The 134,034-nt window shown below is 40.1% G+C and overlaps 3 protein-coding genes across 11 annotated transcripts; all 3 read right to left on the bottom strand.

The window, feature by feature from the left end:
- Positions 1–5,050: 5,050 nt before the first annotated feature.
- On the bottom strand, positions 5,051–32,474 carry LOC108699134 (butyrophilin-like protein 10). Of its 3 annotated transcripts, none has more exons than XM_041573596.1 (7): positions 32,140–32,474; positions 26,192–26,328; positions 24,091–24,190; positions 22,271–22,615; positions 20,319–20,588; positions 16,923–17,027; positions 5,052–5,810 (listed from the first exon to the last, which is right to left on the bottom strand). In XM_041573596.1, the coding sequence occupies exons 3-7, from the start codon at positions 24,179–24,181 to the stop codon at positions 5,653–5,655; spliced, it is 969 nt and encodes a 322-aa protein (XP_041429530.1). In that variant the 5' UTR covers positions 24,182–24,190; positions 26,192–26,328; positions 32,140–32,474; the 3' UTR covers positions 5,052–5,652. The 3 variants fall into 3 exon arrangements, with proteins under 3 accessions (XP_041429532.1, XP_041429530.1, XP_041429531.1); XM_041573597.1 differs by lacking the exon at positions 32,140–32,474 and adding an exon at positions 31,723–32,065; XM_041573598.1 differs by lacking the exons at positions 26,192–26,328; positions 32,140–32,474 and adding an exon at positions 31,723–32,066 and having other exon boundaries at positions 5,051–5,810.
- Positions 32,475–47,997: 15,523 nt separating this feature from the next.
- Positions 47,998–57,685, bottom strand: LOC108699133 (high affinity immunoglobulin gamma Fc receptor I). The gene is made up of 4 exons (XM_018230991.2): positions 57,622–57,685; positions 50,092–50,352; positions 49,338–49,595; positions 47,998–48,394 (listed from the first exon to the last, which is right to left on the bottom strand). Exons 1-4 carry the CDS (start codon positions 57,683–57,685, stop codon positions 48,066–48,068), a joined length of 912 nt encoding a protein of 303 aa, XP_018086480.2. The 3' UTR covers positions 47,998–48,065.
- Positions 57,686–69,564: 11,879 nt separating this feature from the next.
- LOC108699405 (putative selection and upkeep of intraepithelial T-cells protein 1 homolog) lies at positions 69,565–113,053 on the bottom strand. 7 transcript variants are annotated; one of them, XM_018231474.2, is made up of 11 exons: positions 112,959–113,052; positions 102,989–103,082; positions 100,452–100,796; positions 90,445–90,705; positions 89,492–89,599; positions 75,141–75,161; positions 73,825–73,857; positions 71,392–71,412; positions 70,565–70,638; positions 70,393–70,416; positions 69,565–69,785 (listed from the first exon to the last, which is right to left on the bottom strand). In XM_018231474.2, exons 2-11 carry the CDS (start codon positions 103,059–103,061, stop codon positions 69,783–69,785), a joined length of 963 nt encoding a protein of 320 aa, XP_018086963.1. In that variant the 5' UTR covers positions 103,062–103,082; positions 112,959–113,052; the 3' UTR covers positions 69,565–69,782. The 7 variants fall into 7 exon arrangements, 4 of the variants coding, with proteins under 4 accessions (XP_018086963.1, XP_018086959.1, XP_018086966.1 ...); XM_018231470.2 differs by having other exon boundaries at positions 70,565–70,594; XR_001932771.2 differs by lacking the exon at positions 69,565–69,785 and having other exon boundaries at positions 70,565–71,112.
- Positions 113,054–134,034: the final 20,981 nt, after the last annotated feature.

Raw genomic sequence — 134,034 nt, 5'->3', positions numbered from 1 at the left:
TGCAAAAGGGGATATACCCCTATGGATTTATTGTGTCAAACAGCACAACGTTTCGGGGGCAGGCCCCTTCGTCACCTGACGAAGGGGCCTGCCCCCGAAACGTTGTGCTGTTTGACACAATAAATCCATAGGGGTATATCCCCTTTTGCATTCTATTCTGTGTGCCGTCTCCTCATTCTTCGTTTCCACTTTATGGGTAAAAAGGTCCCCTGCTATTTGTATGTATGTATGTATATTTTTATTTGTAAAGCGCTCCTCGAGGGCAAAGCACTGAACAGCAAAACAATAAATTAGTAGTAACAATAAGTTCATTATTAGAATACAATTCACATAAATATAAAATATAATTACAATACATATTAAGTGCTCAGTGTCAAGGAAACAAAATGCTAGAGGACTCTACCCCATAGGGCTTACAGTCTAAATGGGAGGGTAACATACAGACACAATTCAGAGGGGTATTAAGGTGCTGTGGGTTACAGTTGGTTACACTGTTATATAAGTGCCAGTTCAGGTGTTATCCAGGTGCTCCCAGAGGTAGACTTTGAGTTTTGTTTTAAAAACACTGAAGGAGGATTCTCTCCTGAGAGATTCAGGAATGACATTCCAAATATAAGGAGTCGCAAGAGAGAAGGGTTTGATACGGGAAACAGCAGTAGTAGTGGGGGTACAACCAAGCGGTTGCTCTGAGAGGAGCGGAGGTTTTCGGGCAGGAACATATAGAGAAACAAGAGATGAGATGTAGTTAGGTGCAGAGGAATGAAGGGCTTTGAAGGTTATGAGGAGGAGTTTATAAGTTATTCTTTGTTTTATAGGAAGCCATGATAAGGACTTCAGTAGGGGAGGGGCCTGTACCTTTTGGATGAGAGGAGCATAATTCTGGCAGCAGTGTTTAATACAGACTGTAGAGGGGAGATATGGCAGTTAGGGAGGCCAGTTAGTAGAATGTTACAGTAATCTAGCTCTCAGCTCAGATTATTAAACACACCCTCCAGGCTAATAGCCAATGAAGAGATAGCATTGCTGGTTCCCGTAGAAACTCTGTTCTAGTTGTCTCAACCTATTTGTTTCATTACAATGCTCACCTCAGCAGAACTTTTTATCAAAGTATGTTGTGCCTGTGTAAACCTGCATTCTGCAGTGTATGAACTTAACAGCATACATGTCTCAATGTTACTGATGATGTGTCAGAGGGAAAATGGCTGCCGGGTGATAGCTGCTATTTGTTTCAGTAAAATGTGATGGTGCTGGCAAATAGAGGGGGTATATGTAGTACAAATGATGTGAGGGAGATATGCCCAACTTATATACATGGTAGGAAAATGTAGGCGTTACATGTCCTTTAAGCAATCCCTTATTCAGTGCTTTTGCTGCAAAGCAACATTTCCCTGCTGAAAGTGTAGTGTCTTTGAACTTTGATAATTACAGTATTTTCTTCTGAATGTATTCACAGTTCATTTGGCAGCATCGGTGCACTGTTATTTTATTAATTTCCTTGGCTAACGTTCCATAATGCAGGTACAGTGCTGCTCTCATCAACTGTGGGGCCTCCTAGACTGGATGTTGCTGGCTGGCAGGTCTCAGGGCTGAGGAGACAAATGGTAACTGCCTCTCCCTCTCTCCTGCTGTTCCAGTTTTCTCCCTTTTCTCATTGTCACCCAGCAATTCATGGCACACTGTGACCCACAAGCATTTCAAAGTGTACTGTGACCCACAAGGATTTCTTGAAAGATACAACAGGCTCCTGCTGCAAGAATTTAAGTAAAAATAAAGCAAATTGGAGTTCATTCTGCTTTCTTTTTCTCCATACCTCCAAACTGTCTTCTGTTTTTCAGCACACATGCCGCTGTCCAACATTGCCTGACTCCTCTTTTCGGTTTTTTTTCCAGCCAGTTCTCTGCTTCCTGCATTTCGAAGAGTAAATCTAAGATGACGTGTTCCACTGTACATGCTACCATCTTGGTTTTACAGAAGATTAAGCCAGGCAGAATCAGTTTGCGAGTATTAGGTAGAGTTGGTGTTGGTATTCTGCCATTATACTGGCACATCTGGGGTTAATATGACCATTATATATTTTATTTAGTGATTATTTTGGCACGTCTGGTGTGTGTAAAATGGAAGTGGCGTCACTACAAAATGGATGTGGCAAAGCATTTTTTTGCCAAGCTGCAGACGGCAAGGTTTTACCCCCTCTTTCTATTTTTCAAATGTTGGGAGGTATGTAATTCTCACTCCCTCTGCCACTGTCCATTCCTTCACCTGTCACCATTCAGCTTTTCTTCTATTTCAGTTTATTCTACTCTCTCTTATGTTTTTTTTTTTCAATTCAACCCCTTTATCTTCTTTCTATCAGTCTCTCCTCCTTTTTGACCTGTATCCCTTTTTCATTTTCTGTCCTCTCCCCTCCACCCTCTCTTAGGGCAATGACTAGGGTGCAGAGCCACAACGTAATGGGGCGGGTTTGTGATGCTGCAGGGCGGGTCTGTGGCAAAAAGAGCCAAACTATGACATGGTAATCAATGATTGCCCGATCGCCACGTCAATTTTAGGAAATCCTGTCTGGTTTTTCTAATTTGGAAAACCGGGCAGGCAGTTTTAACCCAGACAGCCCTTCAAAAAACTGGGCTGTCCAGGTGAAAACTGGGCAGGTGGCAACCCTAGCAATGACATACAAGGAGATTTGCTGCCAGTGGTAAATCTGCTCTAATGCAAGCAACACATTGTGGCACCCAGTGTGCACCAAACTGCCCAAGGTGCAGATACTGGATGGAGACTAAGGAATCTCTATGGCCAATTGATTGAGTGTAGGGATCCATAGGGTTAAGTTCCCCTATGGTGTTAAAATCCCACATGGTTGGAAATCCCATGGTGTGGCCACCTAAAGGTTAGTCTTAAATTGGATAAAAGAGGGGTAGTCAATTTTTGAGTCCATCAAAGGAGAAGGAAACCCCCAGGGCGCTAAACCCCTCCCCCCCTCCCCTGTGCTGCCCCCCCTCCCTCCTCCCCCCTGGCCTACCTGTCCCCCTGGGCAAATGCCCCTAACTTTTTACTCACCCCTCTGCGCAGGTCCTGTCCACGGAGTTCGCAGTCGCCATCTTCTCCCACGCGCGTCTTCTTCCTGCTCTGATCGGCGTTTTCTGGCGCATGCGCAGTAGGAACAGGTACCGGTACGGCTCTACTGCATGCGCCGAATGTCACGAAGTTTTCCGATTTCACTTCGTGACATTCGGCGCATGCGCAGTAGAGCCGTACCGGTACCTGTTCCTACTGCGCATGCGCCAGAAAACGCCGATCAGAGCAGGAAGAAGACGCGCGTGGGAGAAGATGGCGACTGCGAACTCCGTGGACAGGACCTGCGCAGAGGGGTGAGTAAAAAGTTAGGGGCATTTGCCCAGGGGGACAGGTAGGCCAGGGGGGAGGAGGGAGGGGGGGCAGCACAGGGGAGGGGGGGAGGGGTTTAGCGCCCTGGGGGTTTCCTTCTCCTTTAAGGCATGTTATTCCCGAATATTGTTATAATACAACATTAGCTATAAGCATTGGAGAGATGTGTGACAACCCTATTCCGTCACACCCCTTTTCCTTTCTGTACCCTATCTTCGTTTGCTGATTAAAATGTCGATAAAAATGTATTGAAAGAAAAGAGGGGTAGTGAATCCTTTGTCCCTGTCCAGTGTGCCCTGGCAGATTCCTGATTTGGCCAGAAGGTGTCACTGTTGTGCCAGTCTATGTCCTGGTTTTACTCCAGGAGTGCAGGGACTGTAGCCAAGATGTAGGGGCCTGAGGAAGGAAGAGGCTTGTGAAGGGTTTGGGGTAATCTGGACCCTAGCAACCAGATGGCTGAAATTGCAAACTGGAGAGCTGCTGAATAAAAAGCTAAATAACTCAAACCACAAATAATAAAAAATCAAAACCAATTACAAATTGTCTCAGAATATCACTCTCTACATCATACTAAAAAGGTGAACGGCCCCTTTAAAGGGATACTGTCATGGGAAAAAAAAATTTTTTCAAAATGAATCAGTTAATAGTGCTGCTCAGAATTCTGCACTGAAATCCATTTCTCAAAAGAGGAAACAGATTTTTTTATATTCAATTTTGAAATCTGACATGGGGCTAGACATTTTGTCAATTTCCCAGCTGCCCCAAGTCATGTGACTTGTGCTCTGATAAACTTCAATCACTCTTTACTGCTGTACTGCAAGTTGGAGTGGTATCACCCCCTCCCTTTTCCCCCCAGCAGCCAAACAAAAGAACAATGGGAAGGTAACCAGATAGCAGCTCCCTAACACAAAATAACAGCTGCCTGGTAGATCAAAGAACAACACTCAATAGTAAAAACCCATGTCTCACTGAGACACATTCAGTTACATTGAGAAGGAAAAACTGCAGCCTGCCAGAAAGCATTTCTCTCCTAAAGTGCAGGCACAAATCACATGACCAGGGGCAGCTGGGAAATTGACAAAATGTCTAGCCCCATGTCAGATTTCAAAATTGAATATAAAAAAATCTGTTTGCTCTTTTGAGAAATGGATTTCAGTGCAGAATTCTGCTGGAGTAGCACTATTAACTGATTCATTTTGAAAAAATTTTTTAAGGAGGTGGTGACGCTGTGGATGTGCGCTGTGTGAGCCCTGGTGAGTCCTGACTAAGGGAGGGTAGTGAAAGGATCCAGCATGTCCTCTGTTTGAAAAACAGGCATTGTCCGTGTGCTGCTATGTGGGAGCAACTGCCTCTGTCCAACAGGAGTAGCGCTACCTGGGGAAAGTTTTTTGGGGGGGGGGGGACTGTCATTGTCTTTATCCAAATAGAAAATTGCCATTTTAAAAAACAAGGGCCACCCCCTGGGATCGTATGATTTACAGTGCACACACACATACCAACAATCTATACTTGTTAGGTCACATGAGCCAATTAACAGACAGAGTTGTGTCTTTTGCTTCAACACTTCTACCTGTTAGTTGTATAGTTTTGAGATGTTGTACCATGTTAGCCATTGAAATAAATGCAGAAAATTTAAAGTTTGGTGATACCTTTTATTGGTTAACTGCAAAAGTAACAATTGCAAGCTTTTGGAGCACCAGGCCCCTTCTTCAGGCTAACGACAAATGAAAGGCACATCATAAATATATATACTATTAGATCATTATGGGCAATAAATTAGAAAGTTACAGATAGACAGAGATAACTTGTAGAGATAATAAAAGTAATTAGGGTGGGTTCTAAATAGTCCAGGGGTCTTGATTCAATCAGGTCACATAGCTTGAACTAGACCAAGACAGAATAGGGTAAGGTTAACACAACAGTGCAAATTAGGAATTGGACAAGATACAGGTACATATATACAGACTACAAATAGGCATTGTGACCTGTAAAGATAATACAATATTTCAGCCCAGATATTGATAAGCCCCCTAGGGTAAGCCCTTTAGTCAAGGGAGCAGACACTAGTACAGTCAGCACCTTGTTGTGAGGTGAAATCAGCCTAAGGAAAATGTTTTTTAAGATGTAGATTGTTTTTTCTAGGTGTCATATCCCTAGTTAAAGTTCTATCTGGACATAAAACTCCTATCTCTGTTCAGGCCACATTCTAGGGTGTTAAACTTTCTCATGAGTTTGAATTCCCACTCCTTCCACTCCTGTTGTTTCTTGAAGTTACCCTTTAAAACTGTTACCCCGAAGATCTTTGATGCTGTGGGTATTGCTGCAGAAGTGTGCTGCCACTGGGGCATCTGTGTTGCCAGGCTTGATGTTAAACCTGTGGGAGTTCATCCGTTGGGGCAGTGTTTGTCCTGTTTCTCCCACATAGAGTCCTGTAGTGGGGCATTTCAAACACATTATTAGGTATACCACGTTGTCTGATTTACAGGTTTTTACAGGTATTGGTACCCAGTCTACTTCATATATGTGTGCCAGGTTTCACACCTTTTATGTAGGCAGGGAGATGTGCCATTTTCTGCAGGGCCTTGTAGAGAGCTACGCACAATCATTCCCTTTAAATTGGGGGGCTGTCTGTATGCTAGGAGTGGAGGTTCTGGAAATATCTTGTGCAACCTCTTGTCATTAATGAGTATTGGTTGCAGTTCCATTATGGTTTTGTAGAGACTCCATATGGGGGTTATAGGTAACAACAAGGGGGACACGGTTATTTTTGTCTGTCTCATTGTAATTGAGTTTTCTCTGGGTATGGAAACTGCTCTCTTTATTTGCCTGTCTGTCATTCCCTATATCCTTGTTGGATGAAGTCCCTCCTGAGCTCAGCCATGTATCCCGATCAGTGGGGTCTGAGCAAATGCGGGTTATATCTTATTACTTGGCTGTAAATTATGGATTTCCTTATATGTTTGGGGTGGGAACTGTAATGTGCATCTGTCTGTGGGTTTTTGGTAAATGGATGTTACCAAAGTATTGTTTCTTATATGGATTGTGGTGTCTAGAAAATTGATTTCTGTTTTGGAGTAATTCAATTTCAATTTTATGGTGGGGTGAAAGAAGACATGAGTTCCTCTTCACTTGCTGTCAAGATTATTAAAGGGACACTGTCATGGGAAAAAAATTTTTTTTCAAAATGAATCAGTTAATAGTTCTGCTCCAGCAGAATTCTGCACTGAAATCCATTTCTCAAAAGAGCAAACTGATTTTTTTATATTCAATTTTGAAATCTGACATGGGGCTAGACATTTTGTCAATTTCCCAGCTGCCCCTGGTCATGTGACTTGTGCCTGCACTTTAGGAGAGAAATGCTTTCTGGCAGGCTGCTGTTTTTCCTTCTCAATGTAACTGAATGTGTCTCAGTGAGACATGAGTTTTTACTATTGAGTGATCTACCAGGCAGCTGTTATCTTGTGTTAGGGAGCTGTTATCTGGTTACCTTCCCATTGTTCTTTTGTTTGGCTGCTGGGGGGAAAGGGAGGGGGTGATATCACTCTAACTTGCAATACAGCAGTAAAGAGTGACTGAAGTTTATCAGAGCACAAGTCACATGACTTGGGGCAGCTGGGAAATGGACAAAATGTCTAGCCCCATGTCAGATTACAAAATTGAATATAAAAAAATCTGTTTGCTCTTTTGAGAAATGGATTTCAGTGCAGAATTCTGCTGGAGCAACACTATTAAAGGAAAACTATACCCCCAAACAATGTAGGTCTCTATTAAAAGATACTGAGTAAAACAGCTCATGTGTAAAACCCTGCTTCATGTAAATGAACCATTATCATAATGATATACTTTTTTAGTAGTATGTGCCATTGGGTAATCATAAATAGAAAATTGCCATTTTAAAAAATAAGGGCCGCCCCCTGGGATCGTAAGATTCACTGTGCAGACATACAAACCACATGTAAGGTCACATGAGCCAATTAACAGACAGAGTTGTGCCTTTTGCTTCCTCACTTCTTCCTGTTACAGTTAGTGTTGTAGTATTTCTGGTCAGGTGATCTCTGAGGCAGCACAGATAGAGTCACGAAATGGTGGTTCAAGGCAAGAGATGTAAAGGGGCAATATTTATGTAAATATATATTCCAGTTTGGTAAGATTCTTTAATATGTCATTCAATTTGATATAAACTGTTGCTTAAGTGTTCATTTTGGGGGTATAGTTTTCCTTTAACTGATTCATTTTTTGCCATGACAGTATCCCTTTAAGATAGCATCAATGTAGCGGAGGTAGACCATAGGTTTGGTAGCAAAGGATGACATGAACTCCTCCTCCAATTTAGCCATGAATAGATTAGCTGTAGATCTCTGGGTGATCTCTGACAAAACACAGACAAAATGGTGGCTCAAGGCAAGAGATGTAAAAGGGCAATATTTACTTAAATATATATTCCAGTTTGGTAAGATTCTTTAATATGCCACTTAATATGATATAAACTATCTGTTGCTTAAGTCTTCATGTCGGGGGTATAGTTTTCCTTTAACTTCAAGACAATCCTTAGCACAATTGACCCTACCAACACAAACTCTGCCCCATACATTAATACTAGCAAACACTGTGGCAGTGAAATTATAACTAGCCATCGGGATGAGCGAAAATTTTCAGCCACCAAAATGACGCCCATAGACTCAAAAAATATCACGCCGCCTCGCACATCAAATAAACTTTCTTGGCCATAGACTTCAATGCATTTTGTCGAATTTTCACCGTTTTGCGAATTTTCGGCAAAGCAAAATTGTTCAGATTCGCCCATCACTGCTTGCCATTTCTTGGCTGATAATCATGGATTTTAACACAATAATTGGAAATGCATATGTGCATATAGAAAAGACTGTGTATCTGTGCATTAAAGATAGATGAACGAGGTTTAAACGAATAGCCAATAACCCACATGCAGATCCTACCTGGGACAGGGTCTGGGTTCCTTAGAATATATATATATATATATATATATATATATATATATATATATATATATATATATATATATATTTTATCCCACAACACCAGCACTCAGATCAATATATAGCAGGTGGTGCACGATCAAAGTTGGATTAATAGTATAGAGAGGATCAGCGCTCACATTGTTGTAGATGAAGAAATTAGTATTTATTCAAGTGATTTTACATCTTAATCCGACTTTTCGGTCCCACCTGGGGACCTTTTTCAAGGATATTGTGTAACAATGATGTGTGCATTAAATACCCACCCCCATTAGTGAAAATGGTGCCAAACTGACGTCATGTGTTCAGAATAAAGCATCAGAACAAAGTCTTTTTCATTTGCTGGTTCTTTCAGTGTCTGTGTGTGATTCCATTTGTCACCAGCAGATGTCAGTGTGCACAAGCTGTGTTCAATAATGTCCATAAAAAAGAAACATTGTGGTTTAAAAAATAAACATTATATACAATAAAGTAAACTTTGTATTGGATACTTCTTATTACCTGCAGACAAGGAGAAAAACTAAAGATGGTTACTTACAGAGGTAGAAAAGATATGTATATCAATTTCACTATGATTCTGTAAGACGAAAGGACATGTATTAATATGAGATAACTCAGGCCATATTACTAAGTCAAGAAACAACTCAATTGCAACTGCCCATTTAATCCCTTGGGGGCGACACAGTCAAGTTCATAAATCCAAAAGGCTTCACGCTTCAGCAATAGTTCGATATCTCCACCCCTAGGGGGTGTGGGTATATGATCTATAGGCATACACTTAAACTGGGATGGATCGTGTCTGGCCTCACACCAGTGCTTAGCAACAGGTTGTTGGGCAATATCTTGTTTATCTGGGTCCAATGCTGCCCTGATACTTGACCTGTGCGTGCTAATTCTTTCCTTGAGCTGCCTTACGGTTTTACCACAATATATCAGTCCACAGGGACATTTGATCACATATACCAACATAGTAGTTGTGCACGTCATCCTGTGTCTGATCTTGTATTGCTTGTCTGTCCTGGGATGTCTGAACTCTGATCCTATCATCAATGTGTTGCACACCACACACCCCGTACACCTAAATACACCTGGGCAGGTGTTAAAAAAAAATGTAACATGTGATTGGGTTCACAGACACCTTCGGTAATCTTGGAGCCAAGGAGACCTACTATGAACTTTTGCGTTTAAACAAAAAGGAGATTGAATTACACCTACATGGTGTTTCGCTATCTGATTACTATCGAGAGAAAAAGATTCCGAAGGTCTTCAGGATCAACGATGTTCCCACTATCGGAAGGAACAATCCTGAGTTCTGCCGACGCTGGTGTCAGATCCTAGATCGTTGTTCGCTAGACCTTATTTTACTTGTTGTAGAAGAGGTCGGGCGCGAATTGAAACAAGTCAGGAGTGATCTGAGCACCTTCGCATTCCTACATAATCCAATCATTACAGCTGACCAAGAGACCCATTGGCAGACACGACTACAGGAACAGATTGATAAGCACAAAGCCAACATATTGGCGTTTAAAAGCTCTAAGCGATTACGTGTACATCAAGACTAAAAAGAGTCCCGTGTGTACAGCTGGCTATCTGGAGCAAGCTCCTTTAAGAAAAGAGGAGGTGCTAGATGAGCGCCGAGATCCCTGGGGCAGCAATCCGGAAGTGGCGGCTCTGATAGTGAAGCTGAAAGCAGAACAGCAAGAGGATTCACCGCTCGTAGTGCCTCACCCCCTGCTTCGGTTCCTTTTTTAGGAAAAGGTGCAGCCACCAAGGATCCAGGCAAGCCACCCGTCGGGGCGGCAGGAAGCACACCCGTCACAACACGCTCGCAGCAGCAAGTGAAGGCAAGGGAGAAGCGGATTTGATCTACAACCTATCATCATACACGCCAACCGCTACAGAGATGTCTGTGCTGCGCAGGGGATTAAGCTTCGTCCCAATGGTGAATTATTACCCTTTTACACATATGGTGGACAACTACAAGTTTACTAGACAATTAAGACTGCGGGAGCATTTCTCTGAGGGCACAGCACACACAATGGAGGAGGGTATGGAGGCCCAGGACACTCAGAAATGTTTGACTTTTGAACAGAGAGCTTTAAAGCCCAAAAGTGTATATGACCCACCAAGCACCAATGCCTCCCTAAAAAATTTCCATCGCCTACTCAATAATAATGCCCTAAATGCATGTAAACGAAGAGGGAATTTGAGTCCTGCTGAAAAAGAAGCAGTTAAATCATTGAAGGCCAATGATGATATCATCATTAAAAGTGCAGATAAGGGAGGGGCGATGGTAATAATGGATTATAGCTACTATAGGTCGAAGCTACTATCACAGCTATCTAATGTCAACAATTATGGCAAACTTACTTTTGACCCCACAAGCAAGTTCAAAGGGGAGCTTGAGTCTTTGGTCAAACAAGGGGTGTCACAAGGGTGGGTTTCTAGCGAGATGGGTAAGGCCTTGATTCCTAAATATCCTGTCCTCCCGGTACACGTTACCCAAAATCCATAAGAATCCGGAAAGACCCCCTGGAAGGCCAATTATAGCTTGCACTGGGTCACTAAACGAAAAGATAGCCCAATATCTTGACATTTTGTTAGAACCGTGCATTACAGCCATTAGTAGCTATCTTAAAGACACTACGGATTTTTTGAATGTTATTCAGAGTGTCAATTTAAATGGTGATAGATTGCTTTTGGTGACACTTGATGTGCAGAGTCTGTATACCTGTATACCGCACAATGAAGGCTTAGCGGCTGTGAGAGATCTTATCACACATAATTCCAATTTCCAATGTTGGTCCACCAGTCGAATATACCTTACAACTGCTCAGTTTTATACTTCATAAGAATTATTTCAAATTCGAGAAGCAATTTTATCTTCAGCGGAACAGGGACGGCGATGGGATCTAGGGTAGCGCCAGTATATGCAAATGCTTTCATGTATGATTTTGAGCAGAAGCATATCTATGGCCATGGTTAGATCAGGTGTAGGTAAAGGTCCTCTTTTATCCTTATTGTGTTTGGTTCCTCCAACAGAGCATAGGAGCCGCCACTTCTCCTTATCTTCATAAATCCAAATCACCACTCTGGAGAACCAGTATACTCAATCAAATAATTCTTTATTTAGTAGCACTACATGTTTCGGATCTATCTGATCCTTCCTCAGGTGCCAGTGTTCACAGTGTGCATAACCCCATAACCCAACATTTAAACACAAGAAAATCACCAACAAGATTGTCAGTTCCACAATGTGGCAAGACTTCGTTAATTACAACCACTACATTTCCTAAATGATACAGAATTCCATGAAAAATGGGAAGGGATTTGGAATAAAGCCAGCCTAGATGCAATGGTGCTGACCATTCAGTACCTGCAGCCTGAGATTGTCAAAATACAGAAAGAAACAACAGCGATCAAAGAGAAACTAAAGGAGCTATATACAGACAAAGCTCTCCTTGAAAGATCGCTGGAACATATCCATTCGCTAACAGAAAAACATAAGAATGACTTACTAGGGCGAAAACTCCGCAAGTTTGAAAGGGATACCCATGACTACGCCGCAGGGAGAGTCTATGCCTGGAAGGAAGGGTCCCCGAGGCAGCAACGCGCACAGGAGTTTGGACTGCCGGGACGCCGTAGACCACGTGACTCCTGGAGAGAGCGGCGCCATCTTGGTCCATCAAAGTGGAGCTCCGGAGGCAGCGACTCAGAAGGGATGCCATACAGCGACGTGGAAGAGTTCCCCCAATGCCAGCTACCTTTTTCCAGTTGGGAACGGCAGGGGAGAGATACTGGGGGAGGAGATTACAGGAACCGCACCACAGATCGCGGCATCGCAGGAGGCCCAAGCACAGATGGCAACATACAACGGAAATCCCAGAGGAAGCAGGCTCCTCGACAATTTTACAGACCCTAGGACAGACTGTACCTGCACAAAAGGTAACATACTTTAAACAATGATGCCTATGCGGATGGCTTAATCATAAACCTCTCAGACTATAACATAACTGCTGAAGAGAGGGATGTGATTAACAAAGGTTTGGGTTTTATACCCACATATAAGACTAATTTGTTTGAATGGAAAACAGACTTTTTCAAATTCATAAGGAGGCTGAAATTAAAAATCTATTTTGACAACTGTAAAGATACAATGTTAATGAAAACTGGTGATTGCACTGCTAAGTTTAAACCCAAAAATGATTTTGTCCCTGATGTAAATAATGAGGCTTTAACACTATTTGAGGGTGTAGTTTTACATGAGGTTGGGAAAATTTGGAACCCTGAAACTGATAAAAAATACAATAACATAACGGTAACTGAACGAAAAGCTTTACGCAATTTGGAAAACAACGCTAACATTATAGTCAAAAAAGCGGACAAGGGGGAGGCATTGTAATTCTAAACAGAAGTGATTACATTAATGAAGCATTAAGACAACTTAACAACACAGACCATTATGAAATGTTACAATGTGATCCCACGTGGGTAATAAAGAAACAAATAGATGATGTAATATCAAGTGCATTTGACTCTGGAATTATCACTAAAAATAATTTTTCTTATGACCCCACACCCCCGGGTACCAGTCTTATACTTACTACCGAAAATACACAAAAGTATGATAAATCTCCCAGGTAGACCAATTGTATCTGGTATGGGTTCCATTCTACAACCATTATCCCAATTTGTTGATGCCTTTCTTCAAGAAATTGTAACAAACATACCTGAATGTCTAAGGGATACTTCTGATTTTTTATGCAGACTAAAAGAGTTTACGTAAGTAGGAAAAGATTGGATCTTATGTAGTATTGACATACAGTCCCTATATACCTCTATCCCACATATAGAAGGTATACACTATATTGAAGAAGCACTGTTGGCCACTAAAAACCCGCATAACCTGATATACTTTCTGCTAGAGTTACTTTCCATAGTACTGAAGAAAAATTACTTTCGATTTGATAAAACTTTTTATATCCAAACACAAGGTACAGCCATGGGAAGTAACCTAGCTCCTAGTTATGCTATATATATATAATACTGGGACAAAATAAATTTAAATCCCACATAAAATGCTACCTACGCTTTGTGGATGACATCTTTCTGTTATGGGACTCCAGTGAAACAATGTTGAATGAATTCCTGCAATTTATTAATACACAACATCCAACTATAAAATTCACTATGGAATACAGTAATGAAAAAGTACATTTTTTGGATGTAAATGTAATAAAGAAAGGTGAAACACTTGAAACAGATTTGTATAACAAACTTCTGAGCGCAATAACATGCTTCACAACAGTTATCATACACCAAGCACTATTAAGGGCATCCCTAAGGGACAATTTCTAAGGGTTAGACGAATTGCCTCTACGGATCAGAAATATCTAGATAGTGCTAATAACCTGCTTGAAAAATTTGTAGCGAGGGGTTACAAAAGAGAAATGTTGGTAAAAACAAGAGATGAGGTCCTACAGACTAACAGGGACACTCTACTAAAGAAAACAATAAAAAAACAAAGAGTTGAACAAATGGCATTCGTATCCAAATTCTGACCTAACAGTAAGCCCATACAGAAATTAATTAATCATCACTGGTCCTAACTACAAAAGGATACAGTACTTGGGAAATATTGTAGAGAACTACCTTTATTCTCATATAAAAGAGGCCCAAACCTTGCAGGCAAGCTGGTCAGATCCGATATATATATAAAAGGCAAAATGAAACTAGATTTTTAAGCACACCAAAAATGGGAACGTTTCCATGTCTAAACTGCGGTTGCTGCAACTCAATTATTAAAGGAGATTTTATAACCCACCCACTAAAAGGCAGTAAAATTCCTGTTAAACAATACTGTACATGCAACACAGATTATGTGATATATGGTCTTAAATGTCCTTGTGGGAAAATGTACGTGGGACAAACCTCTAGAAAAGTGCGAATACGGATAAACGAACACAAAAGATCAGTTACCAACTTTAATCCAAATGAGATAAAAACCCATACACCTGTGGGCAAACATTTTTTTGACCATAAACATACAAGTGCAAGCCTCAGATGGCTTGTACTTGAAGAGGTTAAATTACCAATGAGAGGTGGTGACCGAAAGAAATGTGAGGCTAAATGGATTGATATGTTAAATACACTGGAACTATATGGCTTAAATGATGCTCAAAGCCTTAAATGCTTCTTGTAGTAAAGTTCTTTATTTCTTACAGGAAATGTACAGTGGCAACATTGAATAAACTGATTGTAACAGGTACGCAAAATTGAAACAATGTTTATACTAACACTGTTGTAACTATTGCCTTAAGTGTCATGTACTTCTGGAGTAGGCCCCTGGAGGGCAGTACTGTATTGGAAATTGTTAATTGAATTAACGAAGTCTGGCCACATTGTGGAACTGACAATCTTGTTGGTGATTTTCTTGTGTTTAAATGTTGGGCTATTGGGTTATGTACACTGTAAACACTGGCACCTGAGGAAGGATCAGATAGATCCGAAACATGTAGTGCTACCAAATAAAGAATTATTTGATTGAGTATACTGGTTCTCCAGAGTGGTGATTTGTATCTATGGCCATGAACTCTTTAAAAGACATGGCAGGTTTTTTTCGGCGCTACATAGACGATATCTTCTTTTTATGGAGTGGTACGCCTGAGCAATTAGAATTATATGTGGAAAGCCTGAACCAATTAGACACGCCTATCAAACTTACCTTGAACTACAGTGCACAACAAATTAATTTCCTAGATGTGTTACTTTACAAAACCAGTAAGGGTTTGGATACACGCATATACTGTATACCAAGAGTACCGACAGGTATACGTTGCAACATTACAGCAGTCACCATCCTAAACATCTTCTGGACTCACTCCCTAAATCTCAAATGATACGGGTAGCCCGTATAGATAGTGATCCCATACAAAAACAGGTGGACCTAGAAAAAATGGGTCAGAGATTCCTGGAGAGAGGCTACCCCGATACATTAATCAGGGAAACCATAGACTTGACCATGTCTCTTGAACGTAAGGAGTCACTTAAACCACGGTTACCTCTGAACAAAAGAAGGATGTAGGTGATGTATACTATGTCAGCAAGTATAATCCCCACAGCAGCAACACTAGGAAGTCGGTACTCAAGCACTGGGAAATAGTATCTAACGATGATAGTTTATGTGGTAAGATCCCTCGCTGACCCACATTCGGCTATTCACGAAACACCAACCTTAAGGAGCATCTAAGCCCATCCTCACCTTCCCTGACGAAGCGGTCAAGAGAGACTGCGAAACGCGTTGGATATTGGAGCAGTTTGATTTATTCATTGATCACAGACGCAACAGGAGAAACCTTCCTGGACCCAGAGAACTCTGGACTTTTATTTTGCTTTGGGTACTACGTGCTTTATGATCTGGTGATCCTTGTGAGTAGAAAATCGTTTGTTTTATGGTGATTTTTAATATTTATTAAAGCAATATTATACTATATTTTGCTTATATCTTCATTATATTACTTGGTGGATGACTGGAGAAAACTTATAAGGTGAAGAACGAACATTACTACATGCATCAAAAATCCAAGAAATCTTGTGAGTATATACCCGAAAGGGGGAACCTTGAAGAATATCACACTGGTGCATCTTCTGCAATATAGCTCTCCAGGCACCATTTTTAAACACTCTGTGGCTCTAGGGGCTTAATTGCTTATCTTAATTGAGACAATACTACTCTATGTGTGCGCTTCCTTTTGCATTCTATTTCAGATTTCCTGTGTCGTTTTAACCTGGTGTGAACGGTGATATTCAAGGAAGCAGCCCCCCCCTTTTTTGTCAATAGTGCAGTGGCGTATTGGTATAAATTAATTATACCTCTTTCTATCTAAAATTTTTTTATCTAAGCCCATATAACCCTGTAAAGAAATACACCCAATCACATGTTAAAAATTTTTTAACACCACGCCCAGGTGTATTTAGGTGCATGGGGTGTGTGGTGTGCAACACATTGATCATAGGATCAGAGTTCAGACATCCCAGGACAGGCAAGCAATCAGCGCCGTTTCTGGGGAAGGAGCCGCCTGAGGCGGCTCCTGCAATGCCGCCCCCCGCACCGACTTAACTGTCGGCGAGGGGAGGCAGGAACACGATTGCGGAGAGCAAATGAAAAAGACTATAATCTGATGCTTTATTCTGAACACATGACGTCAGTTTGGCGCCATTTTCACTAATGGGGGTGGGTATTTAATGCACACATCATTGTTACACAATATCCCCAGGTGGGAGTGAAACGTCGGATTAAGATGTAAAATCACTTGAATAAATACTAATTTCTTCATCTACAATGGTGTGAGCGCTGATCCTCTCTATACTATATATATATATATATATATATATATATATATATATATATATATATATATATATATATATATATATATATATATAGTATAGAGAGGATCAGCGCTCACATCGTGTATAGTTTGTATGTATAGTGTGGCATTTCTATCAGGCTGCAAAGAACCTTTTTTGTATTTTTTTGGTACTTACCAGGATTCATTGCTTGAAGGCAGATACACCAAAAAGAAATCAATGAAACAGCCACACTGGGCCAGGTTATAATAAAGCGAGTAGAAGTATTCCTCAATCCTTTTTCTGTTGGAAAAAACACCATTTATTTTAGACCCAAGAAAATACCTGTTATTTAAAAATACTAACATATTCATATAATTCATTATTACAACAAGATTAACAACATAGCAATATCATATATTTCTAGTTTACATAAGAAAGAACAAAAAAGTCAAATTTTTTTACCCTGCACGTGCTCTATCCCGCCGTTAAGGATGCACCGAATCCACTATTTGGGATTTGGCCAAATCCTTCGTTAAAGATTCAGCCGAATACTGAGCCAAATCCGGATCCTAATTTGCATATGCAAATTATAGGCAGCAAAGGGAAAAGTGGAAACAATTTTTTTAACTTCCTTGTTTTGTGATGAAAAGTCACTTGATTTCTCTTCCTGTCCTTTCAAATTCTGTTTGTCAGCTGAAAAAAGCAGAATTCGAACTGAATCCTGGATTCTGTGCACAAATTTTTATTTCTGTTTTATATTTTTAATGAGAGATTAGTATGGATGAGAAAGTTTATGATTAGGTGTCAAAAGTTATATTCTGTGGTGGCCAATAGGGGGCGCCATAACATGAACCTATATATTCAAATATTCTCTATACCTTTTTCCTGTGCCTATGATTCAGGGCAGAAGTGCTGGAAATACGTCAGGTCTATGATGTAGCTTGTTTTTTAATGTTGACAAATAAAGCTACAAGTTTTTAAAGTCACCCAGTGTTGCGGTTCCTCCGGACCTTGCAAGCTGATTTACGCAGATAAGCGGTAAGTTGGAGCACTGGCTCTGGTTAATCACATATTGCCTATTCCACAGAGACAGGGCAGGCAACTTTGTTTTTTTTACATTTGAACAGTAATAGATGCACTTTACATCAGTACACAAGGTTGTCATTGCATTTTAATTAAAGGGATATTTATATTGCACAGTAAAATATGCACCTTAAGATAGCACTAATTTATATAGTTTAAGTGAAGTTCATTTTAATTTGACAAACACAAGAGAAAATAAATTAGAATTATTTCTTAGGGTGACAGGTCCCCTTTAATTACTATTTCCTCAGTATGAATTCAGATTTTTGGGTAGTTTTGTTTTTTGTCTCTTCTAAACCACAAAGGGTTGTTGAATAATACAAAGGACAAGCATAGCAGCAGAACTTGATCCCATAGAGAAACAAAATAGGTTATTATTATTTAAAGGGATATTGTCATGGGAAAACATGTTTTTTTCAAAACACATCAGTTAATAGTGCTGCTCCAGCAGACTTCTACATTGAAATCCATTTTTCAAAAGAACAAACAGATTTTTTTTATATTCAATTTTGAAATCTTACATGGGGCTAGACATATTATCAGTTTCCCAGCTGCCCCCGGACATGTGACTTGTGCTCTGATAAACTTCAGTCACTCTTTACTGCTGTACTGCAAGTTGGAGTGAAATCAGCCCCTCCCCCCAGCAGCCAAACAAAAGAACAATGGGAAGGTAACCAGATAGCAGCTCCTTAATACAAGATACCAGCTGCCTGGTAGATCTAACAACAACACTCAATACTAAAATCCAGGTCCCACTGAGACACATTCAGTTACATTAAGTAGGAGAAATAACAGCCTGCCAGAAAGCAGTTCCATCCTAAAGTGCTGGCACAAGTCACATGACTGGGGCAGCTGGGAAACTGACAATATGTCTAGCCCCAGATTTCAAAATTGAATAAAAAATCTGTTTTCTCCTTTGAGAAATGGATTTCAGTGCAGAATACTGCTGGAGCAGCACTATTAACTGATGTGTTTTGGAAAAAAACATGTTTTTCCATGTCAGTATCCTTAAAGGATTTATACAAGGAAAAAAGCTTCAAATGGAAACAAGTTCATATTCAGTTCTTGAAACACTGGCACAGTTATGGGAAGATTCTTATTAAGGGAACAGTTCAGTATAAAAATAAAAACTAGATAACCAATCGGGAAACCAAGAGAGCTGAAGAGCAGGAAGTAGTGTTCTGGCTATTATGTTACACATCCACACATACATTACATTTTTGCCTAACTGAAACATTTTTTATTTTGCACAGCCTATCTACAGTATTTACCCAGTTTTTATTTTTATACGGAACTATTCCTTTAAAAAAAAAAGTTGCCGGAACAAATGTTCAAAGTCCTTCTCCAATCAAGGAAATAGATGGGTCCAAGGCCTGACATATTTTAATTCTTTAGTAGTGGCTTATTTCAAATGTATTAAAGGGGTGGTTCACCTTTAAGTTAACTTATGGTAAATTATAGAATGAACAATGCTGAGCAACTTTTCAATTGGTCATTATTTTTTTTATAGCTTTTGAATTATTTGCCGCCTTGTTTAAATCTTTCCAGCTTTCAAATAGGGGTCATTGACCCCATCTAAAAAAACAAATGCTCTGTAGGGCTACACATTTATTGTTAGTGCTACTTTTTATTATTTATCTTTCTATTCAGACCCTCTCTTATTCATTTTCCAGTCTCTTATTCAAATCAATGCATGGTTGCAAGGGTAAATTGTGCTGAAACTACAAACTGGAGAGCTGCTGAATAAAAAGCTAAATCACTGAAAAACCATAAATAATATCAAATGTAAACCAATTGCAAAATGTCTCAGAATATCACTCTCTACATCATACTAAGGGGCACATTTAATAAGCTCGAGTGAAGGATTAGAATAAAAAATACTTTGAATTTCAAAGTATTTTTTTGGCTACTTCGACCATTGAATTAGCTACTTTGACCTTTCGACTACGTCTTCGAATCGAACAATTCGAACTACAAATCATTCGACCATTCGATAGTCTAAGTACTGTCTCTTTAAAAAAAACTTTGACCACCTACTTCGCCACCTAAAACCTACCGAGCAGCAATGTTAGTCTATGGGGAAGGTCCCCATAGGCTTTCCTAGCAATTTCTGATCGAAGGAAAATCGTTTGATCGATGATTAAAATCCTTCGAATCGTTCGATTCGAAGGATTTAATCGTTCAGTCGAACGATTTTTCCTTCGATCAAACGAACGAACTAATTGCGGTAAATCCTTCAAATTCGATATTCGAAGTCGAAGGATTTAACTTCGATTGTTGAATATCGAGGGTTAATTAACCCTCGATATTCGACCCATAGTAAATGTGCCCCAAGTTTAGCAAACTTGAATAACCCCGTTGTAACAAATGTAATTACCATTTTATTTCTAACAGAAAGCTGGTTTTGCAATAAGCACTGGAAGGATAGTACACTGTAAAACTCATAAACTTCACATGAATAAACAAAATATAACAAATATGCCAAAATGAACATTTTTACTAAATCACCTCTGATCTGCCTGGAGTTCTGCTTGGTCTGATTTAGAGAATTGGAGACAGTGCAAGTGATATAGGAAGTGGTCGGTTGATTAATTGCACTAATGATACGATACAAATTATTCTCGTCTCTGAACACATTTTGCATTGACGGGATTATTTTGTTTCCCTTGTTATCTGTCCATAGCAGGTAAGGCTGAGGGTGCCAGTCACGGGACTCACAATATACGGTGTGATTATCTTCAGATCTAATTGAGGAAATATTAGGGAGAGTTCCAACAGCTGAGAAACAGAGACATATACATAATTAGTGGTGGAATTATACTGTCTGGTGCCCATAACCCACAGCAATAACTCCATATAATCTACACTGCTTCATTCTCCCATTTACCTTTTCATTAGTATACAAAAGCATCAGCTTTAATTCGATGGGATGCTGTGACGCAATTTTCTGTGTTAAATGAGAGAAGTGAGTTAAATGTGTTTAGATATTCTAAACGCACAAACCAAAGTGGCTTCATCTGTATGTGTTAGATCACCACCCAACTTATGACAACTCGTATGAGCTGCTAATCAGTTGCACCAGCAAGGAAAAAACTTAAAAGGGGCAGGCTAAGTGCTTTTTGGCTTTGTATTTCTTAGTGCTCCTTTTCTTTTTTAAGGTTGAGTGGGACAAAAAATTAGTGGTCTTTGCTACAGAAGAGAGAGATTACTTTTCTTACAGATGAAAAATGTAAAGGGATCTATAATCATATGTTTTTGTTTGTTTTCTGGTCCCCCCACTATTCCTATATGAAGAAGTTATAAGAACCACTGGTCTTAAGTGTAGTCTTATACTCCATCCTAACTCTACATGCAAGGGTCTAGTCTATCATCTGTACCTGTAAGTCAGTGGTCCCCAACCAGTAGCTCGTGAGCAACATGTTGCTCTCCAACCCATTGGATGTTGCTCCCAGTGGTCTCAAAGCAGGGGCTTATTTTTGAATTCCAGGCTTGGAGGCAAGTTTTGGTTTCATAAAAACCAGGTGCACTGCCAAACAGAGCCTTAATTTAGGTTGACAATCCACATAAGGGCTACTAAATGGCCAATCACAGCACTTATTTGGCATGCCAAGAACATTTTTCATTCTAGCGTTGCTCCCCAACTCCTTTTATTTCTAAATGTTGCTCACGGGCTCAAAAGGTTGGGGATCCCTGCTGTAAGTGGTCTCCTGAGAATATAGGATCACCCTGTTAGCAGTAACTAGACTCTCTTTTATTGTATATCTAACTCTATATCATACGGACATAAATCCAAGTACCTTAGTGGAAATGTTCAGTTTCCATCACAAATGATCCCATATAAGACAAAATGTTATCTAAGGTAAGGTAGGTAGCCCAAGTAGGAAAAAATGAAGTATGGTAATCAAGTGCAGAAAATTCTGATGACTGGTATTAGAAGAATTAAGCAGAGACATAACTCAAATATCAGACACATGTCTCAGTCGGCAGTGACCAGAAATAGTCGGGAACATTGCAGGAACTGATATATCAGACAAAACTGAGCACACTGAGGTACTTCTCAAGTAGCATTGCCAAAATACGTGAGCTTATTGTAGGGGTTGGCCAAAGCCTCACCTCCTAGACAAGGTTGTTCTGCTGGACAATGTTGTTAAGTAGTTGCAGATAATATTCTGCATGACACAAATTTTGGCAGTGCTACTTGAGAAGTACCTCAGTGTGCTCAGTTTTGTCTGATATATCAGTTCCTGCAATGTTCCCGACTATTTTTGGTCACTGCCGGCTGAGACATGTGTCTGATACATAGAGTTACAACGCTGCTTAATTCTTCTAATACCAGGCATCAGAATTTTCTGTACTCGAGTGCCATACTTCCTTGTTTACCAAGTGGGTTACCTACCGGTGCCTCCTGATTTTTATTCTGACTTCAAGAGTCTCAGAGCCTTGTGGTCCTGACAACTTACCAGTAACATGTAGTTGTACTGTTGCTTTACCGTGGTGTTCACTGGACTCAACAAAACAATAATATTCTCCAGAATCCTGAGCTGTGACATTATGGATCATCAAAGGGAAAACTCCTCTAGTGATGTTCTCTTTTATCAGTTCTGTTCTGTTAGTAAACTGAGGCATTTGGATCGAGTAATCGTCTTTCCCATTAATACAAAGATGAACATACGGCTGGTACATTGGCTTAAACCAACGGATTTCCATCTTCTCTGCGTTCATCTCAGGGGTCAGACGACAAGGTAACACCACATCTGAACCAAATGTCACTGATACTGATGCTGCTGATAAGACCTTGAAACGGACTGTAAAATGTAAAGGTAATTAAGTTAAAATGATTTAAAAAGGAACAGCTATTCCATAATTAAACTAAATCCAAAGAAGAAAATGTATTAACATATCTGACAACAATGATGAGAATAAAGAAGCTGAACAGGAAATGTCTGATGCCTTCAGCTTTGGGTTCGGAGAAGACTCATGTCCTTGTTTATGTCAAGAAATCAAAGATGAACTTCTTTGACCAATTTTGTCAAGACTGTCAAGGTTGGGATTGTTTTCTCTGGAAGAAGGTGCTTGCAAGGGGGACATGATTACTTTTTTTTGAGAAACTTACGTCAGTTGGCAGTGCCCTACAAGTTACCAGGGGCAGCAAAAAGCAGCTTCTGGAAACTTTAAGCAGGGCCGCCATCAAGGGCACAGTTGTCCCAGGCCTGGAAGATTTCAATCATTAGGGGGGGGATAAACTGCGCTGCACATCCTGGATTAGCCAGGCCCCCCTTGAGTTAATGCTGAAGAGCCAAAGTTGATGAAAAGCAGATGAGTCAAACTGCCTAAAAGCTGAAGCCGCTGAACAGCCAAAGAGCTGATGATGAAAAGCTGAAGCCTGGCCACCAATGGTCAGTTTGTGTGGCTTTTCTACTTTGATGTGTCGGTGTGTGGTGTCTGGGGAGGGGTCTGTGGTGGTGGGTGTGGCCCAGAAAATGTTGTCGTACGGGTCCCCATCATTTCTGATGGCAGCCCTAACTTTGAAAAACAGAAATTCGGCTCTTCTAGTGTAGAGAGTGAAATTGTTCTCCCTGCACTAGTGGCATGGACCCCTTGGACCCTGTCCAGCGCTTAAACTGTGAGAAACGGAGCAGAGGAGGGGGTGGTAGCAGCACGAAAGTCACCTCAGGGAGGCAGAGGGGTAAGTATTGTCCCTGTCATTGAATCTCTCTTACCACACCCTGTAGTTGGAAGATGGACACCTCCTTCCTATGTCTGTTCCCTAATCCATGACTCCCCAGCAATACTGGTATATATAACAATATAATATGTTCCCTATCTATCTCTACACCCAACACATAACATTCCCACAATACCTCATAATGCCATCTGCCTGTCATGCCCAAAGACAGCAGTAGAGTATAAAAATGGAGCTGCTCATCCTTTGGAAAACTGAAGGAACAAATGTATTGAGCCTGTCATTTATTTCATTAGAAGCTACAGAGGCAAAACCTAATTAGCCACACACTGGACTGCTTCCCATTTATTTGGACGGGAACTGTGCTTTCCATGATAGATACTGTAAGATGGTATCACTCAGGGACATGGAAGTCACCACTGCCAAGTAGGCTTCATTTAATAACAGTGGGCAAAACTATGATTGGTTGCAATGAGTTATTGTTATGGCGCAAGTCTGTAGTTCTACCCGGGATGATGCTCCCCTCATGCTAAGTGCTGCCATTAGCCTAATAGTCATTTAACATCATAAAGCCATTCTGTGTATAAAAGCACTTACCTGAAAGAGACTCTTTATACAGTGAACAGAGAATGAAGAAGGAAATTATAGTGCTGTGCATGATGGATGCTACTGTATAATCCCCAACCATCAGCCAAACCTGCAGTGGAAAATAAAAAATTAAATGCGAATATGGTGCCCCCTTGTCCTCTCTATATTTATTAAGGAATCAAAGCATTGGCATATCATATAAAGCACAAGAATTTTATGGGGGTAGTTTATCTTAAAGTATGATATATGCAGTCATGTTCTCAGACAATTCTGTCACGATTTTTATAATGTAGTTTTTGTTTCTATATTTCACTCTACCATGTAACATTTAATTCCTAACCCATGTGTATTCTTTTTTAGTTGTATTATTGGTGTGTAGGTGCATCTCAGGTCATTTTGCCTTGTCATGTGCTTTCAGAAAGAGCCAGAACTTTAGGATGGAACTGCTTTCTGGCAGGCTGTTGTTTCTCCTACTCAATGTAACTGAATGTGTCGCAGCGGGACCTGGATTTTTACTATTGAGTGCTGTTCTTAGATCTACCAGGCAGCTGTTATCTTGTGTTAGGGAGCTGCTATCTGGTTACCTTCCCATTGTTCTTTTGTTAGGCTGCTGGGGGGGGGGGGGTGATATAACTCCAACATTGCAGCAGCAAAGAGTGACTGAAGTTTATCAGAGCACAAGTCACATGACTTGGGGCGGCTGGGAAACTTACAATATGTCTAGCCCCACGTCAGATTTCAAAATTGAATATAAAAAAGCTCTTTTGAGAAATGGATTTCAGTGCAGAATTCTGCTGGAGCAGCACTATTAACTGATGCAGCCATGTTTTCCCATGACAGAATCCCTTTAATTTTTTTTTTTTATGTAGAGTTTTATATAGAACTTTGCTCTACCATTTCACTGTTTTTTTATAAGGTTTCCCTGGATAAAGGTGCAGTCCGGTCATCTTATCCTGAATGCATTGGGGTGGGGAGATAGCTGAGGGTTAAAGGCTGATTTATGAATGATTAAAAGGGACCCGTCACGCAAAAAAAAAAATCCAAATCCTATTTTATCACATTAGTCAAGCAAAATGAACTTTAATTACACAATATAAATTATTTGAATCTTGTTTCCTTCAGTCTGGGGATTCATAATTATAACAAGCAGGCAGCAGCCATTTTGTGGACACTGTTATTAAGACAAGTCTTGTATCATCTCAGAATCTTATTTGTGCGACAGAATGGGGGACCTGATGTCCATCCCCATGTCCTGGTTACACAATTAAATGGTAAAGAGAATGGGGGAATGTGGGGAGAGCAGTGACATGTAGGAAGTGCTGAATGGAAAGTGAAAGTAATTGTCTGCCCCGCCTCTATGCCCAGGGCATAGAGGAGGGGCAGACAATATTTGATTGACAGCTGAGATTTTTAAATGAGCTTACAACAGCTATGAATGCTTTAATAAAAAATAGAAATTGGATTTCATGTTTAATTTGAAAAGGACTTTTATTATACAGATTTTTGTGTCTGGATGACAGGTCCACTGTTGCTTGTTCTAGATGAAATACAGTACTTGAACAAAAAGTATGTGTATCCACATGCAAAACAAAAGTGTATGTTTTGGGTAACTAGGGGTATGCAGAGTAGGCAGGTGCCTAGGGAGCAAAGCTAGGGGGGCAGGCACGTACCTTCTCTGCTTCCTACTCGTAGGCTGGTCCCCTCTCTCCGCACTTACATGCCCTGCACATGCGCCTATTCTGCGTCACGACTGGCCAGGTTGCCTAGGGTGCCCGAGCCGGCGCTAATGTTTATTTCAAGTTATTCTGCTTGACACCAAATTCACACCAGACACAACATTTCGGGGAGGTCTGTTTAAAATATGGACTATACAGGGCAGTGTGATGAGTGTGTATACATTTCTGGGATGCTAATGTTCATTTACACCTGAAGAAGGGTTTGGATGACATGCCTCCCCAAAATGGTGTTTGGTATGAATTTGGTGTCATGCCGAATGACTTGAAAAAAAACATACACTTTTTTCTCTCTAGTGGATCCACATACTTTTTGTTCATGAGATACTGGTTACCAGATTTTTCCACTTCTTTTTGGAATAATATACAGTACTTGCCTTTGTACACGGATTGACTTTTTTCTATTTATCAGTTATCCTCACATCTCGGTGGTATTTTTTCGATGAAAAACAACATCAGTTATTCTCACATCTCAGTGGTATTTTTTGATGAAAAAAACTTCATGGGCTCAAACCTGCAGAGATCCAAGAATAAAATAAAAATAAAAGTCAAGAAATGAGAAATGAATGTCATTGGTGTGTAATTTGCTTGGCACAAGTCAAGTGTCCAGAGTGGATATTGAGCTTTCCTTTATTGGGATGCAGCCAGTAATTCCAGGGTTCCCTATCATTATTGCTTATACTTGTACATTAATAATCATGCCATAGTGCAATCATGTCATTGGTTACCACTCAGTAAAAGAATCCTGATTGTAGAAAGTTTAGAAATTACTTTTCTGCTCTGGAATGAATTATTTCAGTGAGGGGAAAAGTTGCTTAAAGTGGACCTGTCACCCAGACACAAAAATCTGTATAATAAAAGTTCTTTTCAAATTAAACATGACATCCAATTTCTATTTTTTATTAAAGCATTCATAGCTGTTGTAAGCTCATTTAAAAATCTCAGATGTCAATCAAATATTGTCTGCCCCTCCTCTATGCCAGTGGCATAGAGGCGGGGCAGACAATTACTTTCAATTTCAATCCAGCACTTCTTAGATGTCACTGCTCTCCCCACATTCCTCCAGTTCTCTTCACCATTTAATTGTGTAGCCAGTACATGGGGATGGACATCAGGTCCCCCATTCTGGTGCACAAACAAGATTCTGAGATGATACAAGACTTGTCTTAATAACAGTGTCCACAGAATGGCTCCTGCCTGCTTGCTGTAATTATGAATTCCCAGACTGAAGGAAACAAGATTCAAATAATTTATATAGTGTAATTAAAGTTCATTTTGCTTGACTAATGTGATAAAATAGGATTTTGAATAATTTTTTTGGGTGACCGGTCCCCTTTAAATAACAGCTCCCAATTTAAACAGTGTTTAACAAGTGAAATGCCACTGAGTGCTACTACCTGCTACAGGCAGGGCCGCCATCAGGGGGGACAGGGGGTACAAGTGTCCTGGGCACTGGCCTGAAGGGGGGCCCAGCAGTGCTGCACTTTCAAAAGAGTCGGGCCCCCTTGACAGCGCCGAAGCCTGCGGCTTTTTCCGAAGTCACGATCAGCCGAAATGCAGAAGTGCTGAAAAGCTGAAGTCCTGAAGCGGCGAAAAGACCTGAAGACACGAAAACAGCCAAAGCGGAAGTACAGAAGCGGCGAAAAGACCTGAAGACACAAAAACAGCTGAAGCGCCGAAAAGACCCAAAGTCACGAAAACAGCCAAAATTGAAGTCCTGAAGCATCGAAAAGACTTGAAGTCACGAAAGGAGGCGAAATTGAAGTCCTGAAGCAGACGAAAAGATCCAAAGTCACGAAAACAGCCGAAGCCGAAGTCCTGAAGCGGCAAAAAGACCAGAAGTCATGAAAACAGCCGAAATTCAAGTCGTGAAGTGCCGAAAAAACCCAAAGTCACGAAAACAGACAAAATTTAAGTCCTAAAGCTACAAAAAGCCCCGAAGTCATGAAATGCGGCAAAATTTAAGTCCTGAAGTGCCGAAAAGACCCAAAGTCACGAAAACAGCCGAAATTAAAGTCCTGAAGCGGCCAAAAGACCTGAAGTCACAGAAACAGCCAAAATTAAAGTCCTGAAGCGGCCAAAAGACCCGAAGTCACGAAAACAGCCGAAATTGAAGTCCTGATGTGGCGTATAGTCCCGATGTCACAAAAACAGGCGCAATTGAAGTCCTGAAGCGGCGAAAAGACCCAAAGTCACAAAAGGACTTGAAGGAAAGTCCTGAAGCCATGGGTTAAATTCTACAAACACCAGTTTGTGTTGTTTTTTAATCCCCTGGCCACCAATGTATTATTTTTATACTCTAAAGGCCCCTAAAGGCCCCTGCCACCAATGTTTTTTTAAAAATATTCTCTGGGGCCCCAATATTTTTTAACTTGTAAAGGGGGCCCTGGCGCCAATGTTTTTTTTTACTTATAAGGGGCCCTGGTCACCAATTATTTTTTTTAACTTTTAAGGGGTGCCCTGGCACCACAGTTATAAGGGGCCCCTGACCATCAATAGCTTTTTATAACTTGTGTGTGTGTGGGGGGGGTTACCTTTTTTTAGCACTGATGTCTGTGTGGTCTTTTAAATGTTGTGTGGAGTGGGCGGGATCTGGGGTGGGGCTTGGGGACTGGGGTCGGAGGGGCCCAGGGAGCCCCGATAATTTTGTTGTACGAGGCCCCGTGATTTCTAATGGCGGCCCTGGCTACAGCAGTGGTGGTCCGAATGCATGCACATCCAAGCAGTCCACTCGAGCTCTCTCTTCTCTTTTTTTTCACATTCTTTTTATTGATATTTTACAATAAAACTAGTTGACTGTTTTACAGCATGTTAATATATGTGCAGTTTCATATTCCAAATAAATAACATTGACTTTTACACAAACAAAAAAAAAACAATTGTTAACCATGTTGACCTGTTTCTCATTTATTTATTGTTTATTATAGACTCAAGCTCTCTTTACGCCGTGTCAAGTTTGGTGCCAATGACGTTATTGGATCTGCACACACCAGAAGCATGCACTCATACAGGTGTGCCTAACCCAACCCAGCAGCGCAAATACAAATAAATATTTAAACAAAAGAAAATAGAAATAATAATTGAAAAAAGCAAAATGACCCTCTGATCACACTGGGCCCTTGGCTATAGCCTAGTGGAGCCTGTGTATTAATCCGCCCCTGAGCTACAGAATATAATGGTCTTTGACTGTCCCAGTGATGGGTGGAATTAGTTGCCTGTTTTCATTGTGAACAAATGCCCATAGACTCTAATGTATAGTAAAATAAATAAATATGGGATGGGGTTTCAAAAACATTGCACAAAAATAATTCTGACAAAATGACATTCATAGAATCCTTTATCTATCCTTCAGAATTCCCTAGTTGAATGCATAATAATTCTGTGCACTTTCCCAACAATAGATAAATTATCCCTTATAATACACGAGTGATACTCAGAGTTCCCTGTATAACTCAGCCTGCAGCCTTGTGTCTTTATATGGTCACAGAACAACCCCTCAGTGACTTCTAATATCCTTATCATTTACAGTAGGGGGTACATTATCCCTTATAATACATGAGTGATACTCAGAGTTCCCTGTATAACTCAGCCTGCAGCCTTGTGCCTTTATATGGTCACAGAACAACCCCTCAATGACTTCTAATATCCTTATCATTTACAGTAGGGGGTACATTATCCCTTATAATACATGAGTGATACTCAGAGTTCCCTGTATAACTCAGCCTGCAGCCTTGTGCCTTTATATGGTCACAGAAATCCTCAGGGACTTTTAATATCCATATAATTTACAGCAGGGGGACATAATTTTTGTAAATATGCCAAATATGCAAAGCACCAAACAGCCATATATTTTAGTAAAGTACAATTTCCAAAAAAAATCCAAAATGGGTAAAAAACATAAGGAGGTTTTTCTTTGAAAAAAAAAAAATCAGTGATTAGCTTTTTAAAGCCAGCTGCAAGTAGAACAATGAATGCAGCAATCTGATTGGTTGCTATAGGTAACAGCCCATGGGCAAATTTGCCCAGTGTTGATAAATGAGCCCTACTGTCTCCTAATTTACAGTAAATCTGCTTAAAGGATAATAAATACACCTTTAAGATAAGTGAATGTAAATGAGAGTTCTATTCTAAGCACTTTTGCAATTTACATTCATTATTTATTTTATTTCATTATTTATTTATGGGCCCAGTGAATAATGTATTTCAGTCACACTTTAGCTGGAGAACAGAAACAAAAGGGCCATTCATGCAGTATAAGAGCAGCATCTGCTGATTTTTCATGTGACTTCAAGGATAAAAAAAAACCCTAGAAAAGTCTGGGCAAATAACAAACTGAGTTCTTTGTGTTAAAGGATAAGTAAACCTTTAAAATAAGTGAATGTAAAATTGATGAGGGTACTTTTGCCATTTACATTCATTATTTATTTTATTTTTATTCCAAGATATTAAGGGATACATGTGCTGCGAATATAAATGAATGTTGCCCTCTATCCACTTTGGTTAACCCATTCCAGGACCAGATTAATATTGCAGCGAATGGAGGTGCGCCTCTAAACCTCGCTTTATGAAAACACAAACAGCAACTACTCCCGTGCGCACTGCAGCGAGCTTACTGGCCATGTTGCCAAGGAGATTCACAAAGGTGGTATCTCTTTTAGAATTATCGTTCTGCTCAGACTTTGGAGCTTCTTCAAAGTCATAAATGGCTGACAAATTGGGAGGACACGTCACATTTTAAAGAATGAGATTCCTAGAGGTGATCCTAATAATGAGCTAAGTGGGTGCGGTGAGATGCTCGGACACTTACTGAGAGAGAAACAAGGACACCTTACAATCTACTTGTAGTCCCAACCAGCACAAAGAGGGACTTCAAAGGGGCAAATTCACTAAGCGCCGAAGCGCCGAACGCTAGCGTTAATTCGCTAGCATTTGGCATTTTCGTTACTGCGCAAATTCACTAACGAACGCTGGCGTAGATTCGCTAGTGTTACTTCGCAACCTTACGCCTGGAGAATTTTCGATACGGACGTAACTACGCAAATTCACTAACGCGCGCATTGTACTGAACGCTACCTTTTACGCTAGACTTCCTTCGCCACCTCAGACCAGGCGAAGCGCAATAGAGTAGATAGGGATTGCTTCAAAAAAAGTCAAAATTTTTTCTAAGTCCCAAAAAACGCTGGCGTGTTTTCTACATTATTGGTGATAGGCTGAAAAAGATCGAAAAAAATTTTGGGGCTCACCTCCTTCCCCCCTACATTTCCTGACTCATGGCAACTTAACTATACAGTGGGCACATGTGTAGGGCAAAATAAAATTTTATTTGATGTTTTGAAGGTTTTCTAGGCATTTGTAGTGCTGATACGTATTCCTCCATTGAAATTTGAATTTGGCGCCGTATGCAAATAAACCTTCGCTAGCGTAACTTCACTTCACTTAGCGAATCAACGCTAGCGCAACTTCGCAATCTTACGCTACCCCTGTGCGCAACTTCGGATTTTAGTGAATTTGCGGAGCGTTGGCGAAACTACGAATCTTAGTGAATTTGCCTCAAAGTGTCACCAAGAACAGTGGCCAGACTGATCAAATTGTGCATCACAGGAGCTCACTGGGTCAGTGCAGAACCTTGAGCCTTCAGTCATGAAGCACATTCTATAAGGGCAGTAGCGTTGTTGCCATGCCAAGCCCAGACATCTTCAGAAGAGAAGCCGGAGCAGCAGTTGGCTCTCCATTAAATACATTCATTAGAATCTCAACATTTATCAGCCAAAGAAGCCTTGTTTGGGCAGTCGGTGCTTCTGGCTGACACACAGACTAAATCAGTAGGTTGATAATTATTATTTGCACTCCTGATGTATTCTGTATAAAACTGCTGGGGAGAGAAAACATAAAATCATTTCAAGCTTACCGATATTTTTTCCCCTCGACAGTAACATGTAGGTTGCGCAGACTTCTTATAAATGGGTGGCGTGGGAGCCAAATTGACAGTGTATTACGTCATTGCCCATCCTCCTTATAGAAGCTATTGATTCCATCCATCCGTTGGCCCCATTTAGTGTTGTCAGCTATTGTGTTATTTCAATGGCCTCTCCTATACTGCATTGCTGTATTATTTTATGCTGTGTCACTTTATGCTGGAGGTTAATGCCATTACTGTGTTGGATAACAATGCAGATTGCACCAAACACATATAAACAATTTAGTGCAATTATAAGAACATGAAAAATGTAACACACTATGTCCTGCCTTTTGCTATTCCCAATGGCTTTGATAATCTGCCCTGTCCATACAATGTGTTAAATGCAGCAGCTTCAGCATCACTTACCCATCTGATAGGAAACCGTATTCAAATCCAGGATGGATATTCATTAGCTGCTTCATTTTGAATGTAAAAACAAAAATCCACTGTAATGTTCTCCTCACTTTATCAGCAGGGAAAAGGAAAACTGCCAGGGTGCAAGCGCCATTTTCATAATCAATTCTTTGATATTGCTCCTCAAGCATCATCCTCTGCTGCATTTGAAAAGGCCATATAGTATAGTTTATATAGTATAGTATATAGTCACAACTGAGTCCTCTGCTGTCTCTCATGAGCTTCAATAAGCTAAAGCCTTTCATTATGGCTGCAGTGCAGTGTATATGGGAGTGATCCCACCCTCTGATATAAACAGAGCAGTGCACAATAGATCATCTCAGCCAATTGCCTGCTCTCAGCAAAGAACTCCCTGTCTCAGCTGTTCCTGCTGAATTGTGCTTAGTACTGGGGAAGATGTTGCGTAGAAATGTTGTAAATTCGGAATTCAAATGAGGTTGGGTGCGCTAAGGCAACGGTGTGTCGGTCCTAAAGTCTGAAAAGAAACAAAATTCCCAATAGTGCAGCAAGCCTGTACAAGGAAAAATACGATCTAGCAAAAAAACTACTCACAAACTCTTTGTGATATTCGTGCCAATTAAGGTTTCACAGCCCCATAGAGAAAACAGGTCTCCTTACAGATGGTACCTGTAGGAAAAGAAAACTCCAAATGGTGCAATAAAGTAGGTAAAGTATTAGGACTGCAGTACACAGTCCACGCTTACCCCTTAAACTTGTGACAATTGCGTAAGTGAGCAGCGATAATCCGGTCGTCAATCTGGAGCGCTGGGGGAAATGCCGGTTGATCCTCTGCTAGATTGATGGCAGTAAATCCGTAGCGGGTTTGCTCGGTGCGGAAAGGAAACAAACGCCGGTATTACACCAAGTTTAAGGGGTAAGCGTGGACTGTGTACTGCAGTCCTAATACTTTACCTACTTTATTGCACCATTTGGAGGCTTGCGGCACTATTGGGAATTTTGTTTCTTTTCAGACTTTAGGACCGACACACTGTTGCCTTAGCGCACCCAACCTCATTTGAATTCCGAATTTACAAGTGGACCAGTGGATCCATATATCAGTGCTGCTGCTCAGACAGTTTTATAAGCGCGGTCCCTTCACCCTTCATATACCGACCTGTAGAAATGTTGTACATTATGTTTTGTGCTTCTGTACCAGCCCAAGGCAACCACAGCCCTTTAGCAGTAAAGATCTGTGTCTCCAAAGATGCCCCAGTAGCTCCCCATCTTCTTTTCTGCTGATTCACTGCACATGCTCTGTGCTGCTGTCAGTTACTGAGCTTAGGGACCCACTCACAATATACAGTACACATAGAATAGAAATGTCACAATATAAGGCTGATTAGTAATTAATACACATAATTACTACATGGCAGCACAGAAACCAGTGCAATTAGCATCAGAATTTAATAATCAGCAAACCTGTAGCATCAGCTTATATTACAGCCAGGGAAGCTCATTTTCTGCTGGATAATTAGTGACGAGCCCTAAGCTTAGCTTCTCAACAGCCAATCAGAGCCCACTGAGCATGTGAGTGTCACAGACACTTTCCAAGATGGTGACCCCCTGTGACAAGTTTGAAGTCCTGGATCATTGCTGCTATTGACAAGCTGAAACTTTAGCCTCGTGCAATAAGTTCACTATATAAAATATGAAATTTTTAGCCACATTCATTTTTAGAGTTTAGTTCTCATTTAAAGCAAGACAGATCAATATATTATACAGACAGATAACAGGAAATTTTTTATTACTTACCGTAATTTCTGTTTCCTGGTCACTTTCCATGGCAGCATTCACCAATGGGTTAAATCCACTCACCAGGCCAATGGACAGGATCCTCCCCAAGCAATTAAAAGCGCCCGCCCCCTTATACTCACTGCCTTTCCAGTTCACGCCTCAATTAAAGATATTATTATGGCAGAATGGAAAAAAACAGAAAAAAGACCTCAGACTGCAGGAAAATTTCTTAAGAAATATCCATTTGCAGAAGAGGATTCGAAATTTTAGGATTCATCCCCTAAGGTGGATGCAGCGGTTGTGAGACTGGCAAGAAAGACCACCTTACCGGTGGATGATGCGGCAGCTTTCAGAGAACCAATGGAGAAAAAGATTGAATTTAATCTTAAAAAATCACACAAAAACAAGGGGTGGGTAGTTTTTGGTGAATGCTGCCATGGAAAGTGACCAGGAAACAGAAATTACGGTAAGTAATAAAAAATTTCCTGTTTTCCTAGTCACCCATGGCAGCCATTCACCAATGGGAACTACCAAAGCTACAGGGAGGGACTTGACACTTGACACATAATGCAGTAACATAACACACTTTATTTTGAAATATTCGCAACAGACTGCAAAATCTTTCTCCCAAATTTTGTTTCCTGGGAGGAAAGAACATCCAATCTATAATGCTTAATAAATGTATTGATGGAGGACCATCTCGCCGCCCTGCAAATCGCTTCTGGCGATGCCTTGGCCTCCATCGCCCAGGAACTTGCTAGAGTTCGGGTGGAATGGGCTTTCAATCCCCGGGGAACCTTCCTGCCAGCTGCATTGTACGTCTTCGCAATTGCTGCCACTATCCAAGAACTCAACGTCTTCTTAGATGGAGTTTTCCCCTTTCTGAAACCGCCAGGAATCACAAACAAATGATCCGACTTTCTCCATGATTTTGTTCTATCCAGGTATATTGTGAGGGCTCTGACCAAATCCAGTTTATGCCATTGTCTCTCCTTTTCTGACTTTGGCGAAGGACAAAATGAAGGAAGTGTAACTTCTAAATCCATATGGAAGTCAGATATCACTTTTGGAAGAAATTTGAAAGTAGGTCTCAAAACCACTTTGTCTTCATAAATTACAGTGAATGGCTCCAGAGCTGATAATGCTGTCAGTTCGCCCACTCAAACTGTCTAGGACAAACGGAAGATCCCAGGGAGGCGAAAAGCTTCGGATCCGTGGTTTTACCCTCTTAAAGGCATTGAAGAATCTCAGGACCAATGGATCTACCGCCCAAGTTTTTCCTGAGAGTGCTGAAATAGCCGACACCTGCACTTTGAGGGTACTTAAATGAAGGCCTCTCTCATATCCAGCGAACAAAAAATCGACGACCATAGATGCTGAAGGACAACCTGGGTCTCGCCCTTCTGCCACCATAGATCTCACAAACGTCTCCCAGATCTTATAGTATTGTGTAGATGTAGATCTTTTCCTTGCATTCAACAGAAAATCTACTAACTTCTCTTTGCACACTAGTTTTCTCAGTCTCCTCCTCTCAACCTCCAGGCCGTCAAGCAAAGGTGATCTTCCTTGTGAAACTGAACTAGTCCCTGGGACAACCAACCTAGGAACCTCGGAATCTGCTTGGGCTGTCCTAAGGACAGTCTGTGTAGAAGAGGAAACCAAGGTCTTCTTGGCCAGTATGGTGCTATTACTATAGCATTGGCCTTTTCTCGCTCTATTTTCTTTAGGACCTTCCAGACCAGGGGAATTGGAGGGAACACAAAGATTAGTTCTCTTGACCAGTCCTGCCTTAGACCATCTACGGCTTCCGCTTCTGTGCATGGGAATCTGGAAAAAAAACCTTCTGCACTTCCTGTTGTGAATGGTAGCCATGGCATCTATCTCCGGTACTCCCCAAGTATCTACCAGATCTTGAAAGATATCGTCGTGAAGACTCCACTCTCCCGGATCCACTCGACTTCGACTTAGAAAATCTGCTTTTTGGTTTTCTATTCCTGGAAGATGTACTGCAGTGATATTTTCTAGGCAAGACTCTGCCCACTGAAAAATTGGTTTTACTTCCTCCGACAAGACCAGGCTTCTTGTACCTCCTTGCTTCTGCACATAGGCCACTGCTGTGGTATTGTCGGAAAACACCTTTACACTTCTTCCTTTCAGATGGTCTGCCAAGGCTAAAAGCGCCTCTTTTATTGCCTTTAACTCTATGACATTTGAGGAGACGTGACTTAACTCCCAAGAACCTTGAACGCATACATCTCCTATGTAGGCTCCCCAGCCAACTCCTGATGCATCTGTTGTAACTGTTAACCAGTCTGGCTCCTCTAGTGGGGTACCTCTTCCCAAATTCTCTGGAACACACCACCAATTTAGGACATTTTTTAATTCTTGAGACAGAGTCAATTTTTCTCGTAGGTTTTCTTGAGGATTTTTTACTTTCCTGAGCACAAAATTTTGTAATGGTCTTGAATGCCACCTTGACCATTTTACGATCTGGATCGTTGAAGACATCAATCCCATGATCTTCAAACACTGGCGCACTGAGACTACTTCCTGACTTCTGAAGTCTTCTATCGCCTGAATAATCTTCCTTTGTTTTAGAAGAGGAAGACTTACCAAATTCCTTTGTGTCTGGAAAAGAGCCCCTAAAAAGACGAGAGACTTTGATGGAACTAGACTGCTCTTTTCCAAATTCACTATCCAGCCGTGTAGCTCTAGCGATTCCAACACCCTCGTTGTTTGAATCTCTGCCTCTCTCTTTGTTCTTGCCGTTACCAGAATATCGTCTAAGTAATGAAAGACTGAAATTCCTTCCTTCCTTAATTCGGCTATTAATGTCACCAAAATCTTTGTGAACACTCTTGGGGATTGCGACAGGCCAAATGGGAGACATTTGAATTGCACATGTACCCCTCCCACTTCGAACCTCAGAAACTTTCTGTGGTCCTGACAAATTGGCACATGAAAATACGCATCCTTCAAGTCGATGTTGGTGAGCCAATCCCCAACCGAGATCGCCTGTATCACTGATGCTAGGGACTCCATCTTGAATTTCTTTTTTTGTAGAAATTTGTTTAGCCTCCTCATGTCTAATACTGGCCTCATAGCGCCTGAAGCCTTCTTTACTAGGAACAATCTTGAATAAAACCCCCTTCTTTGTTCGAAAGGAGGAACGACTTCTATTGCCTCGGAAGCAAATAGCTGATCCATGTACTCCTGGAACAGACCTTGCGCTTCTTCCGACTCCTGCAAAGATGAAGTTACAAAATAATCTTCTTTGGGAATTCTTGAAAACTCTAAACAAAAACCTCTTTCTATTGTATCGCATACCCAGCGATCCTGAATGTTTCTGGCCCAGACCTGAGCGAATAGCGCCAATCTGCCTCCTACTTTCGTCTGAGCCAAGACACCCTCATTGCTGCTGAGCCGTTGAGCCTGAGGTGGAGAAACCTCTCGATCTCCTGAAATTGCCTCTTGAGCTTTGACGGCCCGATCTCCAGGACGACTGTCTGTTAAATTCTTTCCCTGGCTTATATTGTTTGGATGTTCTAAATGATCTCTCCTTCTCTCTTTGAAAAGATGTATCAAACCTCATCCTTTTGTTTCTTCCTTCCTGAGGAAGGAATACACTTTTTCCTCCAGATACTTTCTTGATGATTGTATCCAATCTCTCTCCAAACAACATTTCTCCCTCAAATGGTAGTTGGCAAAAGTTGGATTTCGAGGCTGCATCTGCTGCCCAAGGTTTAAGCCACAACGCTCTCCTTGCTGCCACCGACAGTGCCATAGATCTTGCCATAAAGTGGACTAGATCAATAGAAGCTTCTGACATAAAATCAACCGCCAACTTACAGTCAGCCAGCATTTCCAACACTTTAGGTCTTTTTACATTAGACGAGATTGCTTCTTCTACCTCAGCTAGCCACACTTTTAAGGCTCGCGAAACTGAAGTGAGCGCCACTGCCGGTCTACAGGCTGCCCCTGCTGCTCCAAAAGATTTTTTAAGATTAAATTCAATCTTTTTCTCCATCGGTTCTCTGAAAGCTGCCGCATCATCCACCGGTAAGGTGGTCTTTCTTGCCAGTCTCACAACCGCTGCATCCACCTTAGGGGATGAATCCTAAAATTTCGAATCCTCTTCTGCAAATGGATATTTCTTAAGAAATTTTCCTGCAGTCTGAGGTCTTTTTTCTGTTTTTTTCCATTCTGCCATAATAATATCTTTAATTGAGGCGTGAACTGGAAAGGCAGTGAGTATAAGGGGGCGGGCGCTTTTAATTGCTTGGGGAGGATCCTGTCCATTGGCCTGGTGAGTGGATTTAACCCATTGGTGAATGGCTGCCATGGGTGACTAGGAAATACATCTTTGAGACATTAAAGGGATGAGTTACCTTTACGTTAGGTTTTAGTATGGTACATAATGTCCTATTCTTAATAACTGGTCCTCATTATTTATTCTTTATATTTTTTGTTATTTGCCTTCCTCTTATACCTCTTTTTAGTTTTCAAATGGGGGTGGGATTACTGACCCCAGCAGCTAAAACTATTGCTCTGTGAGACGACAGATTTATTGTTATTGCTAATGTTCCTATTTAATCCCTATTGTTCCAGTCCCTACTTATTCTAGTCAGTGCTGGCCTTAGGCTGACCCCGTCGGGTCCTTAGTGGGCACCGTGCCTGTGGGGGCCCCGCACACCAAGAGCGAGGGTGCACTTTTACTTCACCCCCCATCCATCTGCTGACTCCAATCTGATCACTTTCTGACGGCCACCGCCTGCCTTCATGTGAATGTGATATTCCCGTTTCCAGGCTCAGCTGTGTTTGGCAGGAAGAACAGTAGGGGGCCCATTTACTTAGCTCGAGTGAATGAATAGAAGAAAACAAAACTTAAAATTTTTTTGGCTACTTCGACCTTCGACTTCGAATCGAGCGATTCGAAATAAAAATCGTTCGACTATTCGACCATACGATAGTCGAAGTACTGTCCCTTTAAAAAAAAAAACTTCGACCCCCTAGTTCGCCACCTAAAACCTACCAAAGTCAATGTTAGCCTATGGGGAAGGTCCCCATAGGCTTTGCTAGTTTTTTTAGGTCGAAGAAAAATCGTTCGATCGATGGATTAAAATCCTTCGAATCGAATGATTCGAAGGATTTAAGCGTTCGAGCGAATTTCGGTAAATCCTTCGACTTCGATATTCAAAGTCGAAGGATTTCAATTCGGCAGTTGAATATCGAGGGTTAATTAACCCTCGATATTCGACCATAAGTAAATTTGCCCCTAGAAGAACTGCGGAATTACTAATTGACAGTGATTTAAATTGTCCACCCACACATTGGGTCCTGTTCAGAAGGGGCGGAAAAAGATTTTCACGCTCAGCTTTGGAGAAACTTTTTGGCTGCTAACTGGCTACTTTCCTAAAATCCCTCTCCCCCCACCCAAACTGTCAGTGCAGGGAGAATAATACAGATAAGAACTTCACCTTAGATATTTTGATTTTTAACTCTAAAAACTTGATATTTTTTTATTTTAATATATGTTCTGAGGTTATTGTACAAATAATATCTATGTTCAGGGAGATATTGTCTATAAATCTACCACTGTGCCATCCTGTTTTGATCTCTGGTTTATTTGTCATGAAATTGCCAATGTGCCACCCTGCTATGAGTTCTGGGGGTATTTGTCCATGAAATTTCATGAATCCTATGTTTGCTCAGGTCCTGTACAGAGAGAAATTCAAAGGAACGTAGGCACACTCCCCTCAATGCTTTTGCGAAAAATAGAAAATGCTTCTTTATTTCAGTGAGATCCCAGCAAACGTTTCGGGGACATGCCCCTTCATCAGGTGGCATTAGGGCATCAGGCACAATGGCACCCTTTACTACAGCAGGGGACTATCAAATGTGTCTCCCATTATTATTTATAATAATTATTTATTAGTCATTTTCGTTGGTCACGCTAGTGTCAGGTTATTTATCCAAGCAGCCTGAGGCTCCACCGAGGAGAGTGAGTGGGGTTAGTATCCCGGGTACAGTTGCCCAGAAGTAGGGACTAAGTGAACAGATTTAGGGATTGTAGCAGTTCCCAACGGTTCTACTTAGGATAAAGGCTTACAGATGGGTGTACCCAAGTACTTGCTGCTGTATGTGTTTTCTTCCATGCAGGGATTTATACTAACCATTGGTACGAGTGAGTATATGACCTATACATTGTTGTTCCATATTCCTGCTGATCTTTAGGTGAACTCCTACATGGATTAAATTGCAAGAACCACTTGACCCAGTTATTACACAAAGCTTACATTTACAGTTGTACAACACCCTGCCTCTGCACCGTTGCTAGGGCTCAACACCTGGGAATTAAGGTCTCATCCAGGGCAAATCATTGGGGTAAAGCTCATAGTTATAGAACAGTGCCACTAGGTTTACTAAAGTGTTACACTACAATAAATGCCATTAAATCTACTCAGCATGATTAAACCATATGGCAGCACCATCAATTCCTACACTTAAAATCCCCTGCCTTTCACATCATTCATCCATATACAGACATACGCCATGACAATGAAATAAATAGAAACAATATTTATTATTACAGCAAGCACAAACTATATCTATATACACAGTGTTTACTAGTATACTGGATTCATTTCATAACTGATCACATAGATGGAGTCTTGCATTATTATTTTGAACAAATACAATTTTAGAATAAGGTGGTTTATGAAACGTGGTATTTACTTTTTCTTTAGATAGTAAAGGACGAGGCGCAGGGGGTGCCAATATGTTAGGCAACCCCCATTAAATTCAATCTCTAAATATTTTCCCAGGGCTGGTTCACCTTTAAAGATGAAAACTTTGTATTGCAGCAGCACTGTGCATCAATTTATCCTTAGTAACTGAATAAACTGAGGGTGCCTAGCATATTGGCAACCTTGTCATTTAAAGGAGGACTATGGATAAGTAACTAAAGGCACGAAATGCGTAAGGCTATGTATTAATTTACTTTGTGGCCTATAAATAAAGTTCTCAGTTCTTTTACAAGCCTGTCTGTGGGATCTGTGAGTGCCCGCCATTTTCTCCATTGGTTGGATACCTCCACCTTGAGCTGTAAGTCTGGGGCATGAGCACCCAGACCCCATGTACTACCGGTGAGACAATAAACCTATTGCCCTTACTTTGGGATTTTTTTCTTTTTAAATAAATAAGGACTAAACCCTGAATAATAGCAGCACATGTACCTGTCAGAAGATTGCAGAAGAGAGGCACAACCTGGCTCCCTCTAACCCCGCTGCTCTACTTTGTATTACACAACAAGGTATAGAAAACAGACACATTTAGGGAGTTCCCATTATTTGGCTGGGGGAGCAAGGGCTATGGAGAGGGCCCCAGGTATTACTCAGGGTTTAGTTCACCTTTAATTCCCATGTAAGCATCTACAATCTGCAATTTTTTTTTATCCATTAGCATTCCTGCACCAAACCCTTAATGCAGTTTATGAGCTTACTGTGTAGGTTCACAGCTTAAATTTGAGATAATGAGTTTATTGAAAGTATCACTGATTGTTAACTAGTTAAAAATAACCAAGAACCCATCAGTATATGAGGTACAAGAGTAGGAACATAAAAGGTATATGATAAGTTCTGATGGCGAAGAGAAAGAAAACTGCTGATTTACTCGTTGTTTTGTTGAGGTTTCCTGTTGCGGTAACCATGGTGGGAAGTTCAGGGCATCTATGTTCTCTTCTGACTCTTCAGTTCCGCATAGGTACCACTGTATGTGTCCTTTGGTTTACAAAAACACCACAATCACTTGTCAGCCAGTAGAAATGGTTAGTATCACAAACGCTCTTATATACAGTATGGGGCAGATTTATCAAGGGTCGAATTTCGAGCTTATGGGAGTTTCTAAAAACTCCCATCAACTCGAATTTCAAAAAAATGACCAATGGAAATTGGAAATTCGGATCAAATTCAAAAGTCCACCAAACAACTCCAAATTGATTGTAGGAGGTCCCCCATAGGCAAAACACCAATTCGTCAGGTTTTAGATGGTGAATAAGAATTTGAATTCTTAAAGGGACAGTACATGATAAATGTTATCAATATTTATTTTTTTTAATTAGAATCTAATTTGGACTATTCCCTAGTTGAATTACACTAAACTTGAAATTTGAATTTTGAAATTCTAATTTTCAATTCAACCCTTGATAAATCTGCCCCTATGTGTGTATCAACCCATCAGCAAATTATTTTCCCTCTCAAAATACATCCATTTATCAACAGTTCAGTAGCCCTCACCAGCCAATCATAAAAACTCCCAGCACTACCACTAGAACTAAATACTGCATCAACTAGTTAACTAATATATAAATTCATTGATTTCTAAAGGAATAAAACCACTGGCACAAATTATTTATGCAAAAGGTACATTGTTTATACAATTTATACATATATTACTAAAAAACTGTTGAACAGGCATTCACCAGAAATAGACATTACTGACATTTTAAATATATTTTTGCAAATTGTATACGGACCCTCTGGTCTCTTCCTAGAACTGATTAGTACCTATGGATTATAGGAAAGCTGATGTAATTCCAATATTTAAAAATGGATTGTGATCTCAGCCTGGCAGTTATAGGCCAGTAAGTCTGACATCTATTGTAGTCAAGTTACTTGAAGGTTTGTTAAAGGAGAAACAAACCCTCAATAGAAAAAACCCTACCCCCACCCTACATAGACCCATTCCCTCCTCCCCCCCAGCCTAGCTGCCCCCCCCCAGGCAAATGCCCCTAATTTTTTACTTACCCCTCCATGCAAATTCAGGCATTGGAGTTCACGGACACCATCTTCTTCTCTTTTGTAATCTTTGGAATGAGACAAGTGTGGCGGCGCATGCGCAGTTGGAACAATTTTCTGTTTCGCGACAACTGCGCATGCACCGAAACTCACGAAAATTGCCAGAGTGCTGTCTCATTCCGAAGATTACCAAATCGGCTGAAGATGGCGCCTGTGAACTTCGCTGGACAGAATCTTCACGAAGGCTAAGTAAAGAAATTAGGGGCATTTGCCCCGAGTAGCAGCTAGGCTGGGGGGGAGTTTATTTATCATTTAAAGGTTTTAACATTATTTGGAAATATATTTGCTATGGAAATCAGTATCTGTCTGGCTGTTTTTATTCTCTAAGCTACTCTTATTCCACAATGTAGCAGAAGCCACAAACCTGGAGAAGAACTGACTTCTGCTACAATATTTTAAAAATCAAAAAACAGAGAACATAAAGGGATAAACACAGTCTCAGTGGCAAATATGTTTACAAATCACATTACAACCAAGGATGGGTGTAAATAATGCATATTGAACAGCTGTTTATTAGACTGTCTTTCATTTAGCCCAAAAAAAGAAAAGGTTTTTTGGTTGCCCACAAAAGAGCCCTTGAATATAAACTGGTATAAGAAACAACTCTAATTAGAAAGACTCACCTGTTTCCTGGCAGAGGATGAACATCCTGGAAAATAAACATTTTATTAATAAGTACATCCAAGTTGTCACTTGTGGTTGGCTTTAATGCCATCTCCGCGTGTTTACCTTTCCATCCGATGGATTATAGTCTGAGCCACACCGCCCCCATTGTCAATATTCATTGCGAGGGCCCCTGCAGATCCTTCTGGGCAAATACGCCGATAGCTGTTTCGCCACCAAACGGGACTTTCTTACCCCCTTTGGGGCCCTCGCAATGAATATGACAAGGGGATGGTGCAGATCAGACTGAAATCCATTGTATTTTTTAAAGGATGTTTCAATAATATATGATATGTGGTTTTACTTACAGGACTCTTTTATGTAGTGATTGATAGTGGCCTTTGAATTAACAGAACGGTATAATCGGTTTCATAAATGTTATATAATTTGGTTCTTTCCCATCTCATCCCAGCAGCATTATTGGTCATGTAGGGTCAACCAATCAGAGCTGGCTGTGCCATATTTAAACTCTTGTGTTACCTCACTTCCTGGATTCAGCATTAGCTTCTAGTAGTTTAAGCACTGTAATCCTAACAGCTTGCTCCTTTTGCTATTGAGGCTCTTGCCTTGTTCCTGCTCCAGTCCTACTTTGCCTCACTCCTCAATGTTCCTGTTCCTATGCTGAGTCTTTCCTAAGTCTGTGCTGCTGCTCCATCCAGCTCCTGTCTTTCCTGTTGCTGATGGGTCACAAAAACTATTCCTGAAGGACTCACCACCTTCTGATCAGTGGGGATGTTCCCCAAACCCCTTACAGCTTCCCAGCAACTGTGCTACTGAGGGTTCAGCTTGACTCTCCTTTGGGGGAAGTAATCAGACGTCTGCATAGTCTTCAAACTGACCTTTCTGAACATGTTTAAAGTCAAGGACAACATAAGAAAGTTCTTCTCCATCTGCCAATTCTCTAATGGGAACTAAAAGAGAAAAAATACCATTCAGATTGAAGGTTAAGGAGGTATTGCAGAAGTGGAGGGAGAGGTGTAGATATTCAAATTAATACTTTCCCCCTCCTCCTCCATTAACCCCATTCATTCCCTTTATCACATTGCAGTCACCAGATGGGTTTTAGACTGTTTGTTCCAGTATTCTACAGTACTGTAGCCCTACATATCACAATATATTGTCCATATCTAATGTTTAACCAAGTTATTGAATTGCTTCTAGTTGGCCACTTCATACTGGAGATCCACCATCTTGCACTGAGAGTTGCATACCCAGTTGGGACCTACTATTTGTACTTGATTTGCAATATTCTACACCCCACCCAAAATCTGGGATTGTCAGGCTGTGGAGTTTTTCCAACATTTCTAATAACTCCTTCGAGTCAGTGACTTCTAAACTGCACCCCCTACGATATGGGTTGTATTAAAGGCTTTTTGTCAGCTTTTATCCCACATCTATTTTAAGGGAACACAATTCTTTTGGATAATTTTAATGACTAATAAACTATAAAATTAGATATGTTTGTCTACTTACAGTTGCCATATTTAGACTGTTCATCATCTCCTGCAGAGCATGAGCTTGTTTCAGTTCTAAGCCTACAAATCAAATTATACAATCAGTATGAAATTCTACAGCTACTGTATACTATTATTCTTGTACTGCTTGACCAGTGATTTGGGCGCTGCCCTATAAAAGATAAACATCAAGAAACAAGGTATTGCTCTATGTAGGTACTGCAACAACTAAGAACTGAACTAAAAGAATCGGACAAAATAAAAAAAGACTAATGGAATTATTATGGACTGTGGAAATAATTCAGTCTGGTTTGTTTTCTTTTATGAAAGCTCAAATGTGGCCCAAGTTCTTTTTTTTTGTAACAAATTAGTTTTTTTGTATTATAAAAGTACACTACGGTACACATACTTGTAAGGAGGTAAAAATTATTTTATTTGTACTTTTCAAGGTATGAATAGTTCAGGCAATATTTAGTTCTGCCAGCAGGAGGCAACAGCCAGCATGTTTGGCCTAAAGAGGGTTTCCTCGTCAGGAGCCTATATAATGAAGCACACAAGCAAGGAACTTTATTTTTTGGCCTAACATTAACAGCAGGTGAGATAGACATACTAAGTCAGACCAGGTGGGTACCTGATCCTTGCTGGGGTTAGATAGAGAGGAAGAGGATTGTTACAGTATTTGCTAGTTCTAGGAGAGAGAAGTAGTTAGGCTAGCTAGCATTTGTTTTGGGGTAAAGTCACTGGCCAAATAGGGATTGGAAGTGTATAGGACTAGGCAAGTGGCAACCTAGTGGAGAAGCTTGGGACACTGTATTATGAAAACCACAGGGGCGCAGGGGGCAGTTTATTGGGAGAGGAGGTCCCCATAACGGCTAATGGCACTCTGTCAGGGGTCCTGGAGGCTTTAGGAAAGAAACATTGTATGTGAGATTGTAAGGATTAGAAAAGATTAAAGGAGTAGAGTGGATTAAAATAGAGATTTACATAGAAATTCATTATCTTTATTTACCTGCCCAGAGTAAAAAAGGTCCTTAAATCTGTGTGGAGAAAAAAAGAATAATTAAGAAAAGAAAAATTAAAAGGTATTGATAACAAGACTGCTTCCAGGCCAGAACACTTGCTGCTTTGCACTGTGTATACAAGTCTAAACTTTTCCTTTTCTCCCTAGAAAATAAGTAATGAATACTTGTTTCTTAAATGTGCAGTTTTATTAAACAGGCACAATCTTTCCAGTGAATATTCACAAACAATGGAAATGCCTTGTGTCTCAGGGCAACCCAAATAGTCTTCAAGAGTATCTCTCACTAAGCAAACACTTAATACTTGGGTCCTCAATCTTCTGCAAGTACTGACCCAACTAGTATTACTTACTGAAGCTTTGGGCTCTAACTAGTCTTTTCTACTGGGACCTAGACCTTAACCTGGATGGTTATCCGGTTCTATGTGGCTTCAGTAGTCTATGGGAAGAGCACAAGCAGCACTATGCTCTATTACTTATAATATACAGTCATATATTTCCTGATCTCTAGACGCTAACCTCTAGAAAGCATCAATCGAGTGGCCTGCAGTTGGGTAACAGAATATACCTATAGAATTGGTAGGTAGACTTAGTAAACAGACAGTTACAAATATGTTGAAATACAACTGCAAATACATTAAAATGGAACAAAAAGGCAGTTACCTGTCCTGTACGACTGCCAGTTACAGTGTAGGAGTGAGGGAGCTTTATTCCTGTACATATATATACAAGCAACTGTGAGGATCAATAGTGCCACCAGGCTCCCACCAATTACGTAGGGTAGATATTTACTGATCCCTCCCGTTGGGTTGGCTGTTTTAAATGACAAGATACACATTAAACCTCTACTCATATAATGTTTGCCAACATGTTTTTATTGTAGTCAAATAAATGCAGTTAAAAAAGTTAATGTTGAGGTCCCTGAATGTTATAGTTGATAAATATATATTTAGACCCATGGATAGGAGTATGTAAATCTGGGCAACAAAAAGGACAGACACTGTCTGTACTCTAGAATAGCATATTGTGACTTTCCCCAAGTTGAAAGATAGGTAAAGTATAGATAAGTCTTGGGTAAATAGCTTAGATTCATTCAGAAAAAGTAGGGAAACTTTTAGTACAAATCAGGTTTGATGGTCCACATCCAAACCTACCAACCTTTCTGTAGTTTTAGGTGTGGGTAGGGTACGGCCAAACAAATCACCCAGATTCAGTCATCTGGAGGTCGATGTCTCTGCTCATCACAGATTTGTTCAGAGACAATGGAGAGGTAGAGTCCCCAGATGAGTTTACCACCTACAGGTCGCTGCTATAATTGTTATTGCCTTTGTGCACAGTTTTACTTATAGCGCTCTCCTGGTATGGTAAGAAGATTTTCCTAAGGGAATCTTATAACTGTGGCGGTACCAGGTCATGACACCAGTACTAAAACCATCCAACTAGGGATGCACCGAATCTAGGATTTGGCCTTCTTCAGCCGGATTCAACCAAATTCGAATTTGCATATGCAAATTAGGTATGTGAAGGGAAATCACATGCCATTTTGCCACAAAACAAGGAAATAAAACATTTTTTTTCCACTTTTTCTTTTCCCGTCCCTACTTTGCATATGTAAATTAAGATTCTGATTTGGTTCAGTATTCGGCCAAATCTTTCACAAAGGATCCGGGGATTTGGCCGAATCCCAAATAGTGGATTTGGTGCATTCCTACTTCCAACCATGATAGAAGTATCTGCACACCTATAGTATAGTTAGTGCAAGTGGAACCTCCCTGCTGATTTGAGTGCAAAAGGCAAGAATAGTATATTATCTTTGTTCAAGTACGTAATATTCTGACAATTCAGGTCCAAACGTTGATCTGAGGCTCACCTGCATTACATCTAAAAGGTACCCAACCCAGACTGAATTGAAGCCAAAATGTATCAGCCAATTTCAAACAAACCTATTGGGTAAAACCTTAGGTTTCAGGCAGTCTGTGCTAAGTACCCCCTAACTCTGTGCATAGACTGTACAGAAAGATAACATAAATATGTGTCAGCATAGGTATTCTGATATACATGTAGTTTTAGTATCAAAAGTCAAAATCTCTTATATAATCTTAGTAATTCAGATTTTTGGAAGCAGAAAGGTCTCCCAGTCACTTCCATCCAAGCCTACCTTTGCTTTAGCAGTGAATCCTTACCTGGCGCATCATATTCACCCTGTATGTAGATGGTTAGCTCTTTGCTCCCCTTCGTTACACTGACTGATAGAGCTGCTGTATGACAGGTGTAATTGCCAGAGTCCTGAGGCCGAGCTGATTGGATGGTGTAATGATTGGATGAATGAAATCCCTGCACATTGTGCCCATTTCTGTAGAAAGCAAACTGTAGCTCTGTATTGGCTCTGGCTGGATTAAGGACTGTATGGCAGGATATGGTCAGTAGATCTCCCTCCTGTAATGAATTATTATTTGCTCTGATCTCTGGCCTGGAAAACAGTTCTGGGAGAGATTTATTATCTAAATAATAGAAAATGAATGACAGAGGCACCAATATCTCTAACACCAAACTCAAGGAATATTGCAATATAAACTATGATAAAAGGAGGATATACCGTAATGCTGGGAATGTTGAACCTATTGTAAAAAACATTGAAGCATGCAGACTGGAGTCTGGGTATTATTTCATAAATTAATCAGTTGACCATTGTTTGTTGAGCACAAACTTAGAGCATAGATAACCAGTAAATATATATATATATATAAATGCAATAAAAAGCTCAAAGATAACATTGGAGCCAATGAGTTCTATGTACCCCATTGTATGTGTTGTAAAGTTTCATGATCAGTTTGTTTCCCTGTAGGTTTTTGGCCAATTCACGGGGGAACTACAGGCATAACAGTGTCTCTAAAGCACTTCAATACTGTAAACATTAATGTAATGTAATAATATTTATTATATTACAGATTTATTATATTACAGATTATATTGGATAACATATTGGACAGACTGGACTTGCTGAATAATCATTGAAGATGTTTCACTACTTACCTGAGCAGCTTCTTCAGTTGAACTGAAGAAGCAGCTCGGATGAGTAGTGAAACATTTTCAATGATTACTCAGCAAGTCCAGTTGTTTTATAATTACCTATACTAGATATCCCAGCATAGTTATTTCATTGTAATAAGAACGATTCAGTGAATTATATTGGGATATAGTGACCCTATAGATGTGATACTGAATTGAATATCTCTGAAAACATCAGTATGATATCCAGACTCGTGGTGCCATGGCAGGGTAAGCCCCGACCCTTGCTTCTACCTGCCTGTTATTTATTCACTGTTGAAATGACAGTTGCTGAGCAGTTATATAATGGAGAAGTAAACAGCAGACATGTTTTTTTTAGAAATGAACCAGCAAATAATGCTAAACATAGAGATTTACCTTGGATGGTTATGACTATTTCTTCAGATGTATAAGGAGAGTAATGATGTATTTCTGACGGCAGCAATGCTTTACATCTGTATGTACCAGTCATTCCCACACTCATATCCAATGTGACTGTATCATTAGGGGAGGATGATATGTTTACATTATCTTTATAGAAAGTTACTTCTTTTCTTGTAGCATTAGGAGTGTAACATCTCAGAGTCAGGGGGTCCCCTTCATAGACACTGGGGGGCGCCTGCAGAATCACACGATCTGGAATGAAGAAACAATGAACATAAATACATGATACAATGGGACTCATACAGACCAGTGCCTTTGTATTCCCCAGCAACGCATTTTGTACAGATATACTGAAATGAAACAGTGATGTATACACACAGTAGGATAACTGTCGGCTCAGGGGGTTATTTAGTAAAGTCTGAATAGTAAAATCTAGAAAACTCAAATTATTTGAGGAAAAACAAAACTTGGGTTTTTACTCGATTTATCGAGTTTTTTTCACGATCCAATTGATTCAGGTATTTTGTTTGTTTTTTTTTAAAAAAAATAAGGTTAAATCGAGCATGGGGGTTTGGTCGTGATTTTTTCAATCACTTTTAGTAAATTACCCTCTTAGTATCAACCACTACACTGCACTGTTTGTAAGAAATGCATAGATCTAATCAACATCAAATTCTATTAATATTTCCTTATATTAAATTACATGTTTTCAGATGAGAATGAGAAGTTGGGAAGTCAGGAAACTCACCATTTGTAACATTCAGTGTCACTGGGTCACTTCTCTCACTGGTTCCAGTTTGACACTGGTAATTCCCACTGTCCTTCTCTTCTGCATTCTCAATTCTAAAGTTCTGTTCCTCTCCCTTTATCCTCTCATTGTCCTTGTACCAGGAATATCTCTGGTTTAGTAGAGAAGTAAAACCCACATTACATATGAGAGTTATAGAGTCATGCAGAGATATTGTGGCCCAGTTTGGTGAGAAGGAAACCACAGGTCTGACTGCAGCTCCTGAAAATAGAAAGTTTTACAAGTTTATTTCACTTGGTGCACTTTTGACTATATTCTCTCAACTATTATTTAAATGAAAAAATGAGACTGTTAAATAACTGTAAATAGTCATACAGGGTCAGGATGTTTCAAATTTGCATCCAGCTCTTCTCACCATGCAGCACAAACTTGAGAAGGGAACGTAAGAACCTGCAACCCCCCCATCTCTGAAGTTGTCAGAGGGGGACAGCTCTTTAGGGGCTACTTCACCAGAGAGGGTGTAAATATCTGAATGGAGAGGGGCCTTGCCAGCATTTTGGCCTCCAACTTGTAAAATAAATATCAGCTTAATCCCACCTGACCAGCCCATCTCCACTTTCTGCAGCTTTCAGGCCAACCTTTTTCTGTGACCAGTAAATGTGATAATTCAGACATATACACCAATTCTCACCTGCGTTTTCCATAATTGTAACTGATACTGCTGCAAGAAAAGGAGAATATTATTAAAATACGGGTTGTATTGTATTTATATGTAAAAACATAATACATATTCACAATATTTGTCATAGGAATACGTACATGGAAATGTCTTTTTCAAAACAGAAAAAAAAGTGCATCGACCCAGTCCTGCACTGCTGATACTAGCGATGTGCGGGTCTGTTTTTTAACGCCCGGCACCGGCCCAGTTTTTCTAAAGATTGCCATGGGTTCCATTGCTCATTTATCAAAGCTTTTCTTCACTTTTCCTTTTGTTTTTTGAACAAAATGTATGGTGATTTTAACCAGGCAGAATCCAATTTATTCTAGCAAACAAAAACTTGCAACACTACTTGGAAATAAAAAGATGTGAGTAGTTCTTCAAGCTGACGGAAAATGTATCACAGCGCAAGTCTATGGGAAATTCACTTAAATCAAAAACACAACTTGCATAGGGCCAGATTCAAATCAATGAGAAATCATTGGAGATTTATCACTAGGGATGCATCGGAGCCAGGATTTGGTTCGGGATTCGGGCCAAGATTCTGGCTTTTTAGCAGGATGCAGATTCGGCTGAATCCAAGTGCCTGGCCAAAGCAAATCTGAAAAATCATGTGACTTTTTATCATACAAACAAGGAAGTCAAAAATGCTTTACCCACTTGCAGTACTTTCTCCCTTTCACCCCTAATTTACATATGCAGATTAGGGTTCAGTATTCACCCACATCTTTAACAAAGTATTCAGGATTCAGCCGAATACTAAAATAGTGGGTTCAGTGCATCCCTATTTAGCACATGAGGTTCAAACTATCTATGGAATTGGTACCTATGAAATTTACAATACTAATTCCTTTCTTCGTTTACCTGTAAAAAGGATTTTTTTTTGTTATGGGAGGTGCACAATGTTGACTCAAAATAGAAACAGAGGCTTCTGCAAAATAAATCCAGGTTTTTCTTTTATTAATACAATTAATTAATAAAAGAATAATTAATAAATAAATGTACATGTTGAATTTATTACCCCTTATTAAAAAGTGATTACTGTGTGCATTGTCCCACTGTCCCACTACCATGTGCAGAGGGTGCTGTGTGATATTGTCATCACTGTTATTCTTTCATATAACCAACAGAGGGTGCTGTGTGATATTGCAGTCACTGTTATTCTTTCATAAAACCAACAGAGGGCGCTGTGTGATATTGCAGTCACTGTTATTCTTTCATATAACCAACAGAGGGCGCACTGTTATTCTTTCATATAACCAACAGAGTGTGCTGTGTAATATTGCAGTCACGGTTATTCTTTCATATAACCAACAGAGGGCGCACTGTTATTCTTTCATACAACCAACAGATGGCGCTGTGTGATATTGCAGTCACTGTTATTCTTTCATATAACCAACAGAGGGCACTGTGTGATATTGCAGTCACTGTTATTCTTTCATACAACCAACAGATGGCGCTGTGTGATATTGCAGTCACTGTTATTCTTTCATATAACCAACAGAGGGCGCTGTGTGATATTGCAGTCACTGTTATTCTTTCATATAACCAACAGAGGGCGCACTGTTATTCTTTCATATAACCAACAGATGGAGCTGTGTGATATTGCAGTCACTGTTATTCTTTCATACAACCAACAGATGGCGCTGTGTGATATTGCAGTCACTGTTAGTCTTTCATATAACCAACAGATGGCGCTGTGTGATATTGCAGTCACTGTTATTCTTTCATATAGCAAACAGAGGGCGCACTGTTATTCTTTCATATAACCAACAGAGGGTGCACTGTTATTCTTTCATATAACCAACAGATGGAGCTGTGTGATATTGCAGTCACTGTTATTCTTTCATACAACCAACAGATGGCGCTGTGCGATATTGCAGTCACTGTTAGTCTTTCATATAACCAACAGATGGCGCTGTGTGATATTGCAGTCACTGTTATTCTTTCATATAACCAACAGAGGGCGCTGTGTGATATTGCAGTCTCTCCCCAAGCGAACTGTTGGTATAGGAATGATTAAAAGTGACTGCAATCTCAGCTACTGCCCGTGACTCGAGTATAAGCCGAGGTAGACTTTTTCAGCACATTTTGGATGCTGAAAAACTCGGCTTATACTCGAGTATATATGGTACAAGTTCCTTAAAAAACTCTCTGGGCAGATCACACTAAGAAAAGGGCAGGGGCCTTAAAGCTGCAGGACAGATTAACCCGTAACCCTACACAGATTTGTACCCAAAGCATTGGACTTCTCTCACCAAAAATTGTATTTCAGCTCTAGTGCTGACACACACTCCTATGCACTCGATATTTGCAGATTTCCGCCCATAGTATAATGTGCCTGATGGAAACAGCACTCCTGAGGACTGCTCTATCCTCTTCGCTTGTAATTAGGGATGCACCGAATCCACTATTTTGGATTCGGCCGAATCCACGAATATTTGGTGAAAGATTCGCCCGAATACCCAACCAAATCCTAATTTGCATTTGCAAATTAGGGACAGAAAAGGAAAAAGTGGAAAAAAAATTCTTTTGTGACAAAAAGTCACGTGATTTCCCTACCCGCCAATAATTTACATATGCACATTAGGATTTAGATTCGTTCGGCCAGGCACAAGGATTTGGCCGAATCCGAATCCTGCTCAAAAAGGCTGAATCCCGAACCGAATCCTAGATTTGGTGCATGCCTACTTGTAATCCAAGATGGCGTCAGTCATTTCTCATTTGTGCTTTCTACTGTGGAACACAAAGCTCAGGAATCTCACTGTTATTCACACACAGGATCTGCAATTCTTAATAATCCATTGCTGCCAATCTTTTTATATACTTTCGAGTGACAAACAATTATTTACTGCAACACATTTTTCCCCTCCGAGGCTTTATTATTAATAATCTATTGCTGCCAATCTCTTTATATACTTGCTAGTGACAAACAAATATTTACTGCAACGCGTTTCACCCCTCCTGGGCTTCATGAAAGAAAAACCTGGATTTTTCCAGAAGCATTGAGTGGAATGTGCCTCTGTTTCTATTTTGTTTCTACCTATGGAATTTGCTTTAAAAGAATTACTATAAAATGAAACAGAATGATACAGAGTGGGTGCTATATTTGTCCATCAATTGATGATGAAAGGCTGAGGGGTTCCAGATGGATCCCAAGTATCTGATGCCCCTAAGTAGAATAACAGAATAGAAATGAATATAGTAGAACATTTATAGGTAGGTAGGATTCACAGGGGAAATCGTGTACAGAAAAAGTGATATCAGGAGGTCTGATGTCATATTACAGGTAGGGATCTGTTATCCGGAAACCCATTATCTAGAAAGCTCCAAATGAAGGGAATGCTGTCTCCCATAGACTCCATTTTATCCAAATAATACAAATTTTAAAAAATGATTTCCTTTTTCTGTGTAATAATAAAACAGTAGCTTGTACTTGATCCCAACTAAGATATAATTAATCCTTATTGGAAGCAGAACCAGCCTATTTAATGTTTACATGGTTTTCTAGTAGACTTAAGGTATGAAGATAAAATTATGGAAAGATCCATTATCTGGAAAACCCCAGGTCCCAAGCATTCTGGATAACAGGTTTGTACCTGTACAAGCATAGGAGTTACGTAGGAACATCACAGTGTAACTCATATCAACCCATCACATGTTTGCTTTCCTTATTCACGCTTCGTTAAAAAACAAAACATTCATTAGTTGCTATAAATTACTGAACTGAGCAAAATTTCGGTTGCTTTGTTTCTATGCTAAATAATCCAAAATTCCACAAAAGGAAGTTAAGGGAGAGGAAGAGAAAATGTGGGGTTTTACCGAATAATATTTCATATTGTCTACTGTATCATTTTCTGCAGTCAAATCTGGCATTGTATGATCTGTTGTGCAAAACACAAGAATGTTGACTTAGATATTATAAAAATACACATCAGCCCTATAGAAATGAAGATACAGGTGCATCTCGCCATCGGAAGCCTCGTCTGTTTCTAAGAAATGAACAGTTTTCTTCCATTACAGGGTTTATATTTAGATTTTGCTTTGATCTTAGATTTCCTCCGTTGGAAACAATTCGCTAAAACTGTACCACGTTTCAAAATAAATATTCATTTTCATTTTACTTCTTACTTTCCTCATTCATAGAACAATCATTCCATCAAATTATAAGGTGGTTAATATTTTAACAAATAATAATAAAATACAGGTTAATACAAAATATATCGAATAAACGTAACAAGAAAATTGTGTAGAGATTAAATAAATAAACAAAAAAAACTGTGGATCCAGTGATGCTTTATATTAGATACAAACCAGGCATAATGTGTTTTAAAATCTAAATTGAATGAACTTTGTGATACAATAATCAGAGAGGCGAAATTGGGAGTTTAACATAAAACTGTATTGAGAATGTTTGTAGTTTGTTTGAGCTGATTCTTTTCTGTATAAAGTTGACTCTCAAAAGATGTTTTAAAATGTTCTTACTTATTTCTACAATATCTTATACTGTATAGTGTAAGTTGGTTTTCTTATCAGATATATTTATTTTATGCAAAAGATCATATTATCATTATCAATGAGCACGGTTCACATTGCTCTATATATTTTTAAAATGTTTTCTACTTTTCTTTTTATATTCTTTATATTTTAATTTAGTTGATAATTGACCATCCTGGCTGACCATTTGTGCAGTATATTAAAATGTAATACTCCAATCTATGTATACGGCAATTTTTACTGAATGCATCAGTCTGGACTGGGAGCTGAAAGGTTGGATACACTAAAGGGTTGGCCAGTGTATAGCCATTGTAAAACGTGGGTAGTGGAAAATAGTAAAAAAAAAACACTTCTGGATACAAAAACATTCCCATTGTTTCCCATTGCTGCTTGCACTACTACTTAAAACTCAACTTCACTGGATATTAAAAGCCAGATTTCATTCCCAATTTTTCCATTGTGGTCACCAGTGTTAGTTTAATTTACCCCCCAAAAACACTGATCACAAAAGCCATGAATAACCTGTACAATATGGAGGTTATTTGCCAAAAAAAAAACAAAAATAGGTTTGTTTTTTTGGTATAAAATCTGATTTTTTTGTGAAAAAAAATCACGAATTTTTCGGAATTTATTATACCCGAAGTCAATGGGAGAAGTCAAAAAAAATTTCAGATCTGCGCTGCGTTTCATGCAATAATCCGAAATTTTCATAGACTGCGGGTAAAAATTCCTAAAAATTCATGAAGTTCTCCGTTTTTGGGCAGAAATTCCAAAAAATTTGTAAAATTCGTATTTTTCATTATTTTTTCCGGCAAACAAAATTTTCGGAAAAGTGCATTAATAAATAAGCCAAAAAAATCCGTACGGATTTGGTCGGAGTTTTTTTCAGAAAATATTGAGATAAATTGGGACTTTGATAAATAACCCCTATATTCTTATAATACACAAGAGCCATGATTATCCTGTAAACTATATCCTTATAAACGCATCCTGTAAATTATATCCTTATACACGTTGATTAGTGATGTCATCAGTTATAATCGGAGCTTAGTGATGTCATTTCTGACACATGACTCTCTAAAACTTGTTTATTATAATAACTAAAATATCCCCTGTTGCAAAATATGGAAAATAGAATAAGTCACCTCAGAGGTTTATGACCTGTATAAAACCACTCGGCCTTTGGCCTCAAGCATTTATATGGTCATGAAACTCCTCAGTAACTTATAATATCCTTATATTTTACAAGAGGGGCTACTTTATTCACTATATAAACATTACTTATTGGTGACATCTATGTCTAATGTCTTATGAAATTTATGGATAATAAGTTAAAAAAAAAATAGAAAAGAAAATAATAAAAACTATTTAAAGTGGACCTGTCACCCAGACACAAAAATCTGTTTATATATATAGATATATAGATATATAGATATATATATATATATATATATATATATAGATAGATATAGTGAATAAAGTAACCCTCTTGTAAAATATAAGGATATTATAAGTTACCGAGGAGTTTCATGACCATAGAAAAACACGAGGCCGAAGGCTGAGTGTTTTTATACAGGTCATGGAACGCCGAGGTAATTTCTAATATCATATTTTCCAACAAGGGGTAATTTATTTACTTTATTTATTATAATACACAAGTTTCAGTGAGTCATGTGACAAAAATGACATCACTACTCATCGTTTATAAGGATATAATTTACAAGAAATTCATGGCTCTTGTATATTATATATATATATATATATATATATATAAAATCTCCAATCCATACGGTAGTACATTTACACTACTTATAATAAAGTATTTTTAATTTCAGAGCATTATTATGGGACTGACAATAAAATAGAAGTAAAACGGGTGCTACTTACGGAGAGAGATAATTAACAGCAGGACAGACATGTTGAGCAGAAGCAGGTAATGAGAAATAGGAACATTTGTAATGAGTGACGCCAGTGATACTCGGAAACCAACACCTTGTGTATGTGTGAGGCAGGACAGGGGAAACTAAAACCACAGTTTAAAGGGTTCTGCTCATCTCAGAGTGGCCACTACAGTAAACACACAACAAATACAGCTAATATTAGTCCCTGTGTACTGTATTATTAGCTTGGAATGGCTGGTAATATTAGATTGAAGTCTTTAAAGGGGAACCAAACCCCCTACTAATAAAAACCCCTACCCCCCCAACCTAAATACTCCCCCCTCCCTGCTCCCCCACAGCCAAGCTGTTACCTTCTGTAATTGCCCCTAATTGTTTACTTCCCGTTCGTTGCAGAGTTGGTGCAGTGGAGCTCACGGGCACCATCTTCTGGCTCTTCGTTCTTCTTCTGGTCTTTTTCCTTCCCTTTAGCAGATTCCATCGCTTTTGGGGCATGTGCAGTTGTCACAAACTGGATGACTGCTCCAACTGCTCCAACTGCACAGCCACCGATACTCCGCTCTCTTCCCGTGAGCTCCGTTACGCTGACTCTGCAAGAGGAGTACTCATCAGGGGTAGGCACTTGAGAGGGAGCTAATAATCAAAATTTTCATTTGTGCATAAATCTGCGCCTTAGATTTCTTTTTAACTTTTGATAAACTCACATTTTAAATAACATGAAAGCTTATTTATTAAAAAATCAGAATATAATAAACTTGACTGAATAAAATTGTTGAGAAAAAAAAACCTCCAAATTTTTTGATTTTTACATGCTCAAAAATCATTAAAAACTTGAATTGAAAAAAATCTCTTTAACCTACGACTCTGTACCTCTTTTTAAACCGTCCATAAAAGGTTCTTTGTGCTACACGTACATTGCAATCCCACACAGTTGCCTTGATCCATGCCACATACTTCGAACATGGAGCACCAAGGAAGCCATCGATTGTTTAAAAAAGACACAATTTACTCTTCAAAATTAAAAACATGTCAAGCATACAGGATTGGACCACAATACAGGCCGTCCACTTAATGCATTTTGTGGCACCTTGCCGCTTCCTCAGAAGGTTTTTTACTTCTTTAGACCTGTCCCAGAACATGCTAATTTCTTTGCCTTGTTTTTCACTTACTTTCCCTTTCCGGTAAAATAGGTTATAGGGCCTCCAAATTAAAGGGGTCAGAAACCAGTATGATGGCAGTTATTGTGAAGTATATATTTGTAACCCCTGCCACAAAGGTTTTGAACCCAAAGGAGGGTATTTACTAATTTTGGGGAAAATGCTTTATTGTGTTTTGGAAAAAGTAAATATATGGACATGTTGTGGGTATTGGCCCCTGATTCAAGCTCCTATAGCTTGACTACTGCTGGATTACATGTGAATTATGATTGTTTTTACAGCTTGATACTTATCAAAAAAATAAATAAATAAATAAATATATACATATTTAAATAAGTACCGCTGCTGGTTTGGTGACTTTAATCATTTTGCAGGTCATTTCTTTTACTAAACCCTTATCTTATGGAAGAGCTGTCAAGGAAGACACTACAAAAACATTGTGTAATGCTGTGTGATTGGCCCCAACCACCGACCCAGCAATGAGTGTTTGTCCTCGTCCCCAAGTGTCCAAAACACTATATTTGTTATTCATTCTGAAGAGATAAGGGGTGACCAGGATCTGGAAAGTGTGACTTTCAGTTGTCTGGTTCCTGTTTCAGCCAAAAAGAAATGAACTAGAGACTGAGAGATGTTCTGCTCTCCTTGCATGTTGTCAATTACTATATATATGTGACTCCAGGGTCGAACTGGGGGGCCCGGGGCCCACCGGGACTGCTGTCCAGGGGCGCCCCGCCGGCCCCCCGCCCCCTACTAAAACCCGTCGGCCCAGCCGTTCGGCACGCATGCGCAACAACTCAGTTCGGCGCGCATGCGCAACAACGCCACTCGGCGCTGCGCATCGCCGAAAATAAAAAAAAAATTTTCCAAAAAAAGGTTCTGGCCCGGCGGGGGCCCACGAGGGTCGGGGCCCACCGGATTTTTTCCCGGTATCCCGCCGGGCCAGTCCGACACTGTGTGACTCACTACCTGTCGGACCACTGAGAGATCTCTTAATGGAAAATGAAAACTGTACTGAATTTAGCATCTGTAGGGTGATAGGAAAGCTGAACATTTAATGGCAGATTTGTCAAAATATAAGTTTAGAGCTCACCAAATCTGCTCTGTTGTTGTTCCAGACAATTTACCACACAAGGAAACCATGAAACTCTTAGGGGGAAATGTAATAAAATTCACAATGAGAACAAATTTGTGCACAAATATCAATGTTGCAATGTGATATTCTTAATTGGATTTTTATTGCATTGCGAATGTTATTTGCGCGCACTTTTAAGACGTGCTTGAAGGTGACGTAAACTATTAGAGCCAAATTTACATTTCGTGCCTAGGGAGGCACTTACTCATAGGCCCTTCTTATGTCCAAATAAATGGTTTTGTATTTTTAATTTGCCTTGTTTTGGATTTTTGGGAAATCTCACTACATAATTAAATTTTTCCACTGATAGCATGCACCCTCGGACTGGGGTGGACAGTGAGATATATTCCCTTCTTTATTATTATATTATTCTTTATTATTATAATTTAGGTTTCCTTTTGCTATGGGGGCAAATTCACTAACCGGCGGAAATTCGCCAGAGCTGGCTTTGCGCACATGGCAACACTTCGCCAGGCGTAAATTCACCTGGACAACACTAATTCACAAAGATCCGAAGTTGCGCACAGGGTACCGAACGTTGGCGAAGTTGAGCTAGCGAAAATATGCTCAGCAGTTTGAAGTTACGCTGGCGTTGGCTAATTTGCATACGGCGTGCAGTTTAAGTACAATGGACGTATATGTAGCAGCAAATGCATTACACTACACAAGCCTGGGAAACCTTAATAAAATGATATAGAGTTGTTATAATGCCCTACACATGAGCCCAGTGTATAGTTTATGTGCCAAATGTTATCAAATGTAGGGGGGAAGGAGGGTACCCCAAAAACAATTTTCTAACTTTTTCAGCCTATCACCCTGTGAAAAGAAAAAGGCGCCAGCATTTTTTGGGACTTTTTTTTTTCAACTTTTGTTTATGAGTGTAGTAACCTGCTTGTGAAGACATTCTGCTGTTTTGCCATTGCTTGATGATCATATTCCTGTTCCTGTTTTTGTGCTTCCTGTTAAGCTGAGAGCAAGAATGGAGCAGGCCAGATCTACCTCCCATGTTCTAATAAATATACCAAAAGTTCCAGGGTGTATCTGACTACTTACCTGAACTAACACAGTAGAATCATTAACCCACTGCTAGCCAGCAGTTTATTACAATGAGGAACTCCTATCTACTCTATTGCACTTCGCCTGGTCTGAGGTGGTGAAGGCAAGTCTGGCGATAGAGGTAACGGTCAGTAAAATCAAAAACTTAGTGAATTTGTGTAGTAACACTCTTTCGCCAGAGCGAAAATTCGCCTGGCGTTAGAGTGCGAAATTACGCCAACGACCCTAAGTAAATCGACGAAGTGCCAAAATGACGTTATGCTGGTGAGTTTTCACCAGCGTTAGCCACTTCGCCCTTTAGTAAATTTCCCCCATACACTTTATACACTGCTTTTCTTTTTTCTTGGCACAGCAGTTACCCCTAAGTCTGTACACTTGAGTCCCTATGCTGAGGGTTGCACACCTAGGAATCGAATATTTCTGCTTTCCTTGTAGGTGCATCAAGCTGCTCACTAAATATATATATATATATATATATATACTGTATAACAGAACAGTGTCGCTTTCTGGTCAGTCATACAACTGCCAGGAGCTTTGACACAGGGTAACAATATTCCCCAACCAACTGTAATATAGGACCTAATTTAGCTGTCTGTAAACTTTAGGGGACAATAAAGGGTAACTAAATTATCAGTCCCCTACACATAGGGGCCAATTCACAAAGGGTCGAATATCGAGGGTTAATTAACCCTCGATATTCGACTGGGAATTAAAATCCTTCAACTTCGAATATTGAAGTCGAAGGATTTAGCGCAGATAGTACGATCGAACGATCAAAGGATTATTCCTTCGATCGAACGATTAAATCCTTCGAATCGTTCGATTCGAAGGATTTTAATTCACCGATCGAAGGAATATACTTCGATCAAAAAAACTTAGGAAAGCCTATGGGGACCTTTCCCATAGGCTAACATTGAGTTCGGTAGGTTTTAGATGGCGAACTAGGGGGTCGAAGTTTTTTTTAAAGAGACAGTACTTCGACTATCGAATGGTCGAATAGTCGAACGGTTTTTAGTTCGAATCCCTCGATTCGAAGTCGTAGTCGAAGGTCGAAGTAGCCCATTCGATGGTCGAAGTAGCCCAAAAAACACTTCGAAATTCGACGTTTTTTACTTCGAATCCTTCACTCGAAGTTAGTGAATCGGCCCCATACTGTACACTAAAGTGCTCTTTACGTTAAAATACTGAAACAATGTGTGTGTAATTATAAAACAAGATTATTTGACAAACAACTTTTTGTGAAGGTCACATTTAAAGTCATGTTTGGTTTTCATCGCTTCTCTAGTGAGATGTACAAAACAGGACATGCAGTAGCTCTAACTAAAGACTAACAATGAAAAGCTCACGTTACCCTTTCTCACTTATAACTTATTTGTTCTGGTCAAGACTGCACCTCCCGGCCAATAATGAAGTTCATTTTTCATAGGGGTGTGCAGATGCAGAGTGCAGCAGATACAGAGTGCAGCAGATACAAGTGATTCAGATACAGATAAGAGTTTCCATGCTATAGTCTCATCTCACACCTTTGCCCAGAGTCACACCATATACATTATATTTATATTCTCATTGTTTCCTTCCTTTCTGGTGTCAGTGTTATTGTAGCCCTCAGACCATTTCAGCTGTGGTCACTTAAAACACATTTGCCTGTTGTCTTATCTCTCTCTAAACCCAACACCTAGTACCATGCAGTTTTGCACCCTACCTACTGAAATGTCTACAAAGAATTCTAGTATATTTCACTAAAGATTCTGAGATCCAGCGGTAAGAAGTAATGGGGAAGGTTACAGCAAAAGCGATTCACCCGCTGACATTATAATGTTTTCTGCTTTCAGAAATAAGACTTGTACATAGACAATGTATACTCTGTTTAAAGGAGAAGGAAAGGTCTTTTTACTTGGAGGTGCCAAAAGTTAGGCTCCTCGGGCTTCTGTTTTTTCCTTGCGTGTGTGCAGTAGCGCGAAAAGCCAAACTTTAACGAAAAAGCTGGTTATTTCGTTCTACTGAGCATGCGTCTGCCCTGGGAAATTTGAAAACCGAAGAAGCAGGAAGGCAATCGCTCCGTGGTGCTCACTGGAATAACACCGGGCCAGTGCCGTTTTCTCCTAATAGGTGCCCGGGGTTTCAGGTAACTTTTGGCACCCCCAAGAAAAAAGACCTTTCCTTCTCCTTTAAGGGAATACAGCCCTATCCCATGTTTCCCTGTGGCTCCATATGCACCTTTAATCCAGGGCAGATTCTTGTCTATTTAATGTAGCCACTCAGCACATAGTATTCAAGATATTTATGTACAGTATTATTAGAGAAAAGTGTCCTAACAGACTTCTAGGGACAGAGTTTTCAAAAAGTAGATTGTTTTCTGTGTGTAACTAGACCAGTGATGGTTTATATTTATATTTATTGACTATACCATATGCTTAAAGGATACATCCTTCCCCCAAATCACACACTTCAAAGAGTGAATTTTCCCCATCCAGTATAACATAATAGAAGTACAAATGTGTTAGAAATAGGAATGTATGCTGTATTAGTTTATCTCTAGAGGAAACAAGAAAACTATGGGGTAAACTTACTAAACTGAGAAAATTCGCCAGCGAGGGCTTTGCAGCCATCGCAACTCTTCGCCAGACATAAATTTGCTCAGACAACGCTAATTTACTAAAATGCAAGGTTGCGTCCAGGGCACCGAACGCTGGCGGATTTTCGCTAATAGTACTTCGGCAATTGAAGCGAAGATGTGATAGCATTCAATTCTGCCTAGCGCAACTTCGTTAGAGGTCTTCGCTCAGGCTAATTTGCATACGACGGGAAATTATAAAGTTGAATGGACGTATATGTTGCAGCAAATACATTACATTACACAAGTCCAGGGAACCTTAATAAAGACTGACGAAGATCTATGCACTCCAATGCACTTTGCCTGGTCTGAGCTGGGAAAGTCAAGTCTGGCGAAAGAGGTAACGTTCAGTAAAATCCGCATCTTAGGGAATTTGCGGAGTAACGTCCATTCAAAAGAGCGAAAATTCGACTGATGATAGTGTGCGAATGACCACTGGCGGCTGTCTCTTTCACTAGTGAAGTTACGCCTGTGACCGTTAGGAAATCAGCTCTCTCCACATCTAGATATATTATTTTTTGAGGTCCCATGCTGTTATGTGAGACATGAATAGTATATGTAGTATAAGTGCCTAAGCTTAATAGCAGTGCCTGCCCACAACCAGAAGAAGCTGCCTATATATATATCTGGCCTAGGGCGGCAGGATTTTATGGGGGCGGCGTGCTGCCCAACCACACCCACATTGGTTCAAAAACACTGGGGATGCACTGGAGATCCAATCATATTTTAAATTTCCCATACACCAATCCCCATTGCTCTGGTCCAGATGATGAAAATTTGCACGAATAAAGAGGAAGGGACAGGGGTGACGAACAGCAGTGGGCCTAGGGGCGCCCATTATGTAAATCCAGCCCTGGTGTTTGTGGGTGAGTTGGTTACTCACACAGGGATCACAGCAAAGGCAGGGTATGGCGCACACACAGGGAGCAAAGGGCAGGCAGAGTATTGCACACACAGGGAGCATAGTGAAGGCAGATTATGGCACACACAGGGAGCATAGGGCAGGCAGAGTATGGCACACACGGAGCATAGGGCAGGCAGAGTATGGCACACACAGGGAGCATAGGGCAGGCACAGTATGGCACACACAGGGAGCATAGGGCAGGCACAGTATGGCACACACAGGGAGCATAGGGCAGGCAGAGTATTACACACACAGGGAACATAGGGCAGGTAGAGTATGGCACACACAGGGAGCATAAGGCAGGCAGAGTATGGCACACACAGGGAGCATAGGGCAGGCAGAGTATTACACACACAGGGAACATAGGGCAGGTAGAGTATGGCACACACAGGGAGCATAAGGCAGGCAGAGTATGGCACACATAGGGAGCATAGGGCAGGCAAAGTATGGCCCACACAGGGAGCATAGGGCAGGCAGAGTATGGCACACACAGGGAGCATAGGGCAGGCAGAGTATGACACACACAGGGAGCATAAGGCAGGCAGAGTATGACACACACAGGGAGCATAAGGCAGGCAGAGTATGACACACACAGGGAGCATAGGGCAGGCAGAGTAGGACAGGCAAAGTTTGGCACACTGGTGGATAGAGCAGGCAAAGGAAGAGCAGGATAGGAACCAGGTAAATCTATCAGGACAACTCTAAAATAAACAATATGTATTCTGCTGTCTGAGTGGTAAACAATGTGGGCACTCACAGTATGAGGTGTTATCAGTGCAGGGTATTACAGGTGTAAATAATACAGAGTCTTCCAGATGTGTGACAATACATGGGATTACAGGTGCTAACAATACAGGGATTTTACATCTTGAACCTGAGGTGTGACCATTAATTAGGCCAGTTAATGTCAGTTCTGCTATCCTTTAAAGTTTACAAAAAGGTAATCAATAGTGATGGGTGAATTTCTCCTGAAAAATTTGCAAAAAAATTTGAAACTTGGAAATTGACGCCACGTCCAATTTTGGACGCGCGTCTGAAAAGTCGGTTGCGTCAATTTTGATGCTGGCGTTAAAGTCAATTGGCATCCAAATAAATAGTGTTGACGTGCTGCGATTTTGACGCAAGCAACTTTTCGGACGCACGTCCAAAATCTTTTGACGCCGGCGAACTTTCGCTGGTGAACTTTTCGGCAGCAAAACGCAGACATTTGCCAAAAATTCGCACCAGCCGAATTTATTTGCCCATCACTAGTAATTAATCAAAGCAGCCAGACTTTACTGGAGGACCACACAAGTGAATGTGTCTGAATCTCCGGAGTACTGTCTCTCCCATTAGATATATGCGTATCACCCCCTTCTCTGCCCTTAGCGGAAATATGTTCGCGCAGTCTCAGCTGTCTGGCAAACCTATAGTTGTCAACTATGTGTTCAACAGGGAGGTTACTCACCATCGGAACGAAGCCTAAACCTCTGCGTAGCACGGCCATCTCAGCAGGAGTTGGTGTGTAAGTTGACACACAATCAGCAGCTGCACATTTCCTAACAGCACGTCCTGGTGAGCACAAATGCCCCGGGTGTGGGGTATGTAACAGCCTTATCTTGGGATCAGGGTTCAGCCACCCCAGAACGGGCAAGAAATACACTATTAAGCATAGGAGGACGTGCACTACTACAATGGTAGTATATGTAATTAATTGCCCTTGTGGTCTCATTTACTGCGTTAAAACTGTGAGACCACTTAAAGAAAGGATCAATATGCGCAGGGCTGGTATCAGGGCGGCATTGGACCCTGATAGGAAAGTAGAATCTAATAAACAGGACATTGCCCAGCAGCCGGTTGCTAAACACTGGCGCGAGACTAGACACGATCCTTCACAATTCAAATGTTTGCCTATTGATCACATACCTAAGCCCCCCAGGGTTGGTGATATAGAGAAATTGCTGTTAAAACAGGAACCTTTTTGGATTTACGAACTTGATTGTGTGTCTCCCAATGGGCTGAATGGGCAGTTACAATTGAACTGTTTTCTGACTTAACACTGCAGGTTGTCTTTATGCATCAGTCCCCATATGTAATGCCTTATCCTGGAGTATTAACTTACTGTTTGTTTATTTCACAGAATCTCAGTCAAATGAATTCTCTTTTCATCTCTGTAAGTAAATGTTACTTTTTTTGTTCTGTATGCAAAAGGAAGTATTTTAACCAGTTTTTAAATACAGTGTTTCTTATTTGAGACATAGTTTTCTTTTTCATTCACACTAACCCTCACACAGTGCAAACACTGACACCCAGTGGTGTATCTGCAGAATTGCAACCTATTTTTTCAAAGGAAAATGGAAAGGAGAAAAAAACTTTGAATTTGACACTTCTGATTGGACTTACGACTTCACCCTGGGCCAGAATATACTAATGGGGGGTGGGTATTTACCGAAACGTTGGGTTGAGATGTAATTTTATTCACAATAAAAGAAAATATTCTTCGCCAACAAGACAGTGTGTGCTGATCATCCTTATACCATATACAGTATATAATGACGGCTCGTGTTTAGGAGCCGAAACGTCGAATAAACACTAAGAAGCTTTTTGCATCACAAAGACCCATGAGTGCAGACTCTTTTCTTCATTGATTGTTCCAGCACCTGGGCAGTGACCTAGTTCTCTGGGTGCACCAGGCCCACTCTTCTTTGTGTGTGTGTGTATATATATATATATGTATATGTGTATATATATATATATATATATATATATATATATATATATATATATATATATATATATATATATATATATATTGTGGTAGAGGGATGAAAACAATGTGGGAAAAGATGTGTTTTCCCTTTAAGTTCACCATAGTAGGAGAGGTAGGCACTACGAAGGGTGTTCATAAAAATAGAATAGGTTCTCTGTTTAAAAGCTTTGGTGGCCAGGTCCTGGAAGCTGGAGTATTGTGGAAAGAACAGGCAAGCCAGGTACTCCGATCCAGAAGTCCAGCTCATGGATTAGAGCTCACCTTTCACAGGAAGGCTGTCCCGTGGAAAGGTATTTAGGTCTAGTGAGGCTGTTAGGAAGGTCTCTCAGAGCAGGGCACAGAGTAGGAAGGACACCTGCCTGTGTGAGGAACTCCCAGAGGGACTGGGGGTGCCATTTGCTACTGCAGGGTACAGAGATAGGAGACCAAGTGACAAAGGGTCTGTCTGTCTGACTGAGGAAAGCCAGGAGGCTGAGCAATCCCCCAGGAGATTCGAGAGTACAGGGCTGACCCTTACTTATGTGTTTGCTTACTGGTAGTCCACAAGGGGCCCAGTTTAGTAAGGGAACTCTTCATGTGTAAAGGTAGCGCCCAGTGGGCAGGATTTATTTTTATTATTTGTTTTGTATCCTGAAATGGTCACCCCTGTGTGTAAATAAACTGCCTTCAAGAGAAGAGAAGTGTCTGTCGTGGATCCCGCAGCTTACAATATATATATACACATATACATATATATATATACATACAATGCACAAAGATGCCGGCACTCTCGACAACAGCGTTAAATGTGCCTGGGTGCAGAGTCGGAAGAATTCACATAGAGAACAGAAGATGAGCCGCACTCACAGGACTTAAAAAATAATAAATATTGATTTATTGAAAGTAAATGACCAACGTTTCGGCCTCCTCCAAGGCCTTTCTCAAGCCTATATATAGATAGATAGATAGATAGATAGATAGATAGATAGATAGATAGATAGATAGATATAATGCTTGTGAAGGTACCCGCACTCTTACTTGTTAATCCACTTGTGGGTGCTCGGTCAATTGTTGCATATAATCTTCAAGATGGACCTGCAAACCAAACATTTTCAATTCAATTCTTTATTTTAACATCACTCGTGTATCCAACGTTTCGGCCCTTGTTGGGGCCTTTATCAAGGACAGTACATGATAAATTTCGATATTCAAATTTTTAATTTTTTTCAAATTCAAATCAAATTTGGACTATTTCCTAGTCGAAATACCCAACAAATAAATTTAAATTTTTTTCATTCGAAAATTCACCTCGACCTTTGACAAATCTGCCCCTTAGTGTGACATATACACTGGATATACAGGGCGCACAGGGGTAATTACCCAGGCAGAGTGACTTACACATATTCATATTAATGTCAATGGGAAGGGACCTGTGGGTGATCCATGTGACGCAAGAGAATTTGTGGAATCAAGTTTATTATAAAACACCATAAAATTAAACAAAAGGCAAAACGCATTGATATTTATAAAAACAACTTTCATCTATTTACATAAGTGGTAGTAAATGTCTTCACTTATATTACTACTTTCTTAACTCTATACAGAATTGAATACCATTATTTAAATGTTCTGGTGTAAAACTGAATAGAAGGTACAAGTATTAACTCAGTAACATCCTATCAAAACAAGATTCATTGAACGATATTACATATGTGCTCTCAGCATAACAAAACACAAGAATAAAAGGTAGATTGTCACTGCACATACATTTATATTTACATGTTTATTTCCAAAACGTTCATTTAAAACATCGGACCCATGAAAAAGTGCAGCGACAGACATCAGTGGCGTAACTATTGGGGGTGCGACTGCATTCACATATCTTTAAAATATTAACATTTTACAAAAATTACAAAAATACAATTTTATGTCACATTTGAAAAATCTTTTCAAAATACAGTTGCATTTTATAAAAAAAATAAAAAAAAAACCAAAGTCATAAAGCAGGACAGTCCTGCAGTCTTAGGTTTTTACACACCTTTTTTTTCTATTACCTTTTTTGTGGAAAAAGTGACGCTTTCGGAGTAGTCTGAAAGTTAAAGGCACTGCTGAACCTGGACCACAAGTTAAGGTAAATGAACACCTCCCTAACACCGACTTATCTGAGTATCCAAACAAAATGAAGATCCACCAAAAGTATCTGGCTACTCACAAGATACTATCTAAAATGCAGAGTGTCAGTGGTGAAAAATGAATGGAAAATGTAGAAAGTCCTCCAGAGTGTAGGTTTATGGCTTTGTATAGAAATCCCAATCAGTTCTCTTCCACATTCAGAAAAAGTCTTTCTAAAGCCCTCAGAAGTGCATAACACACAATAAATAGTAAAGGGCCCCTGGAACACATAGGGGCAGATTTACATAGGGTTGAATATCAAGGGTTAATTAACCCTCAATATTCGACTGCCGCATTTAATTCCTTCGACTTCGAATATCGAAGTCAAAGGATTTACAGCAATTCCTACGATCAAACGATTAAAGGAAAAATCGTTCGATCAAGCGATTAAATCCTTCAAATGTAACGATTCGAAGGATTTTAATCCATCGACCGAAGGATTTTCCTTCAATCAGAAAATTGTTAGGAAGCCTATGGGGACCTTCCTCATAGGCTAACATTGGCCTCGGTAGGTTTTATTTGCCGAAGTAGGGGGTCGAAGTATTTTTCAAAGAGACAGTACTTCGACTATCGAATGGTCTAACCATTTTTAGTTTGAATCGTTCGAGTCGAAGTCGTAGTCGAAGGTCAAAGTAGCCAAGTATTTTTTCTTCTATTCCTTCACTCGAGTAAAGTAAATGGGCCCCATAGATAAAACTGTTTCTACACGTGTGTTATTTTCCCATTGCTAATGGGGGTGTTAAGTGATGCTGAGTTTGATCCCACCCCGTCTGACTGGATTATTGGGACTGGAAGTTCTGCACAGAGATTCCCATTCACTGCAAAGGAAAAACACAAAAGATGATTCTTATAAATATGTAGAACTGTGTTTAGTGGCATCACTTTTAATTACACATCAATAAGTGGACACATTATTATCACCAGTAAAGATTCTGTCTATGCCTAATAAATACAAAGTCTTGTTGTACAGTGTGTGTGTCTCATGGTTTCATAACAAAAGCAGGATTAACGTTAACTATTTATAGAGACACAGTTTTAATAGAGTGAAAGTTAGAGGGGTTAATTCTTAAACAGACCTCCCCTACACAGACTGCTTATATACTAATGTGATGGGACAGAGTAGCTTTGGTTATACTTCCTTGACCACGTGAGTAACAGATACTTATACAGGTATGGGACCAGTTATCCAGAATGCTTGGGACCGGGGGCTTTCTGGATAATGGATCTTTGCATAATTTAGATCTTCATACTTTAAGTCTACTAGAAAATCATGTAAACATTACATAAAGCCAATAGGAAGAGTGAAATCTTAAGTCTATGGCCACCTTAAGGAAAAAAGTTATACGTCGTACATATTCCTACTGATTGAAGCAACCTGTATATTTATATATTTATTATTATTTTTGTCCTTTTTTAACATCTTACCTTTCTCTGTCCAAATATTATGGCCTATAAAGAAAAATGTAAAACTGTTTAATCAATTCCTGCAGCTAAAAAACTCAAAAAACTACAGACAGAACAACCCACTATCCTTCTATTATATGTCACTGCTGCTTTATAAATACTAATAATAAACATAAAATAATGGTGAACTCACATTGATTTCGCAGTAATCCCCGAAAAGCATCTGTAGTGAGAAAAAAAAAAGATTTTCGAGGCCAATGAGATGAGCTGAAGGAAGTAAAATAGGAATAAATAGGAATGCGCTTCCTTCTTAAACCCTTACATTTACTTATAAGGTAGCTAACTGAAAAGTTAAGGAATAAGGTCACTTATAAGGACAGGTAACACCTAAATGCCGACTTGGCGTCATCTGGGGAATGTGACATTAATCTGCTATGGGCCCCAGTATCAAATGCCCTGTGATTTATTCTCTTGAAATAATTCAAGGTCTCTTGAGGTCTCTGATGAAGTACATAGTTACGAAACGCGTCAGACCATGTGTTAGCATTTCTTTTTTAAACTGATGTAACCAATAAAGGATGAATTTTTAACCAACAACTTATGAGCGATCCTTTGACTTTGGAGTGCGCCGCGACGACTTGGATGTGAATAGTTGAAAACGTCTCCCTTAGCGACAGACTCGGGGTGGCAGCACCGGGGTCACCCCATGGAGAGGGTAAGCTGATCCTTATGCATATTTATCTATGAATACAAACAACTGTTGGAAGGAACGTGGGATAGACTGTGTATTAAACGCAGGGCTCGGGGCAGGTGCACCCGGGCCAATTACCACCAACGGTGAGCGGATCTTAAACCGCTGAAATTTTTGATGATACAGGGGATCAAGCGGATAGAAATTATTTATACCAATTATAATTTCAAAATTGGTGTTGGGATATATATTTTGGACTGTTAACCTGCTATGGGCCCCAGTATCAAATGCCCTGTGATTTATTCTCTTGAAAAAATTCAAGTACTCACCATATACTTTCTGAAGTTCTCCTAATAGGAAACAAAATACAGACCAAATATGAGATCACCGGCAACATTCACTCATCAATCAGTATATGTTTAAAGACCACAAATAAATGAACACTCGTATTTCATGGCAATATTATCTGCAGTTTTTCCATACACAAAAAGAAAACTAAATATTGTGTCCCTCAACATAAATGGATCTGTACCATTCTACTAACATTTAAAATAGCCCAAAAGTAAGAAAAAAAACAAGACTATTATATTGTACTAATAATTATAAAATGTATGAAAATTTACTATACCAGGTTTTTTTGGCAACTTCCCCACAACCTCATTAATGTTTATAAAGATAAAAAAGAAAACCTAAAAATTGTCCACAATAACAATTTCCTTTGCTCTGCAATTTTGAGTGCACCAATAATTACATTTCATTGGTTTTGGAAATTGTGAAATGGCTTTAATCTCCAGCCAGAAGACCGAGAGCCTATTTATCGGGGTTGTTCAACTTTAAGTTAACTGTTAGTATGATGTAGAGAGTGATATTCTGAGACAATTTGTAATTGTTTTTTATATTTTTATTATTTGTGGTTTTTGTGTTATTTAGCTTTTATTCAGAAGCTCTCCAGTTTGCAATTTCAGCTATATGGTTGCTAGGATCCAAATTCCCCTAGCAACCATGCACTGATTTGAATAAGAAGCTGGAACATGAATAGGAGCGGCCTGAATAGAAAGATGAGTAATAAAAAGGAGCAATAACAAGACATTTGTAGCCTTACAGAGCATTTGTTTCTAAGATGGAGTCAGTGACCCCCATTTGAAAGCAAAAAACATAAGAAAAAAAAAATAATTCAAAACTATAAAAAATAAAAAATAAAGAACAATGGAAAAGTTGGATAGTCATTCTATAACATACTAAAAGTTAACGTAGAGGTGAACCAACCCTTTAAGTTCCCAGTGAATGTTTTCATTAAGAACGGACTGCTTTACAGGAAACCAAGCAACAGTTTTATTTTTGTTCTCATTCCAATTCCAAGTGCTTTTCCATGTGTGAAAGGAAAATTGAGGAGGGTGCTATTCTAAGCAATAATTTCAAGATATTAAGGGATACATGTACTGTTAGGCCACACGAGTAGATTCGAGGAGATTTAGTCACCTGGCGAATAATTGCCTCTTCTCCTGGGCGACAATCTCCCCAAACTGCCTTCGCGTGTCTTCACATCCACTATAATGAAAAGTCGCCTGCGCTAAAGCACATGCATCGCTTCATTTTGTGAAGTCGCCTGAAGTTTCCTCGTGAGAAACGGAGATTGTCACCCAGAAGAAGAGGCTAGGCGACTAAATCTCCCCGAATCTTGTGTGGACTAAACCTTAATATGAATGAATTGTGGTCCAACAGCGCCACCTGCTGGTCAGTTTCCCACCAGTCTGACCACCAAGTAGTCAAGGAAGTTGTCAGGAGAGAGAAAGAGGCTGCTCTGATGTTCTTCTGCTTAGAAAAGATTTGAGAAAGGTTTCTAATTTAATTCCTAAACAGAAGAACATCAAAATATAGATGCAGGGCCATCTTTATGTTTAATGTCTCTAGAGCACCTTCCAGAATAACAGCAGTTGTATATGCAGAGCAAACCATGTTTAATGCCACATTAAAAAACACCTATTTATTGGTTAAGTTGATTGACAAAAACGTTGAGAGTGAATGTAATTAACTTATGAATTAATTGGATTTTTTATATAATACTGGCACCAAATTAATTAAATTGATTGAATCTGGAGTGATTAACTTGTAATTTTATCTTCAGTTGTTGTTGGCGTTGTGAGTTAAACCTGAATAAAACAACGATACTAATTGACAAGTTTCTTTTCATTTAAAAACGTTTTATTGTGGGTTCTTTGAAGGTGAATGTTGCACGTGGCACGTTATAATTAACAGGGAGAAGTTAAACTTACCTAATCTTAACAATAAGCAACATTGTAATTTTATAGCCTGGTGTTATCAGCTTATCTTAAAGACTGCTAACAAAGTATTAAGTCGGATAAATCAAATACATATGGGTATCCTTTTCTAAACCATACAACAAATAGAAACTTAATTACCTATTATCATTGTGATAAATATTAAGGGAAGTGTCTGATATATAGGAGGTCTGGTGAATTGATACAGTCACAAAACAAGGTTCCTTTTCTTTCCTTTTTTTCTTTAACATTAAAAAACACAACAGTAATTGCAGAACGATCTTCATGGTTAGCAGAAAATTAAGTGGGTTTTTATTATGTAATTTATTTATTGGATTCTATTTATTAGATTCAATTTATTTTTAAACCTGTTAAAACCACTTTGATAATGTCATTTTTCCAACAAAGCCACATGATGATGTGTAGGGAAAGCATTTAATCCAGGCATATTTCCCCAATATATTTCCTAATAATTGGACTTACCATTTTTTTTCTGAAGTTCTCCTAATATTTTTCCTAATAGGAAACAAGGCACAGAGCAAAGTTAAAAACTCCAGCAACATTCATTCAATGTTTACAGACAACAAATAAATGCACACTAGTATTTCATGGCAATATTTTCTGCAATTGTTACACCCCCCCTCCCTGAAATCTTTTGCCCATCACAAGCAATCACTATTTAATTGCATATAGGTATCATGTTACTAAAATTACATTGCAGAAAAGCAAAAACAAGACTATGACGGCTGCAAGGATGCCATTCTTGATAACAAGAGTATTATATTGTAATTCAGGCATATATCTACAGGATATGTAACAGTATATAATAACAAATCAAGGGTTATTTACTAAAACATTTGCAAGTCCGGCATGCTAAAGATGTGCATAAAGGCCAATGAGATGAGCTGAAGGAAGTAAAATAGGAATAAAAAATATCTCCAAAAATATCTATTTAAACTCATTATCTAAACGTTGGCCTCAAAAACAGCACTATCAGAGGAACTGGATCAGTTTTAATAAATCATGAAACATATGTTAATGGAGCACTGAGCGAGAACACAAATGGGTGAAACAAATAATAGGGCTTATTTACAATGACTGTGGGAACAAATACAAGAGCTGGTCCCTTAGTTCTCATTCAATGGACACTTCTTCCCTTGTCTTGCTCTGGTCTGTGTATTCTGCCCCTCCCTTAAGGTGACCATAGATGTAACAATCATTCCAGCGACCAAAGGTCATTTGTTTTCAATTCAGACACTTTAGAGCTGAACCATCAAATATACAGCTAGAAACAATAAAGGCAGCAAACCCTGGCTGATGTTTGGGCACTATCATAATTTCCTGACCTGGCCAATTAATAGCTTGCCTTCCATCATACACGCACTGAATATTGTAGGAAACTTACATGTCTGATACATAAATTAGGGGTGGGGGCACCTACTTTTTATTTTTTTTTTTTATTATATTTATTTTTATTAGCAAATGTATTTTTTAATCCTGGTTAAACTACTGTGGTAATTATTTTCCCAAAAAAGCTATAGAATAATGAGTAGGGAAAGTATTTAATCTTTGTAGATTTCCTTATTGTTGTATTATGCGCTGCATTTCATCCTTCTTAAACCCTTACATTTACTTATAAGGTAGCTAACTGAAAAGTTAAGGAATAAGGTCGTTTATAAGGACAGGTAACACCTAAATGCCAACTTGGCGTAATCTGGGGGAATGTGACATTAATCTGCTATGGGCCCCAGTATCAAATGCCCTGTGATTTATTCTCTTGAAATAATGCAAGTACTCACCATATTCTTTCTGATGTTCTCCTAATAGGAAACAAAATACAGACCAAATATGAGATCACCGGCAACATTCACTCAACATTCAGTATATGTTTAAAGACCACAAATAAATGAACACTCGTATTTCATGGCAATATTATCTACATTTTTTTCATACACAAAAAGAAAACTAAATATTGTGCCCCTCAACCATTCTACTAACATTTAAAATAGCCCAAAAATAAGAAAAAAACAAGACTATTATATTGTACTAATAATTATAAAATGTATGAAAATTTACTATACCAGTTTTTTTGTTTGTAAAGTTAAAAAAGAAAAACTATAAATTGTCCACAACAATTTCCTTTGCTCGGCAATTTTGAGTGCACCAATAATTACATTTCATTGGTTTTGGAAATTGTGAAATGTGAAACGGCTTTAATCTCCAGCCAGAGGACCAAGAGCCTATTTACAGGGGTTGTTCAACTTTAAGTTAACTTTTAGTATGATGTAGCGAGTGACATTCTGAGACAATTTGTAATTGTTCTTTATTTTTATTATTTGTGGTTTTTGTGTTATTTAGCTTTTATTCAGCAGCTCTCCAGTTTGCAATTTCAGCTATATGGTTGCTAGGATCCAAATTCCCCTAGCAACCATGCACTGATTTGAATAAGAAGCTGGAACATGAATAGGAGAGGCCTGAATAGAAAGATGTGTAATAAAAAGGAGCAATAACAAGATATTTGTAGACTTACAGAGCATTTGCTTCTTAGATGGGGTCAGTGACCCCCATTTGAAAGCAAAAAAACATAAGAAAAAAAAATAATTCAAAACTAGAAAAAATAAAAAAATAAAGAACAATGGAAAAGTTGGATAGTCATTCTAAAACATACTAAAAGTTAATGTAGAGGTGAACCAACCCTTTAAGTTCCCAGTGAATGTTTTTATTAAGAACGGACTGCTTTACAGGAAACCAAGCAACAGTTTTATTTTTGTTCTCTTTCCACTTCCAAGTGCTTTTCCATGTGTGAAAGGAAAATTGAGGAGGGTGCTAATCTAAGCAATAATTTCAAGATATTAAGGGATACATGTACTGTTAGGGTTAGTCCACACGAGGAGATTCGGGGAGATTTAGTCACCTGGCGACTAATTGCCTCTTCTTCTGGGCGACAATCTCCCCAAACTGCCTTTGCCTGTCTTCCCATCCACTATAATGAAAAGTCGCCTGCGCTAAAGCACATGCATCGCTTCATTTTGTGAAGTCGCCTGAAGTTTCCTTGTGAGAAACAGAGATTGCCATCCAGAAGAAGAGGCAATTAGTCGCTAGGCGACTTAATCTCCCCGAATCTTGTGTGGACTAACCCTTAATATGAATGAATTTTGTTGCAACAGCACCACCTGCTGGTCATTTTCCCACCAGTCTGACCACCAAGTAGTCAAGGAAGTTGTCAGGAGAAAGAAAGAGTCTGCTCTAATGTTCTTCTGCTTAGGAAACATTTGAGAAAGGTTTATAATTTTATTCCTAAACAGAAGAACATCAAAATATAGATGCAGTGCCATCTTTATGTTTAATGTCTCTAGAGCACCTTGCAGAATAACAGCAGTTGTATATGCAGAGCAAACCATGTTTAATGCCACATTAAAAAACACAGCAGTACTTGCAGAACGATCTTAGCAGAAAATATAGTGAGTTGTTTATTATGTAATTTATTTATTGGATTCTATTTATTAGATTCAATTTATTTTTAAACCTGGTTAAACCACTTTGATAATGTAATTTTTCCAACAAATCCACATGATGATGTGTAGGGAAAGCATTTAATCCAGGCATATTTCCCCAATATATTTCCTAATAATTGGACTTACCATGTTTTTTCTGAAGTTCTCCAAAACCATTGGAGAAATTGCTACAATATTAGGAGTGGCAAAATCTACAGTTTGGTACAACCCGAGAAAGAAAGAAAGCACTGGTGAATGCAAAAAGACCAAAACAAGAAGAAAAAAAAGACTGCAAAAATACGTCCATGGAAGACAGTGGTAGATGATCACATAATCACTTCCATGGTGAATAGAAACCCCTTCACAACAGCCAAACAAGTGAACAACACTCTCCAGGAGGTAGAATATCCATATCTAAGTCTACCATAAAGAGAAGACTGCATGAAAGTTAATACAGAGGGTGCACTGCAAGGTGCAAGCCACTCATAAGCATCAAGAATAGAAAGGCTAGATTGGACTTTGCTAAAAAAAACATCTAAAAAAGCCAGCACAGTTCTGGAACAACATTCTTTGGACAGATGAAACCAAGATCAACCTCTACCAGTATGATGGCAAGAAAAAAGTATGGAGAAGGAGTGGAACAGCTCATGATCCAAAGCACATTTGGGAGGCAGTGGGATGGCTTGGGCTGCATGGCTGCCAGTGGCACTGGGACACTAGTGTTTATCCATGATGTTACATAGTTACATAGTTAAATTGGGTTGAAAAAAGACAACGTCCATCAAGTTCAACCCCTCCAAATGAAAACCCAGCATCCATACACACCCCCCTAACTACTTTTAATTAAATTCTATATACCCATATCTATACTAACTATAGAGTTTAGTATCACAATAGCCTTTGATATTATGTCTGTCCAAAAAATCATCCAAGTCCCTCTTATAGTCATTAACTGAATCAGCATCACAACATCACCCGGCAGTGCATTCCACAACCTCACTGTCCTGACTGTGAAGAACCCCCTACGTTGCTTCAAATGAAAGTTCTTTTCTTCTAGTCTGAAGGGGAGGCCTCTGGTACGGTGATCCACTTTATGGGTAAAAAGGTCCCCTGCTATTTGTCTATAATGTCCTCTAATGTACTTGTAAAGTGTAATCATGTCCCCTCACAAGCGCCTTTTTTCCAGAGAAAACAACCCCAACCTTGACAGTCTCCCCTCATAATTTAAGTCTTCCGTCCCTCTAACCAGTTTAGTTGCACTTAGTCTCTGCACTCTCTCCAGCTCATTTATATCCCTCTTAAGGACTGGAGTCCAAAACTGCCCCCATACTCCAGATGAGGCCTCACCAGGGAGCTATAAAGAGGCAGAATTATGTTTTCATCCCTTGAGTTAATGCCCTTTTTTATACAAGACAGAACTTTATTTGCTTTAGTAGCCACAGAATGACACTGCCCAGAATTAGACAACTTGTTATCTACAAAGACCCCTAGATCCTTCTCATTTAAGGAAACTCCCAACACACTGCCATTTAGTGTATAACTTGCATTTATATTATTTTTGCCAAAGTGCATAACCTGCATTTATCAACATTGAACCTCATTTTCCAGTTTGCTGCCCAGTTTTCCAGTTTAGACAAATCACTGTGCAAAGTGGCAGCATCCTGCATGGAACCTATAGTTCTGCACAATTTAGTATCATCTGCAAAAATAGAAACTTTCAATGCCCACCTCCAGGTCATTAATAAACAAGTTGAAAAGCAAGGGACCTAGTACAGAGGCCTTTATTAACCCTTCAAAAAGCTTTCCTACCACTGACGTCAGACTAACTGGCCTATAGTTTTGAGGCTGAGAACGGGATACTTTTTTTAATAGAGGCACCACATTAGCAATTCGCCAGTCTCTCGGCACTATGCCAGATCTCAATGAATCCTGAAAAATTAAGTAAAGAGGTTTGGCAATCACAGAGATAAAGCTCGCTAATTACCCTGGGATGAATACCATCTGGCCCTGGACCTTTGTTAATCTTAACATGCTCTAGTCTCTTTTAAATTTCTTCATATGTGAACCATGCATCATTAGTTGTATTACTAGAATTGGGACTGTTAAGAAGGAAACCTTCACTTACTGGTTCCTCATTTGTGTAGACAGATGAAAAATACGAGTTCAGAATCTGCGCTTTTATTTTGTTTTCATCAACCAGCTGACCCCCCTCTGATAGTAAGGGTCCCACCCCTTCCTGCTTCATTTTTTGCATGATTTATTGGCCTCCTTGTACCTTATAAATGTTTCGGCTGTACCAGCTAACTTGAAAGCCTTAAAAGCACGTCTTTTCTTACCAACCTCAACACCAAACGCTTCTATTGAACCAAAAAGGTTTTGCTTTGCAACGTCGTTCCTTGCTTACAAGTGGAATATACTGACAAGTATATTTATTAAGCAGCATTTTAAAGACTTCCCATTTTTGTTCTGTGTTTAACCCTGTGAAAAGCATTTCCCACTTAATATGTTGCAGAGATGCCCTTATACTGTCAAAGTTTGCACGTCTGAAATTTAGTGTTTTAGTTACTCCCTTATAGAATTGCTTCTGCAACAGAATCTCAAAGGAGACCATGTTATGATCACTATTCCCTAAATGCTCACCCACACAAATGTTAGAGATGAGTTCAGTATTATTAGTTATTACAAGGTCCAAAAGAGAGTTATTCCTAGTAGGTTCTTGAACGAGCTGGAATAAAAAGTTGTCATTCAGCATATTTACAAACCTACTAGCTTTTTCTGTCTTAGCAACCCCATTACCCCAGTCAATGTCTGGATAATTGAAGTCACCCATAGCAACAACTTGACCCAGCTGTGAAGCCGCTTGTATCTGCAAGAGTAGCTGGGCTTCATACTCGACACTTATACGAGGTGGATTATAGCATACACCAATGATAATTCACAGGACAGAAGCACAAGAATGAATTCTGAGCTGTTCAGAGACACTGTCAAATCCATTGATTGGGAGGCGTTTCATAATGACCCAAAACATACAGCCAAAGCAACCCAGGAGTTTATTAAAGCAAATAAGTGGAATATTCTTGAATGGCAAAGTCAGTCATCTGATCTGAACCCATTTTCACTTGTTGAAAACTAAACTTGGGACAGAAAGGCCGACAAACAAACAGCAATTGAAAGTAGAGGCCTGGCAGAGCATTAAACCCAGAATCTGGTGATGTCCATGAGTTCAAGACTTCAGCCTGTCATTGTCAGCAAAGGGTTTTCAACCAAGTATTAGAAATGAACATTTTATTTTTACTTTTTTAATTTGTCCAATTACTTGGGAGCCCCTAAAATGAAGTGACTTTTTGTTTAACCCACTGAATTAAAGCTGAAAGTCTGCAGTCTGAGTTGTTTCATTTAAAATTCATTGTGGTAATGTACAGAACCAAAATTAGAAAAAAGTTGTCTCTGTCCAAATATTTATGGGCCTTACTGTATATCAATACAAAAATGCTGTGAGGAATATTGTGGGCTATTAAGACAAGCTTAATTAATTAACCATCAAAGGCAATATTGCAGCTTCTTCATATGTAAAAACAAATATAAAGTAAGGGAATGCTTAAAGCATACAGCAAGCTATACCCAAATCTTTATTTATATATAGATATATATCTCTATCTATCTATCTATCTATCTATCTATCTATGTGTATATAAATATAGAGGAGCTCTCACTCTTTCTAAAACCTTGAAAAAAATGTTCTGCTCTAAGAATAAGCTGTACCCTCAATATTGTAGCAGTTAACTGAAATAAAGCAAGTTCTCATTTATAGATATAAATACAGTTATAGAGAGAAGAAATATTCTTTGCACACAATGGTAAGCTATGAGTCTGTACATGATCGAAGCATGACAATAATGCAGTAAGGTTGTATCTACAATTATCTAAAAGTTTGAAATGAAGTGACAAAAATTTCGAATGGCTGACTCAACAAGGAAAGAAAAATAAATTGTAGTAAATTGGGCAAAAAATATTATTTTCAGACTCAAGTAGGTAAAGACCAGCACTTTTTTATTTAGTTTAAAACAAAACAAAAAAACTCTTAATTTCACATACCACTTCCACCAAACATTTTGGTTCACATTAGGACCTTTAGCAATGATATTATTATATTGACTTGTACAAATCTTAAATACCCACAACTATTGTTCTGGGTATGGGTTAGCAGGGCCGCCATCAGGGGGGGGACAGGGGGACACTTGTCCCAGGCCCGGTGCTTTTTGGGTTGGGGGGGCCCAGTGGCTGTACTCACTCTGGCACGGACCCTGCTGTTGTCAGAGAGCTGCACAATCTGGTAGGAAGGGCGGAGCTGTGCTGCCTGCACGTTGCTTTACCCTCCCCTCCTTGGCTTCCCCTCCAACTTATCCAATCCCTATCCGGCTCTACAAATAGTGTAAAAGCAGGGGAATGGAAAGAAACATTCAAGCACAATGGCTGCGGCTCCGTCCTCCGCACCAGATTGTGTCAGCCTGCAGCATGTGCCTCCAGTACGGGAGCTGAGAGTGAGGGGTATGTGTATGTGTGAAAGAGTGTGTGCAGGAGGGCCTCCCCAATGTCTCCCCCAGCCAGTGCATGTGCCCCCAGTCGGGGCTGTTATGAGTCTATTATTTAATTGTGAGCTCTGTGTCGCTTCTAAGCTGGTTTGATCAGTATCTGATTGCTTCGCGGAGAAACACTTGGCACTCTGGACTAGGCTGGCAAGCGGAAGCTTGATGAAAGCTGGGTTGCTGTGCTCCCATGAGGGAGGCACCTGATTTGCTTTTGAGTCAGAGGCAATGCACATGCATCTATGCCTAATCATGCTTTACTTCCTTTGCCCCGGCCATTAGGCGACTGGAAGTTTTTTCTTTTTCCGGCTGCCAGCTGGAGCCTTACTAAAGACAATCAATGGCCTTGCACCGCACACTCCAGCACATTTTTTGTGTTTGGTTTGAGCACCCTGAATGGGGTTATAGTCCTTTGGCTAGACCCCAGGCCATGACACGCCCTGGGGGAAGCTTTGGCAGAACCCAGGGTAGACGGGACTTCCCCTAGCTTTGGCAAAGGGGAGTCCAAATGACCCCAAATCCCTTTGGGGGGACAGGGATGGTTGGCCCTCCCTAGCTTCGGCGAAGGGGGACCCACCCGTTCAAGCTGTCCCCTGGCGGTTCTGAGAGGCAGCAGCGACACTGCGACTAATCTGCCCTCAATAAAGCTGAAATCATTATCCTAAGCCCCTAACTGCAGAAAAAAGTCATTCAGGAATTCAAACTTCTTGTTTTCTTTTTTTTTTAGAAGATCTTCTTTGCATTCCGATGGAGATCTGGGGGCAGGCGCAGAGCACTCTCACCATCCATAGAAACAATCACATGTTACAATCACATTGGGAGACATATCGTATCATCGGTCATATCGTAGCGCGATACGTGCTCATCGGCCTCAGTCGTGATCAGATCAGGGATCACTTGTAAAGTCTCACTTCTCACTGACAGCAACTTCCACTGATACACACAGACTGCCTGCACCTTCCCCTCCTGTTAGTATTGTACTGCATGGCACTAGAATTCCGCTACAGATCAGATGGGGGGGTTCAGCTAATGCCCAACTGTAACCTCTTCACTACTGGGGGATTTTGTCACAGCTAATAATGTAACAAAATAAAAATTCTATTTGTAGCTTGAAGCAATACTTTATAGGCCCCTGCCACAAATGTTTTTTTTTTAAATTCTATGGGGCCCCAATTTTTTTTTAACTTGTAAGGGGGGCCCTGGCGCCAATGTTTTTTTTCAACTTATTTGGGGGCACTGGTCACCATTTTTTTTTAACTTGTAGGGGGGCCCTAACCACCAATTTGAAAAAAAAAACTTTTATAAGGGGCCCTGGCACCAGTTTTTTTAATAACTTATAAGGGGGCCCTGACCATCAATAGCTTTTTATAACTTGTGTGTGGGGGGGGGATTACTGTGTTTAGCGCTGATGTCTTTGTTGTTCCTTTAACTGTGGTGTGAAGAGGGCAGGATCTAGGGTGGGTGTTGTTGTACGGGATCCCGTGATTTCTAATGGCGGCCCTGTCGGTTAGGGGTAAATGTAGGAGGCAAACTGGAGACATATTTAGAGGTATTTTCCCCAACTGTCCTCCCGGATGAAATAGAGGCAAGGTAGGGGGTAGGAATTTGTTTCATTTGGTCTTGACAATGAAAAGTTTGGTGTGCTAGTGTGCTTACAGCAAGTTTTTCACAACCTGCTTTACTTTGCAGTTTTCCCTCTGTTTGAGGGGGTGGGGTTTGATTAGTTGCACCTGAACAGACTGTATAAATAGAACCCCTGGGACTCCAGTGAGTCTGTTTGAATCAGGCTGCTGACTGGAATAAAGCAATTTAAAGCAAACAAATCATCTGAAAAGGATAAGTATTTATTAACTGCTATTTTATATTAAGTTTTATATTTAACTACTGTGGTTTAATTTTTTAAAGGTTTTTTTTCTGTCTTGGGTGCTAAACAGCAAAGTTTGGTGTGCTAGTGTGCTTACAGCAAGTTTGTCACAACCTGCTTTACTTTGCAGTTTTCCCTCCGTTTGAGGGGGTGGGGTTTGATTAGTTCCACCTGAACAGACTGTATAAATAGAACCCCTGGGACTCCAGTGGAGCTTGCTCTGTAAGTGTTTGCTCTGTAAGTGGGGTTATAAACATCGAAGTTAAGTGGGGGATCTGTAAGTGGAGTTATAAACATCGGAGTTTAAAACTAAATGAGGTTCAAACTAGGTCAAAAGTTTGTTCTAAACCCTAATTTTTATTTTATATATTTATTTTTATTTTTTCCTGTTTTGATCTGTAACTGGGATAATGAGTGCTAGCAAGATTGAAGGTCTGACTCAGTGCACAGTCTGCCATATGTATGCAGATTTGGAACAAGAGATCCACAATACTTACCTCTGTGGTGGTTGTCAGCAAATTGCCACTTTGGAGGCTCAAGTTAGAGAACTAGAGCAACAAATTGCAACACTGCGGTCGATTGACAATCTTGAAAGGAGTCTTTTGCTCACTGAGCAGGACCTAGCGGGGTCAGATAGTTTGGGGGGAACAGAACAGCAGCAGCATATTGAGGCAGCTAGCTGGGTGACAGTTAGAAAATCTAAGGTGGGCAAAAGGAAAATGGAGGCTGATCCGGAGATTATACATCGCAACAAATTTGCCAGATTGTGTGAAGATGATGGGAGTATGAACTCTGGATTGGCAATTCTAGATGGGGCTGATCTCTCTAACAGCCGGGAGACCAGTTTCTCTAGTAGTGGTGGGGAGGAGAGTAGAGTCAGGCCTAAGCAGATTGTGGTTGTAGGGGACTCAATTATTAGGAAAGTGGATAGGGTAATTTGTCGTCCGGATCGCTACAACCGAACAGTTTGCTGTCTACCTAGTGCCAGGGTTCGGCATGTGGTTGATCGGATAGACAAATTGTTGGGTGGGGCTGGGCATGACCCAACTGTCTTAGTGCATATCGGTACTAATGACAAAATAAATGGTAGATGGAAGACCTTAAAGAATGATTTCAGGGATCTAGGCTCTAAAATCAAGGAACAGTCTTCCAATGTCATTTTTCTGAAATTTTGCCTGTGCCACGTGCAAGTTTAGGAAAACAGCGGGAGTTTAGGGAGCTAAATGTGTGGCTCAAGTCTTGGTGTAGGAAGGAAGGGTTTGGGTTCATAGAGCACTGGGCTGATTTTTCGTTGGGGTACAACAGTCGTGACGGTTTGCACCTCAATGGAAGGGGGTCCGCGGTGCTAGGGGAAAGAATGGCTAAGAGGTTGGAGGAGTGTTTAAACTAGGCAAGGGGGGGGTGGGTGAGATAAAGAATTATGGGGAAGCTAGGGTAGACAGGGCAGTGGGGTTAGTAAGGGGTCATGGGGGAGGAGTGAGGGGGGCATACAGTTTACAGCTAAGGAGGTCCCTCTGTTACAAGGAAAACAGAATAATACTAACTTAACATATAATTCTCCACTAAGTAATGCAATTTCAAAAGTAAAAGTAGTAACCTTTGCTGTATGCTGCAAATGCATGGAGTTTGTCAGGTAAAATGGGAGACCTAGAATTAATTGCATGCTCTAAAAATTATGATATAATTGGTATCACTGAGACCTGGTGGGATGAAACATGTGACTGGATTGTGAATTTAAATTGTTACACCCTTTTTAGGAGGGACAGAGGGATTAAAAAGGGTGGAGGAGTGTGATTGTATGTAAAGCCTGAATTAAAGCCATGCGCTAAAGAAATAACCATAGCTGGCACTGGTGAGGGTGTAGAATCACTCTGGGTAGAGATTTTGACTGGGCAAAAGTTAACAAAAATAATTATCATTGGTGTATGCTATAAACCACCTTGTATAAGTGTCGAGTATGAAGCCCAGCTACTCTTGCAGATACAAGCGCCTTCACAGCTGGGTCAAGTTGTTGCTATGGGTGACTTCAATTATCCAGACATTGATTGGGGTAATGGGGTTGCTAGGACAGAAAAAGCTAGTAGGTTTGTAAATATGCTGAATGACAACTTTTTATTCCAGCTCGTTCAAGAACCTACTAGGAATAACTCTCTTTTGGACCTTGTAATAACTAACAATACTGAACTCATCTCTAACATTTGTGTGGGTGAGGGGCATTTAGGGAATAGTGATCATAACATTGTTGGCAGTGGATGTGATTTACTTAGACTTTGCTAAAGCATTTGATACAGTGCCACACAGAAGGTTACTGGTTAAATGAAGGAATGTTGGCCTGGAACATAGTATTTGTACCTGGATAGAGAACTGGCTAAAAGATAGACTACAAAGAGTGGTGGTAAATGGAACATTTTCTAATTGGACCAGTGTTGTTAGTGGAGTACCGCAGGGCTCTGTACTAGGTCCCTTGCTTTTCAACTTGTTTATTAATGACCTGGAGGTGCCATTGAAAGTACTGTTTCTATTTTTGCAGATGATACTAAATTGTGCAGAACTATAGGTTCCATGCAGGATGCTGCCACTTTGCACAGTGATTTGTCTAAACTGGAAAACTGGGCAGCAAACTGGAAAATGAGGTTCAATGTTGATAAATGCAGGTTATGCACTTTGGCAAAAATAATATAAATGCAAGTTATACACTAAATGGCAGTGTGTTGGGAGTTTCCTTAAATGAGAAGGATCTTGGGGTTTTTGTAGATAACACGTTGTCTAATTCTGGGCAGTGTCATTCTGTGGCTACTAAAGCAAATAAAGTTCTGACTTGCATAAAAAAGGGCATTAACTCAAGGGATGAAAACATAATTCTGCCTCTTTATAGGTCCCTGATGAGGCCTCATCTGGAGTATCCAGTGCAGTTTTGGACTCCAGTCCTTAAAAGGGATATAAATGAGCTGGAGAGAGTGCAGAGACTAAGGTGCAAATTCCCTAAGATTCGTAGTTGCGCCAGGCGTAACTTCGCCGCACTTTGCCAGGCATAGTTTCGCTAGCGCTTCGCAAATTTACTAAAATCCGAAGTTGCGCTCAGGGGTAGCGTAAGGTTGCGAAGTTGCGCTAGCGTTGATTCGCTAAGTGAAGCGAAGTTACGCTAGCGAAGGCTAATTTGCATACGGCGCGAAATTCAAATTTCAATGGAGGAATACGTATCAGCACTACAAATGGCTAGAAAACCTTCAAAACCTCAAATAAAAATTTTATTTTGCCCTACACATGTGCCCACTGTATAGTTAAGTTGCCATGAGTCAGGAAATGTAGGGAGGAAGGAGGGGAGCCCCAAAAAATTTTCGATCTTTTTCAGCCTATCACCCATAATGTAGAAAACACACCAGCGTTTTTTGGGACTTAGAAAAATTTTTGACTTTTTTTGAAGCAATCCCTATCTACTCTATTGCGCTTCGCCTGGTCTGAGGTGGCGAAGGAAGTCAAGCGTAAAAGGTAGCGTTCAGTACACTACTCGCGTTGGTGAATTTGCGTAGTTTCGTCGCTAGCGAAACTTCGCCAGGCGTAAGAGTGTGAAGTAACACTAGCGAAACTACGCCAGCGTTCGTTAGTGAATTTGCGCAGTAACGAAAATGCCAAACGCAAGCGAAGTAACGCTAGCATTCAGCGCTTTGTGAATTTGCCCCTAAGTGCAACTAAACTGGTTAGAGGGATGGAAGACTTAAATTATGAGGGGAGACTGACAAGGTTGGGGTTGTTTTCTCTGGAAAAAAGGCGCTTGCGAGGGGACATGATTACACTTTACAAGTACATTAGAGGACATTATAGACAAATAGCAGGGGACCTTTTTACCCATAAAGTGGATCACCGTACCAGAGGCCTCCCCTTTAGACTAGAAGAAAAGAACTTTCATTTGAAGCAACGTAGGGGGATCTTCACAGTCAGGACAGTGAGGTTGTGGAATGCACTGCCGGGTGATGTTGTGATGCTGATTCAGTTAATGCCTTTAAAGGGGAAGGAAACCTAGTTGGCGCAAACTTTTAATTAAAAGTAGGGAGGGGTGTGTGTATGGATGCTGGGTTTTCATTTAGAGGGGTTGAACTTGATGGACTTTGTCTTTTTTCAACCCAATTTAACTATGTAACTATGTAACTATGAACATATTCAAGGACTAACCTTTTGGCCAAGACAATCAACTGATATTTTTTGTTGAAAACATGTCTATCCTACCTGCAATAGACCTGTCTAACTGACCAATTGGACTGTACCACTCCACAGTATGGGAGAAAACTCACAGGCCTGGCCATGGGCTTTTCAAGGATGCTCAGATTTTTCAGACCATTTGTCTGCAAACATGATTGGTCAGATACATACGTGGGCCTATAACTAGCACTGCCTGGGAACCAATCATATTCTATAGCAGTGATCCCCAACCAGTGGCTCATGAGCAACATATAACTCACCAACCCCTTGGATGTTGCTCCCAGTGGCCTCAATGCAGGTGTTTATTTTTGGAACCCTAGCTAGAAGGCAAGTTTTAGTTGCATAAAAAAAAGTTGTACGGCCAAACAGAGGCTGCTATAGGCTGCCAGTCCAAATAGAGACTAACAAGTAGCTAATCAAAGCTCATATTTGGAACCCCCCAGATGTTTTTGCATTTTTGTGTTGCTGTCCAACATCTTTTACATTTGAATGTGGTTCACTGGTAAAAAAAAAAGGTTGGGGATCCATGTTCTATAGTGTCTGAGAACTACTCACCCAGTGAAATTAACTTGACTCATTTCCCAGTGTAGCAAGTTAGAAAAGACTTTCTGCCCACCAATATGTGTAAGGGTAAGAAGGGGGTTTACACCGTTACCATGGAAACCCAGCTTGATCCAAGGATTGAAGTCCAGACTCTTGATTATAAAACAAACTTGAACTGTTTATTTGGTACACTTCCTTGACATCGGTTGAACTCTTTCTCACATCAGGGCATACAATTATTCACTCCACGGCAATAATACACTTCTCCTTTGCTGGCTAAGCCGACACTCCAAATGTACAGAGGTTTTTCAAAAACCTTTCGAAGGACATCCCTTTCCAGGGTTACTCACCACCTCCCTGCTTCAGCCGGGCTGACACCACACCAGTGCACCACTGACCTTTCAGGGTAGGACTTTTCTCATAACACCTTCCGGTCCTACCAGTCCAGCATACGACCTATGCCCCTCTGGCCTACTCTGGGTAGAACTTTTTCTTTTCCCCCTCCTTCAGGATGTCCTTTTCCTATAACTTCCACTTTCACCCTAACTGGCTTAGCCTTGGCACATATGCCACTACCTCCTTGTTGGGGTCTTAACTACCCATGCTAAATAGTCCTGACTATCTGGAATACCTAGTATTTCGCTCTTGTGCCCTATCTCTATCCAAATACGTGTGTACATCCCTTTGGGTGTGTCTCCCCTTTAAATACCTTCTTCAATTAAACACTTCCCTGACACTTACTGTTCATGTGCTGCTCTTCATTCTGTGCATGTGCTTTCCCTCCTGAACCATACGTTCGACTCCACTGCCACCTTGTGTAGTTTCTAGTAATTACATTCAGATATGTACAACAATTTCCAAGTACTCCACACTCTGCACAATTCACAATCACATTTCCATTTAACATTCTGCCAATCACATATTTTACATAACTTCCATTCAGATGAACATTCAACACTTGATCACCCTCTTACATATGTATCAGTGCCACACTTGTGATCATTGCAACAAAAAAAGTCATGAAATTATTTTGTGTTGCTTTACTTTCATGCAACTCGTTACTCCCTTTGTATCAAGATTTCACTGGGCCCAGAACAACAGTCCTAATTCCCCATCGGATGGGGGCCCTGCACATGGATACAGATATATGAAACAGGCTTCACCAAAACAGACAATATCCCACAGAATAAAAAGCATCTTTGTAAATATATTGTATGTTGTATTAGATCCACTACAAATATCTACTTTACAGGCTTGGTGCAAAGGCTCATTCTCAATAACCTAATCCAAGTTTTACACCCGGAGTTACTGACCAAAGGCAGGAGGGTGTGTGTAACGGTTATACTGGCTGGATGTGATCTGGGATTGGGTTTGAGAGGGGGAGCAATAATAACAATTTATACATAAATATTGAATTTCTACATATCATGATTATCAGGCTGAAAGGAATCTCTTTAGGTACTTACTATGACTCTTTAAGAGAAGGCAAATACATCCAAGTGTAACAGCCAGACAAGACCAGAATAAAATGTAGCGACTGTACAGATCCCTGCAGGTTTGTGGCTGTCCTTTTTCTATATGGGGAGAAAAAAAGCAAATCATTTATTTCAGACCCAGGAAACTAGAACTATTATCTCTCACATGGGGAGATACTGCAAAATCTGGAGGATGTTTCATTTTATATATAAATATCAATTCTTCGAGGAAAACCAAAATTCACCCTTACCCTTTCCACCCTTGTTTGAAAATCAGACATGAAGAAAGAATATATACAACGATGATTTACATGAATAGCTTAGAAGCCAATTGGCAAAGCAATCAATAAGAGTAACTCAAATAGACTGGTGAGAAACAAAATGGAAACAACACTGCACTGGGGTAAAATACACAAAATATACACCTCAATCACACACAAACAAAACACACAAACAAATGTATCTCTGAGGGTTTACACATTATGGGAATGTCGTTTTTTGTTGTGTTAGTCAAGCAAAATAAACTTTACTTACACTATATATATTATTGAAATCTTGTTTCATTCAGTCTTGGAATTCACAGCCACAGCAAGTGGACAGGAGCCATTTTGTAAATACTGAGGCGCAGAGGCGGGACAGACAATGTACGATTGACAGCTGAGATTTTTTAATACCTTTATAACAGGTATGGTGTTTTAATGAATAAATAATTTGGGTTTCATGTTCATTAGTTTTTATCCTGTCGGATGACAACACAGCATTCAATGTTCTCATCAGACAGATGGAAAATGTTATATGTAATTTATGCATTCGGTTTTTCTATCAGTCTATTATATTTCTGACCCATGCAGCTACATCAGACTTCAGATCCAACACCATCCTACAAAAGCATTTGTTGAGTTTAGCCCTAATAAGGCAAAGTCTGATGATTGTCAGCGACTCACCTCTGATCTGCATGGAGAATTCATTGTTCTGATTTAGAGAATTAGAGACAGTGCAAGTGATATTTGAAGTAGATGGTAGATTGATAATACTAGTGATACAGTACAAACTCTTCTCATCTCTGTACAATCTTTCCATTGATGGGATTATTTGCTTTCCCTCGTTATCTGTCCATGTCAAATGAGGTTTTGGCAGCCAGTCACAGGATTCACAAAGGAGCGTGTCATTGTTAATTTTGGAAATGTTTGGGCGAGTTCCAACAGCTGAAAAACAGAGAAATAGGATTAGTGCTTTAACTGTACCATTTGGTTACCCATAAGACACAGCAATAACACAGTACAGCCTAAACAGCTTCATTTTCCATTTTTCTTGTGGTTTTAGGATGTAAGAAAACACTGTAAAAATAGATCAAGTCTCACAGTTCAGGGGAGGTGTCCAACCCCTTGGATTTCTTTTTAAATGAGCTTTATGTGCTTTTTTTCCCTTTCGATCACATGACTTAGATATCCTTATAACTAGGGGAGGGGATCACCCCCTTCAACTCTGGTGATGGGAATGGGGACAATAATCACAGATGCTGCTCCGGGTGCAACAGGAATTCAATGGCAGGTGTCAATCACAAACCTTTTCATTATGATTTAGATAGTGGAGTAGATGGGAATCAAAATATAAACATGGGTGGTAAGTTATGATCTCCGATCCCTGTTGGTGGCCTATGACATTCACGGACACAGTTTTAAATAATGAACTTTCTTCTGGCGTGGGAAGAATGCAAGAATACAATCCACTAATCTATCTCCTCAAGGGAGAACTTTTGGTCATAGAACATTGTTAAGAATGGACAAAGATGGTCTTAGATTATTATTTTATTATGGATTTTTATTTAATTTACCCTTTCATAATTAACTCAAGTATACAGTACTTATACATCCAGAAGATGGAAGATTTGCAAAATCAGCCAGACACCAAAGTAACATTTACAGTATCTGGCAACATACTACATTACTTTTGGCTTATCTTTTCTCTTCCGGAAAAAAAAACCTTTCCTCTTTGTGTATCTAGCCACATTCCTAAAAATGTTATTCTTGGTGCTGGAAGAAGAGCTGATTTCTCCTAGTTTATGAACCAGTCTAAGGATTGTAATATTCGTAGAACAAAAGATAGATGTTCCTTTAAGATAGGCAATCATCGAGCAAAGGAATGATTGACACCGACCTTTCCCTCAAGAAAGCTGCAACTACACCATAATCTTGGGGAAAACTCGGGGAGCATTTGAAATCCCAAAAGGGAGTGCTGTGAACTGTAGATGTTCCACTGATTGATCGACCTTATATGGCCACTCTTAAATATTTTTGACAAGGTCTTGATAGTTCGATATTTCCCATTTGGTTTGGGGATGAGAAACACAGGGGAGTAAACGTCCAAAAACTTCTTCTGAAGGAACTGGAACAAAAACCTTTTGCTCCTTGAACTCTTGCATTGCTTTTTAGAAGGCTGGTCTTTGAAGAACGATGACTGGTTTTGGAGTAACAATGTATTTGGTGGTTTGGCTACAAACTCTAACCCAGCATAACCCATTAAAACTGTTCGAAAGACCCACCTGTTATTTCATCCCAAGCTGATATGAATTCTATCAGTCTGTCCCCTACTGGACTGGCGTCAGGAGGAAAATAGTCTTTGGCTGTAGCTTGGACAACCGTTGCCTCTTGCCTGCTTTCCTTTGTTTAAAGAAAACCTTTCCTTACTGAATCTATTGTGTCTCCATTGTTGTCCTGTTTTGTATGATGGCCTCTGTGTATGAAAAAAAATACTTCTATTGATTTTTTCTATCTTGGGGCAGACTCCTAAACTTGTCATTTGATTTCTTCTCCACAAGTAGGTCTAATTCCAACAATTTATCGCCTGAGAAGAACATTTTTGGAGGCAATATCTGCTGTCCAGGGTTTCAGCCATAAGGCTCTACGTGCCAACATAGTATAGGCAGTGGTTCTGGCAAGAAAGTCAATATTGGTCAATGCCGCATCTGTTAGAAAATCTGTAGCTAATGTCAATATAGACAAGTCCGTAATGAGACGTTCCCTAGAAGTTCCCTTCTTCAAGCCTCTTTGTAATTGATTGATCCAAACTTTAATGGATCTGGCAACCGAGGCTGCAGCAATTGCTGCTGTGAAGGAGGATGCAGCTGCCAGGTATGTTCTCTTGAGTGCCGTCTCAGTTTTCCTATTCATTGAATCTTTTAGACCTGAACTATCTTCCAATGGCAGGATTATTCTTTTCACTGTCTGGACCACTGGCAGATTCAGGTTTGACGCAGGTTTGTTCCCAGCCTCTTTGAAGAGTAAAATGTCCTGTCTAGCACAGACCAATGGCTCTTTATTCTTTCAGCTATAGCATCATCTAACGGAAAGCAAGGTTTCTTTTTGTTAATGCCAGAAAACAGCTTACCAGACATCTTAGGAATGCCAATAGGAATGTCTCTATTTCCTCAATAGGGAAAGAATCCTTTGTATCCAGTAATTCTCCATCCTCTGATTGAACTTAAATCTTTCTTTTAGAGCAGTGATCCCCAAACAGTAGCTTGTGAGCAACATGTTGCTCTCCAACCCCTTGGATGTTGCTCCCAGTGGCCTCAGCAGGTACTTATATTTGAATTCCAGGCTTGGAGGTATAAAAACCAAGTGCACTGACAAACAGTCTCAATGTAGGTTGACAAACTACATAGGGGCTACCAAATGGCTACCAAATGGCTCCCCAACTCCTTTTTCTTCTGAATGTCGCTCACGGGTTTAAAAGGTTGGGGATCCCTGTTTTAGAGGGACCCTCATCTGCAGAGGAATCTGAAGAATCGTCCTCGAGGACATATTCTGTTAAGGAGGATGGCATAGGATTTGCGGATTGTTTGAAGGAGTCAAATGTTTCCTGTATAGCCTCTTTCATCCAGGAGACAAAATCTTTCATAGAAGGAACAGGTCTTTTCAGCACAGCCTTTCATTCTCCAAAGGAACAAGCATTCCATCACAACCTGCACAATGTATAGGCTGCTGTCTCTTTAAATCTTTTAAAGTCTCTTTTTTATTGAAATCTGAAAGAGGATATTTTGATCCTGACTTGGCTTTACACTTTGTCCAGATCAGACTTTTCTGGTGTTAGGTCAGCCGTTACTGCAACAATGATATGATCCATAATTTGCTGAATACTACAACATTATATCAATAATGCAGATAGTTGTGGAACAAACCCAAGGCAGCAAGTTGACTGCAATACTCTTTATTGGGAGGTAGAGTTACACAACATGTTTCGGGCGGAGCCCTTTGTCAAGTGTAAAGGAACATTTGAAAAAGCAAACATTTAAAACCCCATGTGACTCATACAGTGCATCATGGGTAAACCATTAACCATTTAGTTAACCATTACATATCACATTCAATTAAGGTGCATTATGCTAAAGTGCAACGTCTGGACATGGAAGTGAAGGAGTTAACAGAGGAGTCTGCAAAGGTGAAGGCGGAAGTTGCGAGTAATATGGGAACGGCGAGAGTTGAAGCGGCCATTGCGGAGCACATTGAGATCCTGGCTAAATTACAAGTGGAGATAACGGAGCGCAAGAGGCGCAAGTTCGTGCGAGACCGCAACGACTATGAAAGCGGCCAGGATTACTCGTGGAGGAGCGCAACCGAGAACGTTCCAATAAAAGAGCGGAAGGCCCATCCAGATATGGCGTCAACCATCAGAGGAATATAGATGAACCGAGGAAATTGAAGGAACAAAGGGAGCCGAGAGAACGCTATGGTGGAAACTACAGACCGCCTCGCTACTCCACTAAGCAATACCGTGATCCAGTTACAGCCGATTCCTCGGCATATACAAGCACAGAGGACGAGGAGCAGGCATCTTACAGAGACGATCATCATTTTTTAGGCGCTCGCCCCAAAGATGGATCGGGAGTATCAGGGAGGAAAAATCCGCGCTACCCGATAGAAAGGGACGCCTGCCCACAACGATATCGGAGCAACAGCAGCCACAAGAAGTAAACCAACTAGTGGTTAATTTATCCTCCTATACACTTACAAAAGCCGAATTTAAAGTCCTCAATAAGGGATTAAGCTTTGTACCCAGTTATTCTACTGAACTCTTTGACTGGGAGGTGGACTTCTATAAGTTTATTCGTTCTGCTAAACTAAAAATGAATTTTCTTGATGTACTGCCTAATATAAAAACGTATAGTTTAAATGTACCAGCATTGAAAAAGAAAAGTACATTTGTCCCAGATATTTCCTGTCCTGCCCTTGAAACCTTTATGCAGGTGGTTACAGAAGAGGTAAAAAAGATTTGGGGGAAAAATGGTGGAATTTCTAATAATCTCACTTATGTAGAAAGGGAAGCCCTTACTACACTTAAGAACAATAAAGAAATCGTAATTAAAAAGGCAGACAAGGGAGGGGCAGTCGTTGTAATGGACACAACTACACATAGAACAGAGATTAAGAGGCAATTATAGATCCCTGGGCATTATTTGCTTATCGATAGTGACCCTACTGTAAAGTTGAAAAAGATGATTGATTTGATGATATCTGAGGCCTACACTACTGGGATAATTGACAAAACAACTAAAGAATATTTAACTACTGATTTCCCTAGAATCCCTATGTTGTATGTGTTGATACATAAGACCTTAGAAAATCCACCTGGAAGACCTATAGTGTCTGGCATAGGATCTGTGCTTGAACCTCTTTCTAAATTTATTGATCAGCAGCTACAAGGTCTAGTCCGTAACCTGCTGACTTGCCTAAAAGACACTAATGATTTATTGATTAAACTTGGGGAAATTCGTAATGTGAATTCAAATACCTTGCTTTGTAGTACTGACATACAGAGTTTGTTTACTGCTATACCCCAGGATGAAGGGATCAAATGTGTTGAAGAGGCACTATTAGAAACTAACATGTCTAATTCATATGAATATTTTGTACTGGATTGTCTCGAAATTGTACTAAAAAAAGAACTATTTCAAATTCGAAGATTCCTTCTATTGGCAAAAACAAGGGACGTCGATGGGTTCAGCGGTAGCTCCATCCCTTGCTAATTTATTTGTCTATGACTTAGAAAAGAAATTATTCTTAAAAGAACCATTTTTGCGATACATCAAACACTACTATAGGTATGTGGATGACATACTGATCCTTTGGGATGGACCATTAAAAGTGTTTGAAGGTATGGTAAAAATAGCAAATGAAGCTCATAGAACGATTCAATTTACAAGTGAGTCTTCTAATTGTGTCATCAATTTTTTAGATGTACAAATTAAATTATAGAATGACAGCTTGGTCACTAATTTGTACCGCAAAACAATGGACAGGAATAACCTTCTCCATAGGAAGAGTTTCCATAACCCTCGGAATTTGGAAGCTATCCCTAAGGGACAATACATGAGAGCAAAGAAAATTGCATCTAGTGAAATTGAGTTTGAACAGGCAAGTAATGAGTTAACAAAAAGATTCATACAAAGAGGATACCCGAAAGGGAAATTTAAAGCTGTAGCAGGAGAGGTAAATAGGATAAATCGGAGTGACCTACTGCACCCTAAACAAAAGAATGATGACAAGGATAGATTGACTTTCATAAGTAAATGACAAACAAAGCAAAATGGTAGAAAAGATTGTTAGACAATACTGGCCAATACTTCAAACTGATGCTACCTTTGGGCCAATTTTTTCTAATCTCCCTCGCTTTTCGTATAAAAGAGGTAGTTCTATAAGAGATACATTATGTTCCGTTTCTAGACCAGACAATAGTAGTACAACAATCTTTAAAGGTACCCCTAGAGTAGGTACATACCCTTGTATGAGTTGCAACTGCTGTAGTTCTATTATAAAAGGACCCAATATAAGTCACCCAATTACGGGTCAGGAAATAAAATTGAGGTATGGAATGTATGTCAGCTTAAATGGAAGGTGCTAGAGACAGTACCAAAACCAACTAGAGGGGGGGGATCATAATACCTTATTATTACAGAGAGAGGCTAGATGGATAAATCGCTTAGAAAGTACCTACCCAAAAGGATTAAACGAACAATATAACCTAGCATGTTTTCTTTGAAAGGTCTTTGGAAATAATACTGTTCTGTTCTTCGTCCTCAGGATTTTTAACTAGTCAGCTAGTCGTAATGTCATGGATCTCCTGCTGAATCATGTATGGGTGTGTCCATTCTATTAGGAGAATTCCTTTTCAGCTATTGCCGTTATGCTGATTGCAACATTTTTGCAATATACTTGCTCAAATAGATAATACATGGATACAAGTTTCTGTAGCTGAAAATTCGTGAGCATATAATTGAGTAGGAACAATGCTGCAAAAATAAATATAAATGCTAAACCGGCACAACATAGTTACAAAACGCAAGTGATTGGATAGGCCTTAATGGCATTTTCCTTATTATTTACAGGTTAGGCTGGATCAAGCAGTTACCTGGATTTTAAATGTATTTTTATGGAATTTATTGGGTTATTAATATGTACTCACTATATGAATTGGAATTTTAATGGATTAATTACACGTAATATTATTATGTATTATATATGGATTGAGGTCATGATAATTGATGCAATGGTTATTTGATCTTTATTAATGTATTTGAGATAAATGTATTTATTCACGTTGCACTTTAGCATAATGCACCTTAATTGAATGTGATATGTAATGGTTAACTAAATGGTTAATGGTTTACCCATGATGCACTGGATGAGTCACATGAGGTTTTAAATGTTAGCTATGTCAAATGTTCCTTTACACTTGACAAAGGGCTCCGCCCGAAACATGTTGTGTAACTCTACCTCCCAATAAAGAGTATTGCAGTCAACTTGCTGCCTTGGGTTTGTTCCACAACTAACTGCATTATTGATACATTGATTTGGGATATCGAACACAGGATAACCCGTGGAATTAAACCAACAAAGACTTTTGGTAAGCCACACTCATTCCTTTATTTGGAATACTAGAGCATTACACATAATGTGCAGAGTCTTACAGGTAGAGGAGCAGGGCTGTGCAAACTGACCCAGCCAAGATGCATCAAGAAGTGGCAATCGCGAATACGGACAAATTTTTATGTGGAAAAATGACACCAGCATCGAACACTCTGCATCATACACACCGCGTCCGTATCATTCTCTCTGCGTACCAGCAAGTAGCCAATCGCTAACTACTCCTGCTCCTCCACCTATGCCCCACTATCGACTAAGCTTCCGGAAGGGCTTGCGTTGGGGGAAACAGCAGGTGGCGCAACACCAAGAGGTTCCGCCTAAATATTGGGATGGGGTTTGTTACAGTGAGAGCTGTGAAGATGTGGAATTGTCTCCCTGAATCAGTGGTACAGGCTGATACATTAGATAGGTATAAGAAGGGGTTGGATGGTGTTTAGCAAGTGAGGGAATACAGGGATATGGAAGAAGCTCATAGTACAAGTTGATCCAGGGACTGGTCCAATATCCATTTTGGAGTCAGGAAGGATTTTTTCCCCCTCTGAGGCAAATTGGAGAGGCTTCAGATGGGTTTTTTTGCCTTCCTCTGGATCAACTGGCAGATAGGTAGTTAATAAAAAAAAAGGTTGAACTCGATGGACATGTGTCTTTTTTCAACCTTACTTACTATGTTACTATGTTACTATGTTACCTTGAAAGGGCTGGTGCACTTCACTCCCATAATCAGGGTCCAGGAAAGCCAGCCCCCACTGCTTGACAAAGTCATGTCCCCTCACCACAAAGAGCCAAGAAAGCAGTCTGACACCCTAAAAACTGGCTCCAACTTCTCTGGTGTAGGCTCCTGCCTAGGTAGGAAAAAAACACTGTGCTTGGGGGCTGCTGGGAGTTTAAAGGGAGGGGTAATGTTTGATTGGCATGGGCTGGTCCTACCTACAGGTGGGGAGAGCTTCTCTCATTTTTTTGATGTTACTGTTTCTTTAATGAAAGCGTTGTAAGTAAGTAAGGAATAAATAATTTAGATTTTCCCTGCAATGGTAAAACTGATGTATTTGCTTCAGAAACACAACTATGGTTTATGTAATCAAGCTGCTGTGTAGCCATGGGGGCAGCCATTCAACTACAGGATACACAGTAGATAACAGATAAGTACTACTATAGTTTATATAAACAAGCTGCCGTGTAGCCATGGGGGCAGCCATTCAAGCACAGGATACACAGTAGATAACAGATAAGTACTACTATAGTTTATATAAACACGGTCCTATGTAACCATGGGGGCAGCCATTCAAGCACAGGATACACATTAGATAACAGATAAGTACTACTATAGTTTATATAAACACGCTGCTGTGTAGCCATGGGGGCAGCCATTCAACTACAGGATACACAGTAGATAACAGATAAGTACTACTATAGTTTATATAAACAAGCTGCTGTGTAGCCATGGGGGCAGCCATTCAAGCACAGGATACACAGTAGATAACAGATAAGTACTACTATAGTTTATATAAACAAGCTGCCGTGTAGCCATGGGGGCAGCCATTCAAGCACAGGATACACAGTAGATAACAGATAAGTACTACTATAGTTTATATAAACACGGTCCTATGTAACCATGGGGGCAGCCATTCAAGCACAGGATACACAGTAGATAACAGATAAGTACTACTATAGTTTATATAAACACGGGCCTATGTAACCATGGGGGCAGCCATTCAAGCACAGGATACACAGTAGATAACAGATAAGTACTACTATAGTTTATATAAACAAGCTGCTGTGTAGCCATGGGGGCAGTCATTCAAGTACAGGATACACAGTAGATAACAGTTAAGTACTACTATAGTTTATATAAATAAGCTGCTGTGTAGCCATGGGGACAGCCATTCAAGCACAGGATACACAGTAGATAACAGATAAGTACTACTATAGTTTATATAAACAAGCTGCTGTGTAGCCATGGGGGCAGCCATTCAAGTACAGGATACACAGTAGATAACAGATAAGTACTACTATAGTTTATATAAACAAGCTGCTGTGTAGCCATGGAGGCAGCCATTCAAGTACAGGATACACAGTAGATAACAGATAAGTACTACTATAGTTTATATAAACAAGCTGCTGTGTAGCCATGGGGACAGCCATTCAAGCACAGGACACATGGTAGATTAAAAGATGAGCTATGTAGAATCCCATTGTATACTACTGTTTATTTGTTATCTGCTGTGTATCCTGTCATTTTTTCAGTCTTGAATGGCTGCCCCCATGGCTACATAGCAGCTTGTTTATTTAAACTATAGTAGTAGTTATTTTTGACTATTTTCAGCTTTTATTTGGGGGGGGTCACTGACCCCTGCAGCCAAATAACTAAGTTAAGTTTCTGAAGCGAACATACCATTTTTACCAGTGCAGGGCAACAGTACAGCTGCATGCTAACTGGAGTGTGCTATTAGTGACAACTGACTCAAATCTTAAAGCAATGCTCCACCTTCAAGTTAACATTTAGTATGCTATAGAATGGCAAATTCTAGACATTTTTTTAATTGGTCTTCCATTATTTATTTGTTATAGTTATTGAATAATATTCCTTCTTCTGACTTTTCATCTTTCATTTGGGGGTCACTGACCCCTGCAGCCAAATAACTATTGAGCTACAACTGTATGGTAACATGTTATGACTTCTTTCTCTATTCAGGTTGCTATGGTAATTTGAATCCTAGCAACCAGATAACTGCTGAAATTTCAAACTGGAGGGTTGCTGAACAAAAAGTGAAATGAAGACCAAATCCAATTTGTCTCAGAATATCACTCTCGAAATCATCAGAGTTTACCCTAAGATGAACAACCCCTTTAAGAGGAACAAACGATAAAATAAAAGAGGGGGTGGTGAATACTCACATACTATTTTATGTTTTTCTGTTGGACAGTGTTTAGTTATGGTGATGCAGATGATACATATGAAACAGATTCTGGTGGTGTTTACAGAATTTTAGACACTAAAATTATAAGAATTTGGTTAAAACTCTACTTACCAGTAACATTTAGTTGTACTATTGTTCTGCCATGATGGTCACTGGACTCAACAAAACAATAATATTCCCCAGAATCCTGAGCTGTGACTTTATGGATCTTTAAAGGGAAAACTCCTCTAGTGATGTTCTCTTTTATCAGTTCTGTTCTGTTAGTAAATTGAGGCATTTGGATCGAGTAATCGTCTTTCCCATTAATATAAAGATGAACATACGGCTGGTACATTGGCTTAAACCAACGGATTTCCATCTTCTCTGCGTTCATCTCAGGGGTCAGACGACAAGGTAACACCACATCTGACCCCAATGTAGCAACAACTGATGTGACTGATGTGACCTTAAATCTGACTGATAAAGAATGATAAAAAAAAAAGTGCAGGAGAAGAATTAAAATAAGAAAGAAAAGACCTTCAAATGGCTTTTTATAAAATAAGCCCACAATATATCATACGGAAATATACCACTCCCCCCAAAAAGGAAATGTGAATTATTATAGTTATACAATAATAATAGTAATTATACAGATTCTTAAAGGGGTGGTCCACCTTTAAGTTAACTTTTAGTATATTCTAGAATGGCCGATTCTAAGCAACTTTTCAATTGGTCTTCGTTGTTTATTTTTTATAGGTTTTTTTTTTATTTATTTGCCTTTTTCTTCTGACTTTTTCCAGCTTTCAAATGGGGGTCACTGACCCCCATCTAAAAAAAATGTTCTGTAAGGCTTCAAAGGTATTGTTACTGCTACTTTTTATTAAGGTGGCCATACACGGGCAGGTAAAGCTGCCGATATCGGTCGTTTAGACCAATTTGACAGCTGCCCATGTATGGGGGCATCCCGATCAATATCTGGCCTCGATATCGATAGGGAATGTTTGATTTTTTCCCCCAACTGACCCATTGGAGCCCATTGCCCTTGTCGTAATCCGATCGTTCTGCCCTTTGGCAGATATAGCCCTGCCGTTACTGGCATATCGGGGAAAGATCCGCTCATTTGCCAAACAAGCAGATCTTAGTGTGTGGCCAGCTTAACTCATCTTTCTATTCCGTCTCTTATTCAAATCAGTGCATGGTTGCTAGGGTTATTTGGACCCTAGCAACCAGATAAATTACAAATGGGAGAGCTGCTGAATAAAAAGCTAAATAACTAAAAAAAACACAAATAAAAAATAAAAACCAATTGCAAATTGTCTCAGAATATCCCTCTCTATATCATACTAAAAGTTAAAGGGGTTGTTCACATTCAAACAACTATTTGTTTTCAGATAGATCACCAGGAATAACCACTTTTTTCAATTACTTTCTATTTTCTATGTGTTGGCGTTTTTCTAATATTGAAATGTAAAGTGTAATTTTTCACTTTCTAAAGCAGCTCTGGGATGGGGAGTCGCTGACCCTGTAAACTGTTCTAAATTGATACATTTAAGGGCTGAACTACACGGACAATTTCGGCGCAATCCAATGCGCTGCGCAAAAACGCAGGCGTCACATCGCAACGGAAATAAGGTAAGAGATGGAAATGTGGTAGGAAGTTACATTGTTGATCTGACGCGACACGTCACGCAGCGTGCAGCATCTGCATCCGACAATGCTATTACTTACCTTATTTCCGTCGCATCCGATGTGACGCCTGCGTTTTTTTGGGCATCGCGTCAGACCACGCTTAAATAGCAGAATAGTAGAGTCATGCGCGGGTCCATTTTTTGGGACCCGAACCCGTACCCGTACCCACAACCTGCAATCCGCAACCTGGACCCGCAACCCACATTCTTACCCGCTTGGACCCACTACCCGACCCTACCCGCAAGTACCTTATCCGCAACCCGGACCCGCTACCCGCTGACCATCAAGAATCAGGAAGTGCTGTCATTGTAAACCGGAAGTGACATCATCGGAAGTAGACGTGATCAGGAAAAAAAGGAGTAAAACAGGAAGTGCTGTCATTGTAAACCGGAAGTGACGTCATCGGAAGTAAATGAGACCAGAAGAAAGGAGTGAATATCGATATTGAGAAGACCCGCAGCCCGACCTGCAACCCGCAAAACCGCCGACCCGCGGGTATACCTGCACCTGGAACCTCTAAACGCAACCGCAGGGTACCCGCTGTAGGACTCTAGCATGTGGCGTTCAGCCCTTAGTGATACATTAATTGATACATTTCTTATCTTTGTCCCTGCTGAGCAGAATCTCTGGGTTTCATTACAGACAGCTGTTAGAATTGATACAATAGTTGCTGATACTCCAGAGATGCTGCTGAGAAATGGATCAACTAAATGTTGCAAAATTGTAACAGTTCAGAGTCTGCACCAGGATTACTGAGCTGCCAGAAAAACACCAGAGACATAAACATTTAACTTTAAACTTAGATTTTGGAAAAACAGTAAAAAATAAATAATGGAAAGTGATTGAAAAAAGTCTTTATTTCTGGGAAACTATCTGAAAACAACTGAACTGAAAAAAGCGTTTGGAAGGTGAACAACCCCTTTAAAGAAACCTCAGCACCCACTATTGACAAAGACATTCTGTGTTTAAAAGGCACTTACCTGAAAGAGATTCTTTATATAGTGTCGAAAAAATGGAAAGGCCAATTGTAATGATGCGCATGATGGGCCCCATAATCAACAACAAACAGAAAATCTGTAATGGGGAAATAAATAAATGTGAATATGAGACCTCCTCTTCCTGTAACCGTCTTTGCATGAAGGAACAAGGAAAACCGGCTAATGGTTTTAAAAATTAGTATGGAAGCAACAAATCCACTATTTTGGAATCGGCCAAACTCCCAAATCATTCGCTAAAGATTTGGCTGAATACTGAACCAAATCCTAATTTGCATATGAAAATTAGGGGTAGGAACGGGAAAACATTTTTTACTTCTTTGTTTTGTGACAAAAAGTCATGCGATTTTCCTCCCTGCCCGGTTCGGCTGGCCGGAAGGAATCGGCCCGGCCAATAGGGTAAATTGGACCCTAGCAACCAGATTGCAGAAACTGGAGAGCTGCGGATTAAAAAGCTAAATAACTCAGCGCTGTGCAATATGTTGGCGCTTTATACATACAAGTTAATAATAATAATAATAACAACTCAAAACCACAAATACTGGTTAGGGAATGTAAATAATAAAAATGTGCTGCACTGTATATATAGTGGATAATGTACCCCCTACTGTAATTTATAAAGATATTATGTTACCGAGGAGTTATGTGACCATATAAAAGCATGAGGCCGCAGGCCGAGTGCTTTTATACAGGTCACATAACTCCGAGGTGACTATTAATAGCTTTATAAATTTTAAGTAGGGGGTACATTATTCATTATAATCTAAAGTTTCAGAGAGAGAAGAGAAGTTGTGGAGGGGTGTGCCCGTGTGAGTCTCCCTAGTCTCCACACAGGGCAGTCACACAGTCTGACTCCAGCCAGCGAAGCAGAGGGGAGGGGGGCAGTGCCGGTGCAGCACAGCTGTGACATCCACACTCTGTCTCCCCACCCACCCAGTCTCCAAGACTGAAGAGTGACAGGGTGTGGGAGGGGCAGACAGAGTGGTTGGAGGGGGAGCAGAAGAGGGAGAGAGGCGCTGATCATTCCCATTTGTGTTTCAGAGCACAAGCTTTTCTGCTGCTGCTGCTGCTCTTAAAGCGCCATATAAGGTCAAAACCCGCCTCCTTAGACATCAATCACTGGCTGACATCGCCGCTCCCTGGGGCTTAGAGTTTTGGCTCTGGGGAAAGGAGGAGTGTTCCCAGGCTCGGATTTGCGGCAAGGCTGCATAGGCCCGGACCTAGGGCGGCAATAAATAGGGGCGGCATGCCGCCCAGCCGCATTATTGGGACATGTGCATCCCCATTCAATTACGGTGTTTTTTCACCGGCGCGCTGGGAAGGGGAGGTGTAGGTGGGCGCTAGGACCGCACAGCCTAGGGGCGGCCGTCAATGAAATCCGGCGCTGATCGTTCCCTGCTGCATGTGCTGCGGGAGTACGATTTAATCCTGGCAGTCAGAAGGGAAGGGGCAAGAGCGGAGGTACAGTAAAGCTGCAGGGAGGCGGAAGTGGTGAGCAGCTGACCCAAGTTTATAAGGATATAATTTACAGTCTGGTCCCATAGGGAAATGACCAGACTGTAGATTATAACCCAATAATAAGTGATATAGTTGTAAGCATTTCATTAGAAAGATATCTACTTAACCCATATATTGCACTGCACGCACATAATAAATTAGAAGCTTTTTCCTATACTGAACGCCTCGTGTCAGTGTGGTTCCACTTCACTTGATAAAGGATCCTTGGGGTCCGAAACATGTTGTGATGCAATAAAGAATGTTTTGCGGCAGAGACTGCGTTTGATGTGCTCCATCCATACCGTTGTCTATTGAAATTGCCTTTGGGTCTCCTGGTGTGGCCTGACTGGAGAGTGAGCACGATTGCACAGGAGAAGGTGTTTGAACAAATCTGCTGAAAGTTTCAGTGTGGTTCTTCTGGTGTACACCTATAATCTAATTAGGACGGGAATAGATATCCTCAGGACTGTTTGTGTCCTTTTCAATTTTGGTGCCCAAAGTGGGGCTGCAGGTTCTGACTGCTCATCAGCCGATACAAAGGACACAGGTCGACCAATAGAGGATTAGATGATTAATGCGCGTGGTATCCGGAGGTCAATAGGACGCTGATACAGCTCTGTCTCTGTACATCATAATGATATGGTTCTTGTAGAGACCTCTGAAGCATGGTTCAAAGTTGCTACATGCTTACACAAAGAATTTTGGTCCGAACAAAGAATAATCTAATCAAATGGGAAAGTTAAAGTGATGCATTAGAAGCTCTAGCCCTACAAGAGTTGAGTGGTTACATAGTTACATAGTTAAATTGGGTTGAAAAAAGACAGAGTCCATCAAGTTCAACCCCTCCAAATGAAAACCCAGCATCCATATACACACCCCTCCCTACTTTTAATTAAATTCTATATACCCATACCTATACTAACTATAGAGTTTAGTATCACAATAGCCTTTGATATTATGTCTGTCCAAGAAATCATCCAAGTCCCTCTTATAGTCATTAACTGAATCAGCATCACAAAATCACCCGGCAGTGCATTCCCCAACCTCACTGTCCTGACTGTGAAGAACTCCCTACGTTGCTTCAAATGAAAGTTCTTTTCTTCTAGTCTATAGGGGAGGCCTCTGGTACGGTGATCCTCTTTATGGGTAAAAAGGTCCCCTGCCATTTGTCTATAATGTCCTCTAATGTACTTGTAAAGTGTAATCATGTCCCCTCGCAAGCGCCTTTTTTCCAGAGAAAACAACTCCAACCTTGACAGTCTCCCCTCATAATTTAACTCTTCCCTCGCTCTAACCAGTTTAATTGCACTTAGGGGCAAATTCACTAAGCGCCGAAGCGCCTAACGCTAGCGTCAATTCGTTAGCGTTGGTCATTTTCGTTACTTCGCAAATTCACTAACGAGCGCTGGCATAATTCGCTAGTGTTACTTCGCACCCTTACGCCTGGCGAATTTTCGCAAAGGACATAACTACACAAATTCACTAACGCACGAATTGTACTGAACGCTACCTTTTACGCTAGACTTCCTTCGTCACCAAAGAACAGGCGAAGCGCAATAGAGTAGATAGGGATTGCTTCAAAAAAAGTTCAAATTTTTCCTAAGTCCCAAAAAACGCTGGTGTTTTTTCTATATTATGTGTGATAGGCTGAAAAAGATCGAAACATTTTTTGGGGCTCCCCTCCTTCCCCCCTACATTTCCTGACTCATGGCAACTTAACTATACAGTGGGCACATGTGTAGGGCAAAATAAAAATTTTATCTGATGTTTTGAAGGTTTCCCAGGCATTTGTAGTGATTGAACATATTCCTCCATTGAAATTTGAATTTGGTGCCGTATGCAAATTAACCATCGCTAGCGTAACTTCGCTTCGCTTAGCGAATCAACACTAGTGTAACTTCACAACCTTATGCTACCCCTGAGCACAACTTTGGATTTTAGTGAATTTGTGGAGCGCTGGCGAAGTGCGGCGAAGTTACGCCTGGCGCAACTACGAATCTTAGTGAATTTGCCCCACTGTTGGCAAACTCCCAGCACTGACCTGTGGCCAATTGATCACAGGTGAATCCAATTGACCACAGGTGAATTCACTATGGGGCAAATTCACTAAGCGCCGAAGCGCCTAACGCTGGCGTAAATTCGCTAGTGTTACTTCGCACCCTTACGCCTGGCAAATTTTCACAATGGACGTAACTACGCAAATTCACTAACGCGCGCAGTGTACTGAACGCTACCTTTTATGCCAGGCTTCCTTTGCCACCTCAGACCAGGCGAAGCGCAATAGAGTAGATAGGGATTGCTTCAAAAAAAGTTCACATTTTTTCTAAGTCTCAAAAAACGCTGGCGTTTTTTCTATATTATGGGTGATAGGCTGAAAAAGATCGAAAATTTTTTTGGGGCTCCCCTCCTTCCCCCCTACATTTCCTAACTCATGGCAACTTAACTATACAGTGGGCACATGTGTAGGGCAAAATAAACATTTTATTTGATGTTTTGAAGGTTTCCCAGGCATTTGTAGTGATTCTACGTATTCCTCCACTGAAATTTGAATTTGGCGCCGTATGCAAATTAACCATCGCTAGCGTAACTTCGCTTCGCTTAGCGAATCAACGCTAGCGCAACTTCGCAACCTTACGCTACCCCTGAGCGCAACTTCGGATTTTAGTGAATTTGCGACAAATCACTGTGCAAAGTGTCAGCATCCTGCATGGAACCTATAGTTCTGCACAATTTAGTATCATCTGCAAAAATAGAAACAGTACTTTCAATGCCCACCTCCAGGTCATTAATAAACAAGTTGAAAAGCAAAGGACCTAGTACAGAGCCCTGCGGTACTCCACTAACAACACTGGTCCAATTAGAAAATGTTCCATTTACCACCACTCTTTGTAGTCTATCTTTTAGCCCAGGGTTCAGCAACCTTTACTATCAAAAGAGCCATTTTTCCCCCTCTTCCACTAAAGAAAAATAGTTTGGAGCCGCAAAACATAACACAGCTTATAAACTTTTAAAAGTTTTAACCATTTTTTAATTTTAACTGTTACAATAACAGAATACAACAAACAGAAGTGCAGTGTGTATGTGCAGGCCTACTTTGAAATAAATTAAACCCTGAAAGTGAATAGCCCTATTAAATGCTAGTGTTCTCATCTGTTTAATGTGACTACTGTTTCTGAAGCTCCATGCTGATCTTCCTTCTCTTGTCTTGAGTGTGTGACAGCCCTCGCACCTGCTGGCGGCTTCCTGAGTGTGCGACTGGAAGCAGCTCTCAAGAAGCAGCCGGCAGGTGCGAGGGCTGTATAGGCACCGTTGACAGGCAAGCCGCAAGACTGAGCCGCAGCAAGCAGGATGAAGAGCCACATGAGGCTCGGAGTCACTTCCTAGTGTGCGGCACTGGCTCCTAATTACTTGGCACTGAGGAGCGGCAGCGCAGAGTGAACAGGGCTCCAGTCGTGTCTCAGGGCGATACCATTATATGAGTAGGTTCCTCCCGCGTGGGCAGAGTATAGGGAGCCGGGGATTCTCTGTTTGTTCTCCCCCTGACTGATTGGGGGCCCGTTACCTTGGCTAGGCTCTGCTTCTGATTGGCGCAATTTGGGCTGCTTTTCAAGTCTCTTTTGGGTCCGTGTCTGTCGTTCTGGTTGTCTGCGATTGTCTCATGTTGCGTCTGTGGCGTCTCCCTCCTCTCCTTTTCTTCGTCCAATGATGGTTATTCACAGGAGGCAAAATAATTCTTTGTGTCTCTGCTAAATGTTGTCCTGAGAGAAAATTATTTCCTTTTTCAGGATAGTTTCTTCCAACAGTTACAAGGAACCGCAATGGGGAGTAATGGCCCCTACATATGCGAACTTGTATATGAATTTTTTTGAACATATGCATGTATACACTAATCTGAATTTTATACAATATTGTCAACTGTACCAGAGATATATCGACGATATTATTATGATATGGACAGGTACAATAGAGAGTTTAATGGAGTTTTGTGGGCAGCTGAATTCAGCTGTACTCACTATAAAATTCACAATGACACATGATCCTGTGAGAATTAATTTTCTCGATGTAACAATTCAAAGAGAAAATGGTTCCCTCAAAACTGATTTATATAAAAAAGAGACGGATCGCAATAGTTTGTTGCAATACTCTAGTTTCCACCCAACCCCATTGAGAAATAATCTACCTAAAACACAATTTATGAGAGTAAAACGTATAACCTCAGTTGAACATAAAAGTAATATGAGAATGGAGGAGATGAAAAATAGATTTTTACAGAGGGGTTACCCTGAAGCACTCATTAATACCTGTATGCAGCAAGTGAAAGAGATTGGCTTTTGTTAGCAAATTTAATGTGGCCAGTAATCATATACATAAAATAATTACAAAACACTGGCACATTTTACAGACGTGTGCTCCACAAGTCCCGGCATTTAGAGAAGTTCCCCAATGATCTTCTATTGGCAAAGTCTAAAGGTCATTATTCCATTCTAATCCTTCTAGATCTCTCTGCAGCCTTTGACACAGTTGACCACACACTCCTCCTTGACATTCTACAGCTGGCATTCGTGACACTGCTCTTTCATGGTTTACATCTTATCTGTCTGACCGTTCCTTTAAAGTTTCCTTCTCTAACTCTACTTCTACTACTTTCCCACTCTCTGTTGGAGTTCCTCAAGGCTCTGTTCTTGGCCCCCTGCTGTTCTCGCTCTATACAACTTCACTAGGAAAACTTATTCAGTCATTTGGACTTCAGTATCACCTTTATGCTGATGACACCCAACTCTACTTGTCTACTCCTGATCTTTCTAATTCTGTCCTTTCCCAAGTCAGAGACTGTCTCTCTGCTGTCTCCTCCTGGATGTCTCAGCTCCACCTGAAACTGAACCTTTCTAAAACAGAACTTATTATATTTCCTCCAAGATCTTCCCCTGTCCCTCAGATCTCACTCACCGTAAACAACACCACCTTTCATTCCACCACACAGGCACGCTGCCTAGGAGTCATCTTAGACTCTCATCTGTCTTTTTCACCACACATTCAAACACTTGCAAAATCTTTCCGGAACATTGCTCGAATACGACCCTATCTCAGTTCAGAATCAACTAAAACACTGATTCAATCTCTCATCATCTCCCGCCTTGATTACTGCAACTTACTCCTCACAGGTATTCCAACAAGTCACCTTTCACAACTCCAATCTGTTCTAAACGCGGCCGCTAGACTCATTCATCTAGCTCGCCGCTCAACATCAGCTGCTCCCATATGTATGTCCCTTCACTGGCTCCCAATCTCTTCTAGAATCAAATTCAAATTATGAACACTCACATTCAAGGTCCTTAATAATGAAGCCCCTCTCTATATTTCATCTCTGATCTCCAAATACTCTCCTTCACGAAACCTACGCTCTGCTTCTGATCTTCGCCTCACTTCTCCTCTGGTCACTTCTGCCCATTCTCGTCTACAAGACTATATAAATAAATGATGATGATGATGAAGTTCCCCTAATGGCATATCAACGGGGTAGAAATTTGAGAGATATAGTCATAAAAGCAGATGTGGGACCATCAAAGAAAGGAACACAGAGGTTTTTAGGAACTCCCAAAATCCCTTGCCTGAATTGTGCCAATTGTAACAATATCACAAAAGGAACTTTCACACATCCACATACGGGAAAGGTGATTAAAGTTAACAACTTTTATACGTGTGATTCTACATATGTTATATATTTAATTAAGTGCCCATGTGGATTGGCATATGTGGGAGAAACGACACAAAAAGTCAAAGACCAAATTAAACAACATAAGTCTAACATTAGATGCCACTATACACATTTGCCAATACCTGCACATTTTGTGGAAGCCAGACACACAGTAAGTCAATTAAGATACCAAGTGATTGATAGTGTGGGCCCTTTGAGACGTGGGGGACAACTGCTAAAGAAAATGGAAATGAAATGGATATTGAAACTGGGCACGTTGAACCCTGGGGGATTAAACAGAGAATATACTCCCAAAGTATTTATTTGAGATGGTATTTTCTTATATCGTGCTTTTAGTGTAACAAAATGTAATTTTACGACGTATACAATGTTTCTATATGGAATAGACAATGTTTCAACTATTAAGCATCTTTTTACTATACTCGAATTGCTCATACTCATGTATTCTTTTTATATTTTAGAAATATACTGCTCCTATCATGGGAATTACTGGTGTCCTGACAAACACAGACATCCAGAACTCCAGTGACAGAGCAAATATTTAAACTCACTACTATGGATTATAATGTTACAGTATCACATTGTGTTTCACAAAATTCTGACAATCGAAATGTATTTTTCTTAAATTTTTAAACTTTTTTAAATGATTTTTAACACAATGGACGAATTATTTAATTATCAATATATTGAGCTGTTTGAGAGATAATTTTGCACAAATTTTCACAGACATTTTACAGAGACTGCTGGGAATTGAGTCTCTTAATTGGGAGGTGGTGACTAATTGGTAAACCCTCCCATCAAGCACCTGGTAATCACCTTTATAAGCACGTTTGTTACACAATTTGTTTGGCTTGATAAAGAGCTGGAATAGTCCGAAACGTTGCCGTTATTGCACGAATAAAAAGTTTTTTGATCAAATATCGGAGTGCTGCTGCAATTGTTTAACCCATGGGCAGGCAGAGTATGGCACCTCCAAGGAGCATATGGCGGGCAGAGTATGGCACACACAGGGAGCATAAGGCAGGCAGAGTATGGCACACACAGAGAGCATAGGGCAGGCAGAGTATGACACACATAGGGAACATAGGACAGCAGAGTATGGCACACACAGGCAGGATAGGACAGGCAGAGTATGGCACACACAGGGAGCATAGGGCAGTCAGAGTATGGCACACACAGGGAGCATAGGGCAGTCAGAGTATGGCACACACAGGGAGCATAGGGCAGGCAGAGTATGACACACACAGGGAGCATAGGGCAGGCATAGTATGGCACACACAGGGAGCATAGGGCAGGCAGAGTATGGTACACACGGAGCATAGGACAGGCAGAGTATGACATGCACAGGGAGCATAGGGCAGGCACAGTATGGCACACACAGGGAGCATAGGGCAGACAGAACAGAGCAGGAGACAGGGAAACCAGGACCACTCTAAGATGTACTACATACAGTGCTGGTGCCCCATTATCATTTTGTATGAAGTGTGAACAGATGAACAATGTGGGTGTGAACAGTAGAGGGCTTTAGGGTGTGAACAATAGAGGTGTTACAATGTGAATAATACAGGGGATTACAGCCTGAATTTGAGGCGTAAACAATGGAGGGGGCAGTTAATGTCTGTAGTGATACCTTTAAAAGTTTTCACATAGTAAGCAGACACAGCAGGCAGACTTTCATGTGGGGGGGCACAGAAGGGGGGTTGCAGGCTGCCAGTTGGACAGCCGTGTACTAGAATAATAAAAAGTCAGTCTTTATTTTAATTGTTTGTAGTTTTTTTCAGTGATTTTGTTCTGCAGCTCTCTTGTTTTAACTTTACACTGGTATATGGTTGCTAGGGTTTAATTAACCTAACAAACAATCCAGTTAACAGGAAGATAGAATGAGAGGGTTCTTTAAGCAGAAAAGTAAGTTTAGCAATAAAAATGAAGCCTTGTTTTTTTTTTTTGGTTGTCAGGGAAAGTGAACCCCCAACAGACTGTATTTTCAATTTAGGGCTGGAAAATGACACAACGAACAAGAGCACACACACAAAAACACTATTCCTGGGTGCAGGTTATACAATGAATACTTAAAATAACAAAATCAGACCTTAAGGGCAGAAAGATTTTGTTTTTTCCCCGGTCAGATTATTTTGAGTTTTTTTTTTTAAAAAAGAAATTGGTCAAATTGGGCAGCTGCTAGCTCCACTAAAAGTCCACTATATGGTCTGTATCACAAGGGTTAGAACCAGGGAACCCCCCCCCCCCCAGAATGCCCCCATTCTGGCTCATATACAATATAATAATATGTAATATAATAATATATAATATAAGACTTCTCCTTTAACTGACTCACAGCAAAGTAGCAGACTGAGCCCCCTCCCCCAACACTGAAAAGAAACCACAAGTAGAATAAGAAACATTAACAGCACAACCGCAGGAAATGTTATGAGTCAGAGAGAAGCTGCAGAAAGTTTGGTAACATTTCCAGTTCCACTGAACCTTCCCCTGGACTCACTATATGTCACTATATCAGCACCTCACATGCACATAATCTATAGCTAAATATGACTAAACGTATATATGTACATCTGAGTACTGACCCACATACACCACAATCACCAATGTTACAATTTCATTCTAAACTTCCTGTGACATGTGAGTTTGCAAATACTAAGAGCTGGTTATGAGGAGAATAGCAGGAGGTGAGGAATGTTACAGAGCAGACATTATAAGTGTGAGTAAATCAACTGCCAGCGGTACCTGTATCAGCAGTGTCTCTTCTCAACTGACTCACTTGTGTGTCTGACACCAGAATGTACTTCTCTCCCACAGACAAGCCACTCCTACCCTGGTATTTTACTTGTTAATTCAGCAATGATCGCCCCGCCCCCAGTTGCTCCTACAGTCAATAAGACCGGCCGAGAGATCATTTGTTTTTTACTGGAAAAAGCGACATAAAGTTCTGTAGTTGTTAAAGGGACAGTATTGTGTTACACGGATCTCTGTACAGATATGGGACCTGTTATCCACAATGCCATAATGCACATAATTATGAATAATTTGGTTCGACTAGAAAATCATGAAATAAACCCAATAGGCTGGTTTTGCTTCCAATAAGGATTAATTATGTCTTAGTTGGGATCAAGTACAAGCGACTGTTTTATTATTACACAGAAAAAGGAAATCATTTTTAACAATTTGGATTATTTGATTATAATGGAGTCTATGGGAGACGGCCTTTCCATAATTTGGAGCTTTCTGGATAACTCGTTTCCAGATAAAGGATCCCACCTTCACTATCCACCTTAACTTAAAGGTGAACCACTCTTTTAAGTTAACTTTTACTAAGTTATAGAACGGCTAATTTGAAGCAACTTTTCAATTGGTCTTCATTATTTCATTTCTTTCTTTCTTTTTTTTTTATAGTTTTTTAATTATTTACCTTCTTCTGACTTGTCCCAGCTTTTAAATGGGGGCCAGTGACCCAATCCAAAAATATATACTCTTTAAGGCTACACATTTATTGTTATTGCTACTTTTTATTATTTATCTTTCTATTCAGTATTCTTATTCTTTTCTATTCAGTACCATGTGATGTAAGACTTCTACTCAGTCAATGGACTATTATGGGAACCCAGGCATCACTTCCTTTTGCTGGAAAGGGCAATATAACCCGACATAACCTAATAGGGAGGATTGACCTTTTTGAGAAATCTTGGTGTCCTTCTTGGTATGATTTCCTTGCTTTATCCAAACTCTGATGTCTCACACATCTCTAGATGAGATCAAACATTAGATACAGACATTCATCATCAGTGTCAGGAACATGGGTACGGCCCATATATGAGATATACGGAGCTCCAAATTGTTCTATTTCATTTCACCCGCAATACATACAAATAACTGAAATACCATAGAAAATTTGTAGTGAATGTTTAATGCAAAGTTCCTTTGAATTACGTTTTCTTTTATTATGCAAAACAATTATTTTTTGTGTTGAGTTATGAGTATTACCTGTATTAATTCCATTAACAACAAGTGTACAGGGTAATGTAAGGCATCTCTGGTGACTGGCACTCTCAGTACCCTCTGCTGTGGCATCTCTGAATCAGCTGGTCAAAGCCTTTCTTGTTGCTATGCAATGAGTGTAGAGGAACCACTAAGACTGGAGGTAAGGTGATTTCATCATCAGCACAAAAGGGCTAGTGGTGTGTGGGTAGAGAAACTCTCAATCTGCACCCAACCCTAAACTGCCCCCTCCCAACCTGTGCCCGGCCCACCTTTCCCCTCTACAAATAGACCGACCCACAGTGACATCACAAAAGGGGCGGGGCAGGCACGAGTCTATAACTTTAGGGGCCAGAAGCCGGCATTGCTGGGTTGTGGGGGGCAGAGCAGGAGACAAGCTCAACCCGGACCAACCCGTGACCATAAGATTTTGTGCAAGATCTGGTTTGAACCCGCCCGATCCACGGGTAAACCTGTAGGTCCTGCGAATCTCGGGCCGGCCCATCACTAGTAAGGGCAGTGAATGTGCTACTTATTTCGCCCATAGTAAGAGCAATGCTATACAGATACATGTCTGTACATCTATATTATAGGTCACTGCTGGGAGAAGAGAAGGAACTGAGTGGAGACTGAATCTCTCACCTAACATGGAGGTCGGCCCGCACTGGCCATCTGTGAATTTGGGCAAATGCCCATTGGGCCACTGTCTCCGTGATGTAAATGGGCCTCACAGGCCTCTCTGCACATCCCGCTGTCCTGATATTGTAGCTTTAAAGGAAACCTGTCACGATTGAGTTAACACTAGGAATAAAATAAAATAAAACTGTTAAAACAAACCACATACCTCAATTTATTCAACTCAAATCTCACTAAATCTCAATTTGTAACTGCTTTTGAAAATGCCCACGAGATACTGACTGAAGCCCCGACTTGGGAGAGCAAGGCATCATGGGTAGAATCAGCCCTGCACACTCCTCTAGTGATATCTCCAGTTTCTGCAGTTGTCCAGGGCTGAAAGACTACAGCAAGTGAATTTGTGTAAGTTTTCAAAATCACAGACAGAATGAGGAAGCACAAGGGTAAAGTTTATCAGAACGGAGGAGGGAGAAGGGAGGGGGTGTCATATGTCAGATAAGGAGCTCCGTTTGCGGTATTACAGAGCAGAAGTAGCAGCTAAAGTTTAACCATAATGCTGCTGCTTTCTGCTCGTCATATAAACAATTAGTGTACTATTGACACGCAAAAGTATTGTGTTACTTTACCCTTCACACACACTTTCCTGATTTTTATATTTAACCCTAATTCCCAGCAGTGTCTTTATCTATTTGTTTTATGACATATTGCTGAATTTTACAATCAGAGCCTATACAAGTTGTAGTCTACAATATCAAGAAAATCTCATGGATTAATTCATATGCGTCTTCTCCACCAGATCCACAGACCTACAGCCCCTTAAACTGATAGCACACAGGGCTGGGGATGCGCTTCTCTCAGCCTGCATTTATGTATGACCAATCCACTCTGTATGTTCTCTATGTGCCTGTGTATTTTTGAAGGCTGAGAGAAGTCATACCTCCCAATATTTTGGAAGTAAAAAGAGGGACAAAAAAATTTTTTACGCATGTAGCGCAGCAATTTTTGGCCACACCCTTTCTGTGGCCACACCCCCTAATTACCATGTTTGTTTTACAAAATGTGGCAGGTTATGAAAGTTTGAAAATATTTCTCCTTATCTAAACTGTGTTTTTGTGTCTCAAAATTGTTACAAAGTATCTTATTTGCACCTGTTAGCTGTTCTGGGCTCTCTGCTAAAAGCCAATTAAGTGAGAAACTTTTTTTCCGGCTGTTCAGTGCAGAGAAAAGAGGGACTTTCCAGTACAAATGAGGGACTGTCCCTCCGAAAAATCTGCTCTGAGCTGATTATTGCCGATTTCTCATGATGTACTTTGAAAATGTAGTAAGATAGTGCTGGGAGTTAGAAATCTACATAAAACTATACATATAAACTATACATATTTTACATATATACTGGTGCATTTGGGAGTCATCAGACTTTCCAAATCATTTGTATTTAAGTGCATACAATGTTTATAGTATCAGAGTTGGAAATGCAGTAGAAACATGTGCCTAGGACCTGGCGTACTTCTTCTACCTACATTACCCCAGGTTTGCCCCTTTTCTAAGTCTGGTACATCAAATCTCCTGGCTTACAGTTGTGATTTTGTCTCTCTGTGGGGAAATATGTAGTGTATGGGTCTGATTTTGCTGATGTGTTGGGGGGGAAGGGTGGAGCATTACATGGGGGTGATTGAGGGAGAAGGTGTGCCTTTGTCATCCTCACATGTAGGCCCATATGTAATATCCTTACATTATGAAAAGTATTTACTTTTTGCATTTTTCTTTATTCAGAGCCTAGTGGAATTACACAAAAAACTTTAAAAACTCAGGTTGTCCTAAAAACTATTCCAGGCATAATGAATTGCTACAGGTCTCTCTGAACAGTTTAGGAGTGCCAAGATCTGTGACAGTCCCTATAAAAAAAATCAGTGGCACAACTACTAGGGGTGCGCAGGAGGTGCAGCCAGGCCCACAATAGGGAATATTGTAAACAGGGGAATTTTTCCATTGTATGTGCTCAGAGGGCAGGGGAGTGGAAGTTTGGAGGGGAGCTGATTAGTTATTTATATGAACTACTTATTTCAACTACTTATTTTATTACTTACATTAAGAGACCTGTTGTTAATGCTGGGGAACCAAGACTTTTGCAACATTGTTTAAAAAGTACTAACTAGGAGTTAAGAAAATACTATAACTTTAAAAGCACTGAACATCTTCAATAAATATATATTAGAAAGTTGCTTATAATTATGTTTTCTTTTATTAGGCACATTTTTTATTTTGGGGTTGACTTTAAGCTAAAGGGGGCTCATTTATTAACACTGGGCAAATGTGCACCTGGGCAGTAGTCCATAGCAACCAATCGGTGACCGGCTTTTTACAGGCAGCTGCAGGTTGAACAATGAAATCAAACATTTCATTGGTTATTGTCCAGGTGCAGATTTGCCCAGTGTTTATGAATGAGCCCCAAGAACTGCACATTCTTAGTAGGTTTTAGCGTTTCTGTAATGTCATCGTTTATGAGATGTTTAGTAGTAGCCCACACAATCTGAATAGAACAATGTGTTTTAAACAATCCTAATAGAATATCAAGTCCTGGTGTGACATGAGTTGTACAGAGCCCGTCTATCACAGAGTATACTCTATGACTAAGTATACATGAGATTTGGCAGTTTGGCTCAGCCCACACACAGAAAACAAAGGGGTCCTGTTTCAAGATGGCAGCGCCTATGAAGCACTTTTACATGTAGGATATTTTCTAATCCGTTTCAGATATAGACAAAAACAGCTGACTAAAGGGTTAAACTAAGGAGGGAAAAGATATATATCACTTATGTCTCAAGGTGACAGGTGCTCTTTAATGAGGCTGCTGTTGCTGACAATCACCACTAGATGTCACTGCTATTTCTCTAGTGACTGCAGCTCCTCTGCAGTTCTTCTAAGTAACCACTAGGTGTCAGCACTTCTGGAATCTGTTACTGACAAATTTTAAAAGTTTCCACTGAACACCAATGATGTTTTTTTTTTATTTGAAAGCCCTGGTTTTTTTTTTCATTTTAATGGGGAACCCTGCCCACCAATGGGTTTTTTTACTTCGGGGTCCAGCCACCAATTTTGTTTTTAATTCTGGGGGGGGGGGCTTGCCACCAATGTTTGTTTTACAAAATCAGATATACTGTATCTAAGTCCCAAACCAATTGTAGTTCCCAGTTCAGTAATGTGTAGGTTCTCGCCAACCTCCAAAGTCAACTAAGGTTCCAAAATGTGTAACTGATTGTACCTCAATAGGAAATGGGGAAACAAGAAAAAATATATAGTGTAGTGTTTTTTTTAGACAGATTCACGATTCTGTGCAAATGCAAAACACACATTATCAGTGCTGTAACATTCACCCAAAGTTTAAGTGCAAGTGAATACACTTCAAACTTACTTTTACACCATCAGGTAAGTGCACTGTGTCTATGAAAGGGAAAATTGAATGAAAGGAGATACGGACACGCCAGATGGCAGTGTGTCTGGTGCTGAATATACTCACAAACGTTTAATTGGAATTTTGGCTTGTAAATTTGTAGTTACTCCTGAGATCCCTCCTTTGGACAATAAAGAATAACATGTGCAGAAACGTTTTATGGTTCTTTAATAGTAAAAATTATTAAACTCACAAACCACCAATATTTTCTTTTTAGCTTGTGTGGTTTGGGGAGCTTGGCCGCCAATGTCTCACCTGTTATCCAGAATGCTTGAGACCTGGGGTTTTCTGGATAAAGGATATTTCCGTAATTTGGATCTTCATACCTTAAGTCTACTAGAAAATCATGTAAACATTAAATAAACCCAATAGGCTCGTTTTGCTTCCAATAAGGATTAATTATATCTTAGTTGGGATCAAGCACAAGTTACTGCTTTATTATTACAGAGAAAAAGGAAATCATATTTAAATATTTGGATTATTTGATTATAATGGAGTCTATGGGAGATGGCCTTTCCATAATTTGGAACTTTCTGGATAATGGGTTTCCAGATAACCAAACCCCATACATGAAGTGGGCTGCTTTGATTTTTTTTTGCCAGAGCTGCTTTTTTCTCCCAGTCTGGCCCTGCATGGAGGGGATGGAACAAGAGATTATAAACATTCTTGTAGGGAGACCATCCTGGTAGTCTTTCTGAAGCAAACACACAGATTTTACTAGTGCATAGTAACAGTATATTATATGTAAATTACTTTAAAACACTTTCATTTTTTGGTGTTACTGTTCCTTTATAATGTATATATAGTAGAGTTTACAATCTAAGGGGCTCACAGTCACACAGTAGGGTCACTTTTATCAGGAGCTAAATAACCTGCCAGTATGTATTGCTCCAACTGCGCATGCGCCTATGCGGCACCTACTTAACAAAGATTACTGAAGCACTAGGGATGCACCCAATCCAGGATTCGGTTCGGGGTTTGGCCAGGATCCGGCTTTTTCCAGCAGGATTCGGCCGAATCCTTCTGCCCGGCCGAACCGAATCCAAATCCTAATTTGCATATGCAAATTAGGGGCAGGGAGGGAAATCGCGTGACTTTTTGTCACTAAAGAAGGAAGTAAAAAAAAAATCCCCCTTCCCATATTTTTTGCATATGCATATTAGGGTTCAGAATCTTTCACAAAGGATTCGGGGGTTCGGCCGAATCCAAAATAGTGGATTCGGTGCATCCCTATGAAGCACTGAAGATGGATTTTTCCAATTTTTTTATTAAATATAAGTCAAACTAACTCCTATACATGAATTTACCTAATTTATCAAAAAATAAGATCGAAAAAGTTGGCGCAAAAAAGAATTTTTTTGAATCATGCAACTTTTCTGACTTTGTCAGGTTTTAGCTGGAGTATTTTCGGATTTGAATTTAAAGCAGCTTAGAAGCATAATAAATCTTGAAACATTCTGGTGAGTATGACATGTGTGAGTTACTAACTATCTGACCACTGAGAGATCTCTTAAAGGAAAACTGTACTAAATTTAGCATCTGTAGGGTGATGGGAAAAGCTCAACATTCAGGGCAGATTTGTCAAAATATAAGTTTAGAGCTCACCATCTGAAGGGGGTGTAAACTTTTGGAGCAAAGCTGAAGTTTTGTGCCTAATGGGGCGTTTACTCATAGGCTAACCCAGGGATCCCCAACCTTTTGAAACAGTGAGCAACATTCACAAGTAAAACGAGTTGGGGAGCAACACTAGCATGAAAAATGTTCTTGGGCTGCCAAATAAGTGCTGTGATTGGCCATTTAGTAGCCCCTATGTGGATTGTCAACCTACATTGAGACTCTGTTTGGCAATGCCCCTGGTTTTTATACAACAAAACTTGCCTCCAAGCCTGGAATTCAAAAATAAGCTCCTGCTTTGAGGCCACTGAGAACAACATCCAATGGGTTGGAGAGCAACATGTTGGTCATGAGCTACTGGTTGGGGATCACTGGGCTAACCTATGAGTAAGTGAAACGGTTAATGCCTCCTTTCTCATGTCCTAATAAATGGTTTTATATTTTTAATTTGCCTTGTTTTGGATTTTTGAGAAATCTCACTACACAATTCTATTTGTCAGGCTGATGGCATGCACCCTCAGTGGACAGTGAGATTTTTTTCCCCTTCTGATTATACTTTAGGTTTGAATATTTGAATATATTTGCTGTGGTGCCCCCATTTACTTTTGATATGGACTTTATACACTGTTTTTTTTTTTTTCTTGGAACAGCAGTTACCCCTAAGTCTGTATGTACACTTGAGTCCCTATCCTGAGGGTGGTACACCCAGGATTCTAATACTTCTACTTTCCTTGTTGGCGCATCAAAATGCTCACTAAATACCCTGAAACCAACTCTCACTCCTATAGCAAGTTATTAAAGAGATAATCTCACAACTAACACCCCTACTGGGCCTACCTCTGCCCAGGCTCTCCTTCCACCTTCCTGCCCAGCTAGAATTCTAGAAGAGAAGAGAGCAAACCATATCCACATCACATACATACACATATATATATATATATATATCCAAATATTCGGGCAAACCACCCGCAGGGGCAGCAGGAAACACTCCAGTCACCACTCGCTCACAGCAGGTCAAGCCAAGGGTGAAACTGATTTTCAATCTGTCAATTTACACACCAACTCCTGCTGAGATGGCCGTGCTACGCAGAGGTTTAGGCTTCGTTCCGATGGATACGCATATACCTAATGGGAGAGACAGTACTCCAGAGATTCAGACACATTCCCCTATGGGGAACAGGACTTTCAAGCCCAAGATCTCTTATGACCCACCTAGCACTAATGCCTCCCTTATAATGTATAATCACCTGTTAAATAATAATGCTTTGGCACAATATCGGAATAAGTGCAAATGGAGGGGGAACCTAAGCCCAGTGGAAAAAGAAGCAATTAAATCATTGAAATGCAACAATGACAATCATTAAGAATGCAGACAAGGGAGGGGCTATTGTAATTATGGACTATTGCTATTATAAGACTGAGTTGCTATCACAATTGTTCAATACGGATAACTATGGAAGACTCACCTTTGACCCCACAGATAAATTTAAAGGGGAACTCAAAACCTTAATTCAACAAGGCATATCTCATGGTTGGCTACTAAGTGAGATGGGAGAGTATCTAGTCCCAGTGCACCCTGTCCTCCCTGTTATATATACGTTACCCAAAATCCACAAGGACTTGAATAGACCCCCGGGAAGGCCAATTATAACATGCACAGGGTCATTGCATGAGAAAATAGCTCAATACTTGGATATCCTGTTACAACCCTGCATTTCATCCATCAGTAGCTATCTCAAAGACACCACTGACTTTTTGAATATTATCCGGAGTGTTAACCCAAATACAGACGAAATGTTGTTGGTTACGATGGATGTGCAGAGTCTATACACTTGTCTATACCTCACAGAGAAGGGATAGAGGCTGTTAAACACCTTATTACAGACAATTCCAATTATGCTGGCTGAATATACTCTGCAGTTACTAGATTTTATCCTCCAAAAAAATTACTTCAAACATTTTTACCTACAGCGGACCGGTACCGCGATGGGATCTAGGGCAGCGCCAGCCTATGCCAACGCATTTATGTATAATTTTGAACAGAGGCACATCTATGCCCATGATCAATTTAAAAAGTACGGCAGGTTCTACAGGCGCTACATAGATGATATTTTCTTTTTTTGGACTGGTACACCTCAGCAATTGGAGTTGTATGTGGAAAGCCTCAACAAACTCAACACGCCTATCAAGCTCACACTGAACTACAGCTCACAGCAAATCAGTTATTTAGATGTACAAGTATACACAGTGTCGGACTGGGGGGCCCGGGGCCCACCGGGACAGATGTCTAGGGCCCCCCTCTGGCCTCCCCGTCCGGCCCCTACTTTGAAGTGCGCCGGCGCGCACGCATTCTGGCGCGCTCAGCGCGCACACACGATGCTGTACTCGCCGCATCGGCGCATGCGCAGGCTGCGCGGCGCAGTTTTTTCTTTCCGATTTGTGAATGGAGAGAGGTGGTCTGGCCCGGCGGGGGCCCATGAGGGTCGGGGCCCACCGGGTTTTTTCCCGGTGTCCCGCCGGGCCAGTCCGACACTGAGTATACAAATCTCATGGGAACTTACATACACAGATATATATCAAAGCTACTGATAGAAACACGTTGCTACACTACACGAGTCACCACCCGAGGCATCTCCTGAACTCACTCCCCAAGTCTCAGATGATAAGTGTAACTCGCATAGATAGTGATCCGAAACAAAAAGAGGAGGATCTAGAAATAATGGGCAAGAAGTTCCTGGATAGGGTTTACCTGCACACGCTGATCAAAGAAAGTATAGATTTTTGTAGGTCCCTAAATCGTGAGCAACTGTTAAAACAAGGGGATGACCAGGTAGAGAAGGATAATACAGGTGACGTGTATTATGTGAGTCAATTGAATCCATCCAGTGTCAATACCAAGAGGTCAGTGCTCAAACACTGGGAGATAGTGGTTAACGATGAAAGTCTTGGTGAAAAAATCCCAAGTAGGCCCAGGTTCAGCTACTCGAGGAAGACCAATCTAAAGGAACACCTTAGTCCCTCGGACCCTCAGACACACAATCAGCAGCTGCACATTTCCTAACAGCAAGTCCTGGTGAGCACAAATGCCCCGGGTGTGGGGTATGTAACAGCCTTATCTTGGGATCAGAGTTCAGGGACCCCAGAACGGGCAAGAAATACACTATTAAGCATAGGAGGACGTCCACTACTACAATGGTAGTATATGTAATTAATTGCCCTTGTGGTCTCATTTACTGCATTAAAACTGTGAGACCACTTAAAGAAAGGATCAATATGCGCAGGGCTGGTATCAGGGCGGCATTGGACCCTGATAGGAAATAGAATCTAATAAACAGGACATTGCCCAGCAGCCGGTTGCTAAACACTGGCGCGAGACTAGACACGATCCTTCACAATTCAAATGTTTGCCTATTGATCACATACCTAAGCCCCCCAGGGGTGATATAGAGAAATTGCTGTTAAAACGGGAAGCTTTTTGGATTTACGAACTTGATTGTGTGTCTCCCAATGGGCTGAATGGGCAGTTACAATTGAACTGTTTTCTGACTTAACACTGCAGGTTGTCTTTATGCATCAGTCCCCATATGTAATGCCTTATCCTGGAGAATTAACTTACTGTTTGTTTATTTCACAGAATCACAGTCAAATGAATTCTCTTTTCATCTCTGTAAGTAAATGTTACTTTTTTTGTTCTGTATGCAAAAGGAAGTATTTTAACCAGTTTTTAAATACAGTGTTTCTTATTTGATACATAGTTTTCTTTTTCATTCACACTAACCCTCACACAGTGCAAACACTGACACCCAGTGGTGGATCTGTGGAATTGCACACTATTTTTTCAAAGGAAAATGGAAAGGAGAAAAAAAACGTTGAATTTGACACTTCTGATTGGACTTACGACTTCACCCTGGTGCCAGAATATACTAATGGGGGGTGGGTATTTAATGGACACATTGCCAATACACAATATCCTTGAGAAAGGTCCCCAGGTGACACCGAAACTTCGAATTGAGATGTAATTTTGTTCACAGTAAAAGAAAATATTCTTCACCAACAAGACAGTGTGCTGATCCTTCTTATACCATATATATATATATATATATATATATATATATATATATATATATATATATATATATATATATATATATATATATATATATATATACATATACAGATGATAGATAGATAGATAGATAGATAGACAAATTCCGAGGGATGCCAGTACTCACGAAAAAAGAAATAATTATGCCTGGGTGCGCGATCAGTGCATAAGTTATACAAAACAAAAAGAGAGATCAGCACTTGCAGGTCTTAGAAAAATAAAAAATTATTTATTGAAGAGCTATGGACTGACGTTTCGGCTCCACCAGAGCCTTTCTCAAAGTAGCATAACACACAGTGAAAGTTGTTTAAATACACTTACTGGCAGGAAGAACACAGCAATGATCACATGTGTGCATATTAAATGACTCATTAAATCAACACACTGATGTTGCACTCTATAATACTTAAAGAGTTAAAATTTACCCATGTCAACCCTGAGCAAAAAACTACTATATGTATCCAAGTTACAGGTTAGAGCAAGTAAAAATAAAAACAAGAACAATATGTAACATTATTATCACTAATCATTGGTAACTTTGTATCCTTTTCATAAAAGATCACACATTGCTGATAAACTCTGTGACCTGTGTTACAACATGTAAAAAATGAGAAAAAAGGTCTAATAAATGGCTCATGGGTTTTCATCTCCTGATCCTCCATTTCTCTGCTCACTGAAAAAATCTTTATTGCCCAACTAAACTTCTCTTATAAATATATTCACTAAACACATTAATACTGGCAAACTTTATTTTCTTTTATGCCCTTTTCCTAATTTTAGGGAGGTCCGCTGCAGTATTGTGAATGATTTTTTTATATAATGTAATTACAATGTTATACCACTAGGGGCCTGCATATAAAGGTCTCTCACATGTTATCACTCATCTCCCTCGTGTACTAATAGATAACCAACCAATATACGTGTTCCTTAATTAACCCATGTGTGCTGAGTCCTTTACTCTGTTTTATCTGAAACTATATCCCAAAAGTGTCTTCTACCCACTGTGGATACATCAAAATAGGTGCTAAAAAATTATATTTATACAAACTCAGTATAAATGAATATATCACCCTATGCAGCTACAAATATTAACTCCGTGATCTCCCGATAATTTTAATTAATGTGATACCACCCAATAGGTCACCTATACCACATATAATAACAATAATAGTGTAGAGATTAAAAATCAAGAATAAAAAAATGAAAAAAATCGATAGAACACCTTTTGTGAGTGTGTGAAACAATTATTAAGTTATCAAATAATTGATACACTATTGTCTGCTATCAGTACACATATCGGATCAGATGGTAAATCCTTAAAGGTTCATGTGTACATATGGAGTCCCCCAGTCCGCCTTCAGGGGTTAAAGTGTGAGTCATGTAATTAATACACCGCACGATTATCCCCTAGTGCAGTGTTACTCCTTCCACGAGCATATATCTCTTATATCTCTTATCACAAGCTGCAGCGCGACCAAAAGCCCCAACAGTCCTCCCATGTCAGCGAATCACTGTGTTCACTATATAGAAGCCTGCTGTGTGTCGGACGCGCCCGATCAGCGCATGAGGACCGATGGTCTGTCTCAGTTTACATACCCTTGCTTGGAATCATCATTCCCGAGGTATCCCGGACTAGACTGGAGGTGTGTCTGTCCACGGAGCATCCCATTGTTAGGTTTGACGTGTAGTCACCGGCCAGGCGCGCGTCCCAACATCTCCGTCATGGGGAGATCACGGAGTTAATACTTGTAGCTGCATAGGGTAATTTATTAATTTATACTGAGTTTGTATAAATATAATTTTTTAGCACCTATTTTGATGTATCCACAGTGGGTAGAAGACACTTTTGGGATATAGTTTCAGATAAAACAGAGTAAAGGACTCAGCACACATGGGTTAATTAAGGAACACGTATATTGGTTGGTTATCTATTAGTACTCGAGGGAGATGAGTGATAACAACATGTGAGAGACCTTTATATGCAGGCCCCTAGTGGTATAACATTGTAATTACATTATATAAAAAAATCATTCACAATACTGCAGCGGACCTCCCTAAAATTAGGAAAAGGGCATAAAAGAAAATAAAGTTTGCCAGTATTAATGTGTTTAGTGAATATATTTATAAGAGAAGTTTAGTTGGGCAATAAAGATTTTTTCAGTGAGCAGAGAAATGGAGGATCAGGAGATGAAAACCCATGAGCCATTTATTAGACCTTTTTTCTCATTTTTTACATGTTGTAACACAGGTCACAGAGTTTATCAGCAATGTGTGATCTTTTATGAAAAGGATACAAAGTTACCAATGATTAGTGATAATAATGTTACATATTGTTCTTGTTTTTATTTTTACTTGCTCTTACCTGTAACTTGGATACATATACCTGTAGTAGTTTTTTGCTCAGGGTTGACATGGGTAAATTTTAACTCTTTAAGTATTATAGACTGTAACATCAGAGTGTTGATTTAATGAGTCATTTAATATGCGCACATGTGATCATTGCTGTGTTCTTCCTGCCAGTAAGTGTATTTAAACAACTTTCACTGTTTGTTATGCTACTTTGAGAAAGGCTCTGGTGGAGCCTAAACGTCAGTCCATAGCGCTTCAATAAATGTTTTTTTATTTTTCTAAGACCTGCAAATGCTGATCTTTTTTTCGTTATAGAGAGAGAGAGAGAGAGAGAGAGAGAGAGAGAGAGAGAGAGAGAGAGAGAGAGAGAGAGAGAGAGAGAGAGAGAGATTGTCCAGAGCTGGTGCACCAATCACCAGGAAATGCCTGGGCGCTGGTTATAGTCAATTATACAAACATCAAAAATTAAACTGCACTCCAAGGACTGATAGAAAGATCGTGCTTGATTTTATTTCAAAGTTTCGGCTCCTACACTTGAGCCCTCATCAGGAAGTCTTCCTGATGACGGCTCAAGTGTAGGAGCCAAAACGTTGAAATAAAATCAAGCACGATCTTTCTATCAGTCCTTGGAGTGCAGTTTAATTTTCAGTCTTTGGAGTGCGGTTTCATTTTTGATGTGTATATATATATATATATATATATATATATATATATATATATATATATATATATATAGACAAACACTCGCACTCTGATCCAGTCTTGGAGATACTGTGGGTGCTGGGTCAAAGCTTCAGCATACAATCATTGGATAGGGACCCACACTCCAATGTTTCGTGAGAAAAAGGTTTTTATTTCAACTTGTGCATCCAACGTTTCGGCCCATGCCTGGGCCTTTATCAAGGATAAAATACAAGTGTTAGAAGGTGCATATTTATACACATGGCCCAACCCAAAAGGGGGCGCTCAATTATGACGTCATACATGTGAAACACATCTCATTAGAATAATTGGCTTAGTGAGCATAATAGATCAAAATGTGACATGTAATTAGCATTCTCACCACAAGATGCCACCACAAGAGGCACCTTTTGGACTCCTTACCGAAGTCCCAGATGCTTAGGGTGGTTCGTATTGATAGCGATTGGCAAAAAAGAAAAGAAGATTTAATGGTGATGTCAAAGAAATTCCTAGCGAGAGGATATCCACACAAATTGGTATATGACACAATGAAATGGGCCTTAGAGCTCGACAGGGAGGAAACGCTACTTGAGCGAACAGATGAGATGTCTGTTAAGAAACACACCGATGATATGTACTATGTCAGTCGGTATGATGTAGCAGCTAACTATAGACGCAAATGTGTATTGAAACACTGGCCCCTGGTACAAAGTGATGGGGGGCTGACTAAAAAGCTCCCCAAAAGACCTAAGTTTAGTTACAAAAGAGTAAATAATGGATGGAGGGCACACCAAAATTTTTTCAAAAAGTAATAAGAGGTGCAGAAACAATTGTTACCCCTACCAAAGGTAACCTGTATCAATATTAAATGTCTGTATGTTCGCACACTCAACACAGAAATGCAATTTGGAGAGAGAGTGGTTTGAAAAAATAGTTTTTACTTTACTTTTATACACAGAAAAAGCATTTTGCATAGAAAACACCATACAAGGCAAAATTTATACAATGTTAAAAAACCACTCATTGGTAATACATAGCAAACAAGGAACAAGCAAGGAGCGGATACACCTACCAGGAAAATGAGAATGGCCCCAACGTTTCGGCACCAAGGCCTTTGAAGAGGGGATTCACTTGACAAAGGCCTTGGTGCCGAAACGTTGGGGCCATTCTCATTTTCCTGGTAGGTGTATCCGCTCCTTGCTTGTTCCTTGTTTGCTATGTATTACCAATGAGTGGTTTTTTAACATTGTATAAATTTTGCCTTGTATGGTGTTTTCTATGCAAAATGCTTTTTCTGTGTATAAAAGTAAAGTAAAAACTATTTTTTCAAACCACTCTCTCTCCAAATTGCATTTCTGTGTTGAGTGTGCGAACATACAGACATTTAATATTAGTTACAAAAGAGGTCGAAGTCTGAAAGAGAATTTAAGCTCTGCAGATCCGGTATCCAAATACACTGAGCTCCAGCGACAGCATTTTTTAACACCTCGCCCTGGCGTGTTTAAATGCACCAGTTGCATAATGTGCAGCAGTCTGATTTTGGGTTCAAGTTTTACTCACCCCCATACTGGTAAAAAATACGCGATCAAGCACCGTATGACGTGTACCACCACAATGGTAGTCTATATCATAAAATGCCCGTGTGGTCTCCTATATTGTGGGAAGACGATACGTCAACTAAAAGAGAGGATTGGGATGCATCGAGCCAGTATAAGGGCTGCACTAGATCCTGATAGGGACGATAAGAATAAGGGCAAGAAACAGGATATAGCACAGCAATTAGTGGCGAGACATTGGGCAGAGGCTAAGCATAGCCCTGCAGCGTTCCGTTGCATGCCAATCGAGCATGTTCCAGAAAGGACACGGGGAGGAGATTTTGATAAGGCTTTACTCCAGAGGGAAGCCTATTGGACCTATGAGTTGGACTGTGTGGCACCGAAAGGGTTAAATGGCCAACTGGTGTTGAGCTGTTTTTTGAATTGAAACTTTGAACATGTTTGTTTTCAGGATGAGCGTATATAAGATACTTAAATAGACAGAAAAGGCTACAAAGTTACAAATGTATCGTTTTTGTTTTCAGTAAAAAATTGACACATTGTTTATGATAAAATGCCTTTTATTATGTATCTGTCGCTACAGTCAACATTACAATATATACTTTGTATGTATTTGCAGGGTATACATGGAAGGAAACTCAGCAATATGGATTGTTTTATGAATTTTCACTTATTCCACTCGGTGGTGGCATCTTGTGGTGAGAATGCTAATTACGTGTCACATTTTGATCTATTATGCTCACTAAAGGTGGCCATACATGGGCCGATAAAAGCTGCCGACAGACCGTGTCGGCAGCTTATTGGCCCGTGTATGGGGCCCCTCGACGGGCTTCCCCGATCGAGATCTGGCCGAAAGTCGGCCAGATCTCGATCGGATGGGACAGAAAATCCCGTCGGATCTCGGCCGCATCTGTTCGTTGATGCGGTCCCGCGATCCGACCGCCCGTTTACCGAATGCTAGGATCCGATCGTTGGGCCCTAGGGCCCACGATCGGATCTGCCCGATATTGCCCACCTCAAGGTGGGCATATCGGAGGGAGATCCGCTTGTTTGGCGACATTGCCAAAAGAGCGGATCTATCCATGTATGGCCACCTTTAGCCAATTATTCTAATGAGATGTGTTTCACATGTATGATGTCATAATTGAGCGCCCCCTTTTGGGTTGGGCCATGTGTATAAATATGCACCTTCTAACACTTGTATTTTATCCTTGATAAAGGCCCAGGCATGGGCCGAAACGTTGGATGCACAAGTTAAAATAAAAACCTTTTTTCACGAAACATTGGAGTGCGGGTCCTTATCCAATGATTATATATATATATATATATATATATTGTGATTTCCTATATTTAACCACTAGAGCCCCTCGTAAATGACTGACACCTCACACATAGATTGATATTCCCATCTCACAAAAGTTAGAGCAGGATCTACCAGTAAACCTTAAGCTGGTGATCAGTAAATCTCAAGACACTGTAAATAAACAGCTTGTCTATATAACCCTCCTGTTTCATGAATTTCATTCAGATATTTATTATGTTAAGGTCACATAAGGAATAGTTGTTTGTTAAATATATGTTACAGGGCAACCCTTTTGAAATAAAAAAATAAAAGTGGTGTAGGGACCTATAGGATATCCTATCCCTATAGAGTTAATTCCCTACCTTTTGTATGTAGTTCTCTTTTCCCTTGTTATTGGGCCAAGCCCTTGTAACTGGTAAAGTGTAACACTCTCACCTATTGGACAAAGAGTGTAATGACACTCCCCTGCCACACTGCTATATAGTGTTGTGCAGGGAGTGGCCTCTTCCTCTTTGGCTCCTGGTGCTGCTGCTAGGTGAATCTCCATTGAGCCTGGGATCACCATAGGCCCCAGTAAGCATTTACCCCAGAGGGACCTGACACCTTTGGTGCTAAGTCGGGGACCAGGTAACCCCGTGAACGAGGACCAGCTAAGACAGTAAGATCTTGTTATAGACTCTCTAGGAGAGTAAGACAGAGAGGTGTAGCAGAAAGAGCAGCTGTCGCTCCAACAAGGATTGTAGTAGGGAGTAGCTTCCCACAAGGCCTGTTTGCCTTTAGAGCAGGGAACTCAGTTGATAGGGCAGTAGGTGAGCAAAGGACTACCTGAACCCTACCTGATAGATCCCGATCCCCTCACTGTGCATCGTCGGTTGAACTGGGATTTGATGTACACCTATCTGCAATATCTTTTGAGAGTCGCACCTGTTTGACTGTGAACCTTGTATTGTCCAAAGTGATTCCACCTGCTGTGTCCTCAGTATATTTGTAAGTAAACCTGTGGTCATTTGCCTCTGGCATAATAAATCTGTGCTCCTGTTTTACCTTTTTAAAGAACCTCCTGGCGTCCATTATTCTATATTGCACTTATATGCCTGTGAGTTGTAGTTCAACTACAGTTTAAAGGGGAAGCTTCCTTTTGGCGAAGGCTCTGCCCTGGGTGAAGATTCGCAATGTAACCCATGCTCACTACCTAGCTGGTCACCCTTAACTTCTAATTGGCAGATTAGGCCAAGAAAGCGTTACAGTGGTATAAAGGTGATACATTTATATACTGATATAATCATAGCAACTTTCAGAACCTTTGAGTTCCTTTTCAAGCTGATTATACTGAAGCTGTGCTGTTCTCTGGTATATCATTCAGCTCACAGGTCACATGAGCAACAAAAAGGAATATCTATGTGTGAGGTGTCAAAGTGATTTACGAGGGGATCTGCAGAGAAGGTACAAGATAATGTGGGTCAAAGAGGCGGAGTATAAATTTGGGCTGAATTATTGGAGTGTAGAAATATAAATTCTCTCATAAATCAATATAATATTTAAGTAATATTTTCCATGGAACAGAATGCTAATAATGCTTTTATGTATGTAGATCATAATGGGAAACATCACAAAAAGTAGATCTCGCAGTAGTAATGTCTGGGCCCTGCTGCAGTACAGGGAGAACAGTGTAAATGCAGATTAAACACAAGTAAGTGGCCCAGTCTGAAGAAACACCACAGACCAAATAGTTATTTGCAGGTGAGCAGAATATCTGGACCTCAGGAATAAATCCTAAACTAGTTAATGAAATGTTAGAGTATCACAACCTGTTTAGAACCACACGATCTTCAGCCTTGTGCCTTTATAGGGTCACAGAACTTCTAGGTGACATATTTTACTATTACTCATTATTTCATTAGGGTACATTATTCACTATATATAAAACACAACAGCCACAAATATGCTGTAAATTATATTTTTAGAAATGGTGCTTAGTGATGTCATCAGTTATACTCAGTGCTAAGCAATGTAATTTCTGTCATGACTCACAAACATATGTTATAAAGAATAATACACCCCTTTTGCAAAATGAGAACTTATAATATGCTCAGAGTTCTATGACCATTATAAAATCACTCTGCCTTAAGTATACCTTTTAATGGTCACAGAACAACCCCTCAGTGACTTCTAATATCCTTATAATTTACAGTAGGGGGTACATTATCCCTTATAATACATGAGTGATACTCAGAGTTCCCTGTATAACTCAGCCAGCAGCCTTGTGCCTTTATATGGTCACAGAACAACCCCTCAGTGACTTCTAATATCCTTATCATTTACAGTAGGGGGTACATTATCCCTTATAATACATGAGTGATACTCAGAGTTCCCTGTATAACTCAGCCTGCAGCCTTGTGCCTTTATATGGTCACAGAACCACTCAGTGACTTCTAATATCCTTATCATTTACAGTAGGGGGTACATTATCCCTTATAATACATGAGTGATACTCAGAGTTCCTTGTATAACTCAGCCTGCAGCCTTGTGCCTTTATATGGTCACAGAACAACCCCTCAGTGACTTCTAATATCCTTATCATTTATAGTAGGGGGTACATTATCCCTTATAATACATGAGTGATACTCAGAGTTCCCTGTATAATTCAGCCTGCAGCCTTGTGTCTTTATATGGTCACAGAACAACCCCTCAGTGACTTCTAATATCCTTATCATTTACAGTAGGGGGTACATTATCCCTTATAATACATGATGATACTCAGAGTTCCCTGTATAACTCAGCCTGCAGCCTTGTGCCTTTATATGGTCACAGAACAACCCCTCAGTGACTTCTAATATCCTTATCATTTACAGTAGGGGGTACATTATCCCTTATAATACATGAGTGATACTCTGCATATTTGCTACTTTTGTTTCACATATAATATACGTAATTGTTGGCTCTCCCCAGATGCAAAACCAGAGAATGGGAGTTAACTTAAAAAGGTTGTTCACCTTTAAACTAACTTTTAGTATGATATAGACATTGTTATTCGGGGGCAATTTGCAATTTTCTGTTCAGCAACTCTCCAGTTCGGAATTTCAGCATCTGATTGGCAGGGTCTTGTCTATCTTAGCAAACAGGCAGTGGTAAAAAAAAAAAAAGGATCAGTAACATCAACATTGTAAGCACACAGAGTTTTTGGCTGCCTGGGTCAGTGACCCCCATTTGAAATCTGGAAAGATGTAGAAGAAAAATGCAAATAATTAAAAAACGATATAAAAAATAAAGACCAATTGCAGTCAACAGGAACGGGACATTCTATATTTATCAAGGGTCGCATTTCAAATTGAAAAAACTCTAAGTCAAAGTTTTTTTTGGTTGAATAGGTCAGAATTCGAATTGTACGAATTGAAGGAACAGCGCATTCGATCGAATTTAATTCAAAGTTTTTCCCAAAGATTTTTCAAAGTCCACCAATTGACTCCAAATAAGTTCTAGGAGGTCCTCCATTAGCTAAAATAGCAATTTGGCACATTTTATATGCCGAATGGTCAAAGCCTAATTTTTAAAGAGACAGTACATGATAAATTTTGATATTCTAATTTTTTAATTTTTTTCAAATTCAAATTGAATTTGGACTATTTCCTAGCCGAAGTACACAAAAAATAGCTCGAAATTTGAATTTTTTTCATTTGAAAATTCACCTCGACCTTTGACAAATCCGCCCCTTAGTGTGACATATACACTGGATATACTGGGCACACAGGGGTAATTACCCAGGCAGAGTGACTTACACATATTCATATTAATGTCAATGGGACCTGTGGGTGATCCATGTGACACAAGAGAATTTGTGGAATCAAGTTTATTATAAAACACCATAAAATTAAACAAAAGGCAAAACGCATTGATATTTATAAAAACAACTTTCATCTATTTACATAAGTGATAGTAAATGTCTTCATTTATATTACCATTTTCTTAACTCTATACAGAATTGAATACCATAATTTAAATGTTCTGGTGTAGAACTGCATAGAAGGTACAAGTATTAACTCAGTAACATCCTATCAAAACAATATTCATTGACCGATATTACATATGTGCTCTTTCAGCATTACAAAACACAAGAATAAAAGGTAGATTGTCAC

This window comes from Xenopus laevis, chromosome 8L (genome assembly GCF_017654675.1).
Source record: "Xenopus laevis strain J_2021 chromosome 8L, Xenopus_laevis_v10.1, whole genome shotgun sequence".
In the NCBI taxonomy this organism is placed as follows: Eukaryota; Metazoa; Chordata; class Amphibia; order Anura; family Pipidae; genus Xenopus; species Xenopus laevis.
Note: the sequence above shows the minus strand (reverse complement) of the source record. Positions and strands in the feature narration are given on the sequence as shown.

Excerpts from the sequence above, each read along its gene's own strand:
- LOC108699133 (XM_018230991.2), bottom strand. The coding sequence starts at position 57,685 with ATGGAATCTGCTAAAGGGAAGGAAAAAGACCAGAAGAAGAACGAAGAG. Across the intron at positions 49,596-50,091 it reads GACACTGAATGTTACAAATG|ATCGTGTGATTCTGCAGGCG; the intron begins GTGAGTTTCCTG and ends TCTTCATTCCAG. Across the intron at positions 48,395-49,337 it reads AATAGTCATAACCATCCAAG|AACTGTTTTCCAGGCCAGAG; the intron begins GTAAATCTCTAT and ends AATCTCTCCCAG.
- LOC108699405 (XM_018231470.2), bottom strand. The coding sequence starts at position 103,061 with ATGGGGCCCATCATGCGCATCATTACAATTGGCCTTTCCATTTTTTCG. Across the intron at positions 100,797-102,988 it reads ATATAAAGAATCTCTTTCAG|TCAGATTTAAGGTCACATCA; the intron begins GTAAGTGCCTTT and ends ATTCTTTATCAG. Across the intron at positions 69,786-70,392 it reads TAATATTTGGACAGAGAAAG|TGAATGGGAATCTCTGTGCA; the intron begins GTAAGATGTTAA and ends TTTCCTTTGCAG.
- LOC108699134 (XM_041573596.1), bottom strand. The coding sequence starts at position 24,181 with ATGGTTGGGGATTATACAGTAGCATCCATCATGCACAGCACTATAATT. Across the intron at positions 22,616-24,090 it reads GTATAAAGAGTCTCTTTCAG|TCCGTTTCAAGGTCTTATCA; the intron begins GTAAGTGCTTTT and ends TACATTTTACAG. Across the intron at positions 17,028-20,318 it reads GAACTCCAGGCAGATCAGAG|AAAAAGGATTGAGGAATACT; the intron begins GTGATTTAGTAA and ends TTTTTCCAACAG.